The sequence below is a fragment of the Astyanax mexicanus genome, chromosome 22, assembly GCF_023375975.1.
Source record: "Astyanax mexicanus isolate ESR-SI-001 chromosome 22, AstMex3_surface, whole genome shotgun sequence".
Lineage (NCBI taxonomy): Eukaryota > Metazoa > Chordata > Actinopteri > Characiformes > Acestrorhamphidae > Astyanax > Astyanax mexicanus.
In genome coordinates this window covers 24,777,512-24,921,690 of record NC_064429.1, presented here as the reverse complement: position 1 = coordinate 24,921,690, position 144,179 = coordinate 24,777,512, and the positions used below count along the sequence as shown (strand labels likewise).

The 144,179-nt window shown below is 37.6% G+C and overlaps 4 protein-coding genes across 7 annotated transcripts; 2 read left to right on the top strand and 2 right to left on the bottom strand.

Moving 5' to 3' along the window:
- Positions 1–25,027: 25,027 nt before the first annotated feature.
- Positions 25,028–42,723, bottom strand: lhfpl2b (LHFPL tetraspan subfamily member 2b). Its single transcript, XM_007243939.4, has 3 exons — positions 42,369–42,723; positions 33,912–34,544; positions 25,028–27,135 (listed from the first exon to the last, which is right to left on the bottom strand). Exons 2-3 carry the CDS (start codon positions 34,318–34,320, stop codon positions 26,879–26,881), a joined length of 666 nt encoding a protein of 221 aa, XP_007244001.2. The 5' UTR covers positions 34,321–34,544; positions 42,369–42,723; the 3' UTR covers positions 25,028–26,878.
- Positions 42,724–54,980: 12,257 nt separating this feature from the next.
- On the bottom strand, positions 54,981–106,328 carry homer1b (homer scaffold protein 1b). 2 transcript variants are annotated; one of them, XM_007243942.4, is made up of 9 exons: positions 105,803–106,328; positions 93,575–93,731; positions 80,491–80,622; positions 75,082–75,174; positions 71,715–71,872; positions 59,304–59,460; positions 57,424–57,534; positions 57,256–57,336; positions 54,981–56,296 (listed from the first exon to the last, which is right to left on the bottom strand). In XM_007243942.4, exons 1-9 carry the CDS (start codon positions 105,805–105,807, stop codon positions 56,108–56,110), a joined length of 1,083 nt encoding a protein of 360 aa, XP_007244004.3. In that variant the 5' UTR covers positions 105,808–106,328; the 3' UTR covers positions 54,981–56,107. The 2 variants fall into 2 exon arrangements, with proteins under 2 accessions (XP_007244004.3, XP_007244003.3); XM_007243941.4 differs by lacking the exon at positions 105,803–106,328 and having other exon boundaries at positions 93,575–93,998.
- Positions 106,329–106,401: 73 nt separating this feature from the next.
- On the top strand, positions 106,402–118,850 carry tent2 (terminal nucleotidyltransferase 2). Of its 2 annotated transcripts, none has more exons than XM_049470370.1 (15): positions 106,402–106,420; positions 109,251–109,416; positions 109,554–109,664; positions 110,152–110,428; positions 111,487–111,601; positions 111,720–111,811; positions 111,995–112,058; positions 112,160–112,226; positions 113,677–113,753; positions 113,883–114,011; positions 114,185–114,228; positions 114,810–114,946; positions 116,930–117,021; positions 117,977–118,056; positions 118,167–118,850. In XM_049470370.1, exons 2-15 carry the CDS (start codon positions 109,283–109,285, stop codon positions 118,239–118,241), a joined length of 1,494 nt encoding a protein of 497 aa, XP_049326327.1. In that variant the 5' UTR covers positions 106,402–106,420; positions 109,251–109,282; the 3' UTR covers positions 118,242–118,850. The 2 variants fall into 2 exon arrangements, with proteins under 2 accessions (XP_049326327.1, XP_022523360.2); XM_022667639.2 differs by lacking the exon at positions 106,402–106,420 and adding an exon at positions 107,456–107,748.
- Positions 118,851–120,248: 1,398 nt separating this feature from the next.
- Positions 120,249–141,704, top strand: cmya5 (cardiomyopathy associated 5). 2 transcript variants are annotated; one of them, XM_049470682.1, is made up of 13 exons: positions 120,252–120,667; positions 124,064–128,534; positions 129,975–130,070; positions 130,980–131,213; positions 132,348–132,370; positions 132,723–132,844; positions 133,128–133,262; positions 134,399–134,545; positions 134,826–134,973; positions 136,962–137,095; positions 137,270–137,384; positions 137,572–137,748; positions 138,417–141,704. In XM_049470682.1, the coding sequence occupies exons 1-13, from the start codon at positions 120,570–120,572 to the stop codon at positions 138,667–138,669; spliced, it is 6,153 nt and encodes a 2,050-aa protein (XP_049326639.1). In that variant the 5' UTR covers positions 120,252–120,569; the 3' UTR covers positions 138,670–141,704. The 2 variants fall into 2 exon arrangements, 1 of the variants encoding a protein (XP_049326639.1); XR_007428947.1 differs by lacking the exons at positions 132,348–132,370; positions 134,399–134,545; positions 134,826–134,973; ... (2 more) ...; positions 137,572–137,748; positions 138,417–141,704 and having other exon boundaries at positions 120,249–120,667; positions 133,128–133,216.
- Positions 141,705–144,179: the final 2,475 nt, after the last annotated feature.

Genomic DNA, 144,179 nt, shown 5'->3' with positions numbered 1-144,179 from the left:
TCCATTTGCTGACAGTTCAATTTCCTCCCAACGTCTCTCATATCAAGAGCGGCTAATTATGAGTGAAAAGTTATCAGAGGCCCACCTATTGAAAAGGAGGATTAGATGCATTTTTTTCCACCCAGATCCAAATGTCCAAGTGTTATTTCTGACTACATGTCTGCTAAAGAGAAGGTCAAACACAATAAGACTCCTTAATGTAAATGCTACCGAATGCCAGGCCATATATATAAATCGCAGGCTGAACAAAGGAGTAAAATCCTTACTGGAACTAATGGGGAATTGTTAGGTTTCTAATTTTGTTAGGTTGCAAAATATGGTGTTAATGATTATTGAAAAGCAGAAGCTAAGCAATGAAATGTGCATTATATTAATGGTTGGAAAAAAGCCAAATTCGTTTTTTTAAAACAAATGGGCAATTGCTATGGAATTTGTAGTGTGTTTATGTTATTTTACACTATAATGCTCTGTAATGAAATATGTTTTATACTGTGAAAGCAGAAAAAGAGCAGAATTCCTAGATCGATCAAATATTCCAGCTTAAGCCATGCAAATTAATTGGCATCATACTGGAGGCAGGACAAGAATTCCAAGATTGATCAAAAATATGTTAGCTGGCAAAAAACTGTGGTTTAATGTTATTTCCTAAGCTTAAACTAGGCAAAAGAATGGACAAAGGATGTTGGAATGCCGGAGGAGAACAGAATTTTAAGATTCTACTAAAATATCCCAACAGGGATATGTTAGATTTTTGTTATAGGACAATTTGTGTGTTTGTGTTCTTTCTAGCAATCAATTGGGGCATTATGTTGAAGGTGACTTCCAAGAACTTCCAAAGTTTTCAAATATTCCTTTTTCTGTTAAAAGGCATATTAAGTATGTTTATTCTCTTTCATGAGTGCAAGCCATGAACCATTAACTGAGCGTCATATTGGAAACCAGAGAAGTTCCATCGTTTACCAAAATTTCCCAGTTGTGTTTTTGATAGGTTAAATAAAGATGGTGTGCTTCTGTTTACAATAAAACCATGCACTGAAACGTGCATTATATTAGAGGCTGAAAAATTCCAAGAATTCCAAGATTTTCTAAAAGATCCCAAATGAAACAAATAGGGAAATCGCTAGTTTTGTTAGGTAGCAAAAAGCTATGTGTTATGTGTTATGTTCATTTATGAGCTAAAGGTAAGCAACCAAATTACCAACAATTACCAAACTTTTTTTTTTTGTTAAATTGCAAATCAATTTTGTGTTTATGCTTTTTTTATGAGCGTATGCCATGCAATTAAATGGACCTCACATTGGAGACCAGAATAAAGCAGAATTCCAAATAGGTAATCTTTTTAATTTATGTTTTTTTTTTTTTTTTTTGCAAAATTAAGAGACCTCTTCAGTTTCTGAATCAGTTTCTCTGATTTTGAACATTGTTGTTTTATTCTATAAACTATGGACATCTCTTCCAAATTCCTAATAAAAAAATTGTCATTTAGAGCAAAGATGCAGAGCTTTGAGACCTCAAATAATGCAAAGAAAATAAGTTCATATTCATAAGGTTTTAGAAGTTCAGAAATCAATATTTGGTGGAATAACCCTGGTTTTTAATCACAGTTTTCATGCATCTTGGTATGTTCTTCTCCACCAGTCTTACACACTGCTTTTGAATAACTTTATGCCTGCACTCCTGGTGCAAAAATTCAAGCAGGTCAGCTTGGTTTTATGGCTTGTGATCATCCATCGTCCTCTTGATTCTATTACAGAGGTTTTCAATTTGGTAAAATCAAAGAAACTCATCATTTTAAGTGGTCTCTTATTTTTTTTCCAGAGCTCTATGTTCTTTCACAAGCTTAATCCATGTAATGAAAAGTGGTGTTATGTTAAAGGATGGAACAACACAAAAATACAGTCTGTGTATTTATGTTCTTTTACTATCTTGAGCTTTGCAGGGAAATTTGTATCATATTGGAAACTGGAAAAGAGCAAATTCGAACAAATAGGGACTCTTTATTTTTGTAGCACTGTATAAACACTTAGTTAATGTACCTTTCCACTGTACCACCAAACAGGCTTTTACTTCATCTGCATATATAATGAAGGCAACACAAGGCAAGGCAACACAGTTAATGCAGGTTCAGTAGTTTAATACCTGGGCTTGACCTCAAACGCCAGGCTGAAATTAAATTATGGCACCTAGAGCATAGCTAATATTTTATCATTACAGACAGTGCGAGAAATGTTCATGATGATATTAGAGGCTCAATCAGTGACTGATAAGACATGCTAAAGAAAGGCTATTAAGACGGTGAAAGCGGCTCCAACACACTTAAATATGTCTGTGTAATAGAGAACCTCTGAAAGGAGACGACACTAATGATCCTTATGATGAGTCGATGGGTACAATATTTTCTACATGTAGGGCTGGATTTACTGTATATTACTTCATAATGTGACCTAATTACTAATTAAAGCATTGTGGTCTATGAATATAAATGTTCATATGCAACTAGTTTAGTTCTGCTGGTGATGCTGGTAAGGGAAATAAGATATGGACAAAAAATGCAATATACAAAAATGGAATATGTTGGGTATTCCAATATCCATGTGAAATGTGGTAAATTAAGAGGGATTGGCTCTACATTTGTAATAATGTCTTCATTTAGAGTAAATCTTGAAAAGGCATTGTTACACAGTGTTTGTATGTAATGTAAACTTTATATTTATGCTGCAGACACATAAGATCCATTATATTATAAGCAATAAAAGTAATGTATCAATGGATTTAATTTATATTTTTATACATCTGTAATATTCTTCAATAAAAGACATCTATTTTTCTTTAATTTTATAGTAAAAAAATAATAATAATGTCAATAAATGTAAAAAATCCTACTTAATGTAAAGACTCAATGTAGTTTTCACAATTAGAATGTCTTAGTTAGCTAAGTTAAGGTTTAAGTAAGTAATTTAGCTGCACACTATGGGACAGTTCCCAAACAGGGATTAAGTCTTATAGTACTTATAGATTACATATTGTCTTTTTATTGGGAAATTTTCATTCAAAATTCTCCGTAATCCAAGACTAGACGTAATCCCTGTCTAGGAAACTGCCCAGGACAGTGTAAAACAATGACGGTATGTTTACATCGCGAAATAAAGCTGCTAATATATTAAAAGGCTCTATAAAAACAGTGTGGTATACGGGGGGAACTAAGTGTTAAACTTAGTAAAAATTATTAATATGCATTAAAAATATTAATGTTTTAAAGATTTCTGAATAGTCACAAACATAACTTGTTATTCTAGCACTAGAAAACTGATATTGTGATAACAAAAATAATAATAAACAACATTTTGTACAGCTTTTATGCTGTACACCAATTCTTGGCATCATCAAGTAGAAAGCCTGTAATATTATGCGATAAACAGCTTCCATTTTTCTTGATTTCCTCTTTTTTTATTGTTTATAAAAGCACGCTATGCGCTTGTCTCTCCTAATTTAAGAAGTTGCTCATTTTTGTCAAGACATGTCAAACGATAATTCAATATAAACACGACCATAACGATCCCAAACAGCAGCCTCACTACAGCAACATATGAAGTCATGAAGGCTTCCGTCACAAATGGCGCGCTCCCATAACCGAGCCAGCCGTTTTCACCCTCTGAAGAACCATAAAATCCACTGCTGGTTCAACACACAGAGGAGAGCTGCACAAAAGAGAGGTTTTACACAGCAAACAAACAATGAAGTTAGAACCATATCCCATCAAATACCTCCCCATTCAACAATTCATCTTGGTAATAGAGATAGAAGCAGGGTAATGCGCGGTGGTCCTGAAGCGTGAGATTGAGGATTTCTCTGGCACAATGCATAATTCATGGCCTTGGCCAGCAAAGTGTGTAAGATGGGAATTTCACAGCATGCTAAGAGTAATGGGGGTGGGGGGAGAGGTGGGCTATATTACATTTTACCATGCACGCGCTTATTTCAAAGCCACCCTGTAATCAAGTATCAGAATCGCCCAAAATTGCCTGAAAAACTCATATGCGCCTCTATATATTCGCCTGTCGACTAATTCTGAAATTCACCCCACGTGTAATAATATATGACTGTTGATGTGATGGTGTGAGATGGTGAAACCACAGCGTTTGCTATTACCTTAAGAGCAAAAATCCTTTCTGTGGGATATCTGAGATAATGCTGAAAACTCATTCATAGTTATCTAGTCATATAGACTGTCCAGTCGTACGATAAGCCTTTAATAGTATCAAAAGTAGTGTTTCTTTTATATGTAAAATACAATATCAGAATCAATATCAAATAACAATAGGTTGTTTCAGTATTACTGAATCTTACTGAAAAAATGAAGAGACCACTTCAGTTTCTGAATCAGTTTCTCTGATTTTACTATTTATAGGTATATATTTGAGTAGAAAAAACATTGTTGTTTTATTCTATAAACTACGGAAAACATTTATCCCAAATTCCAAATAAAAATATCGTCAATTTAAGCATTTATTTACAGAAAATGGGAAATGGCTGAAATAACAAAAAAGATTTCAGACCTTAAATAATGCAAAGAAAACAAGTTCATATTCATAAAGTTTTAACAGTTCAGAAATCAATATTTGGTGGAATTTGGTGGACCAGGGTTGGTTTTTAATCACAGTTTTCATGCATCTTGGCATGTTTTCCTCCACCAGTCTTACACACTGCTTTTGGATAACTTTGTGCCACTCCTGGCACAAATTCAAGCATTTCAAACTTTTTAACCTTATAATTTCTCAGGGTTTAGCACTGAACACTAAGAACTATCTCTAAGAGAAAGAGAGACAACAAGAGAAGGAAGGTGTAAGAAACTGAGAGTTAGTTATGAGATTTAATCCATATTAAAGCATCAAATAATGTTACTGCATACATGACAAAATACCCACCAACTTAATTCAAAGAAAACTGTATAAAATATAGAAAAAGAACATTAAAGTTGTAGGTTAACATTCCTCTATATTTGTAATAATGTGTTTATTCAGAGTAAATATTGAAAATGCACTGTTACACACATTGTTTATATTTATGCTGCAGATGCAAAAGGTCCATTATATTGATTTTACCCCAAATTATGATAAAGTATCTTATTAAGAAAAGTTTAAGTGAAGTGCCTCCTGTTTAAATTCCTCCACATTGGGATGTGTATTCCTTCAGTCAGGGTTCAGATGTGGAACTAAAGACAGAAATGTGACAGTAACAGGCTTTTTAACTTCCCCCATCGATGAAAAGCCTGCGTTAATCTGAGCTACAGATTTAATTTGTTCGGAGCAGGAAAAACAATATAAATCATTTTTAAAACCATTAGATGCTGACTTACATTAATAAAGTCTTAATTTGGGCATTATGCTGGGTTGGTTATGGAAGCAGCAGGGTGAGATAGCATAATTAGCATCTGTAATAGGGAGAGCAGAGCCGGGTGCTGCGGCTCGTCGTCAAGGCCACGGCTGAGCGAGACAGACCGGTCACAGTGGCCAATTTTATCCTGCGGGGTGTGTGTGTGTATACCCGGTGTGTTTGACTGTATTCATATGAAGTAAATGTCATTTAGACAGGTGCACTATTAAAAACAGAGGTAGAAAAATCCCATCCCAGAAGAACCTTTAATAGATGCTTTTAATAAGGAGTTAAGGAGGTCATAAGAAAGTTGCATAATTATTTATTTTTATCAGTTTTTAAATAAAGATTAAATTAACGGTTCTACACCTTAAAGAAAATAAAGATGCCAAAAGGTGTGTTTGATTCTATGATTAAGAACAGTGAAGAATCACATTGGATTTCTAAAGAACTAAAGTCATGGGTGGGCGATATGGCCCTAAAATAATATCACAATATTTCAGGGTATGTTTGCAACAACACAACTCGACGACACAACAAAATATTGATTTGTTGTATTAATTACAAGAATATAATCCTGAAAAAAACACGTTTTATTTAGTATAAATATAAATTTTTCATACATTCAGTAAAAATCTCTAAACATTTGTCTGTTTCTTATTAAACTTAATCTGTTCAGTATTCAGCATTTGACTTTGGTCAGATGTTATATTTTATTCAGTTTTAGTTATAAATGTTGGTAAAAACTTCCTATGAATCCTGTATTTGTAATATATTTATTATATACAAACATAACACAGTATAAAGTACATGTATGTGACTTTATAATACATAATACATAATATGTCAATTTTCGTCTGAACAGATATTATCAGGCTAGGGTTAAAAACCAGGGTTATTCCACCAAATATTGATTTCTGAACTTTTAAAACTTTATGAATATGAACTTGTTTTCTTTGCATTATTTGAGGTCTGAAAGCTCTGCATCTTTTTGTTATTTCAGCCATTTTTCATTTTCTGCAAATAAATGCTCTAAATGACAATATTTTTATTTGAAATTTGGAAGAAATGTCCGTAGTTTATGGAATAAAACAACAATGTTCATTTTACACAAACATATGTATTAAAGGAAAAAAACTATGCAAACCAATCTAGCCCTGTGTGAAAAAGTGTTTGCCCCCTAAATCTAATAACTTAGTTGTGCCAACCTTGGTGGCAACAACTGTAATCAAGCTTTACCAATAACTGGCAACGAGTCTTTCACGTCACTGTGAAGGAATTTTGGCCCACACTTCTTTACAGAATTGTTCATTTTTGCTCAGCCTGTTTAAGATCATGCCACAGCATCTTAATCAGACTTTAACTAGGCCACTCCAAAACCTTTATTTTTTTGTTAATTTTTAAAAGCTATTCAGAAGTGGACTTGTTTGTGTGATTTGGATCATTGTCCTGCTGCAGAACCCAAGTACACCTGAGCTTGAGGTCACAAACAAATTGCCGGACATTCACCTTCAGGTTTGTCTGGTAAAAAGCAGAAATACGGGTTCCATCTTTTACAACAAGTTGTCCAGACTCTGAAGCAGCAAAGTAAATACGTTTTTTACGCCACTGTATGAATTAAGAGGATTAAGAAAGATTCATTATATCAAATATTTCATTATGTGCAGGTTCCTTAAACTCCAAATTTAAACACAAATTGTATTGTGCACTTTTTTTTAGAATTACCATACATACAAACATCCATTTCCAGAACCAAACCATTTAGGAACTGGTTTATTTTTGTTTATCAAGTGTTTTTTTTTTGTTCATATTTCCTCTTTCATGCCAGGTTCCAACACACCAGATCTTAATTGGGAGAAAAACTTTGATGTTAGAGTAGGACAACAATGCGAGGTAAAAACCTTTGGTCCCTAAAAATACCCCGGATTTATCAGACGCTAATTAAGGCCACATCTGTCCGTGCTTGGTGGAGTCGAGCCGAGGCTTTGATGCTCATTGTGAAGCCGAGGAGGAGACGACTCCTATCTATTAGGCGAGCCGAGGAGGATTCTGATCACAGCACAGAGCCACAAAGTCACAAAGCCATCTAATAGGGAATGCAGGTAATTGACAGAAAATCAAGTCAACTCCTGGAGCACAAATGGCAACCGGTGCCAGGGGCTTGTGCTAGAGGTTGCAATGTAAAGCATACGGAGGGGTTTAGATAAATTGTCATTGGATTAGGCCAATGACAAACACGCACACACACACACACACTAACTCAAACACATCTCCGTCCCCAATGCAGAGCCAAGGATAAAGCTTGCTATCCATTTACAGCCGGCCCAAAGACTTCGCTCCCCACCAAATATAATTGCCACAGCACTTAAGAAGATATAATAGCCTGCACCCGGAGTATGAAGCTCAGTTATCATTTCTGTCTCCTCTGACACTTTTTTCTCCCTTTAAAATGCACATGGACATAAGGCAGCCAATGAGATGCAGCACATTAAAACTATGCCTGATAAGTTTGCCTATGTTGCAGAACGTTGCCCCCATCTACAGCACTTTCACAATGGTTTCACGTCCATCAAAGCCATTATGAAAAAGAAAGGGCTAGATGGATCTTCTCAGCACGGCCCATTATATACTCGCAGCTAGTTTTTATGAACTGAAGGCTAAAACTAGCACGCCTTAAAGCAGAGCCTGTAGAGTAGAGACGGGGAAGAGTTTTTAGGCCTTATTTTGTAGAAATACTGCTGCTGTTGTAACATATAAGCCTTTTATCTCGTGGTACAGGTTTTTTGTTATGCATTTTTAAAGGTTTCCTTAGAGAAATACATTTCAACAAGGTCAATTTAAGCATTTAAAACATTTTAAGTTTAATTTCTTACAGAATTTAAGACAGAAACCATGCTTTTTTGTAATAAACCTTAAGGAATCTATATATTTTTGGTACCACTTTAAAACAAGACTACCTTCATAAAGAGTTTATAAATGGTTTACAATTAGTTTATTAATGGTTACTAATTAGGTTGTAAATGCCTTAAAAAGCATTAATAATCACTAATAACACATACATAGAAAGGGAAACAATATGGATGGCTGTGGGTATTTGACAAACAACAGGTCATTGTTGCCCTTTCTACATATGTGTTATAACTGATTATTTATGTTTTAAGGCATTTACAACCTAATTAGTAACCTTTAATAAACTAACTAATTAATAATTGTAAACCATTTACAAACCATTTATAAAGGTAGTCTTATTTTAAAGTTGTACCTATTTTTTTATATATAAACAAAGTACACTGCCACTCTCAGTGGTTAGTGGTGTAGTGGATAACAAAATAATATCCTTCCTTAGGAAGACTAAAGGCCACAGCAAAATCGTGAGCATTGCATGACAGCAAAAACACCTTCATGAGCTTAAGAATGTGTAATGTTTTGTTGGTTGCTTATACTCCACAACTGCAGGTGGCGCTGTAACATTTATGAATATATGGTTAATGACTACCAAACTATTAAGAGAATATTAAAGTTCTAGCTATGGCAACCTGCAAGATATAGTATGTTTGTTTTATGGCACACCTATGTTTTTTATCTGATCTGTCACAGGCTTTTTCCCGTAGCGTCTTCGTCTGCTGAGTGATGTATTACATTTACATTTATGGCATGTAGATAACGCTTTTATCCAGAGCGACTTACAAGGTTATTTTGTATCACAGAGGTGGGCTAATATAGTGTTAGAAGTCTTGCCCAAGGACTCTAGTTGGTGTGGAGCAGTATAGTCACCCAGATTGGGAATTGAACCCCAGCCTTCCACATGATGATGTAGCTCACTGGCATGTAGTGGTGTTATCCACTATGTCTCACCAACCACATGCCCCTGTACAATGTCTGCAGCAGTTTGTTTCCTCCACAATTATGCCACATGTTTATCAAAGCCAGGAAAACAATGTATCTGCAAGAAGTTAGCTGAGGTTTTAGATTTGTCCTGTACTTATTGTGTACTAAATAGAGTTCAACAGTTCTTACTGTCTCTATATGAATTTTCATTCATTAATTATATTGAAGTGCCATAAGAAAGAAAAGCAGCATGTATTTACAGTAGCTGTATGAACCTATTTTCTCAAATTTTCTTTAAGTTGTGTCTATTTGGCAAAGCAGTGTCATAAGTGGACTGGAGCTCCTTGTGAATTGTAATATCACATATCTTAATTAAAATGTTACATATTTCTTAGTCATATATATATATGAATTTTACCAATCAATTTAACCTGCCTTTTGTTGTCATTTATGTTCTTATTTGCTCATGTGCTCATGGCATGAAAATAAGCGAAAGAAAGAAATAAGCGACCACTTAAAAATGATTAGTTTCTTTGATTTTACCAAATTGAAAACCTCTGAAATATAATAAAGAGAAAGATGCTGCTTGAATTATTGCACCAGGAGTGGCATAAAGTTATCCAAAAGCAGTGTGTAAGACTGGTGGAGGAGAACATGCCAAGATGCATAAAAACTGTGATTAAAAACCAGGGTTATTCCACCAAATATTGATTTCTGAATTCTTAGAACTTTATGAATAAGAACTTGTTTTCTTTGCAGTATTTGAGGTCTGAAAGCTCTGCGTCTTTTTTATTTCAGCCATTTCTCATTTTCTGCAAATAAATGTTCTAAATGACCGTAATTCATAGAATAAAACATTAGTGTTTATTTTACTTATACATATACCTATAAATAGCAAAATCAGAGAAACTGATTTAGAAACTGAAGTGGTCTCTAATTTTTTTCCAGAGCTGTATGCATATATATATATATATATATATATATATATATATATATATATATATATATATATATATATATATATTAGGGGTGTCACGATCTCGATATTTTATCGAAATCGAATCGAAATGAGGTCACGATCTCGAGTATCGAAGTCAAAAAGAGGATCGACGATCCCTCCCGCGCGCGCTACGCAAATAGCGCAGCGCGCTACGCAAATGGCGCGGCACCAACACAGCGCATCCTATTCATTTAAATAGAGATAGCCACTGCATGAGCGCAGTCGGCGGGAGTGTGATCACTGTTTTTATCTGTCCAAAGGGGGAGGGGGTTCGGGGGTTGGGCGCGCAGGTTTTGTATCTGTATCTAACGGAGGGGTGGGTGCGCGCAGGTGAGAGCGTGTGAACTCGCTGAAATGCGTGTGTCAGTGTGACTTGAGAACACTGACTATAGATCACAGTGAGGTGGATTAAAAATCTTAAACTTATAATTGACTACACCTGTTGCTTTCCATTGAATTAAAAAAACATCTTTCTCTCAGATAAAGTAAACACAAGCGTGTTTCTGACTAAAATAAAAGCTTTTCAGGAGAGATATAAGTTATGTGTAAATATTTATAAGACAATACCCACATCACTTATCTAACCAGCCTGTACTGATTTCTGCCCCCCAATAATGCTTTCAATAACCTCTTGTAACCCCTGGGAGCCAGGGGTTACACTCTAATAGCCTTTAATAGTCTTCAGTAGCCTTTAAAAGACTTACCTGGCGGCCGTGGTGTGTCCACTAAACTCCGTAGTTATAAACATCCTGAGGTTAGCAGCGCGCTAACTGACCTGTTTATAATGTATTCCGAGCAGTGCCTCCGTGTCGGCTGTTCTAACCTGCTGCTGTTAGCTGCTTGGGCTGAAAGATGAACTGTAGTGAGCTGTATTATCCGGTTAGTGGGGTTAAAACCTTTATTTGTTTACAGAAACAGTAAAAACGGACTGGCTGAGCTCTGTAGCCCGTGGCTGGGCTGTACTGAAGTAGTGACTGAGTGAAAAGAGCGGGGCTTGTGCTGCTGCTGCTAGTGGTTGGATGAAGAACTGCAGCTTCATGTAATGAGCAGTTTCACCAGCCATCCACACACAGCTCTGATAAACTGCTTATTTTAATAGTGCACACTGTTGCTACCAAAAAAAGTCACTAGATGGCATTACCATATATATCTTAATAAATAATAATAATAATATTTATAATATTTATAATAATAATAATAATAATAATAAATATATTATTTAAATTTTATGAGGCATAAAATAATAACAAGAAAAAAAAACAAGAAAATCGAGAATCGAATCGAATCGTGACCCTCAAATCGAAAATGAAATCGAATCGAGGATTTAGAGAATCGTGACACCCCTAATATATATATATATATATATATATATATACCATACATACATACATATATATATATAGAGAGAAAATGAGAGATGAAACACAATCTGGCCTAATCAAAACCAATCAGCCCTTCCATTTCCACCACTGTGTGCATCTGTTTTTGACGTACAAAAGCTGTAAAACGAAATATACAGTATTTACGCACCTCTATACCTTGCTTTACTTTAAATTTTCTTCATCTTTCTAGCCTTCAGAGTCGCTCAGCAAGTATACAGGTATCTGAAGTTTTCCTGAGTGCTGCTGAGAGGGCAGAAGGCATTATTAGAAGGAAGGTCATCATATTCATGCTCTGTGCAAACTTCCTCTAAAAGCCACCAATGCAGCGAGCAGTTAGAGGCTCATCATCGCATTACTCCAGGAGTCACCCACTCTAATTTGAAAATGGAAATGCAAATTGTGTGGCCTACCAAGGGCCCCTTCCATTTATTAATCTAAATAGGTTTAATTTAAATTTTTCTCGGCATCAGCTTTATTTGTAAATGTCGCGCCCTATGAATAGTCTGTGTGTGTGTGTTTTTTTTTCTTTCACATATTCTTGCTGCCTTTCATTAATATGTAAATAGGAAGTCAATCGCTCTTCTTTCTGACAGTGAACTGCACTTCTAGTGCAGTGTGTAATCAGCTTTGACTGCATTCCTCTATTTATCATACAGAGTGCCAGCTTTGACAGTAAATTATGGGAAATATACTCTGATGCCCCTCACTATTTGGGTGGTAAACATTTAATTGGCGATCATCGTTCCTCTGAGCAGATAATGCAAATACTAACAAATGTGGCTTTAGGAAACAGCAGCTTCTGTTCACTGAAATTTTCAGCCGCTGGGCTAATTGCAGGTGTTTAACCACCTGTTTGTATGGGTGTCAGTCGCCGTCCTAAAAGTGTAGCTCCTGTAGAAACTTCGAGTGTGATTACAGCTCAGCTGTGTTACTGTTGGTATAGGTGTTGGTTGCTAAGGATTTGCCATGTGGTTGCTAAGGTGTTGCTATGGTAAAGATCTTGATTGCAGAGATTTTGCTACATTTTTGCTAAAGTTTTTGCTATGGTGTTGCTACGTTTTATGCTAATACTTAAATCTTTTAACTTTTGGCTAAAATGTGTGTTGCCAAAACCTGTATCGAAAAAATGGCTGGTCCAAAAGCTTTAAATTTTGGTTACCAAACTTGTCATTTTTACCACAGCCGAGCATCACGTTAATGAGGTCCTATAACCAGTGGCCCTTCCTTTTCTGAACTCACACTCCAGTGCACTATTCCAGCAGCACAATGCTTGTTCATACACTATATGTGCCGTTCAATAAATATTGCCCATATCAGTTTAACTATTTTTGCCATGACAATTATTATGAATTTACGTAAGAAGTCTAAAATCTAAAACTGTATTCTCTGCTTGAAATCAGGTTCTGCGTATAAACTGTATGCGTGACCAGGTTCAGAGCTGCGAGCCAAGACAACTACCTAATATCTCAAAGAGTCAGTTATGTTAGCTGACATCCTATAATAGGAAATTTACTCAGAATCTACAGTAGCATTAAACTATTATGTTAAGAACTATTATGTTAGTTTTACGATTCAGCCAAATGTGGTGTTTGTAGCTCTAGAAATGTGATCTATAGTTAGAATGAATGAACGAAGTTACACTTTCATAGCACCTTTCTAGAAACCCAAGGAGGCTTTACAATTTACACATTTTTACACACAACCCTTCATACTCAGCACTCATCCACACACCAGTGAGAAGCGGCAGCCAATAGCACCCAGCATACTCTCAACCGGAAATGACCTTACACCTCTAGGACTGCATCGGGCACTGCAGCATTTACCCAGGAACAAAGTGCCAATCCATATCTGGGCACACAGTCATGCACACATTTACACGAATAAAAACTTACATATATACCACACACTTACACAAACACACCAGATCAATTTAGAGGCAATTTTGAGTTTTTTGAGAATTTTACCTGATCTTCATGTTTTTGGACTGTCGGAGGAAACCCATGCAGACACAGGGAGAACATGAAAACTCCACCCAAATGGGGACTTGAACCCAAAGATCCCAGTGCTGGGAAGCGAACGTGCCAACCACTATGCCACCATCATCTGCTGCAATCTTTAACTTTGGTCTTAATTCTACTGAAACTTGGACAGACCAGCGTCACGTTAATGAACCTGTAATGAACCTGAACCTGTATTAATAACTTGCGCTTTTTTAAGAATTACCTTAAGCATGTTGAGTTATGTATCGGTACATACGTTACACACTAGTTCTCTATGTGTAGCTCAATAAATATTGCTCATATCAGTCTAACTAGTTTTGCAATCACACTAATTATGGACTTATGTCGTAAGAAGAATAAGAATAAGAATTAAATTACAGTAACTGTATTCCTTGCTTAAAATCAGGATCTGTGTGTATGTACGCTATGTGCGGCTGGCCAGGATCGGAGCTGCGAGCCAAGACAACTAATATCTCACAGGGTGAATTTGGTGAGCTATATTAGCTGACAGGCCAGTAATAGGAAATATCACTCTAAGCAAAATGCTTGGCCAAATAACAATAAATTCTCCATGAAATGATGAGGGCTACAGGATGCTTCCTTGCATATATTTCGCCATGAATTCTAATTAAGGTGGCATAAACCTGAGAGTGCATGGTCATCACTGCAAGACGGCTGAGGCTTGATTGATAATGCGGAGGCGCCGGGCCTTCCTTAAATTAATGGCCATCCCAACAACCCTAATAATGCAGCAAGGATGGTACCCCCCCTCAACTCCCACAACCAACATCCCTCCATATCACCTACAACACCCCCCACCCTTCCACCACCAGCACTGGTAGAAGCACCAGCAGCTACCACACACACACACACACAACCACACACACACATAGACACACATTCACAGCATACACACTTCACCACCTCCACCCCCCAATTTCAATTTTCTAGAGGCATGGAAAATAGGAGAGATCATTCATTTATCTTGTAATAGCTGGATAATAGATCCATCACAATGGAACATCTGCACACGCACACACACACACACAGCCACCACCAACCACACCACCAGCACCATTGCTGCTGACACTACACGCTAAACACTCTCTCTCGCCTCTCGCTCGCTCACTCACTCACTCGCCTCCCTCCATCCCCATCCCCAAGCCAGCCGAACCCACCCCTCCCCAGCCCCCCATAACCACCGACTGTGTTGAATCAATATCCCGAGGACACAGGAGTCCGCCTGTGTTTGAAATTCTGAGCACACACGCGGTTATGGATATACAGCCCATATGTTGATTATGTATCGCAGAGACAAAATGTGCTATTCTCTCCAAAATGAATATATTGCTGTAAGATGGAAGCTATTCTCAGACAAATCTGCAGAGAACCAATGCGCCTTCAGAGAAATCCTGAGCTGCTTTGCCTTCATGAATCCGAAAGAAGAAGAAGAAGAAGAAGAAGAAGAAGAAGAATACAGGAGAATAAGAAGAAGCAAGAGGCCATTAGTGCTTAGAATGGAGCAAAGTTATTAAAAAGTTGTTAAAAAATGTGAAAAATACTTTATATCATTATTTATGTTAAGAGAAACTAAAATAAAGAAAATGACCAACATAAAGAGTAATCTACATACACCCAATATGCTATAACCCCTTTATACAGTACCTATCAAATACATTACATCGTAAATTTAATATTGAAGTCTATAATAAATCTGTACAGGAACACATGGAATAACACTGTAAACAAACAAAAAAAAGAGTAAATATGTTTTATACTTTTGATTTTTAAAAGTAGCACATTTATCTTTGAGGACAGATCTGTACACTCTTGGTATTTTAATCTCAGTGTCTTCATGAGGGAGATTCACCTGGAACAGTTTTCTCAGAGTCTTGAAGGAGTTCCTGGAGGTGCTGAACAATAGTTGCTGCTTTTCATTTACGCTGTGAAGCTCCAGCTCATCCCAAATCACCTCAAATCACTCAGTTGATCATCTCAGTTGATCAGGTTTAGGTGACATTAGGGGGACTGTGGAGGAAAAACACTTTTTTAAAAATCTTTTTTCACTACAGTATAGAAAATAAATAAAAGAAAGAAAGAAAGAAAAACATTAAATAAGAAGCTGTGTCCAAACTTTGGTACTGTATATCACCGCTGTCCAAAGAAAAGCATTCATCTCAAAAATAGTGACTTTACAGGAGGAGGCAAAATTGTTCTTAACTTTAAATAAAAGTCAATCTGAAATGTATAAAATATAAAATACATTTTAGAGCATTTCTTTTGGCATATCCATTCAGAATTATTTTCACAGTGTACAGAGATTTAGATACAGGGTTTAAACAATGGATAAATGTAAAAACGGACATAAATGGAGATACAGCCATAAATTGGACAGCAGCCATATGTTGTTATGATGACATATTACGTAGATTTTCTATATATTTATTGCTGCAATAAAAAACAGAAACAGGAATAGTCTGATTTAAAATGTCATGATATTAAAAAGGCAATCAATGCATCCTAGATAAATAGATTAGATAAATATAAATTCTAAATTAATCGAGCACATTGTCCTTGGTAGATATTATAGAGAGTGATAAATTGCAGATTTTTCTTTTGTATCAAGCAGCAGAAAATAAATGAGAGGAAAATGTAATTAATTTTGCAATATCGCACGTGGTGCAATGTGTCTACACTGCATATGCACATGCTGCGATTACAATGCTGAAACGATACAGTATATTGTGCAGTCCTATTGTTTAGAATATATATGATACATATACATACACACACTGTGCTGTGTACATTATCAATTAAACAAAAATTACATTATAAACCAACAAACTAAATCTAAATTCTAAGTTAGAAGATTAAAATTTAGATTTTAAGATTTTAAGTGTTGTTATTTAAAGCAAAATAGCAGTAAAAAATGCATTATTTCTATTGTTTCCCAGCTCTTTTTGTACAAAACGCTTACAAATGTGTGCATATGTATTCATATATAGCATATATATATAACATGCTGAAATTAACATAAAAGATTTATCCCTTTAAAAAACACTATATAAATAATAAATAATAGTATTTCATAGTATCCAGTACTCTAGTAGTCAGAATATGTTTTTGCTTGTGAAATTACACAATTAGAAGGTGTCTTTAAACTCCATAAAGTCACTGCATGAATTAGTTCAGTTTCACCAGCAGATTACCTGATTTACTGTAATGAAGAACTGAGATTTCCCAGATATTGTAGGGTAACAGCAAATACAGACCTTTATTGGTTAGATAAAATTTATTTGAGAACACAATGTTTAATCAAGAAAGAAAAGGCTTTTTACTGCCTAATAAGAGACTTTTGCCGTGTGCTGTAAATATACATAGAATAGTTTTTTTTTTTTGTAACTTTTCTCTCTGCAGATTGTATAGTACTATGTTTATGAATATAATCACACTTACTGTTTGTTTAAAAGTGTGGAGGTAAACAGTGCAGGTTGGTATGTGTCAGTATGTGGATTTCTAGCATGCAGTGAGACGGGGAAGCTGGGTGTTGTGGAGGTGTAATGGTGCTGTCAGCAGAGCTGCAGCGAGAAGGAAAAGGATCACAGCCCGACCGGCCTTTCTCCCATCCACCTGCTGCATTAGCAATGTGCACAAAAACAACAGACTGCTTCTACTGCAGCCTGCCACTCACTGCACACACACACACACACAAACACACGGCTCAGTGTTCGGCCTGCTCTGAACAAAACAATGGAAATTGAAGAAATTCAACTACAAGATCGTGGACATTAGGTTAGAAATGATATGAACCAAATATTATATAATATATACACATCACTCACATACACTCTCATATTATTTCTGGTTTATATCATATTACTTCAGTTTAATGTTTCATACATTGTTATCTTGCAATCTTACACATTAAACTGCTTTATGTTTTTGATATTTATACACAAGTAAACTGAAAATAGCCAAACACTGCTGGTCACCACATTATCACTGCACTGTCAACTGTGGGTGATAATGCCTTCTATGACATATTCAAGTTTCACACGTGACCACTAGTAATAAGGTCCTAATGAGTCCTAATTACTGGGTTGGGTGATTGGGCGTGTAAATTAGGAAGAAAATGGGAAAAGATAAAAATTAAAATAAAATTATATATATAAAAAAAAAGGTTTTGCACGTGACACTGTGAACCGAGGAATAATAAATCATCTCCAAGCAATTCTCATCCACTCTCAGGCACCAATGAATTTGCTATCCAGTTTTCAACCTCACTGACAAGAGATCACCTCACAACTTATACAGGTGTATAAGGAAACTATCCATCATTAATTTACTATACATACTGCTATCCCATGACTTTTAGCATGTCAGTGTATGACTATTTTAGACACGATATACTAAAACATATTAAAGTCTGTTAAATATCATATCAAAATGATTAAAACCATATTTAAAATTTTATAAATAACCATATTTATCATGAACAGGCTCCAAACCTGGCAACAGCAAAATGTAAAATACTGCTACTTTTCTTTTTTAATTAATCCATAAGAGCCCAGAACTATTTCTGTATATCAATTCCAAATTCAAAATTGATTCATGTTTTCATTTTAAAGTTCATTCATGTGTTTTTCTTATTGTGGACACAAGACTGTAAATATTTTAAGGTTTAAATCTATATAAAATCTATAAGGTTAAAAAAAAATATATATATATATATATATATAAAATAAATAGCACAGATAACAGAACAGCAATTTCATAACTCGTATTGTAACATTTAGTTCTAGAAATAAGATCATAACTAGTTATATGGAACGTAAATCATTAATTTAAGCATTTGAATGGGTAAATGTTTGAAACAGAGCTATAGAAGCCGAAAATACACTTTTAAAAGGAGCTACAGGAGCTACTATCTCCAGCACAAACCCAGCCCTCCTACATATAACTAAATAAGGAGTTTCAGTAAAGTACAGAGTGCTGTAAGGAATTTTACACAGCTTTTAAAGGGTCTGTGACCTACATAGGTCACCATGCACCTTTTTATAGTTAATTAATTTAATTACATGTTTACATTACATGTAAATGTTATGTCATCCAAAAAATTACAGTATTGGTTGTATTGGTAATTGCTGTATTGTAGTTGTTGCAACATACCTCATACCTCATATCTCCACTAAATATGATTTTTTAAAAGATATATATAATATTTCTTCATATCAGACACAAGCAAAACAACATAATGCCATAACGACAAATTGTTTTCAGCTCTTTGGTTTACAAGCTGATTTGTCCCAGCCTTTAAAAAAACCCAACCATTTGGGAGGTTTCCCACACTGGGCCCAATCAGCTGTGATTGGTGTCTGAAATTCACTCTCTCTCCAGTGGCTCATTGTGGAATGAAAAATGAATGTGCAAGTAATCGTATCTAATACCTCCTAAATGTTCATTACATTTGCAGTTTGTCAGTTGGTTGGAGTTCATCTGCATAAGCAGCTTCAGCTGCTCCTGCTGTGAAAACCTAGCATGAAGAGAGAGATCAGAAACAGAGAGGTGAACAGCTTTACAACGGCGCCCCCAAGTGTTCCATATACAGCATTACATCAAACCAAACAAAAAGAAAGAAAGAAAGAAAGAAAGAAAGAAAGAAAGGTTTGTAGGTGTAAGATTCAGTTGTATGTTATTGATATCTAATGATGCTAGTAATATTTATATTGTAATATACATAAACAAACAAAAAATATTTACAGCTCTGGAATTAAGAGATAACTTTACTTTCTGAATTAGTTTCTCTAATTTTGCTATTTATAGGTATATGTTTGAGTAAAATGAATAAAGTTTTATTCTATAAACTACGAACAACATTTCTCCCAAATTCCAAATAAAAATATTGTCATTTACAGCATTTATTTGCAGAAAATAAGAAATGGCTGAAATAAAAAAACATCCAGAACTTTCAGACCTCAAATAATGCAAAGAAAACAAGTTCATATTCTCAAAGTTTTAAGAGTTCAGAGATCAATATTTGGTCGAACAACCCTGGTTTTCATCTTGGCATGTTCTCCTCCACCAGGCTTACACACTAAACTTTCACTGGAAGTCAGTGTAAGAAGAGTTTAGTTCAGGTCATTTTGAAGTATTTCCATTGGTCCGTTTATCAATACATTTTGTCACAGTGTAAAGCATAGTTTGTCTGTTCAAATTATGTAGTAAACTAAAAAAAAAATCAACAAAAATAGAGATACTTGTTTTTCACTGTACAGCGACGATATTTTATCTAAATACTAAAAAAACTTACATTTAAATGAGTCATGTTAGTTTAGTGTGAGATGGTCCTGCTTCCTACAATAATCTCTATAAATCATTGAGACATACAGGTTGTACAAGCTTAAAGTAATCCTGCATGAATAATTCTACAGTAATGTGTATTTTCAGTAAACTTTTCATAAAGTCCTTCTAATCTCTATTTTTATTTCTATATCTTTATCTTTACATAAAAATAAAGTGCATTTCAGGATGCAGGAATTATAGAGCTTTTAATATACAGCACAACCAATAATAGATCTTACATAGGCAGTGGTGGCTCAGCGGTTAGAGAGCCATCAATGACAATGTTGTGGATTCGATACCCAGGTTGGCAGGTGCCACTGTTGGGCCCCTAAGCAAGGCCCTTAACCCGCTCTGGGCACATGTTCTCATAAAATCACTGTTTTCCATCAAAGTGGAATGGGCTGTGTTCTGGTTTACCGAACTTTGAGCTGTTTGGCACATTTCCATAAAAAGAAATAGGTTCTGGAACCCAAAAAGGACGTTTCCAGCTGGAACCAAAGAGCTTTTGCCCAACTTCCTCTTTTGATGATGCATTCTGTACACCATTGGTTCAACAACAACTGGCGTAAACATGGGCTGGTTCACTGAAACGCACCAACGTTCTTAAATGCCTAAATGGAACCAGTTCCAAAACCAGTTTCCTGGCCAGGAGTTCCTTTGGTCAAAAAGGACAATGTGTGTGTCACTAGTGTGTATATGTGTTCACTGCAAGGATGAGTTAAATACCTGTGCCCAGCACAAGTATGGTGTATATTGTTGATGTCCAATGAAAAACAAGTATCATAATTTTGGTAGATTTTTAGTTTACTACATAATTTGAATAGACAATCTGTTCCTTACACTGATGCAAAATGTCTTGATAAATGGACCAATAGAAATACCTCAAAATGACCGGACATAAACTCTTTTTACATTGACTTCCATTAAAAGTTTAGAGTTTTTTCTCTCTCCTGTAAAGTTGCAGTTTTGAAGATACTTGTTTTTCATTGGACAGCAACAATATAGTTGCCTTGTCTTGTCACGTCTTGTCTATATAACATTTGCACTATCATATCTTTAAAAAAACATTTGTAACCTTTACATAGCATACAGTTTTCTAAACCTTAAAAAGCTAATTAACATAAAACAATGCAATAAAAACATCAAATTAAGTGTTCTTCAAGGTTCTTCCATGGAATCGTTCTTAAACCAGTCTTTAAGTATTTAAAATAGTCCACATTTTTGCTCAGTTGTGCTCATCAAACAGTGATGTGTGGACCATCTGACCATCTAAAAACACTAAGAACTGCTTTGATCCACTTTTCCTTTGGTTTTACTCCAAAGATCCCTTTTTGGAACCTTTATTTTTAAGAGCATATCACTGGTTAGACAAAAAAAATCCAACAGAAACCAGATGCTGCTCACACATCCATGTGTAAAGGGGGTATCAAACAGCTCAGAGCAGAACACAGGGCTCTAATGAGACGAAACAGTGAGCCATGCCTGTTTGGACAGCAGTTTAGGTGGGAAGTCCTGCATACATTCATCAGGGAAGAAGCCACTTCATTGGGAAGGCATTAATCACCACGAAGCTAATTATAAATTGATCGCCTGGTCATACAAGATGAAGAGGCCTGTCGTGTGTTTCTGATCAGCAGGGGAGGGCCAACGAGGCCTGGGCCGAAGACTGGCAGGATCTACTCAGATCACCTAAGAGAAGGTTGTAAGAGAATCCTCCCCTTACCACACCTTTCAATAGAAGTCATTACACACTGTAAATACTGGGAAAGGGCAGCAGTTGACCTGAAGTGTGAGAGATTTGGATTGATGATAAATATTCGCCTTTGTTCATCCCAGCTGTGCCTTTTATTTAATCTGACTAAAGTAAAATAGGTGGCAGTGTTTGTAACATTACATTAAATGTTGTGTTAACGTAAACAAAAAAAAAGTAGTCTACAATACACCCCAGCTAATTACCATTACTACTAAAAAGTTATTTGATCTAACTGTAGTCTTGTTTAATAGTTTCTATTTTTTTAATAGTTAATGTCTATATTTGTATATATATCATATTGTGGTATTATTATATTTACATAATTCTAAAAGCAAATTCAAAATCATAATGATTTTTTTCCCGTTCTCACTTCTCTTTTCCCCTCCAGCCAAACAAGAATAAGGACATCCTACCCCTAGACTTGGATACATATAAAACAGAGATTTAGGGCTAAGCAGTGAAATGGGATTGGGCCCAAGTCTCCAATAAAAACAATGGTATATTTTCATTGTTTGTATCTTGTGAAATTCAAATGTACCTTTATTTGGTGGGTTTATTGGTCACCATTATTTCCTTTCAGTTAGCATGAGGCTAGCCAACACTGGTGTCTCTTAGGTAAATGTAATTGTAAACTGGCATGCTACAGATTACTACAGACCTATGCTAAAGTAGTAATGCTAAAGTTTGTGGACAGTTTCTGGCTTTATATGATACTATATTGTTTCATGTTACAGCAGTTATTTTTATATTTTTATATATTTTTTGCTTTTCTCTGGCCCAATCCAATTTCACTCCTTGGCCATACCACTTACCCTACCCCTTCTTTTGAGGGAAACATTTACTTACATACTAAATATGGTATGCCACGCTGCTTTCCGCTCTGCCGGCTGCTGGACGCTGGTCAGTTGTGGTTGCTAAGCGTCACCTGCTGATTATAGGCGGAGTTTTCTAGGGTGCTGGACGCTGGCCATTCGTGGGTGCGTCACCTGCTGATAACAGGCAGGGTTTTCTAAAACTCGTCACGCCCGATACTGGTGTTTTGTAGTTTTGAGTCTCTACAGCCTCTGTAGATCTGTATCTGTCTCTCAGTCTTAGAATAAAGCTTTGATTCTGCTCGTTTTCCTGTTATCTCTATATGAGTAGGGAAGTGATGTACAAGCTAAGGATGTTCCCTTGTCGTTAATATTAGTACCTCACCTGTGTTTATAGTAGTTTGCACTACAGTTTCTCCCTGGTTTCGTGAGCCGAGTCACGGCATGCGTTTTCTGCCGCGGTACCGCTTGCCGGTCAAAATTGAACTTTGACCGCAGTGAGCGGCAGCGCGGTAGAGGTGTGGTTATGGGCAGGGAAACGCACCGCTCTACCGCTCTAGAAACAGTTAAATCCTATGGGAGTCAGCGTACCGCGCCACACCTACCGCGTTCGGCGCTCAGTATGTAAGCACCTTAAAACAAATCACCCCTGCGACCGGTGTTTTGTAGTTTTTGGGCTACAGCCTCTGTTCTTCCTCCTGTTATCTCCATATGAGTTTAGGGACATGATGTTTAGCTGAGGGTGTTTACTAGTTATTAATAGTCTCTCGCGGGTGTTTATTGGTGGTCGGACTACAGTTTTTCTCTGGTCATGTCATGCGTTTTCCTCGCTGGCCGCGAGGTCAAAGTTGAACCAAGTTGAACTTTGACCGTGGTGAATGCTGGTTATAGGTGGGGAAACACGCCGGGATCTGCTCTGCGCAGCGACTCACCGCTTTACCGCTCTAGAAACAATTGAATCATATGGGGGTCAGCGTGCCGCGCTGCACATACCGCGTTTAGTGCGTAAGCACCTTTACGCAAGTGCAGTAACCTAGCTGCTGATTAACTAGTCAATTTTACTGCATTGTATGTGTTTAGAAAGGGGTGAGATGTTGCAGAAATTAATTATTTTTGTCCATATACCTTAATTTCTCTGTGAAGGGGAGCCGAAATGAGCTTTGCTTAATTTTTTTTTATTTTCCATTCCATTAAATGCTGCAGCCTCCTATCTGTTGCACCATTTAAGGTGAAACAGGAAACTTAGCAAGCTAGCTAGCTGGCTGGCTACTGAGACAAACTACTAATGATCTTTTTTATGCTTGTTATGAGGAATTCGGCCATAAAACATTGAAACTACACATACACATATCAAAGAAAATACTTACATTTGTAGGTTTCGTTAGTCGCTTGTTCCACCATATTACCAGTGATTCTCATAACCCTCGATTTTAAGTGTGTCTCAGTAAATCTCAGTATGAATGGCTAACAAGCCCTATTCTATCCCCCTACCCCTCCAAAAATCGGGACACCCTATCCCCTGGTGAGCAGCGGGCAAAGAAAGAATCATTTAAACAAATAATCTCAATCAATCTCTCTCTGTCTTTCTCTTTCTCCCTATTTAGTAAGTGCTGCTGTCTCCACCAACTGCTGACCAATGGGAGGCCTAGCTTTAGTATTGGGGGAGGAGTCAACCTTTTAAATGCAGAGTCCAATATGGCTGCCAAAGAGAGTGCACTGTTGTAATGCAATGTGCTGTATTTTTAGTTTGGTCTTAAATCTTTTATGTTAGAGCTGCTGAGTTTGGCTATTTTACCAGCATGCTCTGTAAGTTTCTAACTTTCTTTTATAAGAGATTTGTTGGATTGTTTGTGCCACCTGGGGTTTTAAACAGGTAAGAATGGTGCACTTATCATTTTCACACCATGTTGGATTCTACTCTGTTTAGTCTCCTTAGGCTAGAGGCCAGCAAAACTCAATGTATATTGTCATCAGCCAAGAAAAGTTAAGCATAGTTATCTTTTTTTTGTTTGGTTGGTTTTTGTTCTAACCTAGCTAGCGGTTGTGTAACTCAGAGTAGGAAAGTGTGTTTTGTTCTGTTCATTTTTTGATAACAGCATTTTTAGAATGTGTGACTTTGTTTTAACAAGTTTTGTTGTAAATAAAGCTCTTTTACACTTTCCTCCTGCCTTTCTCCTAATTTTACTGGTTTTATTGGAAAATGCCACAATTTATTGATTCCCCGACTCATAGATATAAAGTGGGATTGTAACCCAAACCATGATTTGAATAAATGCTGTTAATTTAGTTTTCTTCTTTCCACACCTTACTGCAGAGACCTTTTTGAAGTTGTACAGTTTGTGGACTCAGTAAGAACAGTCCTTGTGGTTCTGACCAAGGCGATTGGCAGGGAATCCTTTCCTTTTCCTGCTTACTCCATTGATATGGTCCTATATATAGTACAATGATATAGTATCTTTTTCCTGAATCCACTTCCTGACTTGTGTCTTGCATAATTTGCCCAACACATTCAGTATGTGAAACACACCACAGGACAGTAAATGGCTAATGCTTTTATTTTAAAGCTTAATAAAAAAACAAATGCACAGTAGTGGATAAAAACAATAAAGTTTGTTAATATAACAAACAGAAAAAAAGTAATTACAAGAAAATGAGATTAATTGGCATAAATTGATGCAGCGGTAATCATTTTGATCAGTACAGTGATGTGTGGGAGCAGTTTTTAAAGCGACATAACTTTAAACATATATATTTTTATCACCATTGAAAACCAAAAGCTAAAAAACATTGAGGCAGTTTCTTAGACAAGGGTTAAGTCTAGACTTGGACTACACAGCACCTTAAATGCAGATTTTCCATAGAAGGTTTAATCCCTGTCTGGGAAACAAGATTGCTATCCCAAACATCTTTTTATTAGAAATGCTGATTACTTAAGCATCATTAAGCTATTAATCTAAAGATATATGTCCTTTGTAGCTGCAGGTGTTTGGTACATGATTTAGTGTTGTTCACATGAGTAGTTGGTTTGCTTTTGTCTGAGTCAGTTTTAAAGGGTTGTTATCTTGTTGCCTTTTCCACTTGGTTTGGTTTACTTTGTTTTCAAACCGGATACAATGAAGGTGCATGTGTCTTAATAAACCATGTGAAAATGTTTTCTACTTATTGGTTAACTAACTAGGATGGAACAAGAAAGTTAATACAGGAATAAGGTCCTGTATATATAAAAATCTGGATTAGTGAATATTTCTGAGCACTATACCATCTTAAAACAGGATAGAAAAGCTTAAACCTGCGAGTACATAATATTTGGGTCAGACCAAAGACCGATCATCTTCTCACCACAAATAGACTAATATCACCCCAAAATAACTGCATTAAGACCCAAGTGCAATTACTGTGCTTACTGTACACAAATAGATTGCACAAAGAAAAACAGATCAGATTTAAGCCAGACTAAAAAGTGCAGATGTTAAAATGCCCATAGAACCTTTTTGCATAAAGAAAAGCTGCACTAAGTGAGTCATTAAAGCATTTTAAGTCACATTTAAATATATTTTGGTATGAACAGAAATTGCAGATGTAAAAGTGACCTCAAGTCACATCCAAAGGGTCAAAATTAGGTAAACTACATTTCAGTTTAACCAGTTACATTAAGATGAGGCAGACTCTCACTACCCATTTAATAACAGAAGATTATGTGAAGATTTCATAAAGAACCCTTTCTGTCCTATTCTGAACAGTGTTAAACAAAAACTGGACCAAAGGTGGACAATATAACAAAAACATTGGCTCTGATCTGGACTGGGTGTTAAGATAACCTTAAGGAACCAAGACAGATGATTAATGTACTTCTGCTAACCATGTTTGCATTCTTTTTCTGGTATAGAACCATTTCTCAGGGAACCAACATTGTTTTTTTTCTATAGTTTCACTCCCGAGAGCACTTTTTCCAAGTGTTTCTGGGTTAAGTAATGTCTACATTCACAAGGACATACAATGGTGACAAACGATAACAGTGGAAAGATAATGCAACTAACCTATGGCAAATAAATGTAGAAAAAGGTTAGAAATGTACATTTTTTCTACAACTACTAATTAGTTGGAATACACCAAGAGAAAATTCTTTGTACAGTATTAAAATCAAGGTGCTTCAAATTGATTTTGAGCATAGCCATAGACTAAACACTTATGGTTCAAAAAGAACCTTCATATCAAGATTCCAAGAGTGGTTTTGCTATGACATCACACAATGAACCATTCAAAGCACCTTTATTTTAAAAAGTTTAACAGCACCTGCATATGAGAGTTAAGACCTTAATGCAGCACTAAATTATTTTTAAATTCAGTTAGTAGACTTAAAAAAAATCTTTGGTAACTAGACACAAAGTTCAGAGCACACAGATGAGTGTCCTGCCCTCATCGATCTCATCCTGCACCTTGTCGCTGGATGTGGCGATCTCAGCCTGGGCGGAGAACGTGGCGCAGACAAAGGTGAGCACTGTTCCTCCTATGGCCGTATACAGGGCCCAGCCCAGGGAACACTGGGCCAGTTTATACGCTGAGGCATCCGGCCCACAGTAGCTGACCACCTTCTCACAGCCAAAACCTGCTGGGTAGAGCATCATGCCCAGCATCAGGAACAGACCTGCACAGAATAAAAATAATAGATCCTGTTAGATACAATATGTGTCATTTAATACAACCACCCTCACGGTCAATAGTATTTTAGTATAATCTGTCCCAGGCCTTTTTTTCTTTACTTTCTCTTTCTGGGTAAGTGTGATAGGAGCTCACACCCTCATCTCTCAGCCCTTTGGTATCCAGTGTGAGTACCTGTTAGCTGATGCAAATAAATGACATTTACTGTTCTCCTGCAAGCTTGTTGAGCTGTCTCTTGATGGTGATACACTTGGGATTTGTTGGCTTGTATTGTATTTGTTTTCAAATGGTACAAAATGATTATGTATTAATTTGGGTTGTAAGTGTTAAGTTCAGGGGACATGTTTTATTGAACATAAAGAAGAACCTTAAAACCAAACATGTGGGATTCTAACTAGCTTGAAATATATCAACTATATACAGCTCTGAAAAAAAAAGAGACCACTTAAAAATGAGTTTTTTTTTATTTTACCTAATTGAAAACCTCTGGAATATAATCAAGTGGAAGATGGAAGGCTGGTGGAGGAGAATATGCCAAGATGATTAAAACCAGGATTATTCCACCAAAAAGTTTATGAATATAAACTTGTTTTCTTTGCATTATTTGAGGTCTAAAAGCTCTGCATCTTTGTTTTTATTTCAGCCATTTCTCATTTTCTGCAAATAAATGCTCTAAATAACAATATATAATATCTAAATGACATTTTACATAAATATATACCTATAAATAGCTTCATATAAAAACTTCTTTAAAAAGTGAAGTGGTCTCTCATTTTTTTTCCAGAGCTGTAGTTTTCCTGGCATATTTTAATGCATTAATGTTTGTTTTTGTTTATTGTGCAAGTTTGCTAGCCTAACTATTTCTACAGCTGTCCTTGAGGAAGAACACATGCTAGTGGCTGCCACTGTATCCACAGCAACCACCTAGTTGCTGTGCTATTGCAGGTGGCTGCTATGGTCTTGCTAACATTGCTTGGACATTAGTATAGTTCTACAGTGTTGAAGGTGATTGCTGTGGTGGTTCAGACAGTTGCCATGATGCTGCTAAATAGTTGCTTTTGTTCTGCTAGGTAATTGCTAACTGGTTGCTAGGGTATCCCAGGTGGTTGCAATGCTATTTCATGCAGTTGCCATGAAGTTCCTTAGTGGCTTTTTTTTTTTTTTTTTTTTTTTAATCATGTTGTTTGCTTAATGGTTGCTCAGGTGTTGCTGTGGAGGTGGGGTACTCCATGTTGATGATTGGGTGTTACATGTGTATTTGTATTATTGTTAGATTTGAAGTGGATAAAAGTTTGCACTCTATTCATTCTAATAGGAAAGACATTTTAAAAATATGCAGAAATTGTAAGATAAATAATAATATGAATCGTAATTTGGCCTATGACTTCATATTAACTTATATTACTGTGCTACATTGTTTATAAGAGAGAAAACTAGCATGCTCTGTTATTATCTCGAGTATTTGTATGGTATTGTGTCATTATAACCCCAAACATGCGAAGCAATAACAGTAATTATGTACTGAATTGCAGGCAATGAAATCTTCTAAATGAATATTATGTCTCACACTGGATATTTCCCTACAAGCTCCTTTTAACTCTACCAGTCACGTATACAAAGCAAGACCTCACCCATGCTATCCACACATCAGGATGCCTTTGAACTGTGTGATATCATCTGAAGTTCTGGGTAAAACTTGAAGACTCTCTCACATTAAAAGGCTGCGTGGTTTGCAGAATTCATTTCATGATTAATGTAGCAGTTATTTATCTATGGACTTTCCCTCAACCTCACTGCACATTTGTTGAAGTGAGGGAGTCTTGAGGATGTTTTCTGGCCAGCTTTTTTTTTCGCGGGTGAGCCACAGAGTGTACTCACTCCATCATCGAAGCGGGCATGCGAGGTCCTGCCTCAGAAGCCATTCTTCTGACTGTTTAGGAATTGCTCAACCCCACCATCGTAAATCTTTCACTGAGAGTTCAGTGCAACTACACAACTCTTTGTCCCTAGATAACCCCCTACAGAAATTTAAAAAATCCTCAACCCCACAAAGAAACATGTCGGTGTCTTCAAATATCATTATGAATTTTCAAATATTGAGATAAGTCATGAAACACATACAGTAAATTAAACTTGGTCAAACTTTATTAAGATCAAACTAAATGTTCGCATAGTAAAATAATGTTTGATACATGAAACCCAATTTTCATATAGAAAAATAGTAGTATAAACAATACATGGCCATAATACAGACCACAAAACATTTTTACTTGTTATGTAAGAATTTAACGCTATATTTACACCCCCGATATTTACGTTCACCCCTTTCATTATATTGGGGAGCAGCACCAGACATCATGAAACATCCAGAAAACGTTCTTAGAACATTTTATCTGGCAAGTTTTCTGGATGTCCGAAGAACGTTTTTATTTAAATGTTCTGGTAACGTTGCTGCAACATTATTTGTGTCATTGTTTTCTAATTTCTAGTTTTTGGAATTTTACGTTTAACGTTTCCACAATGTTAGTATTCGTCTATCTGGAAACCTTTTGTGAGAAACATTCTAATAACACAATGTTGCAAACCATTGTTATGTCACATGTGTTCCTGGAACATTATTCCAATAAATTTACAGGCTAACCTGTAGTGGTGGCTCAGTGGTTAGAGCACTGGGTCATTGAGAAGGTTGTGGTTCAATACTCTGGTCTAGCGTACTTCCACTGTTGGGGCCTTAAGCAATGGTCTTGTCATGTCTAACCTTATTGGAACTTTTTCAAAACATTGCTAAACATTCTTCTAACATTCTCCATTAACTGGGAATGCATATGGTTAAATCTGAATACAGTAGGGATGTGCCATATCGTATCGTACGCAATATTTTTCACAAACATTTTTAAAAATATCGTGAACAATATTATACCCTGAATTATTGTGCCAGATCACCCACCCCAATTTATCACATCACATTTATCACTACTTTTTTTTTTTTCCACACTGTTCACACTGTTCTCATTTCCCTTTATATCTCAGGGGTGTGCCATATCATAGTGTATGCAATAATTCTTTTTTTATTCAGTATTTTGTCATATCACCAAGTTTCGTTATCACGAAAATACCTTGAAATATTGTGATATTTTTTTAGAGCCATATCGCCCACCCCTAGAACAAAGAATACAATCCAGCAACGAATCACATGACGAGACCAGAAGTAAACTATTTAAAATCAAAGATTTAAATGCAATCTTTGGCACCTTTAATCAGACAACAGATGTAATAGTCCAACTTACAAATACAACTACTGAACATTTCTCTAAACTTAATAAAAGCAAATATTTCCACTCCTTTACTAATTACGATAAACTTGTAGCCAATTCTGTAAGTGGACGTTGTGTTCTAATGAACCAATTTTATGAATGAAAGGATTAGGTTGTATCTGTTCAGTGGACTACACAGGCTGCTGGAGTTACGGTTAAATGGATGACAGGAAGTGCGACACCTTTCATCCCCTTTGACCTAAAAAAGCATGTGCTATCCTGTACCTTATATATGATCTTTTCTACCACACACCCTCTAGTGGTGAAGCTCCGCCCACACTGCTAGAGGGTCTCTGCTGCAGAGTAGTAAACTGCAGCAGCTATGGTACATGCTGAAGAAAGCCTCACAGAAAAGACCTGTAAACATGAAGCAAACATTCATTTTTCCTAATTGTTACTCTAATTGTATAGATTTGACAAAATAATAGTTTATTATATGTATATTATATGTTACTGAATTTATTGATTAGTCTCACCACAGATCCTACACACTTTAGTGTTTACAGGTCAGCAGGCCTTTATAGAGAGAGTAGGCTGCATTTTTCAGCTTTATATTAAAGTCTTTTATGCAGCAGCTGAGAACTACAGCACATCTCCACTGCTGCCGAAGGTTAGACTGTAACTCTACAGAAATAATGTTACAGGAACATTCTGAAAATGTGTAACCTAATAATGTTTTGCGTCACAAAGTTGTTAGAATATTTCTTAAATAACTTTCCTAGTTAGAATACCGTATTTTTCGCACTATAAGGAGCACCGTATTAGATAGATAGATAGATAGATAGATAGATAGATAGATAGATAGATAGATAGATAGATAGATATATAGACATATAGATATTTAGATGGATAGATGGATGGGTAGATAGATAGATAGATAGATAGATAGATAGATAGATAGATAGATAGATAGATAGATAGATAGATAGATAGATAGATAGATAGATAGATAGATAGATTTTGATCCCCGAGGGGAAATTCTACAAAGTTACAAAAAAATATAAAATAAAATGATAAATAAACATAAAAAAACAGGAAAAACACACAAAGGAGACGGAACTACTGGAACATGCAGTCACTCGAAGAGGAATCAAGCTTATTATTAAGTCTAAGGAGCACTGGATGTGAATCTACACAGATTTCTCTCCTAATAACAGTTTATTCGGGTGAGTAAAGTGCTTCTGTTTATTAACAGTAAGCTTAAGTTCCTGAATTGAATCCTGGTAAAATTTCATCACTGTTACATTAGGCGCACCGGATTAAAAAGTGCACTGTAAAAAAATTTTAAGGATTCTATTTTTATTTTTAAACTTTAAAAACAACATTCGAAAAATTACAAATTGAAACATTGTCACAAGGTGACATCACCAGAACTGAAGCTTCAGCGCTATTTCTAGCAGAAAACTCAAATTCTCGTCACGCATATCTCAACCAATCACAAACTTCCACCTATGTTTATAAGACCCCTTACGCACCCTTCTCTGCTTGCAGGCATTTTGTTTCACCTCCTTCCTCACCACCTCCTCCAGTTTGATTCCACCAGCTGACTTTTTCTTTACATTAATTGTTATCTATCTCCTTGTTAATACTACCGAAATTAAACATGTTATTATTGGACACTTGTATCTAGAGTCTTCTTATAGGACATTTAAAAACAGTTTAGATGCACTTATTGACACCAATGTTATAAGATGTGTTTTAGACTTCTTTTTTTTTTTTAACAAGGCACAATACAGGACCAGCTAATCAGAACAGAATTATGTATCGGTAACAAAACAGGCTGTTTAAATTCTTATGAAGGATGGAAAATGATATCAGATATCAGAATAGAAAAAGGTAAAAAAGTGCATTTCCTTCTAATGATGGATAAAAAACAACAAACGAGAGAGTGTGCGTCAGTATGGCTTTAGATTAGAGCTGTGTTAATTCAGTGGCTGTTTGGTCCACACAGAAACTCTATGGATTGGGAGTGTGTGAAAATGAATAGAAGTGAATGGGAAGAACAAGAGATGAAAATTGAAAAATAGATGGAGTATATGCTGTTTGGTAGACAAAAGAGAGGCTGATGTTTGGCAGGGTGGAAAATGGTGAAAGATGAATAGGAGTAAATAAGAGTAACAGGGGATGATAAGAAAACAATAAATAAACTGGTGCGGGCTAAACGATAGTTATTTTTTCTTATAGGCCTGACATACCTGACTTTTTAGTACACAGACCAGCACCTCACACCAGTCCCCTCATAAACTGCAAGTTTATTGAGCTTTAAGTGATGATGTAAGTGTTGAGGGCTGGGAGAGGGTGTGGAGTCTTACAATCAGATAGTTGTATTTTCCCAGGCAAGCCTGAGCCTCTGAGGCTGGATGAAAGTCATCAGAGGAATGTCAGCCTCTGTATCCTGTGGGCTCAGAGGCTTTAACATCTGCCTCAGCATGACCTAAATATACCCGCTCATCTTCTATCTCTGGCCCCGCAGCCTGAACTAAGAACTGAGGGGCTAAAGAGAGCTAAGAGGAGGACTAAACACAGGTAATGCCACACAGTGCTGGAGAAAATGAACTCTACAGTTCCAGATCTCTCAGAAATGATTTTATATGAGGGAAGGATGAAGAAACAACAGCCAAATAAAAACATGCGCTGTGAAAATGGTGAGTTATTTATTTATTTATTTTTACATTTACAATGAGTCACTTTTCCCTGTACGATCTTCGCCATAAAAAATTGTGTTAAAATTGTAAATTAAATTATAAATTGTGTTTTTTTCTGGTTTAATACCTCAGTTTTCTAATTATACACCTCTTCATGTAACCTTTGATGTGATACTCTGTAATAAAATCAGAATACAAACAACAAATAAAACAGCAAAAATGCATGTTGTTTAAAGTGAAACTATTCCATCGATCAAACCTCTAAAACTATAACATGCTAAAAAAATTAATTATATGCTTTCCTTTGAAAAATTCCATTCTTTTAAACGTTGACCCTATGACCTTATACGAAGACACTGGCTATACCTTCTAGTGATAACATGACAACATTGAACCAAAACAAATAGTTGGGAATCCCAGTCAAAAGTTTCTACAGCCAGTCCAGACACAAACATGGAGCAGTTTAAAATACTCACTGAATTTTATGTTTAAAACTAGTTTACTAATTTACTTACTGTAGAAAGCTAATATTTAGATTTTGGACTATTTGGGACCTTATGATTAAGTGTCAAGGTTCATTTCTTAATGAAAATGTTAAAACAAATTACTGTCCCCATATGAGGACAATGTCTTTGTACAAACACAAAGTTTAGTTTTATACATGTTAGGTCCTACTAATCCCAAATAGCTAGGAGAAACTAAAAATGCACACCGAGCAATAATCCTGGTCTCAAGAGGTTAATGTTTTAAGGTAATTTAAGCTGATGTATATGTAAAGCACTAAAAATGTTTGCTATTCTTACCTGCTATTCCCTGAAGCAGGCCGCACACATTGAAGATGCTTTTCCCCAGGATGCTCTGAAAGCACATGCTGAAGACTGAGAGAAATCCCACGATGCACAGCAGGAAGATTCCCACTACCAGGAAGATAGCTGTGGCTTGCCAAAATCCACTTGCAATCTCTGTAAAGTCTGTAGCGTATGGCCCACACTGGACCACCGTCTGCTGGCCCACCTTGATGCAGCGGCTGTAGAGCCCGAGGGTGGGCCGGTACGGCTCTGGTGTGGGAACCACTGAAAAGTTAGATCCAGTGGGATGGCGAACGCCCACCAGCCAATCGGCGCTCATGAATGCGACCAGCTCGGCGAACGCTGCCACTATGCTCATCAAGGTCCAGAGCATAGAACGGCATGTAACAATCACGTGACACATGATGCTGATTTTAGGAGGATACTCTTTCTCACTGTGAAGAAATGAATATTATGGTCTGGTAAAGAGGTGTTGGATCTCAGTTGAAGAACTTGAAGAACAGTGATGCTTTTATAGTTCCACTTTCAGAAGATGCAGATGTTCATGCAGGATGAGCTCCATGCCTCGCAGGACAGTATCCTTATCCATCGTGGATGTGCTGAACTGAGAAAACACCAAGCTGACACCTGCAAACAGATAAAAACAGAGAGATGTGTTTTTAGGGAAGTTCAAGTTCAGACCGCTCTTCTCTGGTGTTGACTGATTGCCCAAGGGCTCTGAATCAACACATCAGACTCCTGCACCACTACTGTCAACATCTGTCAACACTGACTGGATTGTTTCCATTTCAGTAGGCCTGAGGCTCCAAAAACTATCATATAGGGGCACAGCATATTTGTATATGGTGTATCCAGGTTTTTTTTTCCGCACTAAATTCGAACTTAAAATCCTTAAATTTTCCCCAAAAATCATTAGTTCATCTTATAATACGGTTCTTCTTATGTATTAATTTTAGGTTAAGGTTAAGGTTTAATTCTCCAGCAATGAGACTCAAGACTGGAGAAGTAATAGCATTAGCTGCTAACTGGCCGTTCAGAGGTGAGTAGTATCAGCCTGTAGCCTGCTGCTAACCCCGGCTAGCACTGCTGGAGCAGCATTAGCATTAGCCGCTACACGCGTTAAGCGCTACTTAGCTCTTTTTTTGTCGCTCTACTCGAGTCGACACGTCAAGGTACACAGAGAGACATCACCAGAGTATTTTTTTTCCACGTTTATTTAAGAAAAAACAGAATAGCACTGAAAGGAAGAAAATTCATTTTTTTTTTGTTTTTCCTAAGCACAATTCAATTTGAAAAAAAGAAACAAAGAAAAAAAGAACTAGAAAAGATGTCTAGTGAGGAGAGAATTTTAATTGTATTTTTTTATTGTGGTTTCTCCTTATTTTTCTAATGTTTCCTAAGGCAAACTTTGTTTTGTTACTGTTCTATTGTTTCTAAACTAAAATGTTGATTGTGATAATAAAATATTTTGTTGTCAAGTAAAATGTTTAGTGAAATTCTATCCTAGGTCTTTTGGATCTATAAGGATTAAATATTAAAACATATTGGTATCTGTATCGATATCAGCAATACTGGCCCTGCATTTTCTTGGTTTTGGGTCGATACCAAAATTCCCGGTAACGCCCACCTATGATAAGGTGCACTGAATTCTGATTATGTATGACAGTATGAAAAATGTGTCTTTTTTTCTAATACCTTGTAGCCAAACTCTAAATTATGTTCCTACACCTGTGAGACTTTTGTCCCTAGAGGTTTGAATAAATGTGTTTATAGGTATTTGAAGTCACAACAAAAAGAAAATCACCAAAGCGATTGCTGTGAAGCACGTCATCAAAGAAAACTGCGTGCTATATTCAGACTGCATTCAGGTCCGAGTTGTGACAGGCTGTCTCTGAGATAAGCACTGTCGTTCGGCTGTGTAATAGGCAGATGCATAGCTCTGAGCTTGTGCGAACAAGCACAGGACAAACCAATGGAGTCAGTAGAGGGAAGAAAACAGCGCCTGGTTAGTCATAATATAATACAGTCATTACAGAGGGAGAATGGTATAAATGAAATCTGAACCGCTAGTTTACAGACACTGTCTTTCAACCAGAATGGAAATAGACTACACACAATGTGACAGTAAATAGACGTCTGCTATATAACAGATCTAGTTTTGTATCAACAATTACATCAAAGTTCTCCCGTGGTTCCATGGACAGAATTTGTGTTTGTATGGAGCAGACAGGCTGTTTAGCTAGCTGAAGGAGAATGCATTGTTGTATTGTTGTATAAAAGGAGCCTTAACTTTGTTAATTTACACACCTTTACACTTTGCATTGTGATAAAACAAGACCATAAGTTAGTAATCAAAGCATTGATTCATTCATTTCATTGAATATTACACGTCACATGTCCAGAAGGCCTGGTATCATGGTGTGGGGTGGAAGTATTTGTACAATGCTAGATCCTCTCCGGCTTTACAGGCACGTTTACAGCCCAACATTACACTTTATGAGGTCCTGCAACCTCATGACCCAACCTTTTCTGAATTTACAGTCCGATGCGTTCTTTCAGCAGGATAATGTTCATCCACATACTGCTGCTATCTCAAGAGCTTGCCTCAAAAAACACATATGGTTTGCCATGAAGGAGGCTGGATTGTTTTATTGTTGTAGAAGAGGCTTAACTAAGCTAAAATACACATTTCTTTTTTTTCATTTGATAAAATATGGCTGCATTTCATTTAATACTGTGACTGGAGGACATATGGGTCTCCAGAAAAAACACTGCAATGACTCTCTTACACAAACTTTTAAATGGTATATATACTAGTGTACCATACTGGTGCCAGTCAACTTGATTACTAGATTTGTTGATTACTATGTGATTGTTCCGTTTTTTGTGTACTTTTAAGCAAGGCAGAACAAAATAGTACAATTAAAACGTTATACTTATTTGTTTCTATGTACTAACACAGCCAAAATCCTACCAATTGGTGAATTTAGGAACTATAACATGCACATTTACAAATAGCTTATGATATGGACTAAAAATCGTGCAAAAACGCTTTTGAATATCCCAATATCAATGTGAAGCACAATCAGGGTTGGTTTTATATATATATATATATATATATATATATATATATATATATATATATATATATATATATATATATATATATATTTTTTATTTTATTATTTTTTTTTTTTACTATATTTAAAGCACTTTGCTTGGTTGCACTTTTTCCCCAAGATAAGAAGTAGCTTTATGTGTGTGTGTTCACTGTGGGCCTTAACCTTGCTCTACCTCACTCTGCCTCAATTTGTCACATGATCAAAGATGCACAAAGGTAATGCAGTTTGGGTTTGATGTTATTGACAATGTTACTTCAGCTCTTTTGATGTGTTGCTTGTGAAAAATCATACACAGTAACAATTATACACTGAACCCAATCCATCAGGCCTCAGTCATAAGACTTTTAGGTTAGTCTTGTTCACATGATAACACCTCACACCTTATATAGTTGTGGGCATTCTCAAGCTGTGCTTCATGGTCAATTTACATACTGCTATCCCATGACTTTCAGCATCTTAGTATTTTACCTAAATGTTCCATTGTTAATTTCCACATTAAATAAATAAATTAATAATATTAATAATCTATGTGGTCTCAGATCTCATTTGGACTGTACTGTATGCTATATAAGAATTCTGTAAACTACATTTTTAGCATTTATTATTGACCAGAATAAAATGACTAGTTCTTTCATTATAATTACATAATTAAATGGACATGACTTCAATAATATTTGATAATAACATGCTAATAATTTGATAATAACAAAAACTGGCCGATGCTTCACTAACTGTGACTCCATACACAGTGTGGATGGCAATATGTGAAAAAAAAGGATATATTTCCCAAACTATGATTAATTATATTTATTATAATAAATTTGTCATGCTATTATATTATTATTATTATATCAGTGGCATTTAATGGTCTTAAAATGACAGTAATATTGTTTATCGCAATCATTTCTCTGGGACGATAGATCAGCCACAAAACATTCTTATAATGACTGTCCTACCAGTGATTAACACAACATAAGAAACCCACTTCCCTTTCCCCAAAACGGAAGGTGAATTTCAGGTCATCTGCCCTAAAGTGTGAAACTCCGGTTTCAGCAATTATGAAGAGTCATGCTGTGATCCTCTGTTTACCTGGACAGACACTTGAATGTGTCTAAACAAAAAAAAAAAAACACACACACACAAGTAAAATTTCCTTGAGCGCAGTCTAATCAAATCAGAGCGCATGACTTCCCCGAAATAAAAGGCATAAAAGCAAGACAGCCTCTGATCCTTAAGGGACCTCACTGAAGAATTTGACTGCCCGTGAGCGGCTGCGAGCCGCAGAGACAATGGCGTCTCCTGCTGCGGACCCAGCGTGCTCTTCAAATTGGATGAGCCCCCACTGACATGGATCAAAGAGTCCGTTAATGTCCACAAATGGAGTTTCAATGTCTGATGGATCAAATGTTGCCTCAGAGACTGGTCACAAGCTGGCAAGAATCCTCATTCGTTCCTCTCATTATTTTGCTCCTCAGAACATCTAGAATCTCATTAAATAACAAAACTTAATTTCTGTGTTTCTAGAAATATACATAAAAGAGCTTTATGTTCTAAAGGAGAACGCTCTTAACTGAAAATAAGATTTAAACTATTTTCTCTCTTCTTTTTCCACCCTGAAGTAAAACATGTTGGGTTGTTTAGGTCTGAAGGACCATCTAATTGATTGCACAATCTCTGTAGTAACAAAGGTAGCTGTTGTGTGTTCAAACAAAGACTAGTGGTACACTTTGGTCCTAGAAAACAAATGCAGAAAGAGATTCACGTAAGATCTCAGTTTCAGTAATAGATCAAGAAAAGTCTTAGAAAGAACTACTTATGAAGTCAAGACTCTGTACTGATATGCTGATAAGTAGGGGTGTGACGAGACACTAATATCACGAGACGAGACACGATACTGGGTTCACGAGAACGAGACGAGATTTAAAAATAAAATTTTAAAGAAAACGTCAAAAATGAAAAATGGCTTGAAAACTAGAGTTTTATTTGACAAAATCATATAACGCAAACTTAACAGACTGGTTTCTCTCACACATTGATTCTATAAGAAATAGAAATAAGAATAAGAAAAAAAATAAAAATAAAACTTTTCTAGGTCTTATATAGTGCAAACAATAAGTGCAAACCACAACCAGTCATATCAAGACTATGATTTGTGTTTTTTTCTCCTAAATCTCTTGTAATTTAACTATGCATAACCATAACCAGTCATATTAAGACTATGCTTGAAGTGCAAACAGAGACAGAGCATTTTTTTTTAAATACAGTACAAAGCTAAGGGATTAGTACAACTGCCTATGAAACAGTCAAGTGTAGGATTTACTTACAGTATTTACTCTGTGAATCTTTGGCACTGTGCGCGGAGCTTTTTAACTGTGAATCTTTGGCACTGTCGCACGGAGCTTTTTAACTGTACCACGGAGCTCACCTACTGTTTTTTCCCCCCGCGAGACAGGTTTAAGCTTGACGAGAATATCGTCACGTGACACCCCTACTGATAGGAAAGGCAAACTTCAGGTGTTGTGCTACACCTATGCAGCGTTGTTGACATTTGTCATTTGTGCATGCCAAACAAGGTGACAATATCTTAGAACCATATGGTTTTGGCAAAGAAAATTTCCAACTATAAGGATCGAAAGACTTTTAGCTGTCTAGTCGACACAAAGGCTGTTTACGGAATATGTACTAATTACTGTCGTGGTTTTATATCCAGGAAATATTCTCAGAATCAGACAGTTTTTAAAATAACAGACAAGTGTGTTTTAGATTTTTCCAAGTAGCACCTCTTGCTAAGATGACAGATTTGCACATCTTGTCATTTTCTCAGTCAGCTTTATAAGGTAGTAACCTGGAATGGCTTTCAGTTAACAGCTGTGCCCTCTTAAGAGTTAATTACTTTAATTTCTTGCCTCTTAAAGTTGTTTAGAGGGTAGTGTTGGTATACAGTGAACTGATATATTTGAAGAATGTTCCAATCCATATTATGACAAGAACTACTCAGCTAACTAAAGAAAAAAAAACTTTAGGAAATGAAGGTCAGTCAATCAGAAAAAAATCAAAAACTTTGAAAGTATTCTCAAGTGCAGTCGCAAAGACCATCAAAAACATTATGATGAAACTGGCTCTCATCAGGACCGCCCTAAGGGAAGGAAGACCAAAGAGTGTTCAGAATCCCTCCCTATTACAAAAAATAGAGCACTATATGGTGTGTCAGATATTTTGTATCTGTTCGAAATCTTAACAGTACATTTTATTTCCTATATATTTTACTTTCTAAAACTTATAACGCATCGCACAATGTAGTCTATAGAGGATGTATGCTATAAAATGTACTATAAGACTATAATTTTTTTTTATGTTGTAAAAAACATAAAAAAGATTTACAGCTCTGGGTTTCAGTTTCTGAATCAGTTTCTCTGATTTTGCTATGTATAGGTTTATGTTTGAGTAAACTGAACATTGTTGTTTTATTCTATAAACTACATACAACATTTCTCCCAAATTCCAAATAAAAATACTGTCATTTAAAAGCATGTATTTGCAGAAAATGAGAAATGTCTGAAATAACAAAAAAGATGCAGAGCTTTCAGACCTCAAATAATGCAAAGAAAACCAGTTCACATTCATAAAGAGTTCATTTAAGAGTTGAAAAATCAATATTTGGTGGAATAACCCTGTTTTTTAATCACAGTTTTAATGCATCTTGGCATGTTCTCCTCCACCAGTCTTACATACTGCTTTTGGATAACTTTATGCCACTCCTGGAGCAAACATTCAGTTGGTATGATGGTTTTTGATGGTCTTTCTCTTGATTACATTTTAGAGGTTTTTAATTTGGTACAATCAAAGAAACATCATTTTAAGTGGTTTCCAATCTTATCCACAAAAACAACAGTGTGACTGCAGGAGTTTTTTATTCCAGCTAAGCAGAAAAAGGAGTAGTCAATTGTTTGAAGACTGACCAACTGAAGTGGAATCAGGTGTGCCGCTTAGGTTGTTTAGAATGAAAACCAGCCACAGTACAATTTGTGGATTGGACTGGATAAGACTAGACACCCCTCGTCTTCTTATTAATGCTTTTACAAAAGTTCTGAGCTAAGAAAAGAAGCTGAAGTCATTGAAGAATTTAGTGAAGCACACCCATGAAGCAGCCCTGCTGTCCACTAAAATTACTTACAACCCCAAAAACCTTGTTCAGCATTCTGGCAGAGCAATGGGAGGGACCTCCACTTCCACATGGATCTGTTTAACCACTAGGGCTTTTTTTCTTCTTCTTCTTCTTGAACAAAGACTAACATAAAATCATTATTTGTCTATTAAAAATTAAAGTATCTGGAAAGGGTCATCTAGAGCGGTACAGCTGTACATATAGTAGCTCCATAAAACACAATAATAAAAGAGGAGGATGTTTGAGAAGAATAAAAGCAGTGTGAAGAAAAGTAATAGCCTATACTCTTTTGTTTCTAACGTTCTTTCAGTCCTTTAGCTAAAAAAAAGCGTTTTGTCTTGAAGAAAAAGAGTGAACGCAGCAAGATCTCGCTGTATTTAAGACAAAAAGACCATTTTTGTTTCTTCCAATGCAAAACACAATGACCCTGCACGCTGTTCATGATTAGCGTTTTTATTTTCTGCGAATTCTGCCACTATCAGTAAAATAAATAAAGAAACGTTTGTCACATTTATTCAACAATATAGTTTAAATCTAATTTAAAATGTAACGGAGCTGCCCGCTACACTCAACAGTCCAAACTAGCCCTACTTCCTCCACAGGTGTTACGGCGAGTTGTGCTACCCATCAATATGTGCTTCTTTTTTGGTCTGCGCATGCGCTGACCCAGTCTTTTCAACGTTATTATGAGTTTAAATTATTATTTTCATGATAATAATGTTTTAAAAATCCTCAAGTGCATTTCGCTATTTTCGCGCGTACTTTATTTACTAGCGCGAGTGTAAAAACAAATAAAATATATTTTTTCTTCAATTATCTTATATTTACCCGATACAGTCATTCACGCCGTCTAAATATCTCTCCTATAATTGACCTGGCAGCAATCTCTGATACGATACTCTATTTAATCTATCGCAATATCCCTCCAGCTCTTTTATTTAAGCGATTTTACCTATAAATCTACACTGTGGTGGCACGTTTTAGCAGCGTAGCATAACTCGACATAACACGAGCGATAACTTTTGCCCATACAACCACTAATGTGATAAAAAACGAGGAAAACCGCGAGCTCACCCAGCCTCTCTGTACGAAAAAGCAACGAAAACCACTTAAAGTGTCCAAATACTGATACATTTAAGAGAGTACAGAAGTCGGAAAGCTCACCCGTGTTTTACTGAAGACAAACACATTCTTTTCTTCTTATCCTGCCGCCCGTCTCACTCCCTAACCATCAGGAAGCCTTCACCAGCCTTCTGTCTGTCTGTCTGTGGGTCTGTCTCCCTCACTCCTACTCTCTCTCTCTCTCTCTCTCTCTCTCAAGATTAAATTATCTCTATTTTTCTCTCTCTCTCTCTCTTACAAGATTCAAGTTTCTCTCTCTCTCTCTTTCTCTGTCACTAGTGCAATATTCAAGTATCTCTCTGTTTATCTACCTCCTCGTTGGCGAACAAGCTTCAGCCTGCCAATTCTGTGATACTCCTCAAACTATTAAACACATCTTAGTAGACTGCCCTGCACTTTTAACCACCAGAAATAACTTTTATAAGGTTACAAATATGAAAGAACTGTTAGATAAAATTCCACCACCTCAAATACTTTATTTTCTGAAAGTCCTTCATATGAAAAAACTGATTTAAGTCTGTGATGCTCAAGTCACAGACATTGTCGATGCCATAAAATAGCTCTCTTGATCTCTCTCCCTCTCACAAGATTCAAGTCTCTCTCTTTCTCTCTCCCACAAGATTCTAGTCTTTCTTTCAAGATTCAAGTCTCTCTCTTACAAGATTCAAGTCTCTCTCTTTCTCTCTCCCACAAGATTCTAGTCTTTCTTTCAAGATTCAAGTCTCTCTCTTTTAAATGTTTCAAATCTCTCTCTCACAAGATTCAAGTCTTTCTCTCTTACCAGATTCAAGCCTCTCTCTCTTACAAAATGCAAGTCTCTCTCTCTTACATGTTTCAAGTCTCTCTCTTACATGATTCAAGTCTTTCTCTCACAAGATTCAAGTCTCTCTCTTTCTCTCTCATGATAGAAGTATTTCTAACTCTTATAAGATTCAAGTCTCTCTCTCTTACAAGATTCAAGTCTCTCTCTCTTACATGTTTCAAGTCTCTTTCTTACAGGATTCAAGTCTCTCTCTCACAAGATTCAAGTCTCTCTCTCTTACATGTTTCAAGTCTCTTTCTTACAGGATTCAAGTCTCTCTCTCTTACAAGATTCAAGTCTCTCTCTCTTACATGTTTCAAGTCTATTTCTTACAGGATTCAAGTCTCTCTCTCACAAGATTCAAGTCTCTCTCTCTCATATGTTTCAAGTCTCTCTCTTACAAGATTCAAGTCTCTCTCTCTTACATGTTTCAAGTCTCTTTCTTACAGGATTCAAGTCTCTCTCTCACAAGATTCAAGTCTCTCTCTCTTATATGTTTCAAGTCTCTCTCTTACAAGATTCAAGTCTCTCTCTCTTATATGTTTCAAGTCTCTCCCTTACAAGATTCAAGTCTCTCTATTACAAGATTCAAGTCTCACAAGATTCAAGTCTCTATCTCTCTTACAAGATTCAAGTCTCTCTCTCTTTCTCTCTCTCCAAGTTTATCAAACTAAGCAAAAAGCAATAACAAATATATAAGCAACAATTTTAACACAGTTTTAACTCAATTCTTTCTTATACTCTCTAAAGATTTCTAAATGGAATTTCAGTTATGTATTTTGCTGTGCTCAAGCACTCTTCAGTTTGTGCTGGGATTGGAAAATTAAGTGAAACTGTTTATAGTCATAAACAAAAAATCAACACACCCCAGATTGCTGTAAAATTGGTCTCAGGCAGATATATAAATGATTACTGGTGTAGTGTACCTCTTGGTGAGATACTGTTGGGTGCTAGATTTGCCTCTATGTTACAATGAAAGACATTTTCCCCAGTTGGCAGAATTTTAGTTGGGGCACAACACTGAACAGCCACTGATGCCACTGTTTGTTGTGTCATGAATGAGAACTGGACTGCTATGGACTGGAATCATATGGAATCATATCTGTCTTAAAACTATCTTTTAAAATAAAAAAGCAGGTGAAACAAATCCCCACTGCCCCCCTCCTTGTAACTACAGCAGTGTCTGACACAGCTCTGGACATTACATTATAGCTGTGCTCTGTTATCTGTTATCTGGATTGTGTTACACTTCATTGTTTGACAGAGATGTCACGATACATTTACATCTTTAGTTATGCTCTTCACTCACAATAAGAGTCCAGTCAGAAATGGTCAGTCTCAAGGGTTGTTGATTAAGTGAGAGAGAGGCCCATGTTATTTCTGTTAATGCTAAATGATTGGTTTATCTTGCACTCTGAAACAAGTGGCTGATAATGAGCAAGGGCTGAGTGAGGGCTGAATGAAATAGGAAATGAATAGTGGCGCTGAGTAATTCCGTAAATGCTGATTGATTTCCTGAGATGTTTCAGGAGAAAATGACCAGTCCGATTTCAAAACCATTGAGCAGATGTCTGTGTGTCAAGATGTCCTAGATGTCATGGTGATCATCACATTAGATATTTGTGTTTTTGTATTTGAAAAAATATGGGAAAAGTTCTATCTTCATGCTGTAGTTCATGAATCTGGAGATTTTTGGCATGCTTACCTGATGATCATAAAGCTGTGTTCCATTTACCTCAGAAGTTGGATGACATCATACTTCGAGCTGACGGAGTTTAAGGGAAACATTCAGACAATTTTACACTATTTCACAACAATTCCAAAAAGAAAAACTTTTTTAGTTTGCTAAAGAGTTTGGAGTTTCCCACAATTTATTTAAAACTCCTTTACTGGTGTTCTCTGTTAAAGTTATTTATATTATGTCACATTTTCTATGTCTCAGGTTAGCATGGTTAGAGATACCAGATGATAAAAACACATTATGCAGTATTTTGCACACCCAAACCCCATGAAAACATGTAGATAAAGAAAAGTTGCACAACACTGTGTGTACATCTAATTTTTTTTTTTTGTCTGAAATTGTAGTTGTGTAGTTGTGACAGACTGTAATTATAACACAGAATGATAGCAGGTCATCTTCAGTGACGACGAGTCACACTTTTATCTTGGTGGAGATGACCAAGCACTGTGGTCAGCAACAATATCAGTGGTTTATTATTATGAATTGACAGTCAGTAGACCTAGTGTCATGGTGTGGGGTGCAATTTTGTATGATGCCAGATAACCTTTGGTCCTCATTACAGGCACTTTGAAAACCCAACATTACATGAATGAGGTTCTGCAACCAGTGACCCTTTCTACCTTTTTTTAAATGCACATTGCAATGCTCATTTTTCAACAGGAAATGCTTTTTCAACAATGCTTATCTATATACTGCTGTCGCCTGAAGAGCTTGCTTTGAAGACACAGATACTATGCCATGGACTGTCACTTTGACAGACCTTTTCCTGATTGACAATGTATAAGGAATGGACTATTAACACTCCACCTATCTTGAAATCTGCAGAAACTGCATGAGAATATTCACGTTGTATGGGATGTATTAATGACAAGACACCAATAGGAATCTCTTCACATGCACTATACGTGCGTTTTAAAAGACTTTTGTATGTGTAGGTCAGTAAATACATTTTTAATAATTCATTTTTGCTGGGAACCTTTATGTTATTTTAGTTCTTAGCAAGATCAAATAAATCAATCTATGGTTTAAAGGTTTGTGTGGGTTGATCTATAAAGCTAGTTATCAAAGAAGGACTTACCTTACTCAATATTTTTGAGCACCCGGTACACATAGAAGGGACAATTCAAGTTCTGAGGACGGCTGAGAGTCCAGTTGCTGCCTGCTCTGTGTGTACTCGACCTGAAGGAGACCTGAACAGAATTAGCCATGGACTGTAGTGTGAGGTTTCATTACAGATGAGTCAAACAGTTTAACAGACTTATTTATGTTGAAAGAAACAGTCAAACATGACATATTTCCAGACTGTGGTTGTTAGCCCTACTTTGACCTCTTGATTTGTATGAAGGCTGTAGACTGAAGAATAATGAAGGAAAAAGTGGAGCTCACTGGTCTGAATGCTCATTACATGGTTCAGCCCTTGGTCTACCACACCCTAGACAGCAACCACGAAAGGTTTCACCCGAAAACTGCCAGAGTTCCCATTGAATGAGCCAAGCAGGCCTACTCCCAGGACTTAAAAATAACAGGATTTACAGGAATCATTAAATACAGGTGAAGATAAATGGCTATGTATCCATTTTAAGCGTTGGAACCAAGAATGGAGACCAGAGAACAACGCCAGGGAAACCTACGACGATGTTATTACTTAAATTGAAGACCACTTTGTGCAGTTTTTGCCGTTTCTGTCACTAATTAGTGTGAAATTTGTCTACATCTGTAACTAATGTTGCATTAAGGAGTGGGGACCATGGTTAAAGTCCCTAGGAACCAAAATCTGAGTTACTTTTTGAATGGGGTATAATTTGACTCTTGTAAAAGTACATGTTTCTTCTGAATTTTTTCACAAAGTCTAAGAAACGTCTACTGTATTTTACCAGCATCACTCTCATTTAGAAGAACTATAGAAAGAGTGGTTCCAAAAGTGGGTCAGGCTGATGTCAGCAGAACCCTGACCAATCACAAGGCTAACAAAGCTTCGCTCTTTTTTTGAGTCTTAGCAACCAGACCCAGAACCATTTTAATGAACTAGCTATCAACAAGTTATGCTTCTCCATCTCAAGACTGTGGCTGTGACAGAAATTGCTCTCTATTTACTATTTAGGGCACTATTGAGTTCGTCTGCCATTTTTCTCTGAGTGTCCGAATCATTAAGGGGAATTGGAATGTGGTTTTGAGGGCACTAAAGACTCCCATAATGCACCATAATTTATAGTAAACATCGCTGCTTACTTCAAGAGTAGTCTGAATGTGTCCCAGACAGACAAACAAACGGAGCGGACAGCGAGCCAACAGGGTTGCCAGATTTTAACAGTGGGATTCAGATAAAATGTGTTTAAAATATGCAGAGAAAACTGCCTAAATAGCTAATGTTCATCAACAATATTACAGGGTTTATTCCAATATGATCTTAAATAAAATACCTTAAACATCTTAAATATCACCAATTACAAAATTTAAATGATTTTATCTGCATGTTTGTATTATGTGCTTTGTGCATTGTATTATAGTACACAGTAATGAGGGAGTAGGGATCCATTTTGGTCACAGCCTGTGTGTCTTGCAACAGAGATAGAAAGCTGTTAGTTGCACAGATTCATTAGAATATTAAGACCACACCCACACAGTTCTCAGAGAGGTCTAAAGAAGTGCATTTTGGTGATTTTTTATCACATTTCTGCTTTGTGTTGTCTATTCAAACATTGCTGAATGCTTCACATAACACTACAATTAAACCCCAAGAACGCTAGATGCATTATTGTTATTAATCCTAATGCATTAACAAATGGCAAATTATTTGGCAACTGTTAAGTTTAGCATTAGTCTTGTGGAGTCCCACAGGGTTCAATTTTGGGACCTATGAAACTGAGAATAATTATGACAGCAGTGTCGTTATTGAAAGTATTGAAAGTGTGGCCTTACTTACAGGGTTTAAAGGGTTACTATTCTACCAGAAAATTAATATATAAATGTTCTGGAACCCATATGTACTAAACATACAAACACATGTCCCACATATGTGCATGTTATCTGCGATAATGATCCAATCCAATGAGCCGGCAAATGCAGCAATAATCAAAATCTAATGTAATACTTACATTACGTTTCATAAAGCATTAGAACAGCATATAACACTTAATTCCATTTTTTTTCCTTCCTTCCTTTTTATTTGAGCCCATTCCCAAATGGCACACATGGGCTTGTAGTCTTTCAGCAGGAGTGTCTTGGACCTGAGAGAGACCTGTACACTGTCAACTCTGGAGCCTGAGAAATGTTTTGACTATATAAAGCTGTTATATGAATCAGTTGTTGTGTGTTTATAGATTATGATTAGTAGTTTACAGATATATGACATCAGGGTAAGTCAGTATTTGGAATAGAATATCCAATAAGGGCAAAAACAATGGTGTGTTTATTTGATGTGTACAAATATTTTGATTCAGGCTGAGTCATACACTTAGCTCATTCTTCAGTAAGTTTAACTGCTGGACAAACAAGAAGCAACAAACCTTTATTCCATCTGTATACAGAGAGATACAGCAAACAGAGGATCATTCTTTACAATATCAGTTCCAATACAGTGCTAAATAACATGCCAACATGGGGCCTGAATTGGAAGACCAACTGGGAACCAGAAAGTTTTGTCCATGAGTTTTATGTTAGCCTTACATATGGATGTCAATGATGGGCCCCATCCAGGTCAGTGATAGGACTAGAAGGGATGGGCCTCAATCTGGGTTATACTCTGTATACAGGGCCTACACTAAAAAAAAGAAAATTAGTAAAATTAATTTAAAAAAAGTTTCGCAACTTTCTGCATTTGCTTTTTTTAAGTAAATTTAATTTCAGATAAATTTAAGTAACTTCAACTCGGTTCCAAGACTTAAATGTTACATAGAGTAAATATGTGGACTGAACTTTAGTCAATCCTTTCTTTTAGTAAACTTTACTTTATTTATTTTTGCTGAATCAAACCTTTCTTTAAGTAAATTTTACTTAACTGATTTTTGCTAAATCTAACCTTTCTTTTAGTAAACTTTACTTAATTTATAATATAATTACTAAATAATACTTAAATAATACTTAATAATATTATAATTCCTGAAATTTAAATATGTTTAGTTAAAACACACATTCAAATATTTACATAATCTCAAAGATGTATTTTGTAGACAGACCAAGTTTCCCTGTCTTAACACATGCATTCTTTTTAGTATACTAAACTTTTAAATAAAATTATTTGCATTTTTGTAATTTGTAATATTTGCAATTGTAACTAGGTAATATTGTATGCAGAAATTAAGTAAAGTTTACTAAAAGAAATGATTGATTCAGCAAAAATATATTAAGTAAAGTTTACTAAAATAAAGACTGACTAAAATTCAGATCACTTATTTACTCTATGTTACATTCAACTCTTGAAACCGAGTTGCTCTTCTACAGTCTTTGTTTTGAACATAATCAGCAGTCCAGTAAAGGAAGGCAGGCACTGGTCTGACTGTTGACTACATGGTTTAAACTCTGGGCTGGCCGCACCCCATATACTGCAGGCGGCAAAGTTCCACAGAGCTGCAGGATCTGCTGTTAAACAAGCCAAGAAAAACATAATCAATTGGCAGGAAGGAATATGACTAAAGACTAATTTTGGTATTGACATATAGCTGTTTCCTTTGTTTTAGCAATGGAGTTTAGGATTCTGAGCACGTTGGCCATACAGAATGCGCAGCAACTCGGTTCCGGTACATCAGCTCACAGACGCCCTGTGCTGCAGACATCACCGTAGGAGTGATGTGGGAAGAGAGCGCCATCCACCCACCCGGATGGAGCAGGGCCAATTTTGCTCCTTCTGAGTGCTGGCAGCTTGATGGCAAAGCTGCATGAGCGGGGGTTCGAACCTGTGACCTCCCACTCATAGTGGCAGCGCTTTAGACCGCTGGACCACTCGACGCCCGCCACGTGCATGTTTAACCCCTCCTCGTCTCATCACTGGGGCCCACCACTCACATTCATAAGTGGGGCCAACATTGCAACCCATTGACAAAAACATGGACAACCTGTACAGACCCCTGACAATTTTTCCAACATGACTTTAAATTTGGGATCCCAGCATTAGACCCAGGTAACACTGTGGTTACTCAATACCATTACTTAAAACCAACATTATTGAGTTTCATACTCATATTGGACCAGAAATATGTGTTTGTCTGAGTTTTTTTGCTCAATGCTGAAAAACTAATATACTGGCATTCACTGTGTTTTGGTTCCCTCTACTGGTTGATAGCAGTGTAGCTGTTAAAAAGTTCTTCACCATGAGCACAGCTGAATCCATTAAAAACAAATTCTCCTCACTTGTATGGTGTATGACAGCTTCAGAATAATATAGATACTTATAAAGATACTGTAATAAGGAGAAAAACAACATAGGAAAACAAAAGCAAAATCTATAAATCAAATACACACCAATCAAGTGTAACATTATGACCACCTCCTTGTTTCCACACCTATTAATTAATATTTATATTTAATATTAATATTTTATAGCTTCACTGATCTACAGGAGCACTTTGTAGTTCTATATAATTACAGACTGTAGTCCTTTTTCTGTTTCCTGTTCTTCAGTGGTCAAGATCCCATAAGACCAGGAATATAAGGCAGCTACAGTATTATTGGTGGGTGGTGGGTCATTCATTCTCAGCAATGCAGATTTGCAGTGGTGGTATTGTGTGTTATGCTGGTACTAGTGGATCAAACACAGCAGTCCAGCAAATAGTCTCATACACCGAAAGCCCTATGCAGATCCCCTGTGGTTTTCCTCTTTATTATGTAACACGTTGCATAATTTCAATAATTCAGTATTGATTGTTCCTTCATAGCTGGTGGAGGAGCGTCATCATAGATCGACCTGGACATTGTTTCCTGGCACAAGCTGAGAGTGATCTAACTGTCACACACTTGGCTTCAGTTTTCTGCTTCAGAAAGCTGTGTACCACTATAGGAACAGCTCAATAAAGCAGGGATTTAAAAGTTGTTGCATCTTATTTTGATTCAGTGATGTTTGTTAACTGTAAAAATTACAATATGTAACAAGGTCTCTTATTAGTTGATCCTTTTAGGCCCTTATTGCAGATTTCTTTAGATTCATCTGCTTGCCAGAAGGTAACATAGACATGAGGACATCCTGAAGGACACTGGCATCCACTCACTCAACCGTCCAGAAAGTGACACTACTACTACTTTACTAAAATTCACTATATCATCAAATCCCTGGAACTACAACCTTTATCAATAGCCAAAATCTAAAATAAACAAGTAAGTAAGTAAACAAGTAACTTAGACTTTAAGACAGCCTCAAACATTATATGGAGCATTATTCCAGAATTGGGGAGCTTTGTAAGACAATTATATATATATATATATATATATATATATATATATATATATATATATATAGTTTCTTTCTTTTTTTTTCAGCTTACTGGATTATCCTGACAGTAGCACATTACAATAGCCTTGGAGTAATTAGGACATGTACTTATTACTAATAAGGCATTTCCTGGCCTGTCTGTGTTACAAAAGTATAGAAAAGCTGTCCTTGTAATATTAGTTATTTGTTTATCGAATGCTAGATCAGAATGTGATTTTGGACCTAAAAGCTTGTCATCAGGTTTGTCTGATATTTAAAGTTGTGTATCGTCACGTAACAGGGGAAGTTAACAGCATGTTTTTTTTTAAATTAATTATTTACTTGTATAATGTAAATAATAGCGGTCCTAAGATAGAGCCTTGAGGGATTCCACATCTACATTTTGTATAATTGAAAGATAAATATTTTACATTCTCAAAACCAAAGGCTTTTGAACCCAAGAAGGAGGGAGTTACTGTATGTAATGTTCAGCATTTCAGATCTGTTACATTTTTTATTTTTTATTTTTATTTTTTTTGTCTAAATTTGTCAACAGGTTTGGCTAATATTTAAGTTGTGTATCATCTGTAGTTACATGGACGATACACCACTTATCATAACAACCAATATCTATATATTTCAACCAAACTACAAACTGTTAACAATAGAGCCTTTTATAGGGGGAACATCTGGTAAGTTTCAGAAGATCTTGATTTAAGTTCTCAGGTCACATCTGCGTAACAGTGGAGGTTAATGCAATGTTTTTTTTTTAAAAAGAATTTGCCCGATGGGAGCATATAGAAATGTAACATTTAATAATAGCATCCTAAGATAGAGCATTGTGGAATTACATATGTCTTCTGTATAATTGAAGAATACATCATTTACCTTAACAAAATTAAAAATATAGAGGCTTTTGGACCCAAAAGAGGAACCTCTGTTTTGTCATTAATCAGAAGGAGAAATTTACTGTATATAATATTCAGCATTTCCTATCGTAGTCTATAGCACTATCTGAACAGAATTCTTTTTTTAGGAGGTCCTGGGGAAATTTTCTGTTTTATGGGGGGTACTCTGTGATTTTATTCCCACCCGGAACCAACATGTATGTGTTTTTTTTCTCAGACGACCTCTGAGAAAATTACAAGCCTAATTACGCATTCGGACACACCTCGCGTTTAATAAGATAGCTATTTGTTCACTGCTACGCACCGTAATTACACTTTAGCCGCACGTTTCCACGGAGATCCACGTAAACACAACAGTAAGTGGAAATGGAGGAGCTACTGAACGCGATGTCATGTGACCGAGAAAGCCTAAAAACTCACTGGTCCTCCTGTTTTTTTTTATTGCAGTCCGGATGCAATGTTTTATCACTGAGTAAAAGTGTAAAATATTTTTCACATACGAGAAACTAATCCCGTCTGGATAGGGCTTATGTTTGTCATCAGGCTGATATGTAATGTCAATGATATACTGCTCTACATATCAGCCAGTATCTCTACACATCAACCAAATCTTACAAACTGATAACTACAGAGCCTTTTTCTTGATTTTAGTCTTTAGTCTAAGTTTGTTGTCAGGTTTGGCTGATATGTAGAGCTGCGAATCGTGTACACAGTAAACAGTTGAAGGTAACACCAGTTTTTTTTTTTTTTTGATGACTTTGTAAAGTGTCAGCATGTATAGTGTAAATAAGAGAAGTGGACCTAAGATAGAGCCTTGCAGGATTCAAAATCTCAAGTTTGTATAATTGTAAGGTACATAATTTTACCTTTACAAACTGATAATGATTTTAAACACATTATGCAGGGGATTTACACAGGAAAGCAGAAGCATATTGATTCAACACATGCCTCCAATGGCATGCTTCTTATTTAGGTGACCACAAGGTGTCTCCCTCTTCATACTCAACGTTTTCCACAGGCTTGTGCTCTGCAGAGTGTGTGGGTGGCACTAGCGCAGCAGCACTGGTGAACACTGGGTTTGCTGGAATGTATAGAAACACTATGCTTGAAATGTGGCTGGCAGTCAAACCACTACAGAGCTTTCACAACAGTCATTTTTCACTCAGGAAATAGGAAACAGGGATGCGATCCATCAAATCTTGAACATAGTAAAGCAGTGATGAAATAGAAGAAAGGTTTAAAAACCTACAGTACATTTTATGTGTCCCACACAAAGGGATGATTATGTATGTGACTTGTACACTTACACACCTATTCAATTATCTAGTCAGCCAATCATGCTGCAGCAGTGCAGTGCATATGAAATGATGGGATGAAGCTTCAGAATGGAATACATGTGCGGATTTCGGATAAAAATGCTGCCACTATCAAGAGATCGCCATTTCGAATCCTGTTCATGCAGCTTGCCATCAGTTGCTGAAGCTCTGAGGGGGCACAACTGGCCTTGTTCTCTCTGGGTGGGTAGATGGCACTCTTTCCCCACATCATTCCAGGGTGATGTTGCTCAGCACAAGGCGTCTGTGAGCTGATGTATCAGAACCGAGTCGCTGCGCTTTCCTCTGAGTGTGCTGTGATGCTGCATAGTAATGCTGCATCAGCAACAGTTCAAAAAGAGGCCGAGTCTGACTTCACATGTAACAGAGGAGGCATGTACTAGTCCCCACCCTCCTGATGTGTTGAGGCATCACTAGTGATAGGGGGAGTCCTAATGAGTGGGTTGGGTAATTGGCCATGTAAATTGTGGAGAAAATGGAATAAACTGGCCTACAAATAGGTTATTGTTTAGCTAAGATTTTAGCTTTATCTCTTTAAACCATGAAGACCTCAGTTCTACACCTTCAAATCACATAAAAAATAACATATTATTTACATCACTTATAGCATAGTATAGTCACTGATTTATTTATTGTAGATCCCAAATTATAGAGTATTTTGCATCATTCAGTGTAAATAGTGAATTGTTTGCTGTAGAGTTTGTATCGTTTACTGTTGATAATGAATGAATCTTTATTGTAGATGCAGAATCATTTATAGCAGATACTGATTTTTTTTATTAATTGTTGAAATTACTGAATCATTTGTTCTGAATACTGAATTATAGTAGATTTTATCTGAATCATCGACTGTAGACACTATATTATTTGTGATAGTTCATTTGTTGAATTGAATTAAATACTAATATATTTCTAGCATAAACTTCTTATTCAGTAGACACTGTATAATTTGTAGTGCATTACGTTTCAAATTTAATTTATACTGAATCATTTGTAGCTGATACTGAACATGTACTGAATCATTTGATGTAACTGCAGAATCATTTGTTGTAGATACTCATAAAACAATTTCTTAAACATTTAGTATAGATATGAAATTATATTTATAATAGGTCCTAAATCATTTATCTCTGATATCGACGGAAACGTTTATTGTAGATCCTGATTCATTAAGTGTAGATAATGATCATTTATAATCATTTATAATAAATACTGAAATATTTAGCAGCAAACTTTGACATCAAATTATATGTCATATGTACTGAACACAAATCGTTAATTGTAGATGTTTTTTTTTATAGTAGATACTTAATCACAGGTCAAAAAAATTAAAACAAAAAGCCAATAGTTTAAGGTTAAATCTGATCATCTTTAACATATTATTATATTATAAGGTATAAACAATTACCACTTTGGACAAACCACACACACACAAGTACTGTCACAGTTCTTAAGCACCTTTTGAGAGATATTTTTGAATGTTTTTTATTAATGTTGGGAAACAAAATTGAAATTCCCCCACCTATAAATACAATCCTATAGACAGTGCTCTATGTAGCTTTACCCATCATCAAGTACAGTTCATAATAACACATTACATACCCTTCAAACTGTACGCTGAGCACACTGCATTTGGTAAATTCGAGAAAAAGAAAAACGAAAGAAGAGTCCTCATCAAATGAAACGGTAAGTGCTGAAAAGTGTGTAGACTAAGGCCGGCAGAGCCTGAAAGCATTAGAATTGGTCTGAGAGGGACTAGAAGGGGTATATCCACTAAACCACATTAGTCCATAGATTAGCTGGAATACCTGATAAATACACTGAGGTGGCATAAAGACTCGTTCTAATATTGCTCATTGTACATTACAGGCCGGTGTGCCACACCTGCATCTAAGAGTTTGGTGTTTGGTGGCTTCCTAAGGTCTCTTGTTTTGAGTAGTTTGTTGTCGAGAAGTCAGCGGCAGAACATCCTGAAGCTTCGACTGAACGTTGAGGCAGTTTCCTTGAAGGTGACGAGGCAAGCCGACAGGGTCTGGCTACAATATATGGCTCGGAACATCCTGTCGTGAAGCGTGACGGACGATCCAGTGGTTGTGATTGATTTCAGTGTCCTCAGCAGCATAGTTGATGTCCTGTAATGCCAATTAAACCAGGCACGCGAAAACCAGCACCTTTGAAAGGAAGAGCCTACGTGCAGCCGTGTTCGTCTTTGTAGGCCGCCTACTTTTCACTAGGATTACTACCTGTATATAGGTTAATAACAATAAGGAAACGAAACAGTAAGAAAGTATCAGTAGAATAAAAGTATTACATGGGCAATATCACCTAAGTAGGTAGCAGTGGCACTGAAGAAATATATTACCCACCTAAAAAGTACAAATTCAAGTGCAACCCAATGCTCATCACACGGTTTAATTAAGTATATTAAGAACGAGTCCTCCAGACGAGAAGGCTTTGAGTAAAAGTACATCAGGACCGGACCGGACTGGACTGCACCGGAGCGGTCTTGGCTGAGAATTTATGTGTTTTTTTGTACGTTCTTGTCTCTGTGTACCTCCAGGTACAGGTTTTGAGGCAGAGGTGAAAGTGAAGGCTTCTAGCTGTCCTCTATGAGTTTGGCCAGGTTGTCCCTCAGCTCGGTCAGCTCGAAGATCTTGCCGTCCAGAATCTCCAGCAGTGTTTTCAGGCTCTTGCGGAAGCTCTCCTGCTCCAGATGACTGGCCTCCAGACGCTGCTCCACGTCCGCTAACTGCTCCTCCAGCTCCTTGTTCCGCGAGTCCGTAGCCTAGAAAGTGTTGGAAGATAAAAAGTGCTTTAATAGAGGTGTAGATCTCTTAAAGGTGATAATTTACTGGCCAAAGAGTCTAAAAGCGGAGAGAGGGCACATTTCTAGCGCAGAAAAAACGGGCCAAAGAGCCTGAAAGCGGAGAGAGTGCGCATTTCTAGTGCAGAAAAACGGGCCAAACAGTCTAAAAGCGGAGAGGGTGCGCATTTCTAGCGCAGAAAAACGGGCCAAAGAGTCTAAAAGTGGAGAGAATGCACATTTCTAGCGCAGAAAAACGGGCCAAAGATCCTAAAAGCGGAGAGAGTGCACATTTCTAGCGCAGAAAAACGGGGCAAAGAGTCTAAAAGCGCAGAGGGTGCGCATTTCTAGCGCAGAAAAATGGGCCAAAGATTCTAAAAGCGGAGAGAGTGTACATTTCTAGCGCAGAAAAACGGGGCAAAGAGTCTAAAAGTGGAGAGGGTGCGCATTTCTAGCGCAGAAAAACGGGCCAAAGAGTCTAAAAGTTGCCGTAATTAAGAAGTTTTATGTTAAGAGACATCATGAAATGAAACATCAATTTGAAAAAACTTAGTTTACACAACACTGTCAAAAATAAAGATAGTAAGTCAAGTAAAATGGTGTGTAAATGAAATAATCAGGAAAAAAGTATTATTTAAAGTGGTATATTTCATTATTTGTTTTATTACAGAGTCTGTGGCCCGTGACTTCAAATATATTTCTCCTTCTGGCCCCCAACAAAAAAAGTTTGGACACCCCTGCTCTACAGTATCTTCTCAATGGTCAGGATCACCACAGAGCAGCTATTATTATTATCATTTAGGTTTTGAGTCATTCTGCCCACATAAGTGGATCAGACACAGCAGTGCTGCTGGAGTTTTTAAACTCCTCACTGGTGATCACTGGAGGTCTGAGAATACAGTCAACCAACCGCGTCATGCGTTCCTGAAAGTTGTACTCACCTCTAGCTTCCGTTCAAGTGTCTCTTTCTGTGACTGTAGCTGTTTGCCGTTTTCCACTTCCTCTCTCAAGCGCTCCATTTCCTGTGAAGAGGGAAGAAAAGTCCATTACTGTCCATTACAGTTGATGTAAGAGTAGTGAGTAATAGAGATTCAGTGTAGGGATGGTACCTCCTCTTTAGCCTTCAGTGTGGCCTCCAGTTCCTCTATAGTTTGGTTGAGCTCTGTTTTCTGGGACTTGATCACGTTAGCTTGACTGCTTTGACTCTCCAGTTCCGACACCTGAAAGAGCACATGGCAGAAAGAGTCAGTGTTGGCTTTGTCACTGGTTATTAGAGGTTCACTGAATATTTGACAACTGAATATTTGGCCAAAAATGCTAAAAAGGCTTAAATTCAGTGTTTTTTGTATTATTTAAGCATTTTCTGAATTGTAGATTAATACTAAATCATCCAAACTATGAAAAAAAGTATACAGAATTATTTAGTAAACAAAAAAGTGTTAATCAAGATTTGTTTTATATTTTAAATTCTTTAAAGTAGCACCTCTTGCCTAGATAGAAACAGTTTTACACATCTTGGCTGGATTTTCGAAGTCAGATTTATGTGGGAGAGTCACCTGGAATTCAGGCTTTCAGTTAACAGCTGTGCTGAACTTGTGAAGAGTTAATTACTTGAATTTCTTGCTCTCTTAAGAGTTAGAGTTACAGGTATACAGTGAATAGCTCTGTTTAAGTAATGTTCTAATCCATATTAAGGCAAGAACTACTCAACAAAAAAACATACTTTAGGTAATGAAGGTCAGTCAATCTGAAACATTTCAAGAACTTTGCAACTATCCTCAAGTGCAGTCGCAAAGACCATCAAAAACATGATGAAATTGGCTCTTATCAGGACTGTCCCATGAAAGGAAGATCAAGAGTTCCCTCTGTTGCACAGGATAAGTTCATCAGAGTTACCAGCCTAAAACCTTCACAAAGTATTTTGGTTGGTTTAACACTTTCAAGTCACTACATGATTCCTTATGTGTTCCTGCATAGTCTGGACGACTTCAATATTAATTCACAATGTGAGAAAACAATGAAAAACATTGACTAACAAAGGGGTTTCCAATTGTTCGACTGGTACTTTAAGTCAATACCACCCAACGTGGAAAGCTCAGTGGGTGGTAATGATCAAGAGTGGCAACATCTGTATGGAACTGTCCATGTGAACACACAAGTGACTCTGGCAGAATGGCAGCATTCTTTAACTTACAAAAGACCAGAGACTGTAAAAAAGGATGGACGCCGTGTCGCCGTTCCCATTCATTCAATGAAAATGAAGCCAAAATCTTCCGCCATGTTGGCGATCCTGAAACCCGAGTCTGCGCAGTAGAGACCAGAGGAGGGAAAAAGACTGTGGAGAGACAGCCTACTCTTTTAAATAACCCCGCCCCTGAGGACTGCAAAGCCGAGCGGAGCGGAGCTGACGGTCTGTTATTGGTCCCGCCCATAACCAGCCCTTTTACAATAACCACACCTTTTTTTGAATAGAGCTGAATTACATTTTAAAAACCGAGTTCTGTGGGGATATAAAATTTTTACAATATAAGCAGAGGTTACACTAGCTGCTGCATTTAAATAATGGAGTTAGAATTACAGTATATTAGAAAAAAACGTGATTGAAAGTTGTCTGTTTTGCCATTGAAACCTATGGGGATGGGTGGGGTTACACAGCTTTCTGAAACCCAACAGCAGGGGGCGCCCGACCTGTGGTGGCTTCACTTTTGAGAGACGATGCTCTGTCCAGCTATACACAGTCTATGCAAAAGACATGGCAAACGTCATTGGACACAATACCTTTGCCAGTTCCTCTCCCATGATATCTGGCATGTCAGTGTATATGATATTAAGAGTTATAGCTGCAGAATAAGATTAGAAAGGTGCTCCTCTGTGTCATCTGAAACACTATCCGATCTCTCTGAACGTGCTCTGTGTAATCGCACTGTCAGTTTGACTTTGAACCTTTGATTGTCCTGCCTTATCTTGTCATCGCACAGCTTCATCTCACCCTTTTATGAAGCCTCTCAGCCTCCTCCTGATAAGCCGCCAGCTGCTGTTTCCACTGCTTGACGTTTGCTGTGGACTCCAGCAGTGCTGCCGTTAGCTTAGCATTGTTGCTCTTCAGCGCCGCTAACTCCGCTTCCCAGTGCTTGTTGGCGGTGGGGCTGTACGACAAACAAACAACAACAAGACACAACAGTGCTTATTATACATTACTATAATTTAAGCCAAGATGTGCTAACTTAATAATTTAAAATGTTGAAGAAAAAAATCAAACACACAAGGGTAAGCTGAAGGTACTCAAGGTACACAAAGAACAACTTAAATACAGTAAAAAAAAAGATAATTTACTAAAAAACATTGAGAACAATAACTACAACTTATGATGTATTTTTAAAAGCTTAATATTAGTCAGAATTGACATCTTGCTCTTACAGCCAATTAAACACTGAAAACAAAGCCAAGAGAAGGGAGTCTTGGTGGGAAACAACAACATACTGATTGTTAGTAAGGGCAAGGACATATCCAATATGCATATAAAGCTCTGAAAAAAAATAGACCACTTAAAAAAAAAAAATAATGAGTTTCTTTAATTATACCAAATTGAAAACGTCTGGAATATAATCAAGAGGAAGATGGATGATCACAAGCCATCAAACCAAGCTGAACTGCTTAAATCTTTACACCAGGAGTGGCATAAAGTTATCCAAAAGCAGCGTGTAAAATGGGTGGAGGAAAACATGCCAAGATGCATGAAAACTGTGATTAAAAACCAGGGTTATTCCACCAAATATTGATTTCTGACTTCTTGAAACTTTATAATATGAACTTGTTTTCTTTGTAATATTGCAAATAAATGCTCTAAATGACAATTTTTATTTGGAATTTAGGAGAAATGTTGCCTGTAGTTTATAGAATAAAACAACAATGTTAATTTTACTAAAAAACTAAATACCTATATACCTATATTCCTAAAAACAGCTAAATCAGACAAACTGATTCAAAAACTGAAGTGCTCTCTTAATTTGTTTCAGAGGAGTTGTATTGCAAAAACATCATATAAACCCCATGGTTCACTGTACTGTATACTATTTAAAAAAGCCCTATGACTCCATGTGAGAGAATAAGTAAATCCACCATTATCACATTTGCACATGTTGAGTGCTATTTTTAAGATAGCATGGGCCAATCACAATCTAGTTACCAATGGCAACAGACAAGATTACATTATATAATAAATGTAAAAAAAATAAATAGCTCGAAATATTTGAGTCAAATGTGGGACAGTGATATAAAAGAGTAGTACAGGGATATTATACAGAGATTAAATTTATTATAGATTATAAATATATATGGGTATTTTATATGGGTATAGTTGGTTTACGGCACTGTAGTATATAGTCTTCCAGATTATTTTTTGTGTAAGAAAAATGGTGTAAAATAAAAATTCATAATATTCAATTTAGGAATAAGCTGTATTTAAAATTTAAAACCAGGCCTGAGGTGATCTGACAGAAAGTATGTTAATTTTGTAATTATAGCACCGTTTTCAACACCACAGTGTTATTCCACACCAGAATATGTAGATCAGTCATTAACACGGCCCGAGGGTGGACAAGAAAGTATCTCTTACAAGCGCTGATGCCTTCCTCTACTGCAGATCATGTATCTGAGAGAGAAAAATCACAGTTACTCTCGCGGCACTGAAGCGCAGAGAGGGCAGAAAGAGGCTACTTGAGGCCGCATGTAATTACAATGCCATTCTGCCTGACTGCGAGCGCTGTTTAATTTGAGCTGTCTGTCAAAGACAATGTGTGCTGTAGCCGTTCCAGCACATTCGAGAGCATCGCCACTTTTAAGAAGCCGCCTAACAAATCCTGCTGAGTGGAAACATCCAGTCCACAGAGTGAGTTTTCACAGGTTCAGCAAATCCTGACACACTGACTCCGTACACGCCACAGCGAATTCCATGAGTGCTAACAGTTCAGGTTAAAATGCTAAAAATAAGATGGTGGTTACATAACACTTCATCACTGCGCTCATATTAGACTCATTTTCTGTCCTGTGTATGGTTCTTTAATTTAGCACTGCAGCTATGAGGCTAATATTGCTAGCTATAGCTAATAAAAGCAATGTAATGAGAGCCTAATGCTAAATTGCAGATTATGTACATATAGAAGCAAAAATAATAATAAGAATAAAAATACAAGCAAAAACAGAAACAGAAGCAGAAACAAAAAAGAGATTCCAGAAGCAAAAAACACAAAAACGAAATCAATCACTGTCAAAATCCACATGTAAATAATTTTCAAATCACTGCAAAAAATAACAAAATATATAACAAACCTGAATATGTTTAAAATATATATTTTATATATGTGTTTCTGTTCTGCATGTGCAACATATCCTTTTTTTTTTTTGAATGCAGACTTTATTTTTTTGTTTAAAACTTTTGGCACTGATGTAAATTTTCAGCATATACAGCTCTGGAAAAAAATAAGAGACCACTTAAAAATGATGAGTTTCTATGATTTTTACCAAATTAAAAAAACTCTGGAATAAGATAAGAAAGATTGGTGATCACAAGCCATCAAACCAAACTGAACTGCTTGAATTTGTGCACCAGGAGTGTAAAGCATAAAGTTACCCAAAAGTAGTGTGTAAGACTGGTGGAGGAGAACAAGCCAAGATGCATGATAACTGTAATAAAAACCAGTGTCATTACACCTAATATTGATTTCTGAACTCTTAAAACTTCATAAATATGAACTTGTTTTCTTTGCTTTATTTGAGGTCTGAAAGCTCTGCATCTTTTTTTCTTATTTCAGTCATTTCTCATTTTCTGCAAATAAATGTTCTAAATGACAATATTTATATTTGGAATTTGAGAGAAATGTTGTCTGTGGTTTATAGAATAAAACAACAATGTTTATTTTATTCAAATATATAGATATAACTAGCAAAATCAGATAGATTTTGTGACCAATAGCTCAGAACATTTCGCCACTGATAAGTTATTTCTGATACTAATAAAATGGTTAACCATGCTTCAAAACTTTTTTTTTCTTTACTTAGTTAGGTAGTTCTTGACATAATATGGATTAGAACATTACTCAAATAGAGATATTCACTGTATGCCAACTCTACTTTTTTTTTGCAACTTTACAACTGATGCTCTCAAACACATTAACTCTTGACAAGTTCAGCACAGCTGTTAAATGAAAGCCTGAATTTCAGGTGACTCTACCTCATAAAGCTGACTGAGAAAATCCAGCCAAGATGTGCAAAGCTGTATCTATCTAAGCTAGAAGGGCTACTTTGAAGAATCTAAAACATAAAACTTATTTGTTTAACTTTTTTTTGTTTAATTCCATGTTTTTCCATTAGATACGTTTCAAATCAGAACAGAAAAATTGAAGGTGTGTCCAAACTTGTCCAGACTGAAACATATGGAGATATGAGTTTTTAGCTACATTGCTCAGCCCGACTCGTTAGCTACTTTAGCGTCAACACTGTGAACGAAAGGAACTACAGAAACTAACTTTCTTGTACATCACTTTCGCTGATTGACTGTGTTTGGAGTAAACGTGGGTAAGAAATTGTGTCATCATAATTTTACGCTACAGCATAAATTTAAAGTAGGCCGAATCTTCCATTCAGTGGAACAGAAGAGAAGTGGGTCACGTTTTAAAAGCATGGGCAGAAGTATTGAGACGCTGCCACTGAAGTGGATTAGAGCCCACAGAAAGCCCCTCGCATCCTCCACTGTGAGTGAGTGGCTTCTTGTGTTACGTTCCCCGTCCACCCCCTACCCGGCACATCTCCTTATTCCTCCTCCTCCCAGCCTCCCACCTGCCACAGCGTACCGCCGCCTGCCTCCTCAGACTCCAGCACGCTAAACGCCCACACACCACGGCCCACCAGGAGCCACGCTAATTCCCTTTCATCTCCCACCACACTGCCACCTCTCCGCTGACGTCAGCGCCACCTCTCTCTCTCTCTCTCTTTCTCTCTCTCTTTCTGTCACCTGCCACTACAACTGACAGCAGCTCCTCTGCCCACACTCCTACACCTACTGCACCACCAGCCTATAAAGCTCCCTCACACCAGCATACCAGCACAGACACACAGCAGACGCAGCCCGGCCGAGAGAGAGAGAGAGAGAGAGAGAGAGAGAGAAGGGGGAAAAGAAGGGAAAGAGTGTAAAAAGACAGAGCAAGAGAAGCAGGGAGATGGCAAAGGGAAAGAAGGGTAAGAGGCAGAGAAAAGGACAGAGAAAAGTATTGACTGACTGAGACAAAAAAGAGAGAAAGAAATAGAAAGAGAGAATGCTATAAAGAAAAAAAAGGAAGACAGGAGAAGGACAGAGATAAAAGACAGTGAAAGGAGAAAGAATGACAAAGTTAGAAAAAGAGATATGAGAAATGTGAGAAAAAGAAGAGAAATAGGAACAGGAGAACGCCAAAGAGAGAAAAAGAGAAGGACAGAAAGCAAAGACTTAAGAAGACAAGAAATAGAGAAAGAGAAAAGAAAGAGAAAGATAGGGAAAAGAGGGACAGAGAGCGAGAGACAAAGAGAAAGAGAAGAAGTAAAGTGAGACCTACAGAGAGACAAAAAGGGAAAGAGAGGAACAGAGACAGAGATAAAAAAGAAAGAGATGGACAGAGAGACAGAGAGAGAAAAGACAAATATAAGAAATATGAGACAGATTGAGAAAGAAAGAGATGATAGAGAGACACAGAGAGATATAGAGAGAAAAAAGACAAAGGGAGGGAGAGGAGAGAGAGAGACAGAGAGAGATAGACAGAGCGTAAACGAGAGGGAGAAAGGTTTGAACAGTGATTCCACTGAAAGCAAAAGAGATGACCTCCGAAATGACCTCATCTTTGGTGAGTAATCAAATATTTAATTTGTGTAATATCTGTCTGATTGATCTGAGTAATCCCTTCTGCTTTCTCTTTTTTAGAGAGCCGTTAGCGGTATGATTAAGAAACAAGAAAAACATGCACTAATTTAACTGTTTGTTTGCTTGTATTGTTTTGATCGCAAAATTCTTGATATAATTTAATTTAATTGTAAGAGACTCCAGTCAGTATTCAGACAAAGGGTATAAGGGCCTGAAGGTCAGTCAGATTGTAAGGTCAGCCATGCTGTGGTGCACCTGGAGCAGGAGCAACACATATAGTTTTGTGACTCTTGTCGCTACATTATGATCACAATTAACGATGATCTAACAGGCCCTCGCATAGAACCCTGTGGGACTCCATTAAACAAATTATTATGGTTTTTGCAATATGTAATAATGACTGAATAGTAAGCGTAGGTGTTTAAGATGCTAAGTTTCTGTTTAAGTGGTAGCTAAATGAATCTGTCTCATCTAATTTTCCACAACTTTAGGTCCACTTCTAAAACTAATAGACCCGACAATAGAACCTTGTGGGACTCCACCAAAATTTTTGCTTGCTTAGGGCCAGCTTGAATTTAGATACCAAACTCACATATAGCAAATATTTGCATGGAACTAAACTGTGTAAAATGTTGACTAAATGTTTGCTTCCACTGTTCTAGATCATTCATGAGAAGCAGCACTATTTTTTATTTTATTTTCAGTTTTTGCCTAGAATTTTTTTTTCAGAATGTTTGTAAAATTTATATTTTTTATTATCATATGAATAATATGCCCTTTTATTTTCTCGTCTGAGTTTTGTAGTGAACATTTTTTTATATTTTCTTCATCATTACTGAATAATGTAAGAAAAAGTAATTACAAAAAGTAAAAGTAAAGTAAAGTAAAAAAGTAAAATGAATGTTTATAAAACCTACATTTTTACTATTTTGTTTTGTCTTTGTCCTGATTTATTTTTTAATTTCCTGATTATCAGTGGGAAAAATATATAGTAAACAGTAATTACATATATTCTGGCCTGACCAAATATATATATATATATATATATATATATATATTTTTTTTTTTTTTTTTTTTCAAATTGATTGTATATAAAATGTAAACTGTCTCTTTTATAACTAAGAAAATGCTGGGATTTTTTTGGATGCTGGGAAGTTTTATGGATAATACTGACTCTGAATCTTCATCTTCATTTTGTTCTTTATTTTTGACATTGTATATTAAATTATATACAAATGCATGTCTGAATTTTACGTAAAAACATACAGAAATAAACTTTCAATTAATTCTGGACTTTCTTTCAATTAATTCTGGTCTGTATTTAATTCTGCACCTCTATTAAAATAATCTTTATTACAGCAGTTGTAAAAACCAGCAATATGAAATAATATGGGAGTTTAAATAAACGCCCATCTGCACAAGTGAGTTCAGTGAGTTCCTTGAAGCGAATCATAAATGAATCAATAAACAATCACCCTCAGCAGTTACATCACTGTCCCTGCCTGTCCACGCACCAGCCAAGCACATTACACATACAGTGTTCCCACCCATATCTCACTACATCCACTACACCACATTTATATAACACCACATCTTCTCTCCTCCATAGACCACTATAACATTCTGCTGTTCATCATATTCATCTGAACGCTCTAAACACCACCTAAACACACCATCCATCCATCCATCCATCCATCCACCCAGCACTCTGATATAACAGCCCATCAACGTGACTGTATAATGTGCTGCATAAGAGTGAATTTACCACCCACTGAGGGAACGCATCACATGACTTGAGGAGCATCTCACACCAACTGTACCTTATTTATAGTACAGCCGGATTTCTTTAGTTATAGATCATTTATTAGCAAAGATAAAGCATTTTTTATGTTTATTTATAGATTTATTTAGAGATATCAGTCAACACTCTGTTGTCTTTAACCCTTTAAACACTATAAGCCTGTATGTGAACCTCCTCACTCTTAATTGACAGAGATTAAATGTTAATGTCACTGTTATTACGGAATAATACCTACTGGCTACTGAAAAATCATACTGGTTTATAAATAATTCATAGCAAATACAGAATAATATATTGTAGATACTGAATAACACATATTAGTCAGTAAATAATTTATATTGTTCACTAAATACTACATACTGGTTTCTGAATAACTCATACTGGACACTAAATAACTAATAAAGGGTTCTGATTGATTAATTATAGACACTTAATAATTAAAAATGGATACTATATAACTCCTATTGCACACTTAATTAATTCATAGTGGTTTCTGAGAAAATAATAGTAATCCATAGAAGATACTGAATATTTCTTATTGGTTTCTGAATAATTCATGATACATACTGGATACAAAATAATGGATAAATAAATAATAGGCAATAATTAATTTTAATTACTGAATAATTCATGATGGATACTGAATATCTCATGCTAGACACTAAATATTCATCAATAGTGGTTTCTAATAATTAATTGTAGACACTGCATAATACATAGTGGATACTTATGAGAGGATATTGGAAACAAACTAATTAATAGGGTTTTTTAAATCATTAATTCTAGATACTGAATAGAGTGGATACTGAAAAATGTATATTGGTCACTAAACAATTAATAGGCAGTTCTAAATAATTAATTCTAGTCACTGATTAATTCATAGTGGATACTGAATATCTCATGCTGTACACTAAATATTCATCAATAGTGGTTTCTAATAATTAATTGTAGACACTGCATAATTCATAGTGGATACTTATGAGATGATATTGAACACAAACTAATTAATAGGGTTTTTTAAATAATTAATTCTAGATACGGAATAGAGTGGATACTGAAAAATTCATATTGGTCACTAAATAATTAATAGGCAGTTCTAAATAATTAATTCTAGTCACTGATTCATTCATAGTGGATACTGAATATCTCATGCTGTACACTAAATACTCATTTATACTCATTTATAAATAATCAATAATGGTTTCTAATAACTAATTCCAGACACTGCATAATTCATAGTGGTTTGTGTATGATTCATAATACATATTGAATAATTCCTAAAGAAAATATATAGTAAATATAGATTATACAATTTCAAAAGGTAAGACCAATATTTTTTATAGTTCAGTGGATAAGATGAAAACAGAGTAATTCAGGTTGATTTGTTGTGAATTGTTTAGTTTTCAAGGACCTTCATCAGGACCACAAGTTTATAATAGATTGCAAGATGCTTTTGATCTAAAACACTGTAAGGCAAATATTGATCTTTTAATAAAGTTTACTTTTTACTATTTTACCATCAACAACATTACATATATTGTAATATATGACAATATGGTCATTTTTGATAATAACAAAAAACAAAACTTTGTGTAATCATCATGATCCCTGATTTCTGTCGCCATACTGTTAATGAAGAACTTCCCCTTTAAGTCCTTCACCTGCACTGTGTTTAAGTTTACAAAGATTTAAAGACAACTCAAATTTACAACAGCCTGAGAAATTTGGGGAGAAGGTTGTGATATTTAATCAAATTCAGAAAATAAGACTCTTATTTCCAGAAGGAGTTACAGATAATGCATAATCATTCAATAAATACAACAGGAAACATTTCAACAGTCACAAAATCACAAGAGGTTTACAGTCCTGCACAACAAATATACAGACTTCCCTGCAGGGCTGAGGATAGAAACTGCATATTAGGAACAAAACAGCTGAACAGGTAGTTCAATCAAACCTGCCAGTGTTGATAGCAGTGAATAAAAAAACACGTTGGCACCAATTATAACAGTTGCATCCAGAAGGTCCAAAAGTGTTGGATTGTAATGCTGTTTAAACGACAGATAAATGTTAACAGGAACAATTAGTGATCCAAGAATTAGACTGTTGTGGGCAACAAAAGTAGTGTGTAATACAAAAGCATCCCACACCTGTTTTAATTAGGGATAATTCTGGGGAAGTCTGTTGTCTGGCAATGGGCCCTATTTTAGCGATCTATAACGCATCGATCAATTGTTTATTATGTAGCTTGATTTAGGGTTGTGTTGGTGTGTCTTTGTTATCATGAAGGCGCCAAAAATGAGCCTTGTGCTTCTCGAAACGCACAAATTCTCATAATTGATGATGGGTGTTTTGGGCATAATGTGAAATAAACCAATCACTGTGCAAGTTGTCATTCTCTTTGAGAGCGAGGTGTGCTCTGACTTTGGCACGTTGGTATTTTACAGAGTGATGCTTTTATGCGAAACAGCAGAGGATACTGACCTGCTGATGTTTTGAAGGTACGTTACCATTTTATTTAAGGGAGTTTAAAAGTCAGGTTTGTGGGTTTTACGCTCGACAGTGCATCCGTGTTTGGGTGTAAGGAGCGGGGGTATACACGCTCTCAGGGTGCACAGTGTGCACGGCATTCTTGTATGGTTAAAATACGATTGGGCAGCTGACTGTTGACTGCAGTTAGGGTTTTAATCAGTCAGTGGCGCACCTGTATTCTGGACGATAGGACCCTATGTCTTGAAGTCAAGCTTTTAAGTTGGCAGCAGATGATACTGACCTGCGTGTTGACGCTTTGAAGTTACGTTACCAGCTTATTTAAGGGAATAGCAATGTTATTTTATTCTTTATTCTGTTTATTGTTGAATTAAAAGTCAGGTTTGTGGGTTTACGCTCAACAGTGCGTCCGTGTTTGGGTGTAAGGAGCGGGGGTATACACGCTCTCAGGGTGCACAGTGTGCACGGCATTCTTGTATGGTTAAAATACGATTGGGCAGCTGACTGTTGACTGCGGTCAGGGTTTTAATCAGTCAGTGGCGCACCTGTATTCCAGACGATAGGACCCTATGTCTTGAAGTCAAGCTTTTAAGATGGCAGCAGTAAGTGGATGAGCATTGTCCTGCTGAATTTGCACACTGAAGGGTACAGTATCTTAAGAAAAGTTAGGACCTCATTAACGTAACATGAAGATCTAAGCTCATCTGGAATCACACGGAATTGCACCCCACATCATGGCCTGGACACTAGGCCTTCTGGACACTAGGCCTTCTGGACACTAGGCCTTCTGGACACAGTGGCAGTTTGGCAGAAGGTCATCTTCAGTGATGAGTCTCGCTTTGTCTCACTAAAGACGACACTACTTCTGAATTCTAAGTAAATTCTAGATTCTAATTTCTAAATAATTTCTAAGTTCTGTTTCTAAATAAAAAACATATATCCCATATTAGTCTATTGTTCCTGTTAACTTTTATCTTCCTCTTTATGAACAGCATTGCAATCCATCAACATTTTTTTGATGAGGGAGTGTAACATCATGCTAACTGCTAGCGAGTAGCTTGTATTAACAGTTAGCTACAGTGGAATGCTTAGTCAACAAAGACAGGCTTAAAGAGAGTCAGTCCTTTTAAGAGGCTACAGAACATCAGAGGAATGCAAAGTTCGCAGTCATTAAAGAAAGAAATCTTGAAAAGGTTTTACTGTGAAAAAAAAAATTATGCATAAAGAAACGCTGCACTGTGGAAAAACCTCGCAACGTCAAACGTCAAAACCCAGCCTGCCTGCTGCGTGCTTCAGCAAAACACCAACGTCCACAAAGAGCCCAGCGGCTTTTATCAGAAGGAGCAGACCCCACATGCTTTAAACACGTGTCTGAAAAAAAAAAGATAGAAAACAAAACATTTAATCCTGAAGAAACAGACTCTGGTCATACTGTGTGACCAATGAGGCATCGCTGAGTCAACGCTCTGACTTATTACACGGGATGCGCACAAACAGATGATGCCTACTCCGACCTAATCAACAAAGTCTGCTCAGCGTGGGGGATGCATCATTTGACAAGGAATGTTTTGGCATTGGTAAAAAATCTGGAGATCCCATGGAGAGCCTGTGTGTCATTTTCTAATATAAACAGTACACAGCAAATGTTACATGTAAAAATATCGTAGTATACGTGATTCGGAGTAATCAAAGTAATCAAACAGACAGAAATCAATCAGTGAGTTTCAAGTATACATGCAAACAGCACACTCTGTTTCTTAAATCAGAGTAAAATCTATAAACCAGATTAAGAAAAGTGAATTTTAGCTCAGTAATCGGATTTCTCAGAGCGTGTAAATAAGTGTGAATTTAGCACATCATCCTACAGTAAGTAGTTTGTTTTAGGTTAAAAAAACCCTATTAGGTGGACTCTGTGCGGCCCAGCGGACTAAAGCAATGGCACTATGATTAGGAGATCGCTGGTTCGAATCCCGATCATGTAGCTTGCATTCAGCACAATTGGCCTTGCTCTCTTTCTGGGTGGGTAGATGGCCCTCTCTCCCCACATTACTCCAAAAGGTGATGTCGATCAGCATGAGGCATCTGTGAGCTGATGTATCGAAACCAAGTCGCTGCACTTTCTTCCAAGTGCGCTGTGATGCTACTCTGTAATGTTGCATTAGCAGAAGTTCAAAAGAGGCGGTATTTGACTTCATATGCATCAGAGAAAGCATGTGCTAGTCTTCACCCTCCTGGTGAGTTGGAGCATGACTAGTGATAGGGGGAGTCCTAATGAGCTGGTTGGGTGATTGGCCGTGTAAATTGGAGAGAAAATGGTTTTGAGTTTCCTTTTTTTATCATTATCTGTGTGTTGGATGAAGTTATGAAGCTCTTTGTTCCCACAGTAAGAAAACTTGTTTTAGAATTACACTATATTTAGGTCTGTTTTGGCCGTTGCACTTGCATTCTGGGGAATTTGGCATCACATTTTGCGAGATGTTGGCACTCCATGCTGGATTTAAATGTTCATATAATAGTTTAGGGTCCTTTAATCAAATTTTCATGAGGAGAGACAATTTTTTTTAGAAATGCTGCTGGAGAGCAATGAAAAGTTTGATGTGTAAATTTGGAGGTTTCTATTTCTCGCTTTCAAAAGATTTAGTTTTTTACTGTTTGTGAAGGTGTGATTTGAATTGTAGTCTGAATACAGTTGTCATTTATGCTTTTTTTGAGTGTATACTAATCATTGTAGCTCAGTTATAACCAAACAATTTGGGATTAATCATACATTTTTTTAAATTGTAACAATGTTTACTTAGCAAATCAAACTGCTTTGGTCAATATTTTATGTTTTAAGCTCTTTAAAAGCAGAAAAATACAGAAAATTGGCAAAATGTGTTCCTTAAATAGCTGGCAGACAGCTGCGGTGTGGGCGTAGCAGGCGGCCGGGCCGCTGTACATTAGTGTCCTCTTATCCAGAGACTGTCAGTGTTTTTCAAGTGGTGATCGAGAGCTAAAGCACATTAAGCTGAGATGATGTAAGGTGGCTAGCTGTGCTTTTGGAAAACCACGGTGGGCTGTTGAGCAGACCGAACTCACGGCATGAGTAACAACACGTGGACTCGGATCAAGTGGGCGTCAAGGGCTGTGAAAGCTCCTCTCACAGTCACAACGCCAAGCTGGTAGCTTTCTGTGGAGCACACTCAAATGCTGCAGAACGCAGCTGCCGCTCAGATAGTTACCTGTGCGCGAGTGTCGGGGTCGTGGGGGACAGATCTGACTGCAGCTCCGAATTCGGCGACGCATCAGACAAGGTGACATCGTCGCCCGTACCGTTCAACCGGCAGAGGTCAGCGGTGACGGGCGGGGTCAGAGGAGAGTGAATATCAGCAGGTGATTCCTGAAAAACAATACAGTATTCATAGATATCATGACTTATCAGTCCTAGCACCCTTATTAGAGATTATTAGAGATTATTACAATATGCATATGTACATACAGTAATAGACCAAAGTAAATTAATATTAAAGACATGTCCTCCAGCCTCCACCTGACCAATCTCCAGACCTAAACCTGATTAACTGAGATGGTGATTTTAGGTGATTTGGGATGAGCTGGAGCTTCACAGCATGAATGAAAAGCAGCAACTATTGTTCAGCACCTCCAGGAACTCCCTCAAGACTCAAAACTATTTCAGGTGACTCTACCTCATCAAGACACTGAGATTAAATTACCAAGAGTGTGCAGATCTGTCCTCAAAGATAAATGTGATACTTAGAAGAATCTAAAGTATAAAACATATTCCGGTTGCATATTAAATTTACAATGTAAAAAAAAAGCATAAAAAGAAAAATAAACATTGAATAAAAGAAAAGTGTCCAAACTTTTGACCGGTACTGTACATTCTGTATACAGATGACTCATCGTACAATAGTTGGGGATGACCTTAATAATTCTTTTTTTTTTTTTTGCTGGCCTCAAAATTATCCAATGTGTTTACATACAAAGGATAAAACCTATTAAAAATAATTCCATTTTCAGTGTCTGAAGGTAAAAGTTCTCTATATTTAGAAGGTGTGTAATAGCCTGTGATATATAATTACATGACCTCAGACAGCCTAACGTAGGCCCAGTGAGTTTTAGGCTTTCTCAGTCACGTGACATCGCGTTCAGTAGCTCCTCCATTTCCACTCGCTGTTGTGTTTATGTGGATCTACGTGGAAACACGCGCCCAAAGTGTAATTACGGCATTAAATACTGGCACAAATTTGGAAATGGAATGCCCATCCATCTGCGCCCAATATCAGACCTCGCTTGACCTCAGATAATTCATAATGATTTAAGTACTGCTACTTTTAAAAAATCTGTAACTTTTTTATGTCTTTCTTTCTAACTTTTGGTTCATTTGGACAATTAAATCATTCGCAAGACTATCCCATTACATTTGGCACGTTAATGTACAAAAGTAGAGTTTTACCACTAATGTATCTTGTCCATATGTTATGATATACACTGACAAGCCAAAAGTGTCATGTCACATGTGTACTGGGAAAAGTAAAATGCCATAGAAGGCATTACCACCCAGAGTGTACAGTGCAGTGATAACATGTCTGGCTAGAAATATCCATGCGAACAAACAAGTGACTCTGCCAGAAATCAATCACTGGACACCCCACACACATATCCCACGGGTCAGTGCAGCTTTCTTTAGCTTCCATGTGACATGCCAAAAGTCATGGGACACAATAGTAGTTCTTGTCAAATTAATGACATCTACAGAAGTACTACACAATCCAAAACTACATTAATTATTTATTATTAATAAGCCTTTTTGTGTGGTATATTAGTCCATTCATTGTTAAAAGTCCTAACTTTTTAGTTTCTAATGAAAATGCTTATTCAGCCAGGGTCCTTACTAAAACTAGAAAATTTGACCATATTAGTCCAGTACTATCAGCACTGCACTGGCTTCCAGTCAAATTCCGCATAGACTTTAAAATTCTCCTGTTAACGTATAAAGCCCTACACGGGCTCGCTCCTGAGTATTTACGAGACCTCATCTCCTATTATGAACCACCGCGATTACTCAGATCTCAGGGTGCTGGTTTCTTAGTAGTCCCTAAAATTCAGAGGAGCTCTGCAGGAGGAAGAGCTTTCTCTTATAAAGCGCCTCAACTCTGGAATAATCTCCCCGAATATGTTCGGGACTCAGACACAGTCTCAATCTTTAAGTCTAGACTGAAAACTTACTTGTTTAGTTTAGCTTTTGGTAATTAATGTTTTTCCCTTTAGATAAGGCTGCAGATTCAGGGGTTCATGGACAGAGGGAATTGTGGTAAACTGAGATGCTGGTGCTGTTGTTCTCCCACTGCACACGGTCACTCAGGTTTGTGGACGGTGGAGTGGGTGGATGCCAGTGTTTCAGGGAGCCTCCATGTCTATGTTACCTTCTGGCTCTCTGCCTTTAGTTAGGCTGTTTTATTCAGTTCTGCCGGAGTCATTTGCCACACTCTGATAATGTTTTAATATTCTCAGTTTTGCATAAATCCAGTCAAAACTAATTCCATCTCTCTGCTTTCCTCCGAGTTACTGACTGCCCACCTGTCTGACCCGATACCGATGTTGGACCCTCAGGCTCTCGCGTCTCCTGTCCAGCCAGACTGATGGAAGTTTCTGAAGTCAGCTCTTCTCCACCACCACCACAGATCAGCTGCTCATCGTCCATCTTATTCTCCATTACTGATTACATCCAAGCCATTAGTGGCGCTATTACACTCCTGAATACATAAAACCTATATGGATGTATAAAAGACTTTTTACATTTTAATTTAAAAGCCGTTTGACCAGTGGTAGGATGGTCCCCCCTCAAATGTGAGTCTTGGTCCTCCCAAGGTTTCTTCCTCCTCCTGCAGCTCTGAGGGAGTTTTTCCTTGCCTCCGCGCTCACTGGGGGTTCTGTATTGTGTATTTTCTATGTGTAATGTTTTGCCTGATTCTTTGTCCTGTAATCATGTTTCTGTAAAGCTGCTTTGTGCCAACACCAGTTGTAAAAAGCGCTATACAAATAAATTTGATTTGATTTGATTTGATTTATTCAGTAAAAGCCATTACATCAATATATCCTATATTTTTACTGTCCAGCACCCGCATTTTTACACCAGCACCCGCATCTGTAGCTATTCAGCTGATTGCCAAAGCCAGAATAAGGAGGATTCCCTTTAACTGCCTCTGGGAAATCCTCTCTCGCGCGATTACGACTGTACTGATAACGACAAATACTCAACAGGAAATTACTGCAGAGGCACAGCAATTACTGATGCCAGTCGTCCAATTGCACAATAACAATGCATCATTTAGGCCTCGGTTCAAGATTAAGCAAGGCAAAGCCGTTCAGAGAATTAATCAACGACTGCGAGCTTTTCGCTCAGCGGCACCACCGTTAATTAATACAACTTCATAACGACTTGCTGGAGAGCAGAGCCCCGGGGAGCTGTCTTAGATTTAAGAAGAAATCTGACTCTCCAGGAATGAATTTAAACACATAACTGTGTTAAAGCAGAGCGGAGATAATCAGAGTGAGGGTGAGTGAGGTGAAGGAACACATGCTCACCTGAGAGGGAGAGCTGGCCATATCCATCTTCTCTAAAGACTTCTCCTTCGCCAGGCGAGCGGCCTCCTTATACTCCGCAAACTTCTCTGCAAACTGAGGAGAGATGGAGAAAGTTAATTTTTACAAACATTATTAAAAAAATATTAAGATCGGATATTAGGGCTTCAACAACTAATCGATTAAATTGATGATTAAAATTGTTTGCAACTCATTTAATAATTGCTTCCCCCAATGTTCAGTATTAAGCCATAGGGCTGCATCGATTAGTCGATATAATCGAAAATGTCGATTATTTAAAATTGTCGACTTATCGTTAATTTGAAACAGCAGAGCATTAAACAAAGTGCTGGGGACAGAAGCGCAATGATAGATGGGTAAATGGCTCACACAGGTTACTCTTAACTTAATATGTGTCTCCAAAAGTGCCCAATCACATATTTACTCACTAAATATCAGCACTTTCCACATTTAAACAACATCCAGACATTTAAATGCCTTTTAAATCTCATGATCAGCAGTTTTTATCGTTTTTAGAGATTAAGGACATGGCAGAAATAATCGTTGACTATTCGACCAATCGAAAAAAGAATCAGCAGATTAGTCGACCACCAAAATAATCATTAGTTTTAGCCAAACAAAGACATGGCGGTAAAGCACCATTAAGCTGAATGCATGTTGGAGCCAGGGGTGAAGGAGAGCAAGTCACAGTGAGTTTGTAGTAAGTTAATTGTAATTTGACTCTCACTATTGTCTCTCAACCTTATTTACATTGTCTCTCAATCTTAGTATATGTATATCTCTATGTTTAGTGAACAAATTAGCCTTAGCATAATTCCCCCGATTTTTTATTTCCACCTTAAAATCCACCTTAAATGTGGCAGCTCGACCAGCAGTTTCAAAACAAGCCGTAGTTAACATCAGTCAAGCTAACAAGTTCTATATTTTCTCTCACTTACTCTCTCGTTACTAGAGGCTGCGAGAGTAGTTAAACAAGATGTGTCTCATTTTTAGTAAATGTATATCTCACTCGCATTTAGAAAGATCTCCTTTCCACCTTAAATGCGGCGGTTAAAAAGGTTAAAGCCTTTTTTAAGGTGTTTTCTGATTCTGACGTTGCGTGGATGCGTTTGAGATTTACAGCCAAGTGTATATCAACACTGTCCAATGAAAAACAAGTATCTCCAAGACAGCAACTTTACAGGAGAGAGAAAAAAACCTTCAAAACTTTCAGTGGAATCAATGTAAAAAAAATTTATTAAAGTATTTCTATTCGTCCGATTATTAAGAAATTTTGGCACAGTGTAAGGGACAACTGGTGCGTTCAAATTATGTAGTAAATTAAAAATCGGCAAAAATGGAGATACTTGTTTTTTATTGGATAGCGACGATATTCATATTACATACACTGTTGTAATTAAAGATAATAATGAAATGTATCTAACTTTCAGGTTAATTCTTTATGTAAACATGTATTATATATATACATATAATGTATATATATATATAGTACAAAGAGAGTTTGGTTTATTAAGTCAAATTCTGTAAATCAAATTTAGATTTTTACATCATAATCATATTATAACATGTCTTTCCCTCCTCTTCTCACTCATCCCCCTCCAGCCATCCTCTATGGTCCCAGCTGAGCTGCACACACACATTATACAGCCTCTAATATGATCATAGAGTTTATAGCGTAACCTCCAGCCTCCTCCTTCTCCTCCTCCTGTGTCTCCTACATTACCTAAGGCTCCACCTCCCCCCTCCTCCACTGTGAGAAGCTGGAGGTGTTGCAGGAGGCGAGGGGTCGGTCCTTCACGACTGCTGACTATGCAGAAGTTTTAGAATAAAGTGGATTAAGTGGTTCCTCGAGGACTCTTACAAACTATTAGATCCTCAGAGAACCGTCCTTTTCCACAGGCTTTCTGGAAGCTTCTGGATGGGTTCTGTCAGTGTAGAAAGCTGAGTAACCCCAAAAAATGGTCTCTTGAGTCCCCATTTATTTTACAGCTTTATCAAGCTTTTCACTACAGTATGTATATAAATGAATGCTTGATTTACACAGGTCTTAAAGCAGCAGTAACTGTAGCTGTTGGAGGATGATCACCACCCACCTCCCAATCTCCCCTACTCATCCAGCTATCATTCCAGGGAACACAGTTCCACTGTTTCACAGCTCAATACTGGAAGATTTATACCCCCACTGGACCATGACTGGCGTTAGACATGACTTCAAAAGGTTTATGTTAATGTGTTCCAGAGATTTTTTTTTTTTTTAGAAAGAATACAGGATAATAAAAGAGTGTGCCTCATTTCTTACCAGGGATGAGATAAGTGGGAGCTAGAGCATCTCAGATTTAAATATTAGGATCCTCAATATTCTACCAATAGTAGAAGTGTGGGGTTACTTTGATCTTGTTTTTTTTATATATATATAATTTTATTTCACATTTTTCCCCAATTTCATCCAATTTGGCTATTCAATTGTCCCACCCCTTTGTGCGTCCCCATCACCAGTGGCACCTGCGACCCTAGGAGGATGCGGACGAGCACACGCCTCCTCCGACACGTGTGAAGTCAGTCACCCCTTTTCCGAGCTGCTGCTGATAAATCCTGAATTGCCTGAGCAGCCAGCACGCTCGGAGGAAAGCACAGCGGCTAGGTTCTGATACATCCGCTCACAGACGCCTCGTGCCGCCCAGCGCCACCTTTAAGCATGATGGGGAGAGAGCGCCATCAACCCACCCAGAGGGTGCAAGGCCAATTGTGCTCCCTCTGGGCGCCGGCAGCTTGTAACTGTGGTTTTACATGTATTGCACTACTGCGCATGTGAGCAAGATTTGTGCTTCTCCAGGAAGACGGTGAGCTAGCTGTAGCATGGCCTCCCATCTGATGTAGCTACCCTAAGCTATCTGGACAGTAATGGGGAGATGCGTTGGTGCTTATGAACTACCCCGCATGGAGTGTGTCCTGTGTGCGTGCCTCGAGGGAAGCCAGGATTAAGTGTATTTTCTCTGCTAGCTCCTCCACCACACGCGTTTTCACCCATTACAAGCTGATGGCAACTTTGAGCTTGTTAACCCTCCTGTTATGTTCTGGATCAAATTGAGCCGTTTAAAGAATTTACATTTGAAGATTTAGAAAAAACAGGTCAAAGTATTTTTTTCAGGATGAAACTTTTTCTGCTTGCCTTAATTAGTGTAATTAACATATAATATGAAAATGATTCATCTCAAATATTTGCAACCACCCCCTGCAAAAACTAAAACTACAAATTAAAATGGCAATGTTATGTTTCAAAGTTATGCGAAACTATTGCGTTTTATATGTTGGTCTTTCAAACGTAATAAAGTAGTAAAACATTAAAAAAGTATATAAAATGTATTCTTTAAGAAAAACAAGTGAATTAGTTAATTATAAGCATTTCCTGTTAGAGGTAAGGAACACAATTGTACTAAGTATTGCTTGAATAATTAGCAATGGAATTAGTAATTAAATATTCACACGCTTTTTTTAGGATTTTTGGATAATTAAACATGCAGGGGGCCATGAGTTGCATAAGGTTGGTACCCCTGTAATAGAGAGTTCGTTTTTTTATGGTATTCGACCATTAGTGTAATTAATTAGTAAGGTCAGGCTCTGATAATAGAAATATAGATAATAGACATATAATAGTTATAGTTCAAAAGTGTGACCTAACAAAGCAAACACACAGCACAGTGCTTTAGACTGTGTACAAAGTAAATTAGCTAAACGCACTCACTGAAAATATAGACTGAGCTTACCAGACAGCGATTAAACCAAGTTATAGACTATATTTTCCTTTCAATGGAAAATCTCTATTTAAAATGCTGTCTAGTCCAAGACAATCTTTCATATTCTTCAAAAGATAAACCACTTGTTTCTTGTTTCCTAATTTCCTGTGCCACCAACAAGAATCATCTGCTTACTGAATCATCTCCTTAATTCCTGCACTCGGTCTGAAAAAAAGAAACACCTTTTTTCACACCTTTACGCTCAGATGTGTGATGAGTGTGTCTGTGAACACAGAGTGCGATAAAAAAACTGTCGATCATGTGAAGATTATGGAGAACAGTCTGGTTCAGTCTGGAGGCTGCTGTTACTTCAGATGCTAATGACTTTTGATTGCATAAGAAAAATAATTTTCAGATTTTATGCACATGATGACAGTTTTATACCATTACAGCATAGTATAGTATAGTATAGCATACACTATAGTATAGCATAGTATACACACTCGTAAAGTATAGCATAGTATAGGTATAAGGGTGAGGGCAGGGCTGGTGACGTCATGGGTCCTGCATTGTTTAATATTGCGATTTATTTTGCCAGAATTACAAATTTTACCAATATCGTGCAGCCCTAGACTGCACAACACGCTTTTGGAAGAATCAGGGGTCGGAAACTCCCATAAACACACTCCTAAACCTAGTGAAAAGCCTTCCCATAAGAGTTGAAGCTGTTAAAGATGAGAAGGGTGGACCAACATCAAATGAAACCCTGTGCATTAAGAATGGGACGTCACTCAAAATCTCAGAATGTGTGCAAAGGCAGGAAAGCGTGTAACATATAGTATTGCCTTTGCTTAAAATATCACAATAATAAATCACAGTATACAGAACTGTAACCCCTGTAGTCTGCCTCCAACCTTTTACTCTTAGAAATGTGAAAAGTGTGAAGTGTGTGTGTGTGTGTGAAGTGTGTGTGTGTGTGTGTGTGTGTGTGTGTGGTTGCACACAGAGTGTCACACAAAATTGTCGATCATGTAAAAATTATGGAGAACAGACTGGTCCAGCTTGGAGACTCTCTGATGCAAACAAAAGAGTGAATAGCGCGGGAGGAAGAGAGAACTTGGAGGAATTTGACAGGAAAGAAGTAGCACTGGTGTGAGAGAGAGGGAGAGTGTGTGTGAGCGTGTGTGAGTGAGAGAGAGAGAGAGAGAGAGAGAGAGAAAAAAAGAGAGAGAGAGAGAGAGGGCATGATGTCTCTCTTGCATAAGCCTGATAGTGAGGCCTTTCTGGTTTTTCCACCCCCAGTGTATGACAGCGCTTAATCATAATGCAGAGGAGCGCGAGAGCGAGAGAGAGAGTGAGAGAGAGTGAGAGAGAGCACACGAGAGAAAGAGAGAAAAAGAGAGAAAAAGAGAGAGAGAGAGAGCGAGAGCTAGGGGAGAGGAGAGGACCACGCAGAAGAAGCCTCCCACACACTGATGACTGTACAGCTGCTCATTAGGGCACAGTGTGTAGGTGTTTCCCAGCTCAGAGATGCAGAGAGAAAGAGAGGGAGAGCGAACGCGAGAGATAGAGAGAGATTGAGAGATCTAGAAAGAGCAAGAGAGCTAGAAAGAAAAAATAATAATAAAAGAAAGTACTGTAGCGATTTTCCACCCACCTTGGCCAGATGATGCTCGGAGGAGAAGCCCAGGCCGTACACCGTGTTGGCGCGGCTGTCTGCCCACTGGCCGAACTTCTGCGACGTTTTCGTGAAGCTCATGTTGGGGGTGATGGTGCTGTTTATTATAGCCTGTAGATAAATCACAGAGAACAGAAGGAACCTCTTTAGAACCGGCTGCCAAGCGAGTCAACCTGAGATCACAGGCAGGAAAAACAGAGCTGTTTCTCTGTGAGCAGCCTGACAGAAGGTGTTCAGACCTGCTTGTTCTCCTTGAGGTCTCAGCCAGGTCTTGGCTCTCCCTCTGCTTGCAGCCTCTCTTAGCTAAACAGAGCGTGGGCGTCACGGTGGATGGTGTTACCGTAAGAACAACCCACCTATATTATTTATTCCTATATCTACCTTTCGGTCTATACAACTTTTTACAACTTGGTTTACTGAAATACCATTCTGATTCTCTCGTCAGCAAATCAGACTCGACAGTGACAATAAAACACTCCATAAACAAAAGAGGACAAAACCTTGAGAGGAAACCAGACTCAGGGGGGCTGATGTTAGAAGGCTAACATCCTAGAAAAAGAAAATAACCTTGAAAAGGTCAGTAATTTGAATAAGACTCCAAAAATATTACTGATAGAACAGCATCATTGTCATTTTCATTCCAGGGCCAGATGCTGCTACTGCACTGTACTGTACACTCCTCTACAAAAGTATGGGGACAGTAAGGACAATCCTTTCATTTGTGCTGTAGACTGAAAACATTGTTCTTGTGAGCAAAAGTAGTCTCATCAGGGGCAAGAAGTGGAAGGTTTTAGATTGGCCCAGTTTTAAACCCTGTAGAGCATGCATTGAACCTGCTAAAGAGGAGACTGAAGGGGCGCCAAGTGGTCCAGCAGTCTAAAGCGCTGCCACTGTTCGAACCCCCGCTCATGCAGCTTTGCCATCAAGCAAAATTGGCCCTGCTCCCTCCAGGTGGGTAGATGGCGCTCTCTCCCCACATCACTCCTAGGGTGATGTCTGCAGCACAGGGCGTCTGTGAGCTGATGTATTGGAACCGAGCCGCTGTGATTTCCTCCAAGCGTGCTGTGTTGCTGCTCGGCAATGCTGCATCAGCAGCAGCTCGAAAAGAAGCGGTGGCTGACTTCACATGTACCAGAGGAAGCATGTGTTAGTCTTCACTCTCATGGTGTGTTGGGGCATTACTAGTGATAGGAGGAGTCCTAGTGACTGGGTTGGGTAATTGGCTGTGCTAAATTGAGGAGAAAATGGGAAAAATTAGAAATACATTTATTTAAAAAAAAAAGAGAAGACTGAAGGGAGTAACCCCTCCAAAACAAACGCACAATTAAAGAGGCTGTGGTGAAATCCTGTAAAAGCACCACAAAAGGAGAGTACAAACATTTAGTGATGTCAGTAAGTCAAAGGCTTACTGCGACCGCAAGATGCCAGTATGCCTTAAGGGCAAGATATACAAGACCATCGTACGCCCTGTCGCCCTCTACGGTTGCGAATGCTGGCCCGCAACCGCACGACACGAGCAAGCGCTGCACGGCATGGAGATGAGGATGCTCCGGTGGAGCCTCGGCCTGACGCTGCATGACCACACCATGAATGAGGACGTCCGAAGACGAATGGGTGTGGCCCCGATTACCGACAAGATGCGAGAAGCACGCCTGCGGTGGTACGGACATGTTGCCCGAAGCGATGAGAACTCGGTGGCCAAGACAGCGGTGCGCCTCAGCCCACGAGGGAGGAGGCCCCGAGGACGGCCAAAGAAGCGGTGGCTTGACCGGATTAAGGAGGACATGAAAAACTTAAATGTTGCTCCTGAGGACGCCATGGATCGCACCAAGTGGAGACTGGCATGTCGATACGCGGACCCTGCGACTTAAAGCGGGAATAACGCGAGGAAGAAGAAGAAGAAGAGTAAGTCAAAGGCTTGATCCAGGTACTGAAAAGGATTTTTAACTAAATATTAAATCTTATTAACTTTAATCTATTTTATCTGTTCCAATACCTTTGCTCACAAAAAAACTGATCCAGACAAAAAGGTTTTAAAACATTTTAATACGTAAACATTTAGTAATGTTTAATAATGTGTTAACTAGTGCTAATTAATAATTAGTTGAGACGATACTTAACCATTTAACAATATTTGTTAATGTAAGTACGGTTCATTAATGTACCAAAATCTTAAGGTTTTACCCAGGTGTAAATACTGTATAATACTGGAAATAAAAGATGAAATATCAGTGTTTTGTCTCATATTTCTGCATCTTTTAATGTCAAATGAAAATGTTTATAGTCTACGGCAGGAAAAAATGGATTGGCCTCGCTGTTTCAGTACTTTTGGGGGGGTGTAACTGTGTAAAGCTTTGTAACCCAAACCAAAAGGATTTTCAATGTTTCTATAAGCACGATGTGTGAAATTTACCACTGGACAATCAGATTTATCAAAGCCCAGAGGATTCTCTATTGTAAATGGTTATCTAAAGCAGTGACTCTCAAGGACATCGCCGAAGTCAAAAACCCAACTCATAAAACCTAGAAAAAAAGCAAAAATACAGACCTGATTCTGTATAACACCAAACATAGTTATACTAATGATGAACCCTTTTTATTCTATATAAAACTCTTTGCTAATGGTTATGAATATAGGCCTTTCACACCACAGTTGGATTGGTGAACATTCCAGATTAAAAGAAGATTAAAGCTGAATGTGAACAAGAGGTGAAATTACTGATGTTTCCTAGTAGAGATAAAACAAACAAAAAAAATATATAAATAAAAAAAATAAACCAACAAATAAATAAATAAACAGCAAAAGGTGTTCTTTCTTAAGATTTCTTAAGATGCTATTGTTAAGTCTATTAGTCAGTCAACTTGCGTAGATTGCCGCAAGGTTCTGCATGGGTCTGTTGATTCTATTGATCAGCGTGATTTGTTTTGACAGTTTTTGCACAGTACAGACTAACAGTAATGATCCTACTTGTCAAACACTGTAGTAATTAGGACTACAGTAAAACTTTCTAATCATCTTCATTTTTATCATGTCTACTGTCTCACTAGCTTCACGGTATTCAATAGTTTGCTGTTTTTATTATATACACAAGTTGTTGATGTTTCAAGGAACTCTAATTAGACTAAATCTGTCTATTTTAATGGATTTTCTATTGAACTTGCAGCTGTTCAAGTGTATATCTTGATTGCTGAATGTCTGACTGGTAGATAGAACCAATATTCTTCACAATTAAGTTCAGCCAACTAGTCCACACACTCACTAGGATTTGCAGCACTAAAAGGCTAAAGACTAGTGCATTTCTACCACTACCACATTCATCCACTGCCCCTTTTTTAACTGCCACCAATGCACCATCACTACTCAGCCAATGGGTACAGGGTTTAACAGACCCTTACACTAACCAGTAACACAATAGTAGTGATGAGAGGAGAGAGAAAGCCATCAACCAATCCAGAGATTGCCAATTCCACAGCCAATAGTACTCTCTCTGACTCAATCCTGACCTAGGATTCAAACTTGCAATCTCCGGGCCAAAGCATCAGTGTCTTGGTCAGCTGAGCCACTTTTAACCCTTTAAATGTTTAGAAATGTGTACTGTATCATGATATTGTCCACATCTCATCACTGTCACACAATGTAAAATGCAAAACGGCAACTTTACAGAAGAAAGAAAAGCCTTGTTAACGTTACTCACTTTGCCATATATCTTTTTTTATTGCAGACACTGCAAATACTGTAAAATATGAAACAGGTATGCAAAAGTACAGAGCTGTCAGTGTCACATTTATGTTTTAAACATTTTCACACATTGGGCCTCAAGGTAAAAGTGCTTGCAATATTTTGAACAAACTGTGCTCTTACCCTGCTAATTGAACCTTCACACTCTGCTCTTGCTGGTGCAATGTGCAATTAATGAAGATTTGCCACCAAGCTTCTCCAATTTAGCCATGAAACCTCCCACACTAAAATGACAGGTGTTTCAGATTCATTGTCCCCTGTATATATCCAGAATGTCATAATACTAAAAAGGCACTCCAAATATCTCCATATATCCAGGATTAAAGTAAAATAAATGATACTGAACAGATATAATCAGTCTCTGGTTGATATATAATGTGAAATGAGAACAGTGTGAATTTTACTTTTACTAAAAACAGAAAAAAGTAGTACCCTGATGTGATAATTAGGGGTGGGTGATCTGGCACGATATTTCAGGGTATAATATCGTTCACAATATTTAAAAAATGTTGGTGATATTATTGCACAGCACTAATTCAGTAAACCTTAACTGATCCTGGGTCAACATTTTCAATCCTAGAAGTTTGATAAATATGGGTCACTTTCAATTTGGGATTGATGATGAGACTCAGGCCTGTACATCGGCCAGTCCAGTACCCATACCCCCCTTGTAATGTGCACAGCATGAGGCTTTGTATTGTCTTGTTGATAAACGCATGGACTTCCCTGGAAACGATGTCAATGTCATACTATGATAGACACTGGACTTGATTTGAATCAGACCTTACAATGTGTGGATCTTACAATTTCTTTCGAAGAAGATCCAGAATACTGATTTGACTGACCATGGTCCATGTTTCCACTGTGTGATGATCCATACCAGAATCCTCAGAGCCCAGAGAAGATGACAGCACTTCTGGATATGGTTAACATAAGGCTTCTGATTGGAACAGCAAAGTTTTAAGTAGCATTTATGAATGGAACTTGTATTGTATTGTAGCACTTAACACTTTGGGTATTTCTATTGGTCCATTCATCATACAATCATGACAAACTGGAAAAATGGAGATACAATGTTTGAGCAGGACAGCAAGAACATGTTCACACTATCCACCCTACACAATCAGAAAAATGAGGGGGTCAAATGAGGTGTTAATTGGGCCTGAATTGATTGAGCCGTGAAAGCGCCAAGCGTCAACAGGATGTGAAGGATACAATACAGTGTGGTCATGTTCTCTTAAGAGAATCAATAAATGTAATATTGATCTGTTCACTGGACACCCTCCCACATTGCACAGCTCCTACGGGGAAGATCATGCTACGATGATCAATCAAATTCAAGGGGAGAGGGGGTCTGGGGGTGGTCTGTGAATGTGTGGTCCATAAGTACAATTCTTAAAGCAGCTACTAAGAAGCCATTAAGAAGATACTGGCAAGACCCTCAAGCAGATGATCCCACAGTAAATTCCACGTCTGTCCCCCACAGCGTTTAAACTGGGTGGGAATCATCCCAGCAACGAGCGACCGTAAACACTTAAGAGCCTCTCCTAAATCTTAAGCCATGCAGCCTTTATAAGACAGCCAAATGTTATCGATGGAATGACCAGCAGTACTGCGGGCGAATGTGTTTGTGTGGGTGTGAAGCTGAGAGCAACTCCGGAGGTGGGAGAGAGAGAAAGTGAGAAGGTGAGTGTGAGAGAGAGAGAGAGAGAGAGAGAAAGAGATGAAAGCATCGAGAGCAGGAAAAAGAAGATATGCATTGCATTGCAGTGGACCTTCATATTTATGGTGGCAATTGCAATGGCCTCAGTTAGTGGACCTCACCATAACATTACGACCTCAGTTGACCTCCACGAATGCACTTTTTGTAGCATCTCTTTTTTTGGAGGTTGATTACATAATGGCACATTTCATATCGTTGCTGTCCAATGAAAAACAAGTATCTCCATTTTTGTCAATTTTTAGTTTACTCCATCATTTGAACAGACAAACTGTCCCTTACGCTGTACCAAAATTTCTTAATGAACAGACCAAAAGAAATACTTCAAAATGACCTAAAATAAACTCTTTTTACATTGACTTCCACTGAAAGTTTAAAAGGCTTTTTCTCTCTCCTGTAAAGTTGCTGTTTTGGAGATACTTGTTTTCCATTGGACAGTGACGATATACAGTAATAGTCTAGTACCTGGAATGGCTTTCAGTTAACAGCTGTGCTGAACTTGTCAAGAGTTAATTACTTGAATTTCTTGCCTCTTAATGTGTTTGAGAGCATCAGTTGTAAAGCTGTGAAGAGGTAGAGATACTGGTATACAGTGAATAGCTCTATTTAAGTAATGTTCTAATAAATATAATGGCAGGAACTACTCAACTAAGTAAAGAAACAAATACTTTAAGAAGTAAAGGTCAGTCAATCCGGAAAAAAAAAAAAATCAAGAACTTCAAAAAGTATCTATCAAAATGTTATGATTAACATTATGATAAAACTGGCACTTATCAGGACCACCCCAGAAAAGGAAGACCAAGAATTACCTCTGTTGCACCGGATAAGTTTATCAGCGTTTTCTAGCTTTAGAAACCACAAGTTAACAACACCCCAAATAAAAGCCACCTAAATGTTTCACAGACTATTTTGGTTTGTTAAACACTTGTATGTTTACTTCTTGATTTCTTAGGTGTTCCTTCATAGTTTGGATGACGTCAACATAATGAATAAGGAGATGTGTCCAAACTTATAACTCTATAATTCAAAAACATTTGGAAAAAGGCAGCTAAAGACTTGAGAGTCATTTACCAATGTTTTATATGTTATGATCAGGAGATTGCCAGTTCGAATCTTGTTCATGTAGCTTGCCATCAGCTTCCAGAGCCCCGAGAGAGCACAATTGGCCTTGCTCTCTCTGGGTGGGTAGATGTCGATCAGCACAAGGCATCTGTGAGCTGATGTATCAGAACCGAATCGCTGCATTTTCCTCCGAGTGCGCTGTAATGCTACTCAGCAATGCTGCATCAGCAGCAGCTGGAAAAGAGGTGGTGGCTGACTTCAGATGCGTCGGAGGAAGCATGTGATAGTCTACACCCTCCTCGTGTTGGGGCATCACTAGTAATAGGGGGAGTCCTAATGAGTGGGTTGGGTAAATTGGGGAGAAAATGACAATGTTTTATATCTAACATATCTAAGCAAAATATGTTCCTGGTTATCACGGTTAGCATTGTCCCAGGTTGGTACTGATTCCAGCTAATAACAAAGCATTATTCTGTATGTTCACATTGCTGATAAATCTGGTAACTGGACAGGCTTTGGAACTGTTGAAACCCTTGTTGTCTGTAGAACAGCATAGTCCTGCTAAAAGATGCCTTAGCTGTTAGTGTCCCAAATACTGTATCGCTACTAGAGGATACTGACTGTCATATGCAATGGATTCCCAGACCATGACACCAGCAATTGGAACAATGTGTTGCTCAACAGCAAAGGCAGGATTGATTTGCTCACCATGAGACCACGTTTTTCTATTCGGACTGTTGTCGGATCCTAAACAGAACCTGGATTCACTGCTAAAGATGACACTGTTCCAACCTGTAGCAGTCTAGGGGACTTAATCAAGACACCTCTGCAAACTGGACAAAATAAGACAGTGGATGGTTGGTTGATGTACAATCTAGAAGGTTTTTGTTGAATCCAATTATGCGCCCTCTCAAAAAAGTCTGTCAACTAACCAAAATGTTTTTAAATGCAAGGTAGAGGCATGTCTAGCACTTATTTTTACGATTACGATTTCTCACCAAGAGGTACACTACCTAAAGCAGCCTCTAGAAATATATTTTTTTCTAGGCCAACAGAAGGAAAAATGTTACGCCCTCTTGTGGTAAGATCCAGTGTCTAATCTGTCTATACCTCTAATCATTTACATATCTGCCTGAGACATAGAGTAGCTGTCTAACTACATATCTCTGCTGTACAGGTTGTCCAGTGTTGTGTGTGGATAGGCCAATTATCCGCAGATACTGAAGCCCCCAAAGGATTTTCCACAACTGACATTTCAGGGAAGCAAAACCAGAAACATAAAAAATGGACGGGTGACTGAATGTACATCAATGTTTTATATTACCAGTTTTATACATGTACAGTATAAAGGGCTTTCAGATACGCCCACACACTTCCGGAACCACAGTATGGAGGTGGGCTCCACACAACTGCAATACATGTGCTGAAAGAAGAAAAAAACTGACAGAGGGCTTCAGCTTCCCTTGTGTTATACCATGTTATACAATCCCTCCGTCAAAGTGGTGGGAAGAGAGCACTCTCTCCTTCCTCGTATATTCCCCCATCCTACTTCAGATGAAGGGGTTATCACTCATACTGTCCTTCTGTACTCCTACTGATGCTTTAGCCTTAGCTTTAAACACAGAAAAAATATATTTGCTCTTCACAATTTCTGTTCATAAATAAGGCCAATATTTGTATTATTGGTGATGTCAACTAGTTTCATTTCCCAAGACTTACTTTGAAGGATATGCATGTAGGATCTCCTGCATTGATTGTGGGTGATTCCTCAATCACTTGTCTGTTTGTTGCATTGAGTTACACTGGGTCAACTCTGGTTTGAACCTAGGACCGATTCTTACCCAAATGCTCAGCACACATCCAGGCTGAGTGCTTCAAGTGCCAACACCCTGGTTGCTGAGTATAATACAGCAACTGGTATGAGCAGGTGGGAACGCATTTAGGTTGGCAAGTATATGTGGCAACACCCTGATCAATCTCCTCAAGCTGCATGTAAATACATCACGGTTGCCGAGTATAATATGCAAATCAGACAGAACCACATGTTCTATCACCCCTGTTGATGAGTATAATATGGGAATCAGCCCAAGCCGTGTGTGCCTGAGTATAATATTGGAACACCATAGAGGCTGAGTATGATATTGGAACTGGCCTTAGCCATGTGTGCTTACACCCCCCGGATGCTGAGTATAATATGAGAATTATCCAGAGCAGCAGTTTGCCAAGTTTGTTATATAGGAATCAGTCCAAACCACATCTGATCACACTCGTTTGTTGAGTATAATATGAGAATTGGCCTGATCTGTCTGTGCTTACACACCGGTTGGAGAGTATAATATCAGAATCGGCCCAAACCACATATGCCAACACCCTGATTTCTGAGTATAATATGAGAATTAGTCCAAGCTGCAGGTGGCAACACACAATTTCCCAATTATGATATGAGAATCAGCCCAAGACACATGTGCCTACACTCTGGTTTCTGAGTATAATATGGAAACCAGCCCAAGGCGCATGTGGCAACACTCATAATATGCACGCTTTTGCCAAATGTCATACATCAGCCAAGCTCAGGACAATCTTTCATGCTGTCTGGATCAAAACTACTGCAAACTATTCAGAAAGAGCAATTGCAGAAGCTTTTCAGAGGCCGAACAAATAGCACAAAACATTGTTCTAAACGTTGACGCAAGGTGTGTCAGCTAATGAAGTGAATGTATGTACTTGCGAGACATGCCAGGCCTGGGCTCCTGACAGCTTGAGCCTTTTCATGTCCATACGTGGCACTCCGCTAGCTGAATGCTAAGCAGGTTGAAACATGGTGTTTCTCTTTATTTTCAGATATGGGGGGATCAACATGCCGGGCACTCTAATCGGAGTCCGCACAGGCAGCTGTATAATAAGTTGCTTCAGGCTCGTAATTGCATGGAGCTGCACAGTGGGTGGACAGCTCTAAACTGCAGCAGTAGAGCACATGCTCCGACATTAGGCATGTTCCCCTGATCTGAGCCCAGGCTTGAAGCATATGGGACACTGGCTTGCAACAGCAATTCTTCTTCAAAACATAAGAAGTAACAGCTTTGAAAGACCATCCTGTGGGGGCTACACGTCCTCAAATCAACTAAAAACCAATGCATGAAGTCTGTGGATGCAATAATAAGATAAATATGTAGTGAAACAGATTTGTAAAGGATTCTAATCCCTGTCCTGGCACCAACGCCAATCTCTTGGCACAGGCTGTAATAGGTCAATGCCAGTTCACATCAGGTCGAGGCTTAAGTGACAGGCTGTAGCCTATACAATGCTTGTGCTGTGGACTGCTCTGCTGGAGTTTACAAAGGTCAAGGCAGAATCCATAAATAAATCCAGAAATAGCTGGTCGAGGGAAGCATGTCGCAGCTTAAAGGGGAATTTCACCAATTTCAGAAAAGTTCTGCAGTATTTAGTTGCATTTATTGAGATTAGAAACTTAGACCTCATTTACACCTGGTCCCTTAATCTGTCTTGAGTTGCAGGATTAAATCTGGATAAGGCCAAGCTACAAAAAATGCAAGCTACAAAAAATGCAAGTGAAAACACCCAAGACACAATTCATACACACTGAAACAAATCATATCACTGTCTCTGTTTACACCAGGTCACTTCATGCATCTTGAGTATCAGGATTATATCTGGATAAGGCCAAGATACAAGCTACAAAAATACAAAAAATTCAAATCCAATCACAAAAACATTTCAGGATTTAATCGGAGACACATCTGAACCACCCGTTATATAAATTAACATAGTAAAGCTGGATTTTATTTATAATGTTGATAATCATATATTATTGAGGTATAAATGTGACAAAAAATGACAGGGTAGAATACAGCTAATCAGAGGCTTTCACCAGCAGAGGCATTAACATTTATACGTCAAAACAGAGAAACGTAATAAAAAAGAAAAGTTCTTTTGGAGGCAAAATTAAAGATGCAGCAGAACTGAATTTTTAAGCATTTTTAAAGGCACTAGTGGGAACACCAAAATTAATAAAATGATTTATAAAATCACTTGGAAATTATTTTTGGAGTCCTTTGTCATTTGTTCCAATTGAAAGACAGTGTATGTATTTGAAATGGTTATGTATAAAAATGTTAGTAGAAAAATCAGATTTTGACAGTAGTCCTTTGGACAATTCAAGCCAGAGTCTGCTGGTCACAATTATTACCACCCAATGCACTGTCCACTGTCGGTGGGAATCTCTCTCCATACATACAATATATTTCCAATGCACACGTGAAACTGTGGATTAAGAATTGTTTATGCATAACATCTATCTGCACACACTATCAGACCTTGCTTAAACTCCACTAATAGTCTTGCCATGAGCATGCTAGCATTTGTTTAACCTCACTCACAAGATAACACCTCACAACTTGTACAGGTTATAGAGATAAAGTCATGGTAAAACCAGCCATTTTTCATTAGGGACCATTTTAAAATTCAGAATTAAGAAGTCACGATAAGATGAGTGATGAGCACAAAAGAATAGGTAGAATAGAAGAACAAATTGCAAAATTCATTATGTGGAAATTTCTGAATTCCAGTGTTTGCTGAAAATATAATATCAATGCATTTCCATGGAAAGTGTATATAGTCTTGTTTACATGGATGAAGTTCAGTGAAATTTAAATAAAATCACTGTATTTTAGTGCTGGAGCTTTTTTCACAAAACATCAGATGACAAAGAAACTATTTTCTTTATTTATTTGACTGGAGTATCTAATTTAAATATAATGAAAAGTTATTTAAATATTGTGGTACTATATCTTTAGCATATCATCCAGCCCTAGCTTCTACCACCGCTTCTGTGAACCAGTTTTTTTAGCATTAAGAAAAAAATTCCCGCCAAACCACTTTGACTTTGTTTTTGAACGATTTCATTCTAAAAACATTTCAAAATTGAATGCAATTGCTTTTTTTTAAACATCATGAACTGCATGACACAAGCTAGGATTAGTGTAAAGTTCTGCTAAAGCCCCCTTTGCTAATGCCCCCTAGCACAGTGGCCATTATTGGACCACTCCTCCTGGCCTTAAGACCAGGGTCTTATCATGTCTCTCACACTGACCTCATTCCACTGCCCTGCTCTCACAAAGCAGCTCATAAAAACACCACCTCATACATTATATATATATATACGCTATATTTACAGCTTCCACATGCTGCGTGATCCAGAGGCATTTTACAACCTAACCTGCTCAAACTCTCCAAAGAGAGCAGTCCAAGGAATTATGCAACACTGCTGGACTTCACTGGAGTCAATTCCATTGACCTGTCTAGCTGGAATGTTGACATATATGCACTAGTTGCTGCTAATGCTAATGCTAACAGTGGTTTGTTGTGGGTTTAGTGGAGGATCTCGTGCAGAAGCTGTGGTAGTAGCAGAGCAGTTAAAACCTTCTCCAGTGCACTGGGATCGCTTCACACGTTATTTCTGTCTCTGAAGCTGCCTGCGAGCTGGGGGACCGAGAATGCTAACACACACACACTAACCCACACACACACTGCTGCAGCTAGGTCTATTTTAACCGTTCTGCGCTAGCCTGCGCTAACAGGGGCCGGAGCCTGGAATTGAGTTGCCAGTGGCGTGAACTGCGAGGTTTCATCTCGTCTAAGAGGTTTACGCGAGCGGACATGTAGTGCATGAGAAAATCAGAATGATGAGTTTTCGGTGTGATGGTGAATATGTATGGGTTATGTCGCAGCTGCGTCTTGTATTCCGCTCACCACCGTGCGGAACAGGAGCGCTATTCAAATTCTAATCAGGATCGCCGCCCTTAAGGGATTGTGATGCAAGACTGGAGAGCAAAAAATAGGCCCAAAGCAATGCAATCAATGAAGTGACTTTGGTTGGCATGACGGTGAATGCTGCAATGTAACACAATGGGGTTCGCTCTAAGAGTAGTGCTGAGGTAAATTTATGATTAGAATAGGACCACTGAAGTAAATATATGACGAAAATAACGCTGCTGGAGAACATTCACAGATAGAATATTGTTGCTAAAGGTTAAAGGTATTGTGTTTTGTTGGTATGTGCAATAAATCTTTTTAAATTTCAAAAGGCTATTTCATTTATTTAATGGTGAACATTTAATTAAAAAAAAATTGGTTTCAGCCCAAATTTTCATTTCAGTGCATCACTACATTAAATCTAATTACACAGTAAAAAAAGACATTAGCAATACTTGCTTGTGTGAAAATGGATTTTTGGACCTCTCTCGGATCTTTAGGTCACTGCATCCTTCAGTCCTACTCCCAGTCTGTCTACCTAAATGTCTTGGGAATTATGCTTGACATGTTTAAGACAGTGTGCCGTTTAAATCCGACGTCATCAAAAGCTAAACCAGCTTTAGGCTTCTAATGTAAACCACCATATATCCTAAGATCCTAAAGTTGCTGAGATTTGCTTTCCTTTTTGATCCTTCCCAAGCAGGATCAATACAACACAACACACCACAACACTGCAAAACAGAGGCCATCTTTCAAGCACAGTGTCTTACCTTTGCCCCATCCAGGCTTATGATCCTGTACACATTCCTGGTGCTGTCGTAGAAGTAGGAGACAGTGACGGCGTGCTTGCTGGTGGGCACCCAGTTCTTCTTGGTGCTGGGGTCGATCTGGAAGACGTGCGCCCGCGTGCTGTAGATAGGCTGTTCCCTGAAGGGGACAAAGAAGAAGTGGTGAACCTCTTTGTGCCGGAGCACCGTGGTCTGCCCGCAGCCGTTGGGCGAACTGGAACGCCCCGGCAGCTGGATCACCATCTCCTCGGCCTCCATCTTGGTTCGGACAGGAACCAGGAGGAACTCAGGAGGAACCTGCTCCCACCCACCACCCGGCTACAAACATCGGTGCTCTGCTTTACAGAGCACTAGCACCAGCACATTCAAGTCGCTCAGCTGAGATGGAAATGCCAGCTGTTTGGCAGGGGCCAAGAGGGAGGGGGACTAAATATAGGCCGGTGCGAGGTAATCTGTCACAGCCCCACCCCTGCCAGCCCTGTTTTACACCGTCATTTCTGCACTTGCGCTTGGGAGAGAAGCTTCAGTTCTATTGAAATATGGTGCTGATAAAAAAATGATTGTAATATTAATGAGAATCTTTGTAACTTTTGACCTTTAGAAATCCTATGTTACATCTGTTGTGTATAATAACACACTTATACACATTCATTTATTGCCACATTACCTTTAACATTCTTGCTCACACCTCAGATAAAGGGGTTGGACAATGAAACTGAAACAACTGTCATTTTAGTGTGGAAGGTTTCATGGCTAAATTGGAGCAGCCTGGTGGTCAATCTTCATTAATTGTACATTGCACCAGCAAGAGAAGAGTGAAGGTTCAATTAGCAGGGTAAGAGTCAGCATATGTCAGCAATGTCAACATACCACCAAGAAAGACGAACCACATCCAACAGGATCAACTGTGGACGCAAGAGGAAGCTGTCTGAAAGGGATGTTCGGGTGTATGTCTGACCAATGGGAAGAGCATTCTTCCATGGTTTGCTGTGACGCATTTTGGTACACATTTTCCCTGTGATATCTTCACCAGAGTCCCGCGAAAAGCGTCCTGACACGGCAGTTTTTAGAATTAATACATTAGGCTTAGCAGGGATGGTCGTTTCAGAACACTGGTACCATTAAACACAATATTTTTTCCCTTTTTCACTCAGAAATGCTTCTGCTTTCAGTTTACAAACAAAATAATACAGACTGCCACTTTAACAGAAAATAATGAAACTATAAATCTAATGTAGAACTACTGTAGCCATTGCATTGCATTGATTTTGTTGTGTTTAAGCCACCTTCAAAAGACACACTTTACACATGCATTTCTGGACAAGCTAAAAGGTATAAAACCAGTATCTTAAATGCACACAATATTACAGTGAAAAAATGTTCTGTGGAAAAAGACCAGGTAAGAGGTGTAATGGTGTAATCCACTATGCTATACGACCCTCTTAAGCATCATCAGGTTTTTAAAAAAAATCCATTTTTGATGTTTGATGGAGAATCTGTTTCTTTCTGTACTACCTCTCTAGTGGGAAGTGATTTTTTTTAATGTTTTGATCCAACCTTAAAGAACACTTTACACATGTATTTTTTGGACTGGCTGATAAAATACATGTGAATTGAAGAAGTACTATTACAATTAGAGTGTGAATGTAATACTACAGGATTTGGCTAAGTGGAATGAGACCTGATAAGTGGTGTTATCCACTATGCTATACCACCCACTGGATAACTAACAGCTGGAGAGCTTTTGGGAATCAACATTTTCTTTCTGCTTTCCACTCTAAGTATCCCCTGGGGTCTATGAAAGAATGTGTTTTTGAAATTTTGGGAGTTGGAGGTGATTTTTTTCTCCTGGTTTTGAGCCAACCTTAAAGATACACTTTTTACATGCATTTCTGGATATATCTGAAGTGAAAGACTAAAGCAATAAAGTAATATTACAAGATTTAGGTAAGTAGAAATGGGGTTATCCACTAGTACTAGTACTAGTACTAGTAAAGTTTCTGGGAATCTACACCTTTTTCTTCTTTCCTGCCCCAAGTGGTAGGCCCAGGAGCTGTGTGTAGTGAAAGAATGTATTCTTGGTCTTTGGTTGAGTTTGATCGATGAACTGTTAGCTCAAGCATTATTAGACAATCTGCTGAGAATCAGGAGAGTCTAGCTGACCCTGGATCAGCAGCACAAGGCAGCTGTTACCATTAGCCTTTAGCAGATGAACCATCCCTAGACCTATCACCCATATGACCCAATTCCACAGATAACCCCCTTCCCCCAATCCCCAGAAAGACACTCAATCCCTGCATATTCTAATATACAGCGCTGCTTATCAAATCATAGGATCACAAGACTGAGTGTAAAAGGGGGGGGATGGGGGGTTGGGGGGTCTAAGCAGCTGCGAGCTCAGGCACAGCAGCATTTGTGAGATAGAGTTTGTTGTTCCTATTCCCGGGACGGCTAATCACCATATTCAATTCCATTAACGTGCTTCTAATCAGCTGCCATTGGGCTGATGTGCAGAAAGGTGTACACACTGAGGGGAGATGAAGGCGAGGAGAAGTGATAGATGAGTCGTTGGTGAGAAACGAAGAGGGAGAAACAGAGAGGAAGACGGAGAGAGGAAGAATGAGCGCTGTTGGAGCTCGGCAAGATAGAGAGAAGTGCTTACACTGCAGTCGAGGGGGGGGGTGAAAATCTTTCAACAACATCAAAGGAGCATTGCATAATTACCATTAAAATTCAGCCGCAATCACCATGCATGCAAAATGAGGAGGGGGGAATGGAGGGGGGTGGGGTATTTGGTTTAGATACCTAAAGGGGTGAGGGGTTGGGGAGTGGCACCATAGAGCAGATTTTTGGGAAGTCAGTCTCAGAATCAGTTTTGGAATCACAATGATGGGGGACTAGTTTGGGAAGAAGAAGATTAAAAATAGATGTAATAAGGCTTTTGATCATATATACTGTTCACTTTTAAAGAGAACGTAAAAATGGAAACATGCTAGAAAACTGGAAGCTGGAGTGATCAAATAGGGCGTTTTCATACCTGTAGATGATGGCTTGCTCTGGTCTGAATCAGATAACAATTTTGCAAACCATATGGAAAGGCTAATCCTGTGGTCGTGAAAAAGATGTTCATATGTTTCGAGGTCAAATTATTAGCATGCATTAAGTAGAGAAAAGTAGATTGCTAATCTAGACTACTAAAATTGGGTTAATTACTGACCAACGCAGTCCTAAAAAGTGGAAGGACAGAGGGGAAACATCATCATCGAATGTGGTCGGAAAAAAATCTGAATGAACATCAAATGGTAGAAAAACGACACTAGCTCTGTCTCACATTCGGACCACTCAAGAGTCAACCCGAGCACTCAAAATCAGAGGAAAACAGCAAAACAACAGTAATCAGCCCTTTAATCAGGCATTTAAATGGCTTTTTAAAAGGTAGATAAGAGCGTTTTTCGGGGATTAAAAGCGTGAATTCGGCTGTAACTGTAAAAATCTGCGCAAAACTGTGCTGGACTGAGGTGGACAGCTTTTGACATAAGCGTTTACAAGCACTTGGCCAACCATGTGGATGGAGGCCATGCGGTTACCTCGTGTTGACTCCTGCCCCAACCCTTGCACTTCTCAGGCAGCCACAGCCTGTCACTTAGTCAGACACAGAGACAGCGCTGTGTATCTATTCTTGAGTCACGAAACAAAACATTGCAACATGACGTTGCAATGATTTAATTCCCTTAAGTGACATCGCACGTCACATAGCGATGACAATGCTTAAATGATATATCGCTCAGCCCTACTATACCCTAATTAAAGATCTTTCCAAGAACTCTGTATTGTATTGTATTGTATTTTTTCGCTCATCTGTTTCAGTATCTGCTGAGGGCTTTGTGGGCGTGTCTCTTACTGGGATGGTGAGATGGCCTATTGCTACATCTTCTAACCATTAGCACAAAGCACGGCAGGCCCTCAGAGAACAAGCCTCCATTCCAAAAACCAGTAAGCCATGTCCAAGCCCACACTGTTTCCTCCTCATATGTACAACATGAGAGTGGTTATGTGAATCACATGCTGAGTGGGTGGACTGGAGTCTTCTGTGTGGAGGCTTATCGCTGGCGTATCAAATTTAGCACAGCTTCTCTGAGCTGCGTCCTTTTCTCTAGGAGGAATCTGAGTTGTGCTGCTCACTGTGAAACAATACAGCAGATTAATTAGTGTTTTGATTTAACGCGGATGCTAATGGAGTCACGTCGACGAACGTGTGCGTGTTTGCGGCCTGGATACGTGGCGTGAGTCGGGGGCTACTAATCTGTATGCAGCTCAGATGAGTGGCATTAGCAGTAACTGTGGTGTGATAAAGATCATTTCACACTACTTGCCTCCTACAGCCAGCCAGTGTCCAAGGGTAAAAGTGTTCACCCTTGTCTAATAGCCCTCCCATATCTTACTCTAGTCCAGTTTGTGTTCGAACGAGGGAGTAGGACAGTACATCATCCCGCAGCGGGGTTTAAATTGACGCAGCGATCACACATTCACACATGCGGGTGGGTTTAGGATGGAGCGCCAGCTAATCGCTGAGGTAATTCTGCATCAGCTAGCGTATTAGCGAGCATAATAACAAAACAAACCAACAATTAGACAGATCCAGAGTAATCAGAGGAGGCCTGTGGACATTATTCATACTGTGGACAAAAGTATTGGGACTATGCATGTTCAATATGTACAAAAAAAACATGCAATGCCGAAATCTATGTGAAATGCGGTAAATTAACTTAAACTTCTCAAAGGTTTTTGGGCACTTGGTTTGGCTGAACTTATTTTTGCTAGGTTAAGAAGTAGTTTGGTGTAGTTTAGTGGTCAGGACATTTACTTCAATTGTTACTTCTCAAATCAAGGATTTTAAAAAAGTCACAACAATAGACAAACACAGTCTGCTTAAACGAATACCACACAAAAAAATAAAATGTTTGCATCGTTTTAGTGAACACAACATGTCAGCATTCACAGTGTGGGGTTGAAAAAGAATCTGAACCTTTGGATTTAATAACTGGTTCATCCTCCTTTGGCAGCAGAAACCAAACAGTTCCTGTAGTTGCAGATCAGACCTGCAGAACAGTCAGGAGGAATTTTAGATTATTCCTCTTCACTAAACTGGTTCAGTTCAGCAATATTCTTGGGTTATCTGGTGTGAATCGCTCTCTTGAAGTCATGATGCCACAGCATCTCAGTTGGGTTCAGGAGGTCAGGACTCTCCAGAAGGTCCAGTATTTTCTTCTGTTGAAGCCAGTATTTTCTTCTGTTCTGTTGCATCATCCATCCTCTGTTGAGCTTCAGCTTGCAGACAGATGGTCTTAAGTTTTCCTGCAAAATGTCTTAGTAAACTTGGGAATTCATTTTTCCGTTGATGACGGCAATTCGTCCAGGCCCTGAGGCAGCAAAGCAGCCGCAAACCATGATGCCCCTCCACCATGTTTCATAGTTGGATGATGAGTTTTTGATGATGGTGTGTTGTGCCTTTTTTCACCACACAGTGTTGTGTGTTCCTTCCAAACAACTCTATTTTGGTTTCATCTGTCCACAGTACATTTTGCCAGTACCTGCCAGTTCCTTATTGTGGATTTGTCAAGAAAAATGTTAGCATGTGCCAGAGATTTCTGTAAGTCTTTAGATGACTCTAGGATTCTTCCTCACCTCATTGATCATTCTGCTCTGCGCTCTTGCAGTCATCTTTACAGGACAACCACACCTAGGGAGAGTAGGAACAGTGCTGATCTTTGTTCATTTGTAGACTTTCTGTCTCACCGTGGACACATGAACATCAAGACTTTTAAAGATACTTTTGTAACCCTTTCCAGCTTCATGCAAGTCAACAATTCTTGAACATAGGTCTTCTGAGAGCTCTTTTGTGTGATGCATGATTCACATCACGCAATGCTTCTTAAGAACAGCAAATTCAAAACGGGTGTGTGTTTTTATAGGGTAGGGCAGCTTTGACCAACACATTAGAGGTGTGCCAAAAAATCGATTCACATAAGAATCTTGATTCTCATTTACTACGATTCAGAATCGATTTAAAATGTCCCAAAATCGATTCTGAGGGGCGGGTTTTAGACTGATTTTGGGCTGGGTATTTTTGTTGGACCTGGCAACCCTGGGGATAGGGCTTGTCCCTTCAAACGGAGATCTTCCAGACACACACAGAGCGTAGCTGTTTGAGAATCACCGGTAAGATGGCAGAACAAGCACTATATTACCTTAGATTAACGTGTAGTTTCAATGTTTAGCATAAAAAAGATCGCTAGTAGTTAGTTTCAGTAACTGTTAGCTAGCTAACTAGCTAACTTTCCAGTTCCACCTTAAATAACGCTACAGGTGGCAGCGGGCTGCAGCATTTAAGGCGGAACGGAAAAATAACAATAAGCTAATCAGAGCTAATTTCAGCTCCTCATCACAGAGGAATTAAGGAATGGACAATATGAATTAATTTCTCCACCTCCTGCCCCCTTTCTGAAGAAATACAACGACCTTAAAGTTAACTAGTTAATCAGCAGCTGCTCCTGAACTTTAGCGCTTCACTGCTATCATCACATCAGCCCAGCAGCGTCACCTACACACCACCGCTAGTAGCCTGGTAATAAAGCAGTGTTATTTATTATTTATTTATTGTTCATTAACGTCATTGTGATATCCCAGTGATTCCTCTGTCACCGAGGACCCACATTCCTGCACATTTTATTGTTTTTGTAACACATTACCTGCTCCAGGACCAGTGTATATTATGGAGGGTTTTTTTTCAATAAGATTCATAAGCCAGAAGCAGAAATTTTTATAATTCAAATCGTTTTGAATCAAAAATCGATTTTGAATCGAATCGTGGCCCCCAAAATCGGAATCGAATCGAATCGTGAGATAGTAAACGATTCCCACCCCTACAACACATCCAATCTCTATCTCACATTGATTGGAATCCAGGTTGGCTGACTCCTGGCTCCTATTAGCTTTTAGAAAAGTCATTAGCCTAGGGGTTCACATACTTTTCCAACCTGCACTGTGAATGTAAACATGTTGTGTTAAAAAAAAAACATGCAAACATATATCATTTTTGCGTGGTATTAGTTTAAGCAGACTGTGTTTGTCTATTGTTGTGACTTAGATAAAGATCAGAACATGACATTTAATGACCAATTTATGCAGAAATCCGAGTAATCCCAAAGAGTTCACATGCTTTTTCTTATAACTGTATTTTTGTTAGGCTAAGAAGTAGTTTGGTGTGTGAGCATTCACTGTGGACCTCTACCTCACTCTTCTTCAGTCTACCTTGCTGTACTTCACTATGCCTTACTTTACCTTTCCTTACCTTACTCTACCTGTTACTGTGAGACTTTATCTCGGTCTGCCTTAATCTGTTTCACTCTACCTCACACTGCCTCTCTCTGCCTTACTCTACTGAACTATTATATAATATAATAAATACAGGTAATCCGACAAAATGTTTCTGTCTCATACAACCAGGTCTAATGTTATAGCAATAATAATATGTGAATTCATTTGTAACAGTGTAATACTTCCTATCAGAACATCAATAAATACACAATATATCAAAAACAGACACCGTCTTGTCCATCGTTTCTTCTGAAATCAAGAATATCAATAAGGAATATCATGATATTCAAAGACATTTTTACAATATACAATATAATATTCTGACAGGTAGACCAGTATGTACCAGTAGATGCAGATGCTCCTCCATATTTAGTACAAGTAGTAGTACAAGTGTAGTTAAACAAGATTAATTGCACTAAAATTAACCATAAAGTTGATCAGTATTCACTAAAATCTAATAATATCTAATTATATCTAATAATATCTAATAATAATAATATACATAATATTTTATCACAATGCAATAAAATATCATTATATTGCTCAGCTTTAGTCTCAACTGCCCCTCCTCCTCTTCTTTCAGCTGCTACTATATTGAACTGAAGCAGTGCAAACAGACACAGTAAGAACTGGACGAGGCTGAAAATTTCCTCATCCACCTCCAAAAGTGCAATAGCGTGCGCTGCTGAACTCAGGGAATACAGACTCCCTGAACAGGGGTCTGAGGAACCACAGACATGACAATTTAATCAAGAAATAAGAGCAGTGGCCCTTAACACAAGAACTGCGGCTTAATAAGAGCAAGGGGCTTTTTCACCGCAATGACAATGAGTTGATTCAAAGCAGAATTATGTAGCATTTTTACATTAATATAACAGTTCAAAATCATGTTGATGATCCACTCAGTTGGACTATGGAGAATCGGTGCAGGATAATGATTATGAGAACTGTGAGTCATATTTGTGTAAAACTGATATTTGTGAAATATTACTCTACCACATCAATACACAGGGTTCTCTCACTTGTAGTGATGTTGCTGTATCACTCAGCTAATAAATGTCAGAGACAAAGACATAGAAGACATAGAACCAATTAAACAGGCCAAAATAATATTAGAGCTCATTTTGTGTTTAAATATATTAATACTATAATAGATATAAGATGTTATCAGTTCATATCTGTAAATATTTTCTAAAATCAAAAGTACCAATAGTCAATAGCAATCAATAGTTATAGCCTTAAAAGGAAATTTACAGTACATTAGGATAATTAGCAAATAAAGCCCAATCCGGACAGGATTATTTTCTCAGGGGATATTTTACACTTCTCCTAGTCAGTGATAAAACTCTTGCATCCGGACTGCAATCGAAAACACAGGAGGACCAGTGAGTTTTTTGGCTTTCTCGATCACATGACATCGTGTTCAGTAGCTCCTCCAAAGTGTAATTACGGTGCGTGGCAGTGAACAAATAGTTATTTTATTAAAAGTGAAAAGACGAACTTTAGAGATGTGCATCTGGATGGTACTAAAATTACCAGGGGACCACGGAGTTCAGCGAAAAACAGTAGGTAATTCAGCCTGTAATTTACTCAGAGGACGTCTGAGAAAAACATGTAGATGGTCGTTCCGGACGGGAATAAAATTACCCCAGGACCCCCTAAGAAACGAATCCCATTTGGATAACACTACACATTAGGTCTAGGGGATATGACCTCAGATCTATATCATGACTAACGGCACTTTATGCACATGTCTACACATGTGGTAACTAGGCCTGTCACAATATTTTTTTTTTACATACCGTCCCAGAAATAATCGTCATTAATGATAATATGGTCAATTTAAGTCCATTTTATGCCACTGATGTTACGAATGAAACAGCATATTGATACATTTATACATTAATTTTAATGAGCAATGAATCTTTAACTATTACGAATGATTAAAATATTTAGACATAGCAGCTGTACTTTAATTGTTCTTGTATTGTCCTTTGGTTTTAATTCTCTTATTTGGATTCTTCTACAGTATTTCTCAACAAACCACTTATTTTGTAGCGAATGTAGAACAATATCTAAAATAGGTAAAATATAAAACAGAGGATTCCTGTAGGTTCCACTACAAGGTTTTACATTTCATCATAACAGTAAGTACCAGAAACTGCTAAAAGCAATGCTATTCCACTATTGCCTGAAGCCATCCCCAATCAGTGATTACTCCTCAAAGAAGCTGAAATCAATGAGGAGGGCCAGAGCACAATTAGAGGTCATTCTGTTACAACATCGCTTAATTTTATGATACACACAAATCCTAATTCATGAGAAATGCCTCAGTCGCAGCCTCTCGACTGCAATAAATGTAATATAATTTCCTAAATGAATAACACAAGCTTAATTGAACCAATAATGTCTGTCGTTCCAGTAACATCTACAAATCTTCCATGACGCCACTTAAATAAATAAAATGTCTCTTTAACAGCAAGCTAACCAAGTAATACCTGCATGTTCCAGTGCCGTGCGTTATGTATTTACGAGCAGATATGATGATGGCGCCTCACACCTTTCTGCTTTATCATAAATCTTACAGTATTTCATAATAAGATAAAACGCTGAGCTGTGCGATGAGAATTTCACAGCCAGATGCTTCTGTGAAGCCCATTGCTGATCTCACTGCCAGTATTGGAATCAGAACTCGATTAGCCAGGTCCCGGCGTACGGTTCTGCTGGAGCTGAGATTACATGGACGGAAATATTTGGGACTTTTGTCATTACAGTGGAATAGTCGTGTCTGGCTGATATGGAGAGCTGATTAATTGCTGTAATGATTTGATTCATTCTGCCTGTGGAATTACATAACATTGTGCAGCACTGGTAAGTGTGTGGATTGCATCAGTGATCACAGAGGATCTTAATGTCCACATCGCCTCAGGAATAAAGGTGGGACAAAATATCAATGTTGCGATATATTTAATCATTTTAGTTTGCGATACATTACCAATAATTGGTGTCAAATATTTTACTAAAGCACAGTCACTCTAAACTCTCTAAGACTCACCCTGCCATTAATTTGATTTACTAAAGTTACAACTTTGTTACTCTACATGGTGGCGTTAGTCAAATAAATAGGGTTTAATTTAGCCTGCGGTGAAGAACATTGCATGTCAAATTCTCTTAATCTGACACCAATAAATCCTTAATTCCAGGTATTTACTCATCTAGGAGTGAATAGGAGCATTTATCCTCTTTAGTAACACAAAGGTCGTGATGTATCACAGAGAATCGTCTTGTCATATATCGCAGAATCACAGTATTGTTATATCATATTTATCATGGGCAATAAATCATATTTATCATGGTCTTGTGACTTCCACCCTATGGTTAACAAGCATGACCAAAATCATCAAATGCAATATACACCATGCTGGTCAAGCTGATAGCTAATAGTTTACAAGCTAGCTTACTAGTATATGGTATGTTTTTGTCTGAATGAACAACTAGATTTTCCTCCACCTTGACCATCATAGACCATCTGAAACCAGCTGGCAGCAAAAGCTGATTGAGAGCTGGATTTTTCAGCAGGGTGGACACAACTGTGTAACAGTGTAACAGTGGACTAACATCGTATATCAGTTTTTCTTTCTTTAATCATTTCTAGCAATATTACAGACACATTTAATGCATCATTAGAGATACATGTTGCTAGCAGTAGTGTAGTGTAAGTTACTACAAGATTTCACAAATGCATTACCTACTTAATTATTTACCAAAACAAATGTAGTAAAAAAGGTACTTCTTTCTACAAGTCTAAATGAAATCGGATACTGGTATTTATCAAATTCAAAGCAAATATTATTAGAGAGTGGACCAAAAATGTGAAAAATGCTTTTATCATACAAAATACATAATACTTAATTCAACTAAAACTATAATAATAGATCTAACACAAAGATCTAGTGTGTAAAATTGTTACATTATGTTAGTTGCGTTCATCTCAATGCATTTGGTTTGTAGTAAATCTGCAACCACTAAAATATTTCTACACTGTAAAGAATTAATTAAAGCTACATGTTATTTTTTAATAAATATACAACAGGTTAAACATAGATAAATAAACACAGACAAATAAAGTAAACATACAGTAGACTATGAGTCATAGTTTCCTTTTGCATTTTATATAGGTTAAATATATATGTTTAAATGTATGAGTTTAAATGTATTGTATAAATACAGCTATGGACAACATGTCTCCCAAATTTCTATTAAAAATATTGTCATTTAGAGCATTTATTTGCAGAAAATGAGAAATGGCAGAAACAACAAAAAATATGCAGAGCTTTCAGACCGTAAATAATACAAAGAAAACAAGTTCATATTCATAAAGTTTTAAGATTTTAAGTTCAGAAATCAATATTTGTTGGAATAACCCTGGTTTTAATCACAGTTTCCATGCATCTTGGCATGTTTTCCTTCACCAGTCTTACACACTGCTTTTGGATAACTTACAAAAATACGAAAATTCCAAGCAGTTCAGTTTGGTTTGATGGCTTGTGATCATCCATCTTCCTCTTTATTATATTCCAGAGATTTTCAATTTGGTAAAATCAAAGAAACTAATCATTTTTAAGTGGTCTCTTATTATATATATATGAACACAGGATTATTATACAGCACACTATGAGTCACACAACTGTATATCAGCTGGTGGACAGGTTCGCTACTGAAAGCAAGATCAGGACGTGCCTAAAGCACTGTATCATCCCTGGCTCTGCTAAAATCCACGCTATTATTATTTATCCTCCTGCAGCCTGAAGCCATTCCTCATTATAAACTTACCCCATGTTGACTCGCCGTTCCTTCTGAATCCTGAGAGAAGAAAGAGAGAGAGAGAGAGAGAGAGAGAGAGAGAGAGAGAGAGAGAGAGAGAGAGAGAGAGAGAGAGAGAGATAGAAAGAGAGAGAGGATAAGCCAATTTGTCCTCCCGCTGCCGCTGAGACTGAGTGGCCTCCGCGCGCCTCCGCTGGTTTTAACTGAGCCGGGTGTGTGAGCTGGCCATCATCAGTCCGAGTCTGGCCGCTGCTCCGCCCGCTGCCGCTGCATCTCCCCCCGCAGCCCCGCGGTGCTCTCTCTAACGCGCGCGCGCCCGGTGACAAGCAGAAGCCCACGGAGCGAGCAGTCAGCCTCCGGTCAGTCTACACTACACCATAAACCCACCACCACCAACACCACACACCGAAATCACACCCACAGCGCTCTATCTGCCCACTGACATTATTTATTCCCCCTGAACACGAGCGAGCCGCGCTACGCTTCCCGGAGATGCGCTTAATGAAAAGATGAATGAAGACCCCTCTCGGTGGGCGTGAGGATGAGGATGAGGACGAGGATGAGGATGAGTCCTGCTGCCAATCGCTACTACAGCCCACATAACATCACGCAGGACAACGCCCCCTGGTAGGGCCATTAGGGCAAGTTCACTGACACGCTTTTCTCATTATCTCATTATTTTTCCATATAAAAAAGCAATCCTTTGTACGTATATTTTACTGTAAATTAAACATTTAAACAGGTGCTTCAGCTATTTTACTGACATTATTTTCTTCTTTCTTCATTATTTATCTTATTATTATATATAAAATATATAAAATAAAATCCTACTACCACTAATACTACTAGTAATACTACTACTACTACTACTAATAATAATAATAATAATAAAATAATAATAATAATAATAATAATAATAATAATAATTTGTACATTTCATTACTGCAAATTAAACGTTTTGGTTAGGTACCTAATACTACAGTTGATTAGGGCAATTTTACAGAATTTCGAAAATCTGCTACTATTATTACTATTATAATAATTTTAAAAAAACGAAGAGAATGAAGATTTGCTTTTTTACTGCAAAAAAAAAAACATTTTTATTTGGAACAATGTGTTTAGAAACTAATACTACAGTCAATTACGATTATTTTACTGCCATTATTTTCTCATTATCTTTTTTAGTAAAAAAAATTAATAATACTTACTAAAAGAAGAAAAAACTGTGAATAAAACTTACTGTGCTGTGTATTTAATACTACAGTTGATTCCGGCTTTTCACTGACATTGATTTCTCTTTTTTTTTATTTTTTAATCTAGTTTATTTAGAAAGCACTAATAAAAAGAATTACTTAATTATTGTTTGATACCTGTTAGTAAAATATTTGTTTTTTGAAAACTAACACTATATTCGATATTCTTGTTCAGTAATAAATATAAATATTACAATAATTAAACTGATCATTACACATTTAAAGGCTTAAAAATATCAATAGTATAATGAACCATTTTTATAAATATATGTTATATATTATTGATTATTGTATTGCTTAAAAGAGGACTTTTATTGAGGATTTAACCCAGAAGCAGAAAAGCTCAGTAGCCGGTACCTACAGCGATGGGATCGGTCTCAAACGGCTTAATAAGTCCACTATCTATGTAGTTAGTTGACTAGCTTACCATATGTTAATGAAATGTCACCATTTACACTAAAATTATGTCTAATGTCTGAATATGTGTCAGCATTTATGACATCCAATGCTCTTTTATGTGTGTAGAAATCGTAGTTCTGTCGGAATGACGTGCACTATGTAGGGAGCTGGAGGCGATTTGAGATGTACCCGTGCATTTAACGTTAGCAAGCTGGCTAAGGACTTGTGTTTTAAATGTAGCAAAAGCGACACACGCGAACAGCTCCCCGGCTAAGTGGCTATAGCAATATCTCCTTTCTATCAGTAAGTTATGGCTCCTGTTGTATTTATTTGATAAAGATTAGTAGGTAGATATTTTCTGTGTATCAGGGTGTTGGATATTGAGCTGGTTTGGTTGTCACTCAGGCAGTTAGCTAGCCTACCTAGCTGTTTATTTGGGTGGTTAGCTTTGGTTCTAGCTAAGCTAACGCTAGTTAGCTAACCTAGCTATATTTTCTTCAGTTTTTATGTATTAAGTAAAGTGTACTGACCCACGATCGTTTACAATTTATTTTAATTACAGAGTTATTATATTTTCTAGTTCTTGAAACATCAGTAAATTATATTATCTGCATTTCTACTGGCTAAATATGAAGCTTGCTAACTAGTTAGCTAGCTCAGCTAACTGCTTCCTTTATTTACCATAGCAGGTTAAATAAGAGCCCATTTCTGAATATTGATAGCAAAATACCAACTTTCTAATTAAATCAGGTAAATTTAGTGAGAAGCTCGTTAATGTTTTTATTTGCATTGTGGGCACGTGACTAAATATTTTAAGGTTAACCCTGACATAAGGTAAGCCTGACATTACGCCACTAAATCTTGATGTCTTTTTGAACATTACATAAAAAGCTTTCATGTTTGATAAGGAGCAAAACTGAATATAAATATTTAAGTAAAGCTAATAATGTCAAAATATAATGAATAAAATCATAAACTTGCCTCTTTCCTAGAGTTCATTTGAAAATCAATATTTTTCTGAATACAAATAATCCAGTCCATGTCTTCCAAACCTTTAGTTTCGTTATGTTTACATCTATTTTCAAACATGCAGAATTTCTGTTTCATTCCTGTTACTGATCTGGAATTGTTAAGTGTAGTAGAGAGTAAATTGGCAATTTTTTAGAATGTAAGTTAGTTATTTTACTTCAAAAAATAAAGGTTTTGCATTGTCATTTAGAGCATTTATTTGCAGAAATGGCTCAAAAGATGCAGAGCTTTCAGACCTCAAATAATGCAAAGAAAACAAGTTCACAGTTTTCTTAAACACTGCTTTTAGATAACTTTATGCCACTCCTGGTGCAAAAAAATCAAGCAGTTCAGTTTGGTTTGATGGCTTGTGATCATAAATCTTCCTCTTTATTACATTACAGAGGTTTTCAATTTGGTACAACTAAAGGAACTCCTTATTTTAAGTGGTGTTATTTTTTTCTAGAGCTGTATATTCAAGCTGTATGTTTAAAAAAAAGTTGGTCTGATAAAGCTGATTCTGACATTGGTACTATTTTAAAACCTGATTATTTCTGATTAAATAAATAAAAAACGTTACATTTCCTACTAGTTCTGTTCTGTCTTGAACCTGCTTAGTTTTACACTTGGATAGAAAAACTAAATAGTGAGGGCACTGAACATATTAGCTATTAATTCTTTGGGTTTCATATGCTGTCAGAATTTCAGAATTTGAGCTTATAGTTTATATGTACATTTTCTGCAACCTGATTGCTCAGAATGATCCTCCTTTTTTTTGCTTCTTTGTGGATCATTAGGTGGCAGATGTGTGTCCACGTCTTTCCAGAGAATGTTTCCGAGGTCTCCTGTCTTCCCCCATAACCGGCGGCAAGCCAGTCCAAATAACATGTTCACCCAACCCTCTTTAGCCCGAGCCTTCGTGCAACAACAAATTGAGTCACAGCTGAACTTCACAAACAGAAAGTAAGTTTGTGTTGCAGATTTGCTGTCAAGCCAGTTTGACTAAATGAGAAAACGAAATCAAAACAGTTTAAATGATAAGAAGTCCTGCAATGTTTTTTTTAAACATATCAGTAAGCTCAAAACCTTTATTTTTCTAGTTTTCACAGCCATCATTTGAATGGATTCCCTCTCATCCCAACCTATCAGTGGAAGCCTCCACTGGATGTTCCGTATACCAGTCCGAATGGGTCAAAAAATAAAAACAGAAAGTAAGGTTTTCTCTCCACAATTTATCGTAGACTCATATTGTATAAGAAATGATACAATAAGTTTTATCATCACTTTATATTAAATTGTCTTGCATTACAACAGCTCTTGTAATAAAGTGGTTCACTCTTTTGATTAAGTATCCCAAATGATGGGTATAAAATAATTAACAAACCTATTGAGTCTTTGTTTTTGTATTTTAAAATGCCTATTCTAATGGCGAATTTTGTATTCACCATATATCACATTCAGATAATACATACAATATGTTCTGTACTCAGCTATAAAACCCTTCTGTTATAAAATTGTGCTCCAAAATATCAGTCTCAAAAGACTGATTTAATTTTTTTTCTTATTTAATTTTACCAAGAGACGTCTATTCCGTGCCGTTGCACAATATTGCAGCACACTCTGGACCACTATATTGTAGAACTACAAGGATTAGTCGCTATGTCTCTAACATGCTAACTCTACTTATTATTCTTCCAGGAGGAAAAGTGACGGCTCCACCCAGGATGACCAGAAGAGGCAGCGCGTCCGCTCCCCAAAACCATATGAGCCGCCGGGCAAAGTGTCTAGTTTTAGCCCAGTACATCGAGGAGAGCAAGGGCCATCTAGAAGGGCCGTGGATGAGACCTGCTCTCCCGTTCATTCTCCTATGCACACCCCTGGCACCTCCAAACCAGTAGGCTGTGTACCGTCTCTCAGGGAGGAGTCTTATCAGAATGCCTACAGCGGTTTCCCACCGTCCATTGTCAAAGATAAGGTATGCTTTCTGATCAGCACTTTTACTTTGAGAAGCTTCATGAATTTGGGCTTTGACTTTAGGGCATTTTCACAATTGTCCTGAATAAATGGGTCCACACCCAAGGACAATTCTGGGCTTGTTTTGGGGGAGGGGTTATTATTGCTGTTGTGCTTGCACACAGGCAAATTCCATTTAAACCGTGAATTGTGTACAGTTACCTACATCACTTCCTGGAGCCTAGGTTTAGCTGTTTCTTGTTTTTTATTATTTTCTTTTTGGTCAGGTAAATTCCCTGTGCAAGGTTTTAAGTTATGCAAGCCAACACAAGGCAAAATGAACCAATCACACAGCCCTACATGGAGCACTGAGGACATTTCTACAGTCTGCTGAGGACATAGAAGCTGAGTTCACTTGAAGTAAACTCTAGACCCCAGATTTCAAGAGGACCAGAGATTGGTTCTCTGGAATTAAATATAGTTTCAAAAGTAGTTAGTAATGTCTTTAGATTACTTACCTCATTCTGAGATATTATAACATGGGCCTGAAACTGGAACTAAACTGACCCCTGTTCCAGATAATGTTTAATTAACATGCACTACAGATATGCAATCATGCTGTACTTCCTTACCTGTATAAAATTGCCTTGTAGGGCTCAGAGTGGTCCAGCGGGCTAAGTGCTGCCATTATGATCAGGAGATTGTGGTTCGAATCCTGTTCATGTAGCTTGCCATCAGCTGACCTGAGAGAGCACAATTAGCCTTGTTCTCTCTGGGTGGTTAGATGGCGCTTTCTCCCCACTTCACTCCAAAGGGTGATGTCGCTTAGAACAAGCCGTCTGTGAGCTGATGTGTCAGAACTGAGTCAAGTTGTTAAATGGACCGTACTGTGTACTGTGGATGTATCCTAATGAACTACTGCCTCCAGAAGTCAATAATTAGCTGAATGGGGTGTGTTTGATTTGGTATGCAGCAGAATCCGGCATAGCAATCTTCTTTAAGAGGAGTAGTGTTGTAGACCGCTAGATTAGTGGAATATAAATCTGCTCATTATAATGGTTAAATTGCATTGTGTTTCAGCTGAGTCAGCAGATCCTGGACTTGTTCCTTGCTTGCGAACAGCAGAATGAAGACCTGCAGAAGAAGGAATCTTGTCGGGCCCAGTTGCAGTGGGACATTCAGCTGCTACACCCATGTATGTTTCTTTAGACACCCACCCTGTCTATTCAGATGTTCCTCAATGCTTGATTGGTACCACCTTAACTTTTCCTACAGATGCTAATTTTTGCTTTTCTATTCTGTTTCCTCTGTAGGTGCCAGGGTGTTTTTAGCAGGGTCGTCTCTAAATGGTTTTGGCAGTCGAAGCAGTGATGCCGATCTGTGCCTCGTAGTTCAAGATGGGCCGGTAAGTTTGTTTAATGAAAGATAAAAAATAAAGGGACACGGTACACCTGGTATTCATTGCTGTTCCTGGCTGAATACTTTGATCAATATGCAGACTGATATCCTGTGACTACTGCTAATTAATGTATAATGCTTTAACCTTTATTATGTATCATGTATAACCTTTTGTTTTTTTTACCCTCAGGTAAATCAGCGAACAGATGCTGTGTACATACTCAGTCGTGTGCAGAGGTTGTTATACAAATTGTGTATGTATCTTTGTACTCTCGTTTACTAAGTTATGTCCTGTACCTTGGTATAGGTTAAAAACTAATGGAAATGTTGATGTTTTTTTTTTTTTGGTCCGCAGCTTACATTGAGAGACCTCAGCTCATCCGAGCAAAAGTACCCATTCTAAAGTTCAGGGACCGCATCAGGTAGGCATTTAAAGCTTAGAATTGCAAGATTAGCCCCTTTCACACATGAACAAGAATGTTTTTCAGACATTATTTGGAGGAGCTGTATATGTTGTGCTGAACATTACCAGGACTGTATCTGGCCAGCCCACTCTAGTACAAAGCCTGGGTACTGTCATGCTATAACACAGAATACTTGTTATGTTAGAATTTAAAAATGTAATCATAATCGAGAATTTCTCATCTTTTTTTTCTTTTTTTTTTTTTAAATAATTGTATTTCTAATTTTTCCCATTTTCTCCTCAATGTACACGGCCAATTACCCAACTCACTCATTAGGACTCCTCCAATCACTAGTAATGCCCTAACACACCAGGAGGGTGAAGACTAACACATGCTTCCTCTGATACATGTGAAGTCAGCCACCGCTTCTTTTCGATCTGCTGCTGATGCAGCATTGCCGAGCAGCCAGCGCGCTCGAAGGAAAGCACAGCGACTCGTTTCCGGTACATCAGCACACAGACGCCCTGTGCTGTGGACATCACCCTAGGAGTGATGTGGGGAGAGAGCGCCATCTACCCACCCGAAGGGAGCCAGGCCAATTGTGCTCCCTCTGAGCGCTGGCATCTTGATGGCAAAGCTGCATGAGCGGTGATTTGAACCTGCGACCCCCTGCTCATAGTAGCAGCGCTTTAGCCCGCTGGACCACTTGGCGCCCAATTTCTCATAAATTTGAAGAATTTCAAGATTACACTATCGCCCAGTCCTATGGTCCAGCTGTTAGCATTGTGCCTAATGCACTGTTGTAGACTCCATCCCGCAGGTTAACTAAAACTCAAGATAAAAGTATTCAGGATTATCAATATGATTATCTGGTTTATCTAGATTAAATAGTTTAATTGTGTTACTATTTACATCTTAATTTAAAACATATTTGATTTGTTATTATATATATATATTTTTTTTAATTTTAAGTGAATAAAGACATCAAACTTGTAGACTCCAAAAATTAAAAAGAAAAACAGGTTACTGCCATCAGTCCTGCATTCAAGCTAAAATATATTGTTGTACATTTTTTTTGACATACTGTGTGTCATAAAACTCTAAGATTTCCTACAGTGAGTTTGGCTGTGAGCTGTCCTTTTGTCATTTGTGCAGTTTATTTATGAGCAATCTTCTCCCCCTTACACTTTTTAGTAGAAACACAAATCAGTTGGTTTCAGTACAGTATGTGAACCGCTGAAGTGAGTGGAACTGTAATTTAGGTGCAATCAATTGCACAGGCAGAGCTCTGACGTGATTGATAAATTATTTTTTTGTAATAATAATTAGTATGCACACACAGTGTGCAAACCTTTCTAAGATCAAGTTCACAGGTCTTTGAAGATGCTGCTTCTGCTGCACAATTAGTTTCAGTAATAGTTTCTTAATTACAGTCATTTTGACATTCTGTATTCATCTCTTATTGCAGTGGAGTGGAGTTTGATTTGAATGTGAACAATGTTGTCGGAATCCGAAACACCTTCCTGCTACGGACATATGCGCACAGTAAGGCTGTTAAACATCAAATATATAGATAAATGCATGTTTTCTGAGCGTAATGAGGGAATAACACCTTTTCCCTGTGATTTGCACACATGTTTGTGTATTATTCTTATGATTTATTTTGTGGTTTAGTTGAGAGGCGAGTTCGTCCTATCATCCTCGTGATTAAAAAGTGGGCCAGTCACAACAAAATCAACGATGCCAGTCGTGGAACCCTTAGCAGCTACACGCTAGTCCTGATGGTGCTACATTACCTCCAGAGTAAGTGCCCAAGCATTGTTTTAGAAATGAACTGATCTGTATACAAAGACATTAGTTCTGTTCTTTGCTTTTCTTTGCCTTGATTCTGATTTTTAATTCTTTGTTTTCATGAATTAAATTGGAAGGGCTTTTCATTAGACTGGTTTTAATGTTTAAATGTCTATCCTATATAGCTCTCCCAGAACCCGTGATCCCTTGCCTTCAGAAAGATTATCCAGTAAGTATTATTATACATTCTTATACAGGAAAACATTATAATCCGATTAACTTTAAAAAACAATTGGGCGCAGAGTGGTGCACTATGCAGCTTTGCCATCAAGCTGCCGGCGCTCAGAGGGAGCACAATTGGCCCTGCTCCCTCCGGGTGGGTAGATGGCGCTCTCTCCACACATCACTCCTAGGGTGATATCTGCAGCAAAGGGCGTCTGTGAGCGTATGTATCAGAACCGAGTCGCTGCGCTTTCCTCCAAGCGTACCGTCTGTATGGAAATGCTGCATCAGCAGCAGCTCGAAAAGAAGCGGTGGCTGGCTTCACATGTATCGGAGGAAGCATGTGTTAGTGTGTTGGGGCATTACTATGTATATGGGGAGTCCTAATGAGTGGGTTAGGTAATTGGCCGTGTAAATTGGGGAGAAAATGGGAAAAATTAGGATTTTTTTTTTATTATTATTATTTGTTGTTCAAATGAAGATCAAATGTTTGTATGTTTAAATACATTCCAAATTTAAGTGACACTGCAAGGATGATAATAAATTGAATTGTAGTAATATTACAAATTAATGCTTATTTTTCCTCAGGAGTGTTTTAGCCCAGTAATGGACATCCATCTGGTCCCAGACGGGCCCAAGAACATTCCTCCCTTCGTGTCAAAGAACCAGTCATCTCTTGGAGACCTGCTCCTCGGTTTCCTAAAATACTACGCCACAGTTTTCAGGCAAGTTCTTACATTATTTACATGAAGGCTATATTCAGACTGCCAGCCCAAATCTGATTTTTTGGCATATCTGGATTGGTGGAAAGCCAGAAACCATGTGAAATCTGATTTTTTTTTTTCCCCTCTCTCCTTTCCTCACCAAATCTGTTCCAAACCACATCTGGATGATATGGTTGCAATCGGATGGAACTCAGTCTGGACAATGTGGCCTCCCAAATCGGATTTCAAAGTGTCTTGGGGTCACAAGTGACAGAAGTTTGGGGGTCTGAGAACAGTGCCAATATTAGTTACAGAGGCTGTTAATTTACATTTGTGATATCTTCAGTGCTCCTTCACTTAAGCAGACAATTGGATGCCTCTCTAGGTACCAGGAACTCAGTTTGCAAATGCAGATTGGTCACATTGTTCACATTGTTTAGGCAATTCTCATAAAGCCACATTTAGATTTAACTCTATCTGTCAGACTTGGTTTTGTTTTTGATTGTGAAATGGCAGGTTTGATTTCAAAACCACAAAAATATCTCGCATGACTGCAATTATAATGAAGGCAGTACATACACATTACAGATTACTGTGCTGAAAAAAGCATGCCTGGCCCAGTTTGTAAAAGTGTCATGGTAATCGCTTACAAACTTAGAACCGCTGCAGTGAAAAAGCAGCTATACTGCTCCGTTCAATACTTTTTACATGAGGATTAGGGGTGTGGCGAGATCTCGTGGCACGAGAACAATATTTCTCGTCAGGCTTAAACCTGTCTTGCGGGGCAAAAAATACAGTTAAGTGTGGACTTTTTAAGAGGGATCTGGCAACCCAGTAGCGATAGCGATAGAGTATGATAGCTGAGCAGTGAGAACAGCTCTCAGCAGAAGAGGAAAATACGGGCATTTGCATAGAAGATGCTTCTGCTACTTTTAAGTTGTATATCTGGTTGCATTTTGGCATAACTGGTTCATAGGCAGGTGTACTAATCCCTTAGCCCTGTACTGCCCTGTTTGCACAGGCATAGGCTTAATATGTCTGGTTATGGTTTGCACTTATTGTTTGCACTATATAAGACCTAGAAAAGTTTTATTTTTATTTTTTATTCTTATTTCTATTTCTTATAGAATCAATGTGTGAGAGAAACCAGTCTGTTAAGTTTGCGTTATATGATTTTGTCAAATACAACTCTAATTTTCAAGCCATTTTTTATTTTTGACGTTTTCTTTAAATTTATTTTTAAATCTCGTCTCGTTCTCGTGAACCCAATATCGTGTCTCGTCTCGTGAGTTATTGTCTCGTCACACCCCTAGTGAGGATGGATAATGATTTTCCCACATCCTGACCTCACTAATGCTCTTGTTGTAAAAAGTAATCAAATTCATACAGCAATGCACAGTAATCTAGTGGAAAGTCCTAGTGAAAACTTCTCTGGACTGTAGAGACAGTTACTCAGTTACTGTTGATTTCAGTAAAAAAGTGAATAAGCAGGTTTTCCAATATGTTTATCAGTGTACACACAATGTACAGTTACTCTTTGCTTGTAAACCTAAATTTATACTTTTCCTGATTAGATTTTACCTTGCTAGTGTACCTAGAGTGTGTAAATCCTCACTGCTTGATTGCTTCTGTGCACTCTCACACACATCATAGAGACCAAACACTGGTGTAACTGTTGTCAAGTAGTTAGAGGCTTAGGGTTATGTTAGAGGAACCTCCTCTCTCATTTCAAGGAAGTTCGATCCCCTTCGGTAGAGAGAGAGCCCTGCGCTCCTCACAGTTTCCCAGGCTGCCAGGCTCTCGTTTCATTTCAGGGGTTTGAGTGACAGCAGCAGGTATGACTTTTCGCCCTTTGGTAGGCCCTGACTGGTCCTGTTGAACTGCTTGTGTACTTTGCTGTTTGTTTTGTTAAGTTTTAATGAGTCAGAGTGTGGGAAGTTGTGCTCGTGAGCATTGCACCTGTGCAGTAGGTTTAAATACCATGCATTGCTGCTTGTGTTTCAGATGGGACAAGTTTGTGATCTCTGTGCGTGAAGGAAAGGCTCTTCCCAGGCCAAACTCCTGGGAGTGGAAAAACAAGTTCATCTGTGTGGAAGGTAACATGGTGTGCAAAATGTAATGCACTTGTATCTTCAAAATGGCAACTTTTCAGGAGAAGGGAAAAAAAACTTTGTATTATGTACTTTCTGTGGAAGTCCTTGTTAAATAATATATTACAAATCACGTTTATTTGTTCCAATTATTTCAAAAAGCAATGAACAGTATGACAATAGTTTTTGCGTAACAATATAGACATCCCATGTGGGCAGCCATATACACGTTCAAGTTGGCTTAAATGTATGGACATGTGATGGTCATTTGGTCACAGTATTGTATAGCGATGATGGAGCAATTTTCTATGAGAATAAAGATAGGAGAATATCTAAAATTAGAATCAGGATATAAATTTATCATCCATTATGTTACTATGTACTTAAGGAGACCAATAAAGAAGCTTGCTTGACCTAGTCCTCCATGACTGCTGACTGGCAGAAAAGGTCATCTTGGTTTTGCCCCTGGTGGCAAACTTAAAATGCAACTCAGGGTTGTAGCGTCTGCAATCAATTTCTTGAGTGTTTAGTATGTTTTGGGAATGGTGTCATCGCAGGCCAACGCAACGAGTCATTCCAAATCAGAAAATAAATACTAAATGTTTTAAACGTGTAAAAGACAACGGTTTTAATTGATGGTGTCAATTGAAGAAAAAAAAAGAAAAAAAAAAAAGATTAACCACAACAACAAAAAATGGAAGGAGTAGTTTGGGAGGGGCACTGGGTGATGTATGGGTTTAGGGGCGAGGCAGAAGGGAGAGCTAATTGGACTGAGCAATGTGCCTCTGATCGCAGTAAGACGCAGATGGTTGGATGTCCACTTGGAGTGTTTGGAGTGGTTATTGCTTGACTGATGTGCATACATCCTAGCCTATAGCACAATTAAACTTAATTCATTTGCATATCTAATTGCTTTACAACACTCATGTTCATCTTGCTTCTGTTGTTTTGTTTTCCCTAGAACCATTTGATGGAACAAACACAGCCAGGGCAGTTCATGAGAAAATGAAATTTGATGCCATCAAAGCGCAGTTCACTGAGGTAATTAATGCAACTGAAGTACCAACTACACAACAGCAAATGTTTTGATTTATTAATAGATATTTAAAAAATGCCAAATGTTTTTTTCTTATTGTTGCTTTTGTCTGTAGTCCTGGCAGGTGCTGCAGGTGAGGAAAGATCTGGACTATATTTTACCCATCAGAGAAACAAAACCGAAGAGATAACTCGACTCAAAGCTGAGCTGCCGTCAAGAGACTCTTCAAGCATAATGTAAAAAACCTAATAAACAGCAAAAAATGAGCATCTTCACTGACCTTAGTGTTTTTGGTTGTGGGAGACTTTTTTTCCCCCCTAAACTGTCCCAGAACACTGGAATTTCTACTGGACCTAAGAGAATTAGTGATGTGCGTGATTTTTGGCCTCTGGCCATCTTATAGATCACATGAAGGGAGGGAACCTGTATTCTATATGCATGTGGCTCCTCCAGCCACAGTACTGCCACACGACGTCTGTGTTGAGCAGTACGTTAGTTTCTTTCCCTGAGATAAATGACTGTCATTAATCTTCGCTGTCTTTCCACCGTTGTTCACCAAGAGTAGAATTTGTAGCACATGCTTTTGTTTCTGAAGATTGAAACTATTCAGTGATGATTTCTAAGAGAGTTTTTGTGTTTCTTCTCAGAAGCGAAACAGTACAAGTCACTTTTTGGCACATGAACACTTTTATCTGAATTCTGTACATTTGTCAGTTTTCCTTGTTTTGTTCTTTTCACTTCTTTTGTACAGTCTTTTAATGTTTATTTAAAAGATTAAAATTTGGAATATTATCACGTCGCCTGTCTGGAACAAAATCCTTTTTTTATATATCTTAAATTGTTGCACACAGATTACACAGGTACACACCTGTAATATGTAAACAGGTTTGCAGGTTTACAAAAGCCTCAAAATTATTATTATCATCCTCAAAAAAGTATTTATATGTTTACTTCATTTACACTCCTTGTAAACTGATGGAACAACTTTAATAACCTAAGGGAACAAATACTTATATGCAGGGAAATACTTAAAAAACTGATTAAACTGATAAGAACTGTTGTTGGAAAAAAACAACCTGTTCATTTAAATAGAAATTAAGAGAATGATTTAATAAATTGAAGAAACTATCCATTATGTTAAAATTATTTATTAAATTTAGGAAATTTATTTTTATTATTAGACATTATTGAAGAAGGATTGACTAAATAAAGGTATTTATTGAGATAAAATGTGTTAGTTTGGGTTGATGATTTATTAAACTGAGGAAGGATTCTTATATAACAAATTCTTAAATTGATTGGATTGTTACATTTAGGGAATGCATGATTTAATAAAATAAGGGAATCTGTAGTTACATTTAGGGATTTTTTTTTTTATTGAAATAAATTATAGGATTTTTTTTTTCGTTTGCAGAAAGGAAAAATATTGACTGCATGATTCAGAAAATTATTTATTATAAATTGAGGCTTTTTTTCTACATGTTTATAACTATTTTCTGTGTAATAACTGATTTATTAGCCTGGGAACAGCCCATTAACTAAAATTGAAAAAAAAAAAATGTCCCTCAGGTTCCAGTCTTGATGCTCCAGCAGCTGGGTGGGAATATGACATTGACTAAATTAACTAGTTTCAAACATAAAATTGCATGAAATTTTTACCATGTTTCTGCTGGACTAGACTTTTGACTGAGATTCCTGCAAACTTGTTTTCAATCAATTGAGTGTAATTGTGTGATGTAAGCAATAGATAGTATGGGTATGGGTTAATGTTTATAGTATCATGGTGCGGCGAAACAGAAATGTAATGTCCTCACATAGTAAAATGATGTGGAAGAGGATGTAAGCTACCAAACACCAGCATTTGACCTGTTACAGCAAGGCAAGCAAACCAATCAATTGATTGGTGATGGTCAATGCAGCAAAGTACAATCCTGCTATCGTCCCCTTCCACTAATCTCTAACAGTAGCCACCCAGCCAGGTTTGTGATTCCTCCAAATTCCTTGGAACAGCTCTGACCAGCATTGTAATTGTACTGGTACTTTTTTCTTCATGTAATTACTTCTAGGCATGTCCACAGTGCAGGGGGTTTTCTGCTCAGGGTTTGTAGGTGGTGAGGGTGTAAAAGGAGGCTGTTTAAGGGGGTTAAATTTAGCACTTGGCAGGACAGGAGTGCAGCAGGCCTGCCCCTTCCAGCATGGAGGACTGAGGCTGTGTCCAATTACACACAGCAGAGCTCCAACAGTAAATCATGTAAACTGCTCAGCTCACAGTTTAACCCCTGATCTGTGTATTTCCCTGCTTTATAGTGAAATCAGGGCTCTAATGCTGGATCAGTGTGAAAGTAATCAGTGCAGCCGGTAGATGCTGTTTGCAGATGGCGCGCGCCCTGGATGATTTGATGTCTATTTCGAGCACGCGCTGAGTAAGGCGAGCCCAGCTCCGCGCGCCGCGCTCCAAACACGAAGCTGCGCTCCTTCAGACCAAACATCAAATAAGTTTGGCCTTTTTTTGGAGGTAATGGAGACCCGCGGAGGACTCTGGCCGGAGCACTTGGAGGGAGACGGTGCTGAGGCTGCCAATATTGACGACGAAGAAGTTGAGGAGCTGCACAACAGGTAGGTCAGGTTTTTTTTTTTGCTTCTTTACCAGTTCCCTCACCAGTTCCCTCACCATTACCCTCCAGATAGCACTGCTGCTGAGCCTCTTCCAGGCCAAGACCTCACCAGCCTACTTATAGCTGTTGTTTTTCTTCCTAGTCTGAGGCGAATTTGGTTTAATAATGTTTTTTAATGGTTACAGCTACATTTGTAGCCATTATAACCAGTTTAACCTGTCTAGAATGGCTACAGTCGAGCTTTTAACCCATAACTTTTATAAACTATTTTATAAACTGTCTATAAAGGCCTTTTCTAAAAGCATTCTTCCACTAAAATCCACTTTTTCTTGTTCTTTGTGAAATACAATAGGTCACTCTATATGCTACATATGAAACTGTTTCTCAACCCCCATTGTCTGCAGTAGCTAGTAAAAGAAAATATTTAGAAAAATGAGTCGATCAGGAAAAGCAAAGTGTCTACCGCAATTCATGGCCTCGCCCACCTCAGCTTGGGACCGCCCACAGACAGAGCTGAATCTGGGCTGTGGCAAAGCCGACACTGGCAGCTGAAGAGTTTACAGCTAGTTAGCATTAGCTATCTTGTGTAAGTAACTATAGGTTTAAATTGGATCTCCTGTTGATTCCGTGTTTTACCGAGACCTTAATTATACACTAGGGAAGCACGGTTTGACAAGGTAGCAAAACTCGAGAGAAGAGCCTTCGCTCTCCCCGCAGCAGTTTTACATTATTACATTACATTACATTACATTTGGCAGACGCTTTTGTCCAAAGCGACTTACAATAGTCAAGTACAATGTAAAATAAGTTTAAAGGTAAAACATCTTTGGATAGGGATAAAAGGAGGTCAAAGGGGAATAATAGGATAGAGGAGTGAAGGAGGGGAAGAAGGAAATGAGGTTAGAAGTAGTTAGTTAGTTAGAGGTGTTAAGAGAGTAAGTGCTCTTTGAAGAGCTCTGTCTTCAGGAGTTTCTTAAAGATAGTGAGAGATTCTCCTGATCTGGTATTGGAAGGTAGTTTGTTCCACCATTGGTTAACTCTGTATGAGAACAGTCTGGATTGCTTTGTGTGAGTGTTTGGCAAAGCGAGGCGACGTTCATTGGAGGAGCGCAGCGGCCGGGAGGTAGCGTAAGCCTTCAGGATCGAGTGCAGGTAGGAAGGAGCCTGTTCTGTCATCACCCTGTAGGCGATTGTAAGAGCTTTGAATTTGATGCGAGCATCAACTGGTAGCCAATGGAGCTCAATGAGCAGCGGGGTGACATGTGCCCGTTTTGGCCCCGTTTTGGCCCCAGTTTGACATAAAGCAAAATTTAAGGGTTAATTTTACTTAGCACTCAGTGTATATCTTTACAACTAAGGCTGTGTCTCTGAAAACATTTAGTCCTTTGAGTTTTAGAGCTGTAAAATTGACTGGGGAGGAAGCCAGGTCACGTTCTCTGCTGCAGTGCTGTTAGCCAATCAGAGGCGATATATTTGCATGTATGAATATTCATGAGTAAGAGTCGAAATCCTGTCTTTCTTCAGAGACCACTAATTCAGTGATCTAAAGCAGGGATATACAGAAACACTAGAGCACTTTTCACCAAAAAAAACAGCTCACATGGCATTCATTTATACTAGAGACCACAACTAGACATTTAAAAATGAATAAAAAAATGATTGTTTGAGACCTTTAAAGCATTCAAACTGTTAAAGTAACTGAGCAGATAGCAGAGCTTTTGAGTTTCTTCCAGGCCAAGACCAGACCAGCCAACTTTTTACCTATAGTTTTTCTTCTTAGTCTGAGGTGAACTTTTAATAATGCTTTTTATGGTTACAGGTTCACTTGTAGCTATTGTAAACTGTCTATAATGGCATTTGAATACCATACCATAGGTTCCATTAGAAAGAGAACCACATAAAAGGCATTTTTTAAAGCATCAAAACTGTTAAACTGTTTGAATACTATAAATACACCTCCTAAAAGACAACAAAATTAACATCTTTTTAAAAGGTTATTTAAATAAAAAAACATGCAGAGAAGAAAGGCATTTTTTAAGCATTTGAACTGTTACAGTAGTCTACAAACATCATCAACCTGACCAAGGTAGGCTACCTGTTTGTCCAAGATGTGACCACAGTGGTCAACCAGCATGAACTACCAACTTTAACCTGTTTTTTTTCTTCTTAGTCTAAATTTAGCTGTATTTATAATGGTTACAAGTTCACATATAGCATTTTCAAACTGGCCAAACTAGTGGTTCAATTAATTCCTAAATAAATTGAGATAGCTGATAGCTGGCATAAGATGTGCTTCTTCACCATTTCCCCTCCAGATAGCACCACTGTTTATGGTTGTTCAGGCCAAGACATGACCAAACACATTTTAGCTGTTGTTTTTCTTCTTAGTCTGAGCTGAATTTGATTTGGGGCATATTTATGGCTACAAGTTCATGTGTAGCATTTGAACGGGCCCAGTGGGTTTCCTACTAAAAAACAGCTCAGGACCAGCTTTTGTTAATAGCTTGTTTAATATGTGCTTCTTTACTAGTTCCTCTAAACATAGCACTGTCTTTAAAGCTTTTCCATGCCAAGAGATTTTAGAGGTTGTTTTTCTTCATAATTTGAGGTGAACTTGAATTTTATAGTTACAAGTTCATTATAAGATAGTATACTGTTTACAGTGGCAACAATTGAGCTTGTAACCAAAGTCAAGAAATCATTATTATTATTTACATAAAAAAATCATGGATGTATATTTCTCAAGCTAGCAATTATAAGCATTTAAATAATATAAATACACCCCTAAAAATGTGGCCTTTTTGAAACAGTACTGAAACCATGACTTTAGCTGGTCTACAAGGATCAATGGATAATGGGGAAATGGATAATGGGTGTAGAACCAAGGAGGTGGTCATAATGTTATGCTTAATGTATGTATATACTGTAGTTCTTTACATAACCTTTTGAGAATGGCTCCGGTTATGTTTCCAAAGAGCCCCATTTTAAGGATATGTGTTTACATTCTTAAATTCTTTCATTTTTACATTTTAAGATCGTATTTTTTCTTGTGCCAATATCTCCAAAATCCTTGCTTCCATATGTAAATAATAATCACACTTGACTTCTCATATTTTCTTTAAGGGTGCATCTAATATCAGACTTGATAGCCATCTTCTCAGAACACAAGGTCTATGATATCCAGGTATTCCATCCTGCCAGCAAGAACAGTTGCAGAGCTACAAATCTCAGTCTCCCAACATCCAATCATTAGTTAAGCACTCATCACTCCAATGCCATTCTCAAGTTCCTGTACCATGCTCTCAAGTATAGGCTTACGTTTTTTGCGTCAGGTAGCCTATCAGTTGTCACCTGGTAATGCTTTTCAGTGTAACTAACACAAATCCTTTTCCAACAGTTTAAAGGAAGTCGTCCAAGACCCGTTTGTAAAGCCCAAACTCCAATGCCTGATGGTGGACCCCTCCTTTTCTATGGTGACAGTCCAGAGTGAGGACAGTGGTATTGTATGGGAAACGGCTTCCAGCAGGTGCTCCACCCCATGGGCTTCAGAGGCCAGTTCCCCGTCAGATGTATACAGCTTGGAAAGTTCAGGGACCCAGGGTAATATCGTGATCATCATGGATGAAGACAAGATCAAGAGGAGGAAAAAAACAAGCAAGGGAGACAGGTTTCGGAGGCGACTGTCAGGTGCTGCAATAGGAGAAGAAAGACCTGCAATGGTTGAGGTTTCTGTGCCAAATGTGAGACCAGAGAATTCTGAGGATGGCCAGTCTGCAGAGGCCAAAACAGATAAGGATCAAGAACTCTTTAATCTGATTTCTGAAGGTTTCGAAATCCTCAACATTGTTGTACCATCAAAACTTCCTACCGTGGACGAGGAGGACAGTACTGAACTGACAGACAATTTGTCTTACCTAGAGGACTCGCCGAAAATCAAGTCGAAATGCAAGCAAACTGAAATCGCAGAAACTGAAGTAAGCTCTGAGGATGCAACCACAGAGGGTCAGGAAACAGACGAGGGTCAAAACGTCTTATCTCAGGAGTCTGCTGATCAATCCAAGAAAGAAGAATCTGATCTGGACTATTTAGAGAAATTCACCTTGTTGGATGAAACTGCCCCTTGTGAGATTCCTGAAAAACCAGAGCCTGAAAAACAAGTTGCCCAAGCCGAGGAACCTCAACCTCAGGTTCCCCAAGAAAAGGAAAAGGTGGAAGAAAAACTTGACGAGGATTCCTTTGTCATCATCAGTGATGTTGAAATTGCAAGTGAACATCTTGACGAGGTGTTTTATGGAGCAAAATGTCATGAAGAACCTGAAATCTTATCTCACCGTAAGGAGGATGGAAAACATCTAGAAAGACAGAGCTCTAAATCTCTCAAAGAGTGTGGAGCAACATTATTTGGCAGTCAGGAATGTATACTTACTCCTGTTTATCTCCCCTCGGGACCTCCCAAGATCATAGATCAGAACCTCCTTGATGAGCCAAGGGCATTGTCCTATCATTACTCAGATCTTTACGAAGACGCTGTTGGAGATAGGAAGAGGGAAGATGACTTTTCAGATGTAGAAAGTGTCATCTCAGAAAAATCATTCAAAAGACGTTTTTCTGAATCTGACGACGATGGCTATCTAGAGAAATTCACTTTAAAAGATCATACTGAAGCAATTGAAGATACACCGGATGAAGATATTTCTGACAGTGACCGAATGATATGGCCACAAAATAAATTTGAAATGACTGGTTGTTTAATTCGTGTCGAGCCCAAAGAAGAGGAAGTACCCGACAGCCAGTCAAAGTTAGAGGGCAAACAAGTGGATGTAAAAGTGCAGATTCAGCCTCCGGATTCTTCCAAAGACTGTGAACCTTGTGGGGATTTAAAAACTGGCTGTGCAAGAGTTGAAAAAGTCCCAGAAGCTTCAGAGGATTGTGAAGATTGTGGCACAGAAACTGGCTGTCCAGTAGCAAAAATCATAACACCTGGCCAACATTTTCAAAAAGTAGAAACAAATAAAGCTGTGTTTGTAAAAGCTGAAGTTAAACATGAGAGAAGTCATGTTCCTCAGAGTGTAGTACAAGAGACTAAAGTTAAAGAAGAAACTAATAAAGAAGCCCTCCCCATACCAGAGAAATCTGTGAAAAGAGACATTACAAACAAAGCCAAAGATGTCACTGATTGTACAGTTGAAATTGAAGAAACCATTATTATTAAAAAGGAAAAGGTATCAGGTAAAGGACACCAACATAAGACAACACAAGAAAGTGCTAAACCTGATTTAGTGGCAAAAACGGATGAAAAGGTGCTTATTTTACCCAAACCTCAAAAACAACTTCCCGCAGTTGAAAAGGAAGTTCCAGTTAAAGCTCTTGAACCTGAAAAGAAAGAAATGGACAAGACCAAGCCCTCAGATGAAAAGGTGCTTATTTTACCTCAAAAAGAGGTCCCTCAAAAAAAAGTGCCTCCAAAAGAGATCCCTCAAAAAGAACATCCAGTAGTTGACAAGGGCGTTCATGTCAAAGCGCCTGTACCTGAGGTAGAAAAGACCAAACCCTCAGAAGAGAAAATGATTATTTTACCTCAAACAGAAGTTCTTGAAAAAGAACATCCTCTAGTTGAGAAGGACGTTCATGTCAAAGCATCTGTACCTGAGAAAACTGAGGTAGAAAAGACCAAACCCTCAGAGGAGAAAATGATTATTTTACCTCAAACAGAAGTTCTTGAAAAAGAACATCCTGTAGTTGAGAAGGACATTCATGTCAAAGCTCCTGTACCTGAAATAACTAAGGTAGAACAGACCAAACCCTTAGATGAGAAGGTGCTTATTTTACCTCAAAAAGAAGTCCCTGAAAAAGAACATCCTATAGTTAAAAAGGAAGTTCTAGTCAAAGCTCTTGTACCTGAAATAACTAAGGTAGAACAGGCCAAACCCTTAGATGAGAAGGTGCTTATTTTACCTCAAAAAGACGTCCCTGAAAAAGAACATCCTATAGTTGAAAAGGAAGTTCTAGCCAAAGCTCTTGTACCTGAAAAAAGGGAGGTGGACAAGACCAAACCCTCAGAAGAGAATGTGATTATTTTACCTAAAAAAGAAGTCCTTGAAAAAGAACATCCTGTACTTGAAAAAGAGGTTTCAGTTGTTGCTCTTGCACCTGAGAAAATTGAAGTAGAAAAGACCAAGCCCTCAAATGAAAAGGGGCTTATTCTACCTAAAAAAGAATGCCCTGTAGTTGAAAAAGAAGTCCCAGCCAAAGCTCTTGTAACCGAAAAAACTGAGGTAGAAAAGACCCAGCTCTCAGATAAGAAAGCAATAGGTTTAGAACGTAAATGTGAAACAGAAGTTATTGAGAAAAGTGAGGTAACGTTACCTGCTCGTGTAAAGGAAAAGGTGATAGTTGACAGTGAGAAGCAAAAAACAGTTGCAGATAAAACTATCGTCCCAGAGGTGGATCTAGGCAGTGTTGAGGCAAAAAGTGAGGCTACAGATAATGAAGTCAGAAGGGAGCTTGAAACGATAAGTGAACCAAAAGCTTCAGAGAAAGCACTGGCAAGTACAACAGAAATGGCTGAAAACAAAATGGTTGAAATCAAGGAAAAAGTTGAGGAAATCGAGAGTATGGAAGGAAAAATTCCAACAATCGAAAGCAAAGTACCTGATGATCATGAAAGTGTAACAGTAATTCATAGTAAGAATGACGTCACCCAAGATGAGAAGGATGTTTTAGTGAAGGAGCAAAGGAAGACGGAGGCCGATGTTAGTCTGAAACATGAGCTGCACAAAGATAAGAGCCACGAGAAAAGAGAGGTTGATGAAGAAGTTGTTTCAATTGATGTGCTTCCTCAGGAAATTCCTGCAGCACTTCTACCCACTGTTGCAGAAAAAGTCCCAAAAGCTCCAGATCTCTTACCAGCAGTAATAGTGATGCCACCAGTGCTTGATGAGGAGGTGGGGAAGAAAGATGAGAAGCTGGCAGATGCAGTTACAAAAGAGACACTTGTTAAGACTGAGAGGGATGCCAACAAACCAGTTGCACATATCCCTGATGTAGAGGCAAAGACGAAAGTTTCAACCAAGGCTGCTAGTGTCTCTACACCAGTACCATGTGAAATTGAAGTGGTACACAAAGAGACAAAAAGTGAGATCAAGGAAGATGTAGCTGTAGACCTTACTCGCAAAGAAGGCACTGGCCAAGTCCCTGAGCTAGTGCTTCATGCTGCACCTACTGAGGTTAAAGTTGATGCATCTAAACTGGCAGAACAGAAGACAAACGAAAGTACAACTGAGATCAAGTCGAAAAAAGTTCTTTTAAAGGATACCCACAAAGAAAATATATGGAGAACCTTCGAGCCCATCACGCCTTCTCCTCCAGTTGAGATGCAAGACTCGTCAACAATGAGGGTTTCACCGTTAGAAGATGAGGAGTTTGTTGAGAATGGAAAATTAAAAAGGGGTACAGGTCTCTTTTCAACTCTGCGGAGCTTCACCCCACATGAAGACCTTTCAGGGTTTGGCTGTGACACAGCAGAGCTTGATTTGAGCAAGGAAATCACTGAGGAACCAGACTATGAGATGGTCTCTAAGCAAGAGGCAAGACAGTCAGAATCTGAAGCAATTGCAGGTACAGAACATCTGAAACCTGATGTTCTTGTTCAAGATAAATCTGCTGAGGAGACACTGGAAGAAAGTTATGACTTTATTGAGGAATTGGATGGTGCCCAGGAGTCAGAGCTTGGACGTTTGATTGAGGACATAGAAATTCAACCAATGGATGCTTTCTGCCTTGTGTGCCGTTGCCCGATATTGATGAGCGATGCTGGACACCAAAATCATGAAGTGTCGTCTTTGGATAAGGCATTTGAAGATATCAAGGTATGCCTAAAAGCTTACTCTGCTGAAGAACGCAGCTCAAAATTAGATTTTTCTGGTTGCTGGTATTTGACCTATAACAAACCTGGTCATGCTGGTTGTCCAGCTTGGTCTTTCTGATAATGGTGATTGTCTAGTGTGGTCAAACTTGGTCATACTGGTGGTCTAGTTTTACATACCCTACCAAAACATACTGGTCAAGTGGTAAACTGGTCAACCAGCTGGACCACCATGACCTAGTCATGCTGTTTTTTTTAGCAGAGTAAACACACTTGATATCTCATGCTGTAACCATGTGTAAAAAGCCTCCATGAAATAATTTCAAGACAGCAACCTGACATCTGATCTGTGCCATATTTTCTCTGGTGGAAACTTGGAACAAGAGGTCACCAACCAGTATTATGTTTGATGTAAAGCCAGTGGCTTTCTTCATTCTTTAAATTTTGTATATCTTGTATGTTAAACTCTAGATCATATAAATCTCAGATGCATTACAGACTTGTCTGTATTATATAAAGACAACCAAGGCCCAACTCTATTTTTTAATTTTTAATTTGTACCCCTTTTCTTTTGTTTCCCTTGATTCCAAAGGGAAGTGGATAAAACCCTCCCCTAAGAAATGGAACAACCTTTCAAATCCATGCTAACCATGCTGTGTTACATTTAAGCCATTATATCCTTTCAGAGGACAACCTTAATTCCTCTGTGATGGTTGTAGTTAAAGTAGGATTGAAGTAGAATTGTGTTGTTCCACCTTAAATGCATCATCCTCATGTGAAAGAATGTATACTTCCTGCATACTTCTTGCAGGTTAAATGGAAAGTGGAGCTAGCTAGCAAGCCACTGAGATGCACTACTCGTGTTTTTTTTATGTTTTTATGAAAAAAAAATCAGCATTGGAACTACACTAAAATCAGTAAAAAAATTATTTATCTTTTTCTTTCGCCACCATACCATAATTCAGATAACCCTTTGTTATCTGTGTGCAATCAAAAAATCTCTATTTGGTGGCCATATAGCCCTAATACTTCACCCTACTCCTCTTTCCCAACAAAAAAAAACAGTACACCTTACCCCTAGGCATGAACTGGCAAAACAGAGGGGTGGGGCTGTGTGTGGTAGAGGCAAGGGGTGAAATGGGTTTGAGCACTGTGGAAACTCCATTGCATTGCTGCTAATGGAGTTTTCAGCATTCTGTGAGTCAGCCTGACACACAATGATCTCTGCATAGCGTAACTCTCTTAAAATAGACAACTGATCTATGATTCATCATCTAAGCTGCATTTATTCCCAGAACATTCCTCAGGCAGTCCAAAGGGTAGCCATTTACATCTGTATAAAGCAAAACACAAACATCTTTTGTCTTATGCTTGTTTAGAGGTCGTCCTCTTAAAATCTCTCTATCTGTGTCCAACTTTGATTCTGTTTCGGTACTGTTTTCAGAGTCAGCTGAGTAATTGGATTTCGGTTTTGCAAGAAAAAGCGGAAAACATTGAAGACATGGTTTCTGAACTGGAGCTGGCTTACAATTCAGTGGAGGTAAACTGATTCTAATGTCTAAACATGCTTTGAATGATTTAGTATTTTATTAATTTACTTCATTATATTATATTGGTAATTATATTTCATTATATTGTAATAGGGCTGCACAATGTATCGTTTTAGCATGGTCATAGCAATTATGTACAGCCCCAAAACACAACATTTACCAGTATACAAAAAAAAAAAAATTTAAACAGTATACAATAAACAAGGACATAATTTAACCACAAACAAATTGTAACCTGGATAGCAACTGTTATTTTTATGTATAAGATCCATGATATAAAGGGAATATAATGACTTCTGGAGCAATCTAGTACAAATCTCTGCATTTTTCATGCCTCAGATATCATAATATATTTTGCAGAACATCAACATATTGCAATGTCAAAATATTGTTTGCAATATTGTAAAGCTGTACATTGAATTGCTTATCTAAGTGCACTATATGTGCAGAGGTATTGGGACACATGCTCATTCATAGTTCCAAAATAAAAGGTACTGTTTTTCTTGTAGTAACTGTCTCTACTGTACAGGGAAAGATTTTTCTAGATTTTGAGTGATTTCAGTGAGAATTTAATAGGTATTTAATAGGTATTTAATGGAGCAGTATCATACCAGAGAACACACTTTTGCTGTTTCACATCTCAATGTTAGGGAACTTTAAACCCCATCTAGCCCATGTCTGGCAGTGAGTCCTATTCCATTGGCAATACTTATCCAATTTCTTTTTAAGGTAGCTAAGTGCTTCGACTTGAAGGGTTTTCACAAACATTTGGACATATATTGTATACATCTAACATGTATCTTTTATTCATGTTTGTATATTAGTATCTGCACGTATAGATATACTAGCTTCGTTAACGAAGCTGATAAATGCTTGCCTTATTGTTGTGCTCATCACAGGAGCACTGCAAGGACAGTGAGAAAGCTGTGGATGAACAGAATCAGGAAGTGCTGAAGCTTGTGATGGATCAGTATAACGAGATGTCTCAGGCTATGGAGGATGAGAAGAAGGTTAAGTTGGAGCAACTCTATGACCAAATAGTGTCTTTCCAATCAAACATCGACACGGCCAAAGAGACCATGGAGCAGACTGCAAAGGAGATGGAGGAGACGGAAGACTTAGCATTTGCATCTGTAAGTTTTCATCTGTGTTAATATAAACAGCTCTGAAAAAAATAAGAGACCACTTAAAAATGATGTGTTTCTTTGATTTTACCAAATTCAAAACCTCTGGAATATAATCAAGAGGAAGATGGATGATCACAAGCCATCAAACCAAGCTGAACTGCTTACAAATTTGCACCAGAAGTGGCATAAAGTTATCTAAAAGCAGTGTGTAAGACTGGTGGAGGAGAACATGCCAAGATGCATGAAAACTGTGATTAAAAACAAGGATTATTTCACCCAATATTGATTTCTGAACTTGTTTTTTTTTTTTTGCATTATTTGAAGCTCTGCATCTTTTTTGTTATTTCAGCCATTTCTCATTTTCTGCAAGTAAATGCTCTAAATGACAATATTTTTATTTAGAATTTGGGAGAAATGTTGTCCGTAGTTTATAAAATAAAACAACAACGTTCATTTTAATTAAACATAAACCTATAAATAGCAAAATCAGAGAAACTGATTCAGAAACTGAAATGGTCTCTCTTAATTTTTTTCAAAGCTGTATAAGTGCAAAACTGACAATTTCTTACAACGTCACTCTGGTCCACTAGAATCTCGTGGTACAGCATACACATATATTTTAGGTTGTTCTATAGGATTTAATGTATTTCTTTTATTTAATAAAATGTATTGAAATGCTGTGTACAGAGATAATTACTCAATAAAAGAGGCAATTATTTATTAACACTTTTTTTAGGTCAAAATGAGCACTGTACTGTGACATGCCAAAAGTCATAGGATAGCTGTATTTAAATTGATCATGAAGTGTAACCTCTGTGGATGGCTTGGGAATGTTGGTTGGAGGTTCGTTAGGTTGCCTAGCCCTACTGAACGGTTATTTTTAAATACTAAACAACTCTAAGCACATAATCACATGAATAATTCATTGGGTTACTTTTGGTACTTGTTATAACCTTGTATAGAGAGTTTTTATATGGCTATAAAATTGTTTATTTCTTAAGGAAACAGCACCTTAATATTAACAAATAAAGCAAATTTAATGTTGCTTGTATGGTTTTACATGACTTGTTTATTATGTTCTGCTGAAGAGATTTGATCAAAAATGTTTTTGTTTTTTTTTCACATTCCTTTCATTCCCAGTCATACAAAGAAATTGACATGAGGTAACCAATGAGTGTGCTGGTCTTATTATAATGATCTTACTAAACTGTATAACAGTGCTTGACATTGAAACATGCTTGAGGTGAATGTGAATAAATGAAGAGTTCTCTTGGTATGTTTAAATAATAGCACTTATCTGTTTTTGCAAATTAACTCCTTAGGAATATGAATATTGCTGCTGATGATGATGATGATGAAGTTTTGAGGTGTGTGACTGCTTGCTATGCAAGGTTTTAATTCTGCCTGTGAGTGCAAGAGCATTGTGGTGCTGAAGAATATGAGTTGAATGTGTGCTGTTCAAGATCAGTTGCTTTGATGCTTTTTCTTACATTCATGCTGATTGTATTGTGACAGGCTAAAAACTGCTTTGGAGTCCACCATGTCATTGGAGCTCGGCCCACGGGGTCTGCTTGTGTTTGAAGACTATGCTAAAGGCACCACAGCAAACGAGAAGAAGAACAGACAAGTTATTCCAGGTAAAAAAAAAAAATGTCATATAGTGTCTACTGTTATGTCCTACACTATATGGACAAAAGGGGCCTAGAAATATTTGGACATACAGTATATTTTACATTGGATACACGTAATGTAAAGCTCCATATCTGTATCTAAAGGCTTTTCTTAGCACTGTGTGTACCGAAAAACATATTACAGTATGTGCAGGCTCTAATCTCATTATAGTTTTTTTTTCACAGAATTGTATATACTGAAAAAATGCTGTAGCTGCAACTCTTCTGTCGCTTTTCTTTTTCTTTATAGTGCCTCAGCAACCCCGTCTTCAGCCCCAGGAGGCCAATTCTGCTACGAGCACCTCTGTCACTGTGTACTGGACAATCAACGAGGGGGACATCATCGACTGCTTCCAGGTCTACTGCATGGAGGAACCGCAGGGAGGTGAGATGAAGGCTATTAAAGTCTATTAAAAATACTGCCTCGGGATTCTGAGTAGCACAACTGCCTAAGTATTGGCTGTATCTTTAGGAGATGAGCAGTTTGATTCATGGAAATGCCACATTCTATTTGTGGCCAGGAGACCCAAAGAGAACAATTGTCCTCTTTTCATACAACCCCAAATTAGGGGTATTTTTTTTATACATTTACTTTGACCTTTATTTAATTGCAGACTATATAAACACAGCACATATTGCATGTTTTGTGTGGTCACCTTCATTTTAATGGTTAATATTCAGTAGCATGTTTAAACACAACTTCTCATGTAAAGTTTTTCTTTATTTCTTTATATAATTTTTCTTCATGTATCTTAATTTTCCACATTGTAGATTAATATTAAATATATAAAACTATCAAGGGACACTTATGGAATTACAAAGTAACCAAAAAAATTGTTTGGCCTCCACAATCCTCATACCTAAACCTAACTGACACTGGTAATTTGGGATCACCAGCAACTATTGTTCAGCTCTCCAGGAACTCCTTGACGTTGAGAAAACTATTCCAGGTGACTCTCCCTCAGACCTCTGACATCAAAACTAAATGTGGTACTTAGAAGAATCTAAAGGATAAAACATATTCTGTCTACAGAATAATTCAGTATGTTTTCAGTATTAAATTCATCATTAAATAAATCATAAAGTAAATAAACATTAGATGAGATGTGATGAGTTTTTGCATTGCAAATATTTTGCATTTTAGGCCTTAAAGACATTCCAAAAAAGGTTTAGAGCAAGTAAAGCAATTTAAGGTTAATTATGAGGGAAAATAAAATGATGTGCTTTGACACAGATTATGTTAACAGGTTATTGTAATGCTGATTTAGTTTAAAAGCAGTATCCATGAAAGGCTGTGTTTCCTGTTTGCCAAAATTATCAAAGGTGTTTTTTTTATTTATAAAAAGCAAAACATCCAATATCTTGGGTTTAAACTGTCTGCAGTGTAATAAATGTCAAAGTAAATGAAAAAAAAAGGGTTCATATTTTTGTTGCGGATGTATTTATTAGCTGTATTATAGAAGTTATGTTACTCTAATTGGAGCTCTTGTGTATTGTGTGCTTCATATAATCAACCTGCAGCCGTGTCAGAGGAGTACAGAGTGACCGTGAAGGAGAGCTACTGTAACCTGGAGGAACTGGAGCCAGATAAGTGCTATAAGGTGTGGGTGATGGCGGTGAACTACACTGGCTGCAGCCTGCCCAGCGAGAGACTGCCGTTCCGAACAGGTCAGTGGGTTGCAGCTCTATTTTCGCGTGTGTGTGTGGGTGGGTGTTTGTGCGGAATTCAAATGCAGAATGCAGCGTTCTGCTGAAACACTTGTAATTGGTGAGGATCTGTGAAATGTCTACACTGGCTGCTTCAGTGATTGCAGAAAGCAGCGGATTAAATGCAGAATACACAAGCTTACGCTCTACTTCTTACAGGATTAACACAGTTAATCGTTCAGAGATTAATTAATCCACACGTTTATTTGTGGTATTAATGCATTGACTGGATGTGTTGCAGCCCCCTCTGTTCCAGTGATCAATCCCGAGGCCTGCACAGTGCTGTGGGACTCTGCCACTCTGCGATGGAGCTCAGCTCAGCCCAGTGCAGTGGACAGCTTCACTCTGGAGTACTGCCGCCAGTATGCTATGGAGGGAGAGGGCCTCAGGTATGGGACAGATATTTTACCATATTCACAATGGTGCATAGCTTTTCTAAACTAATGATTTTTTTTTTTTTTAATCTTTTTTTACGTTTAGCATTTGGTCTAAACTTAAAACTAACACTAATTACACTAATTAGTTGCACAATTCATAGTGATTAATTGCGATTAACCAAATTTTCCATATTAACATTGAAACTTTTACTAATGGATAATATTTAAATGTTAAATAAAATAATTTTTAACACAATAAAACAATAAGATTTTATGTACATTAAAAAATGTTTGTTTAATTGTATCTTTTTAACTTTGAACACAGATTGTCCTTTATAAACTGTTTTCAAGTACTAGTTGAATCTCATGTTATGAGATTTAGTTTCAGTAAATAAATAAATAAACAAATACACTAATACATCACCAGGCTTTGTAAAAAGAGTGAATTAAACAATAATAATTTTTGTAAATGTCACTTTTAATCTGTTCAAAACCTATTCAGAGCTCCTCCTAGTGGTTGAAAATCCAATTCTGTTGTGTTTGTAACTGTGCCTCAATTGATGGTAAAATGGAGAGACCTTTTCACACTCTAATGTAGTGATGAGAGGTGAAATTCACAATATTGACACTCCCACTTGATGTAACAGCATAACAGAGCCTCTGATTGGCTCTGTTCTCCTGCACCCTCCTTAATCCCTACCTCCACACTCATTAATTTCCTAATATGCATTACTGAAACTGTATATACTCTTTACTTTTAAGATCTCAAATCTTAGAAAAACTAACTTTGGCAAAAATAAATAGTTTTTATTTATATTTTTAGCTGTCCATAGTGTCAAATGATGATGCTTGCTCCAAGGTTGGGGAAGTGGGTGGTGAGAATTAACACAGTTGGTGTTGATGCCTCTTTTCAATTTGGAGACACACTCTCGACCACAGGGGGAGCAAATTTGGCCTGATGTTGGGGCGATTCCCGCTACTCGCTGGTGGTGTTGGGCCCTATGTTAAGTCCTCCTGTGCAGAAAGGTGTTTATTTTTTGTGCCACCTTGGATTTGATTGATGTTGCAGCACTTCATGTGTTCCTTATGGTAGTCCTTATAGTGCCTTTTCTGATCACCAGCAGCTTGTTCTGAGTTGCTTTGTTGCCTATACAGTGTTTGGTGAGGTAGGTGATGAATATATGAATATATTCAGACTATACAAATAGTGTGGCCCACCCGATGCTAATCACATATTAATACACACCGCTTATAAATGTATGTCTAATTTAAAACAAATTCAAAATGCAATAAAGGGTAATAACAGAGTATGACAAACTGTTTAATCATGTCAGTCGAAATGGAGGTCATCATTCAAGTATAATGATAATACTAATACATTTGTAACACTTAACCATCAACATGGAGTACCACAGCAACCACTTTGTGACAGAACCTGAGAAACCACGAGACACCATAGCATCCAACTATGATGCTATAGCAACACTTTGGCAACCATCATGGATACTAATGTACCAGAAGATTTTACCTGAAGTTTAGTCCCGATGTACTGGACAAACTTTACACCAAAGTTTTATACCGAACTGTTATTCAACATGTTATGGAAAACCAATAGATTCACATCAAATTATTTATTTGTAGTCATATTAAAACTTAAGAATGTTCTCCTGTAAAGATACCTGTATAAAGATACCTGTGTTTTTGTTGGACAAACAAAATATGTAATACCACTGTCTTCTCACGCATCGTACAGTCTGTTCTATAAAGTGCCAACAAATAGCAGCAAGCTTTTGATGCAGAATCTTAGGTAACACTTGCGTTCTCTCCCACATAAACAGCCTCAAGCAGCACATTCTGACCTCTTCAAGCTGCTGTTCTCCAATCCAATCCAAATCCCAAACTCCAACTTTCTAATGGTTTTACACATTTATGCACCTCAACAGCACTTAGAAGCTGCTTAACCAGATTAAGCCGACTGATAATGAGCTCTTTTCTCACAGGTCCATATCTGGGATAAAAGGCTATGAGCAGAAGGTCCTTCTCCAGCCCAACGAGAACTTCCTCTTCTACATCAAATCAGTGAATGCTGCGGGAGCCAGTGAGCAGAGTGAGGCGGCCCTCATCTCCACCAGAGGTCAGACTTACTACCCCATTACCAGTCCAGGGTTTATGGGATTTGAGCGCTTTGTTCTGCTCTGAATGTAGATTACAGTAGAATATGGATTAAGTTGTGTTAATGGGTGCCTAAATTCAGTTGACCACAAAAATACACTCACTGCTTAGGCATATGTTGTATGTATCTGTTCAGGTTCCAGGTTCCATTTACTGACTGAAACAGCAAATGCGGTTCTGAAGGTTTTCGAAGACAGGAACTCTGTGGAATATCCTCAAGAAACCTATAATCAGATGTCCACACTTATTGAGTAAGAGCTTTTTATGTGTTTGATACCTTCATGGAGATGATTCAGGTGCACCTACACTTTGTTTAAATGTTTGTGGATACCCAGCTAGTGTGTGTCTGTGTGTATATATGTGTGTATATATATTTATATGTCATTTATCTAACTGGATTTTGAATTGTAATTTGATTGCTTATTTAAATCCCTGCAGATGTCCAGCAGTGATGGGAGAGCTTTTACCCAGAGTTGGGTATCACTACTGGGAAACAGTGGTGGCAGACTGTAGAGCTTACCGCATTGGTGTAGCCTATCAGACTGCTCCACAAGACAGCGCAGTGGGAGACAACAGCGCCTCCTGGTGTCTACATTGTGTACCAACATCCATCAGGTGCTCTACTGTGAATTATCATATATTTTTACATTTTATACACTTTTACACAGAGGTTTTAACAATATAGGAAATTTGACAACACCCAGCACAACATTTTTATATTTATTAACTACTAAGCCAAGGAAAGTCTGATTTTTAAGGCCCAGAAATGTCCCTTCTTCTATTTTTTTTAATATTTCTGATAGTTCTTCATAAAATAAGACATCAAAACATCAGAAATTATAATCCCAAATTATACACTGCCCCTTAAGTAGTGTACTGTGAAAGAGTATTAAATGCAATAGAACAGAGCATTATATTTGTAACAAAATATTATATAAGCTTATTCATATCTTGAAATCTTAAATCTAGTGCTGTCTACATGCAGACGTTGGAGTGTAAAGGGATATTTGATATTCAGTCAGAAATTGACATTTCCATAAAGCTCAATTAGTGTTTTTTAAAAACTTTGCTCTCACTATAAACTGTGTTTTTGCCTGGGCAGGACAGACAAAAGAAATCTATTTTTAAAAGTATTCAGGAATTGTATAATCTTTAAATGTACCCAATTCTGTATGTGGTTGTTTTTAATTTTTATTATTTGGGGGGTGTATTTTAAGCTTTAAAAACACAGTGTAGCCTATCTTACTTTTTTTTTTTTTTTTTTTTTTTCATTCCCACCTCAGCTGTAGGTTCGAGCTGCTCCACGACAAAGTAGAGTCTGACATCTTTGTGATGGACGTCCCTCGTTCTATCGGCACTCTGCTGGACTTCACACAAGGTCGTCTGGTCTTCTTCAATGCTCAGAATGGACAGTGCCTGGGCTCCTTCCAGCAGTCCTTCCGTCAGCCTTGTCATCCTGTGTTCGTGCTGGAGACAGCTGGTAGACTGGAGCTGAAGATGACCATGGAGGTGCCAGAGTTCGCCAAGCACTGGTAGCTCACAGACACACAAGGATCCAGCGTTATGTCCTTGGTCTTGTGATGAGTCATGTGCCAGACTGCAGAGTGTGTGTGCGTGCCTGTGTGTGTGTGTGTGTGTGTGTGTGTGTGTGTGTGTGTGTGTGTGTGTGTGTGTGTGCGTGTGTGTGTCAGAGTGTGTGTTATGTGGGAGTAAAATTATTCTCAAGACAGGAAGATTTAAAGGTTTGAGCTTTTTATTACATTCAGGACATGAGACACTACTAAAGGACACACTTTACACATGCATTTCTGGACAAGCTGAGCGATACAGAAATGTCACTGAAAGTGAAAGCTGCATGTGGATTGAGGTGGTAGAGTAATTTATTTTACATCAATGTGACTTGTAGTGTTGTGCAGTTCTCACTAGCACTGTCCAGCCCGCTTCATCAAAGTTGCAGAGTGCCGATTCTGGCTTACTGAACCTCAAGTGTCAAAGATAGTGATACTATTCTTCCTGTTACAGGCTGCTGGAGCATCAGTATGATTTGAAGGCAAAAGTGCAAAGTGATGTTGCTTTAATGATTGTTAAGGTTATTAAAGCTAAAGCAAAAAAGTCATTTGATTTAGTGCAAGACAGTGTTGAATATCTGAGTGAAACCTGAGACTTGTAAAGTAATCTGAAATTAGCCTAAGAGTGAGAAGTAAGGAATTTGGGTTTGGTCATATGATTTATCAAATTCTTGTGTTTGTAAATAAATAATAAAAAAATTGTTGTACATTAGCAGAAGCAGGTACATTATCTGTACTATGAAATAGTATTTATTTAAAAATTCTAGATATATTGTTCTATATTAAGGAGAATAGCGGATAAAGATTAGAGGTTTAGTCTAGTAGTAAAGTAAATTGCTGTGATATTTTATATTTATTTAATTTAGCAGATTTTAAGCAAACATTTTTAGCATTTTTGTTAGCAGTGTAAACTTAACTTAAAATTATTGCAATATATGCACATGTATGGTATTGTTTGCATATTTACACACTGACAATTATAAGATAATGGGAAAATTCATATTGGAATTATTTGATATTTATATAATAAATGTGATGAAGAATGAATCTGCTGTGAAAAGATAAGATTAATGGAGATTAGACTTAGTTTACACTAATTTTCCTGGATTTTACTCTTTTAATCAAGTAAATGCTGTTATTAATGATTTAATTTAGCAAACTCTGACTATGATGATGCATCTTAATCTAATCTCACAGATCATTAGATTAAAGCAGCTCAGTGGATGCTGCAGTAAATCATTTTCCACATAAAGTTCTGACTAGCGGTGATATTTTAGTTATTTTAGTTTTTGGATGGATTTTCCAGAGAGAATAAGTAACTAAATGTTCCTTTCAATGGGAATTATCGATTCAGAATGCTTAATCCTTAATTTGTAAACTGCCTCAAAAAGTTTAACTGCCATTAGATCCGGCCGATGTGGAAAAATATAATTCTTACGTTGATATAAACAATATTAAAGCAACAGATCAAATAATTATTGTCCAGCTCCAACTGCAGTCAATTGTATAATATAAGAAATTACACCCTATGACAGGTAAAAAAAAATTATGGGTTTTAAAAAATTGCAGAAATTATTTATGCAATTAAAAATATTCTTAATGAAAGCAGTTTGTTTTTTTGTTTACCTTTTTTCTTATGAAGTTATGTTGCTTGAAAAATTCTAAACAAGGTATTTTGCCTTATGTTTAAATGTTTTTGTATCCAGTTATATCCTTCATTCTACACTATCCTCATATTGTTCTCATGTATGTAAAACCTTTTTTGTTTAAAAATGATTTCCCTTTTATAGATGTTACATGTTACAGATATTTAAGATATATAGAAACACATGCTGAATTATTTAGTAAACAAAAAGTGTTAAACCAGAATATGTTTTATATCTTAGAATCTTCTAAGAAAGTACTACATTTATATTTGAGGACAGATCTGTACACTCTTGGTATTTTAATTTCAGTGTCTTTATGAGTTAGAGTCACCTGGAATAGTTTTCTCAGTATCTTGAAGGAGTTCCTGGAGGTGCTGAACTATAGCTTCTGCTTTAACTTCATGCTGTGAAACTCCAGCTCATCCCAAATCACTTCAAATCACCATCTCAGTTCATCAGGTTTAGATCAGGGGATTGTGGAGGACAAACACTTTTTTACTGTTTGCTGCATAATTCTATATATTCCTTAATTGATTTCATGCTTGTAATATTAATCTACAATGTAGAAAATAATAATAATAATAAAGAAAAACATTGAATGGGGTGTGTCCAAACTTTTACTGTTACTTTATATGAACGTTAAATCAGCATTTACAAAAACAAACGCTTTATGTTGAACAAGACTCTACAGAATAAAAGGTGTTTATTTACATTTTTATCAGATTGGAATCTGTCACACAACTGAAAGCTCTGTCAGTAAAATCAGCAATTTCTTTTTATTTTTTTCATTTTATGGCAACCTCTCTAAAAAAATACAAATATATATTTATTAATACATACACTTTTTATTTCCAGCACTTTTTCAGTGTGAAAGAATTTTATTGTATTGGTCTCTTTAGTAAGAAAGGCCATTGTTAACATGTTGTGCAGCCTTAAGTCTTTTTGGACAGTTTATCTAATTTCAGTGTATTATTCTGTCATTTTAAAAGTGATTTTGTGCTATTTTTGTTGTATTTTAAAAAATGGTTTTGTTTGATTTTGCATGGTGAAATCAGCCTGTGCCGGATGTAGCCTCTATTCAGCTTCAGTATTGTTTCTGGTTTGTTTTACTGGTTGTGTGGACTTTACTGAGAGTAAATTATCCTAAATTACTGTCTTCCCAAATCTAGTGGGTTTTAATATTTTTTTTGTTCTTGTTTTTTTTTTTTTTTTTGTATTTCTTATTGGTATTTGTCAATAGTATGGAGAATTATATTTGTTTCTATATTCATTAAATTTGGGCATATTTTTGTATTTGTGTGGAAAAAAAATAAATATTTTAAAAATGATTGGAAATAATAAAAATAAAATACTACCACATTAATTTGTAAGCAATTTCTGTTTTTGTTACAGTACTTATTTTACACAACAAATTATGTACTTATTTTGGAGAAAATATTAATATGATCACAGGTATCATATCAACACCTGGTTCAGCTGCTAATAGAATTGAACGGATCTACAGGTGCGCCGGCTGGGAGGAGTCCAGGAGAAATCTGGAACCAGGCTGCCATCTTCAGACTAGAGCTCTGTCTCTTTCAATTCTGTAAGCTTACGTGACCAGGTGAATAAAACTGTTCAGTTGAGGAAGTTAAAAGCTCTGTGAAAAAGTGTTTATTTCTGTTTTTTTTTTTTGTTTGTTTCTTATTTATACCACTATCATCAATAACAAGATTTTTTTTCTTTAATTTAATTTTGGATGGAGAAAGGTTCAGTATATCGTACAGAGACAATCATTTCAGTCAGCAGTGTTGATATAGAATCTATTAATAAACAAACTTACAATAAACTCCAAAATGAAGTCCAGTATACTCCTAGATTGAAACACAATAGTATTTCATGTGTTCATGAGTCAACCTTGACCTGCCAGGTTGGAGTAAATAAATCAGAGTGAAAAGAAATGTGTGCTTATTTTGGCAATAAATCTTACGTCGTTAAAAAGCCGGTTCATTTTTCTTTTAAATGGAGCCACATATGTAAGGAACTTGCATTTGTGGAATGAGGTTAACCCTTTAACAGGCCAGGATTTTTGTCAGGCTCTTTCCTAAACATTTTAAAATCAACATTTTCCTGAATACAAATCAAACAGTTCATGTCCTCCAAAATTTCGTAATGTTTGTCTAGTTTTTACATCTATTTTCCAACATTGGAGCATCATTGGAGTCGAGTGAACAGGCAGCTTCTCCAAGTGTCCTGTAGATTTAATCAAATTCTCAGAATTTAAATCATTTTTTTTATTGCAGAAAAAAGGGTTAGTATCACCTAACATACTTTCGAACGAATTACTGCCACCAGCTCCACTTTGGCTACTACGACTCATGAAGCGACTCAGACGCCACGCCAAACAATTAGCTTAAAATATTAAGCGCATTAAGTACATTACATTTTGTATTTTTTTTACATTTTAAAGTAAACCTAAAACACTTTAAAAAAGTTACACTTACAATGAATTCCATTCAAAAATATTTCAGTGACTTTAGACAAAAAAAAAGTTCGGATTTTCCAGACCAAAGGAAAAAAATATATATATATCCCATTTAATAAAATTGTATTACATTCTATAAGCAAAACGATTTTAAGCAATTTAAACAAACCACAGACCATTACAGAAAGAAAAACTCCATCAAGCAAAATGTTCATTTTAAACATTAAAACACCATTTTAAAAATTACATCAGACTCATGCAAGAAAATGTACCAGACATTTCCTTGACCGGTGTTGTGCCGAAATCCGACTCCCCGCAGAATCCGACTCCCCTTCGCGGGCGCGCGCATGACGTTAACTTGTTGGCGCAACTAAGAGACTCGCGATTTTGGTCACTTCTGTGTGTTAATTACGCTTTATCTTTCATTTTCCTTCACATCAAACAGCACAGTGTAATCAAAAGCCAAACGAGGACTCTCATTGTGATTAGTTTGGGTAAACCAGGTCAGTTTAATATAAGGAATACACAATGTTTCTCGCAGCATGCTTTTTAGTCATAAAGATGAGTTTTACATATTAAACACTGTTTTAAGTCACAACTGTGAAGTGAAAACACAGCCGACGGTGTGTCATTGCACTATACGCAGACTTTTTTTATTCTAGTTCACACTTTACTGCATAACAAAGTCGCCTGAACCTAAAAATGATAGTAGCAGATTTATGTAAATAGATTTGTTTTGAAATGCTAGTAGCTTTCACATTCACTAGGATAACTTGTTAAAATGATGTTCATCTTTTGCATTAACATATGAATGATTCACTTTTGGTGTCTTATCTTTCCTTGTATAGTAAACAATACATACCAAAGGCTTTATTGGGGGTTGTATAATTTTGGCAGTAGAGTATGTCCTGTGATGGATTTTACTCTTCAACAGAGGGGCTTCAAATGGGGGGAGTATAATTTTGGCAGCATAATATTTTTATGCCTGCCGAAATTAACCCCCACCCCCTATGATCTCAGCTCTGCAGGGTTCTAAATGTCATGTAATTTATTTTACATACATGTCCTGGTATGGAGAGTATGTCCTGTGATGGATTTCACTCTATCTTTAACAGGGGGGCTTCTAATGGGGGGAGTATAATTTTGGCAGCATCATTTTTATGCCTGCCGAAATCATACTCCCCCTATGATCTCAGCAGTGCAAGGTCTGAAGGTCATGTAATTTATTTTACATACATGTCCTTGTGTGTAGAGTATGTCCTGTGATGGATTTCACTCTATCTTTAACGGGGGGCTTCTTAAGGGGGGGAGTATAATTTTGGCAGCATCATTTTTATGCCTGCCGAAATCATACTCCCCTTATGATCT

What these genes read in the sequence shown, in the direction of transcription:
- lhfpl2b (XM_007243939.4), bottom strand. Translation starts at nt 34,320, where the DNA reads ATGTGTCACGTGATTGTTACATGCCGTTCTATGCTCTGGACCTTGATG. An exon ending in CCTGCTTCAGGGAATAGCAG is followed by an intron (nt 27,136 to 33,911) that starts GTAAGAATAGCA and finishes TATTCTGTGCAG; the next exon opens with GTCTGTTCCTGATGCTGGGC.
- homer1b (XM_007243941.4), bottom strand. Translation starts at nt 93,850, where the DNA reads ATGGAGGCCGAGGAGATGGTGATCCAGCTGCCGGGGCGTTCCAGTTCG. An exon ending in TGGCCAGCTCTCCCTCTCAG is followed by an intron (nt 71,873 to 75,081) that starts GTGAGCATGTGT and finishes ATTGTTTTTCAG; the next exon opens with GAATCACCTGCTGATATTCA. An exon ending in ACCCCGACACTCGCGCACAG is followed by an intron (nt 59,461 to 71,714) that starts GTAACTATCTGA and finishes TTTGTCGTACAG; the next exon opens with CCCCACCGCCAACAAGCACT.
- cmya5 (XM_049470682.1), top strand. Translation starts at nt 120,570, where the DNA reads ATGGAGACCCGCGGAGGACTCTGGCCGGAGCACTTGGAGGGAGACGGT. An exon ending in GAACAGACAAGTTATTCCAG is followed by an intron (nt 132,845 to 133,127) that starts GTAAAAAAAAAA and finishes TTTTCTTTATAG; the next exon opens with TGCCTCAGCAACCCCGTCTT. An exon ending in CAGATGTCCACACTTATTGA is followed by an intron (nt 137,385 to 137,571) that starts GTAAGAGCTTTT and finishes AAATCCCTGCAG; the next exon opens with ATGTCCAGCAGTGATGGGAG.
- tent2 (XM_049470370.1), top strand. Translation starts at nt 109,283, where the DNA reads ATGTTTCCGAGGTCTCCTGTCTTCCCCCATAACCGGCGGCAAGCCAGT. An exon ending in AAGTTCAGGGACCGCATCAG is followed by an intron (nt 112,227 to 113,676) that starts GTAGGCATTTAA and finishes CTCTTATTGCAG; the next exon opens with TGGAGTGGAGTTTGATTTGA. An exon ending in GGTGCTACATTACCTCCAGA is followed by an intron (nt 114,012 to 114,184) that starts GTAAGTGCCCAA and finishes TATCCTATATAG; the next exon opens with CTCTCCCAGAACCCGTGATC.